Source organism: Acartia tonsa, chromosome 9 (assembly GCF_053477335.1).
Source record: "Acartia tonsa isolate MP-2025a chromosome 9, ASM5347733v1, whole genome shotgun sequence".
Classification (NCBI taxonomy): Eukaryota; Metazoa; Arthropoda; class Copepoda; order Calanoida; family Acartiidae; genus Acartia; species Acartia tonsa.
Window position 1 is genome coordinate 4,086,351 of NC_137268.1, and position 124,752 is coordinate 4,211,102.

General features: G+C 31.4%; 3 protein-coding genes across 5 annotated transcripts; all 3 read right to left on the reverse strand.

The window, feature by feature from the left end:
• Window positions 1-5,050: 5,050 nt before the first annotated feature.
• Window positions 5,051-25,521, reverse strand: LOC145328043 (1-phosphatidylinositol 4,5-bisphosphate phosphodiesterase epsilon-1-like). Of its 3 annotated transcripts, XM_080171594.1 has the most exons (31): window positions 25,394-25,521; window positions 24,782-24,888; window positions 22,102-22,206; window positions 21,757-21,867; window positions 21,333-21,417; window positions 21,137-21,196; window positions 21,050-21,080; window positions 19,758-19,832; window positions 19,295-19,379; window positions 19,025-19,098; window positions 18,567-18,689; window positions 18,152-18,205; window positions 17,510-17,620; window positions 17,164-17,217; window positions 16,668-16,740; window positions 15,796-15,864; window positions 15,054-15,194; window positions 14,448-14,557; window positions 13,918-14,007; window positions 13,042-13,138; window positions 12,500-12,595; window positions 11,826-11,924; window positions 11,195-11,284; window positions 10,564-10,689; window positions 10,219-10,299; window positions 9,471-9,581; window positions 8,782-8,870; window positions 8,007-8,092; window positions 7,377-7,512; window positions 6,956-7,021; window positions 5,051-5,566 (listed from the first exon to the last, which is right to left on the reverse strand). In XM_080171594.1, exons 1-31 carry the CDS (start codon window positions 25,506-25,508, stop codon window positions 5,455-5,457), a joined length of 2,862 nt encoding a protein of 953 aa, XP_080027720.1. In that variant the 5' UTR covers window positions 25,509-25,521; the 3' UTR covers window positions 5,051-5,454. The 3 variants fall into 3 exon arrangements, with proteins under 3 accessions (XP_080027720.1, XP_080027719.1, XP_080027721.1); XM_080171593.1 differs by lacking the exon at window positions 21,050-21,080 and having other exon boundaries at window positions 5,053-5,566; window positions 21,106-21,196; XM_080171595.1 differs by lacking the exon at window positions 21,050-21,080 and having other exon boundaries at window positions 5,057-5,566; window positions 15,054-15,182; window positions 21,106-21,196.
• Window positions 25,522-26,206: 685 nt separating this feature from the next.
• Window positions 26,207-49,487, reverse strand: LOC145328414 (uncharacterized). Its single transcript, XM_080172053.1, has 14 exons — window positions 49,431-49,487; window positions 46,162-46,202; window positions 45,527-45,605; window positions 44,522-44,562; window positions 43,534-43,604; window positions 37,954-38,059; window positions 37,287-37,330; window positions 36,484-36,577; window positions 31,900-31,974; window positions 28,323-28,378; window positions 28,053-28,101; window positions 27,562-27,637; window positions 26,881-26,975; window positions 26,207-26,354 (listed from the first exon to the last, which is right to left on the reverse strand). The coding sequence occupies exons 3-14, from the start codon at window positions 45,554-45,556 to the stop codon at window positions 26,207-26,209; spliced, it is 885 nt and encodes a 294-aa protein (XP_080028179.1). The 5' UTR covers window positions 45,557-45,605; window positions 46,162-46,202; window positions 49,431-49,487.
• Window positions 49,488-54,551: 5,064 nt separating this feature from the next.
• On the reverse strand, window positions 54,552-120,559 carry LOC145328429 (uncharacterized). Its single transcript, XM_080172120.1, has 14 exons — window positions 120,456-120,559; window positions 119,620-119,815; window positions 118,912-119,009; window positions 98,473-98,731; window positions 94,417-94,486; window positions 93,772-93,800; window positions 92,838-92,998; window positions 88,184-88,329; window positions 87,834-87,940; window positions 87,443-87,570; window positions 86,804-86,964; window positions 55,713-55,821; window positions 55,119-55,179; window positions 54,552-54,778 (listed from the first exon to the last, which is right to left on the reverse strand). Exons 2-14 carry the CDS (start codon window positions 119,768-119,770, stop codon window positions 54,552-54,554), a joined length of 1,707 nt encoding a protein of 568 aa, XP_080028246.1. The 5' UTR covers window positions 119,771-119,815; window positions 120,456-120,559.
• Window positions 120,560-124,752: the final 4,193 nt, after the last annotated feature.

Here is a 124,752-nt window from a genome sequence, read left to right on the forward strand (position 1 = left end):
GAACTTAAAGGATAAGACAATGGACAATAAATTGATGTACATACCCATTGATGATACACAAAATTCTCTCTTCTGTAGATTACAAGTAAAAGTTAAAACTTTTGAACATTTAACTTAATGAACCAACCAATTTAAAGCCCCCAAAGTTGTTTAGCCAACAAATAAGAAAACGTTATTAAACAACTTTTGGCACTAGTGAAATAAACAGCCTAATGTCCCCTCTCTCACTCAGTGCAATCCATTTGTTTATTTTATTGTTTAATTGATTTAGGAATTTTTAGAGACAAATATGATTTTCATACTCATTGTAGAAATAGGTGTCTGATATTTCTTTTTAAGATTCCCCTTCACCATGTTCATATACTATGAATATGTTGATTTGTGTGTCTGTTTGGCCAACAAAAAATAAATTAATCCTATGATTTTATTTTTCATTTAACTATCCGGGGACATCTGTCTATAAAACACTACTAATGATGTATATTATCTTATCATTTTTAAAACTCTAATAAAATGATACTCACAGCTGGCTAAAATAACGATACCCCTCATCCACCCCCTTTACCCCATCCCCTCCCCTCATACTTGATGAAAGAACTGACAAATATATAAGGTCCATATTAGGAAGATAAATTCTAATTGTCTATTGATTTTTTTCTTATTAGTAAAACTGTGCTTTAATTGATTTTTCAGTATGGCATCTAAACCGATTAATGTCCGCTGTATTAGAACCGGTTCTCCGCCATACAAAAAACATCATGTATAGTATGCTATGACAGACAATTTTCCACGAATAATAAGATAAAAATCATAAAATTAATACCGTTTTTGTTTTTCTTTTTCATATCTGCGGAAAATTGTCCATAATACGATGCGATAAATGGCTATTTCCATTCTAGTTCACATAATATCACGTGGAGCATTTTTAAAAGCATAGAATCACACCTCCCCCTTTTGCAATTATCATGCATAGACTAAAAAAGAATGGAGAAAGTGAGACAGGTGCTTTCTATTGACATTTAGCATAGAATAATATGCCACACACACAAGTGGGAGTTTGCTTTCTCGCCACATTTACACAACGTTTTCCAGCGAAGCTACTCAGCTACTTACGTATGTCGGTCTATATGTATGTCCAATGCTAGACTTTTGAATAATTTAAATTGCTGTTTATAGCAGTGAATAGATGTAACTTATATTTGTTATGGACTAACTTTCGCTTATATTAGAATGTATATACGTCCATTTTAAACATGTTGATTTTTTACTTTTTTAACAACAAATGTGTATGCGATCTAATTATCCGATTGTTCTGATTTTTGGTATACTAATTCATGGGACAACAAAGTACAATATTATAAGCAAAGCAACTCTATAATCAAGTACTAAAAATGTAAGTATGTCCATAAATATTATCCTGTATCAAGAAGTTTTTCAACAAATTTACTAACAATTTTGCTTTTACTCTTATTCATTTATATTCTGATTATTCAGTTCTGACACTATACAAGTGTTAATGTCCTTTTGTCCTTCCATTTCAGAGCTTCGCTTTTATGAATGTTGTCATACTTGTTTCTAATAGTTTTGTGCTAACTTACATGTTATTTATAAATTTCTACACACCTCCTCACTGTTATTGAACGTATAGTTCCTTGTTTTACCGGAGAAGAAAATAACATAATATTTTATAGAGTTGAGCACATGTGCATTCTGTAGATATTTACCCCAGACGACGCGAAACAGACGTAAATTTTTTTTTTTTTAAAGGGGAAGGTTTTCTATTAACATTTTTCTCAGATTAAAAGACAATTATGGTTACTACAAAAATATCTACCAATTTTATGTCTAATATATGCTATATTTCTATATAATGCTATAAATTTTCCTAGCCTAGCCTATGAGTTAGGGTTACCTTAGCCTTACACAGATATAAAGGAATATTTAAGACTTAAGAAACCCTTACTTCTAAGATCCAAGTAATATGTAAATATGTATTACTTGAGGTTTCGTGACTTTTTATGCTTAAGGTTTTTAATACTAATTAGTCGAAAATCTCCCCTGAATTAGTCTAAAATTATACAAAAATCAGTTTTTAATTGAACTGCATCTAAACAATCCGTCCTATATCTTTTTTTTTATATCGGGGATTGGGGGTGGGTGGGGTTGGTTTATAGAAAATTTCAACAAAGAGTTTATAAATGGGATGAGAGAAGACAATTGCTTAAAATTCCTCCGTCAATCTATTTTGGTCAGGGGTAGCTACTCTAACAATCAATTCTACAAAAAATCACGAAACTTTTGGAATTTAGATGGGGGTATATCTTGTTTGTTAATGTAACTGAAGAGGGGTGGGTAAGAAGGTAAGGAAAAGGGGAAGAGGGTTGTGGAAAAATTTTCCTTTATAATTATTGTCAGAATATCATTCCCTTTTCCCTGATTTTAGTGAGGACTACAGGACCAATTGACTTCTACAATTTTGGGGAAGCTTCAGATAGGTCACGTTATGGTTTCATACCTCAGAATAATTTCAGTGTTAGGGTGGGTTTTAGGCTATTTTCTGTCTTTCCACAATCCCTTCTGATATAGATACCCTAGATGCTATCGGACAGCCGCTAGGGATTTTGAAAATTCCCCCAAAAAATATTAAATATTTCAATGTCAACGTAATTAGTTAATTTGATAAATTTAGTTTGGTTAGTTGTTGGTTCTTTATAAACTTCTGTAGGGTCATCCACCATGGAAGTATATATGGCACTTCAAGGTAACTTTAGATTCTTAAAACAAAGAAAAAATGCATGGATAATCAAATATATATATTTCTAATGCCCATATAATTAATTACACAAAAAAATGTACAACAAAATATCTAATGAAAAGAACAATTTCAATTATTTTTTAAAAATATTTTATAAAGTTTTCCATGATTATTGGAATCTTTTATTTTTTACGTCTTTTTGTTGCATAAATCCTCTAAATTATCTTAAATATACATAAAGTTTGAATGCCAAACGGACATAGAAATTAAGGCACATAAACAAATAAATACATTAATTAATAAATATAATTACTTTTGCTGTTTAAAATATTTTTCTGCTAGGGCAAACAATATAATAGCCCTAAACTTTTTGACAACATTTTAAAATTAAATAAAAAAAAATAATATTTCGCTATTGTTTATTCAGTATGATTTCGAAACCGATTAATATCCGGTGGATAAGAACCAATTCTAAGCCATACAGAAAATCATTCATCACCACGTACCATAGACAATTTTCCATTAATAATAAAATAATCATCATAAACTATTTTGTTACTTTGTTTTGTTGGCCCCGAGGGGGGGGGGGGGTTATTTTTTTATTATCTGCGGAAAGCTGCCTATAGTAAAATGCAAAAATAACTATTATAGAATAAATTATATGACTGACAATATTTTTTTAATTACAAATAAACATGTAATACAGTTAGGGAGTTGAATCCATTTTTATAGAAGCAGAAATATAATCTATAATTATGGTTTGGACCCTCTAAACCTGTAATCTACCCTTCCACTTTCCCCTCTCTTGGTGAAGATATCTTCAACGCCGATACGATTTTTGAAATGTAAGATTCTACTTTCCCCTCTCTTGGTGAAGATATCTTCAACGCCTATACGATTATTGAAATGTAAGATTCCACTTTCCCCTCTCTTGGTGAAGATATCTTCAACGCCTATACGATTATTGAAATGTAAGATTCCACTTTCCCCTCTCTTGGGGAAGATATCTTCACCAAGAGAGGGGAAAGTGGAAGGGTAGATTACAGTTTTAGAGGGTCCAAACCATAATCATAGATTATATTTCTGCTTCTATAAAAATGGATTCAACTCCTTAACTGTAATAAATATTATTCCTCAAAAAATTTAAAACAAAGCTGAATGTATATATTATGTACACTTAACAATACTTTAACAAGGATGACAACATCCATAAGTAGCGAAGCACAAAATTTTGTGGATGGGACTGAAGGTCATTGTTGTTTTCTTCAAACGACGGGAAATTTAATTTTGATATCTTTAAATGAAAAAATTTTGAAAATCGATTAATAAACACCAAAGATATGGGGAAAAATGTAAAAAAATATAAAAATAGCCAAAAACCTGCAAAAAGGCAGTCTGACTGTCATTGTTGATTTCTTCAAATGAGCGGAAATTTAATTTTGATATCTTTAACTGAAAAAATTTTGAAAATTGGTCCATAAATACCAAAGATACGGGGGAAAATGTAAAAAAAATATAAAAATAGCCAAAAACCTGCAAAAAGGCAGTCTGACCGTCATTGTTGTTTTCTTCAAACGAAGGGAAATTTAATTTTGATATCTTTAACTGAAAAAAGTTTGAAAATCGGACCATAAATACCAAAGATATGGGGGAAAATGTAAAACATATAAAAATAGCCAAAAACCTGCAAAAAGGCAGTCTGACCGTCATTGTTGTTTTCTTCAAGCGACAGAAAATTTAATTTTGATATATCTAACTGAAAAAATTTTGAAAATCGGACCATAAACACCAAAGATATGAGGAAAAATGTGAAAAATAAAAAATAAAAAAATAGCCTAAAACCTGCTAAAAAGCCGTCCGACCGCCATTGATGTTTTATAGGTAATTGTGCTCCTTAATGATGGGAATGTTGTCAAAAAATTTCAGCTTTCTATCTTTTATAGGAGCTGAGTAAATCCCATTTCCCCCATAGCGTTACGGACTGACGGACTGACGGACTGACGGACTGACGGACGGACGGACGGACGGACAAAGTGAATTATAGAGTAGCTTCGCTACTAAAAAACGATAAAAACGAGTACATTCAGGTAATAAATTGTTTAATATACCCTAAAAATATTCAGTATATTTTATATTATTCAACAATGACTTAACAATCTTTAAATTTAATCAAGGACGTCCAAGCTTTTAATTCTAAAATTGGTAAAATGAGTGGTTGTAAAAATTTGAGAGGGGGTTAATTTGATGTATATTAAAAATTTTAAGGTAGGTAGGGGGGGGGGAGGGGGTATAATCAGGGGTTTAAAAGTTTGAGGGGATAAATGGATTAAGTGTTAGTTTTTGGAAGAAAGACAATCATAAACTTGACACCTAAACTTTTTCCCATTATGTCTTCGCAACCGGTTAATATCCACTTGATTAGAACCGATATTCAGCCATACTGAATAATCATGTATCGTATTGTATGACGGACAATTTTCCACAAAAAGAATGAAATAAAAATCATAAACCCAATACCAGTTTAGCTGGCCCGGGCCTTTGGTACCTCGATGCAAATTAAACTGAAATTAATCTTATGATTATTCATTTTACTTTCCGCGGAAAGCTGCCTATAATACGATGCGATAAATACCCTTTAAATAATATTTGTCTAAAAACATTTATTTATAAATCATGTCCACAAATAGTTCCCAAGGAAATCACCAGATTTTCAGTTTTCTAAGGTTGGCCATTGACGTTTTTCTTAGCCGCAAATTTTCCTCTTCGTCTGAAATATCTCCGTCACTGTGACACTCCTGTGGAACTGATTCCCTAGATAGATAGATATATTGTTTAAAATTTGATAGATTAGTTAAATTTATTTGTTCTATTATTGCAATAATTACTGCATACTTCCTACTTTTTAAGAAACTGCCATTTGGGAAGAAATTTTTTTTTTTAAATTAACCATATCAATAAAATTTGACTGTATATATATATATATATGTATATAATACTCATTTAATTAATTTATTATTGTTTTTTCTATGTATGTACACCAAAGAATAATAAATATAATCTAATATATTATCCCTAGATAAATACCTAGTATACCTAGATTTGAAGATATATTTATCCCTAGACAAAAATATATATTTATCCCTAGATAAAAAGATATATTTATTCCTAGATAAAAATATATATTTATTCCTAGATAAAAATAAATATTTATCCCTAGATAAACAAAATATTTTATTCCTAGATAAAAACATGTAAAATCTCTAGATAAAATATCCCTAGATTTGAAGATATATTTATCCCTAGATAAAAAAGATATCTTACACATTCATATATTTACCTCAGATTAAAGATATATTATCCCTAGATATATTTTATAGTAAAATAACTTTTTCACTTCAATTTTTTTAAAGTTTAACTTAAAATTTCATGCAATTTTCAGAAAGATTATATATCCCTAGATATATATATTTTACCTAGATAGATAGATTTATTATCCTAAATGGTCAATCAGTCTCAATTACCTATCCAACTTAAATTCAATTGTTATGAATTCAATCTTAAAACTGATAACACTTTTGTTGCATCAAAATATGTACATCGTATATTTTTGTTAGATTGTTCTATCACTGTGTAACTATTGGTCAAATCAAGGAATTCATCATCTCGACTTTCTATATTTCTTGTAAAATTATACATGGAACAAGATCAATCAACATAGAAGGAGGGAGAAAAATATCATTGTCTTGTTGAGTATTGCCTCCCCTTCAATATCTAGAGAGTGAATTAAAAAAAAGAATAATAGCATAAAAAAACTTGTTTACCCATATAGTAATGATTAAGTTATCTATAATACAAAGTTGAACAATGTCTGTCTGTCCGTCCGTCCCTTAAAATCTCGGTAACCATCGATTGGATTCTACTCTTCAGGGTATATACCTATTGGTCCTGTGGTGGTTTTAAGCTATTTTCTGGGGGGATGGGACACCCTCAACCCTCCCAAAAAATGAAAATTCCCTCCTCCCCCCCCCCAAAAAAAAAATAATTTTCTTGAGAACACATTAGACTATGAGCAGCACCAGTAGTACTTTATTTTTTTAAAATTATCTCTTGAGGCAAAGCCCCTAGAGGCTAGGGGCGAAGCCGCTAGTTTAAAATAATTCAAGAAAACATTAACATTTGCCAAATCCATAAATTCATTACCTAATAGGGCCAGGAGCTGTAAGTCTAAGATTATTAACTGCCAGAAAAGAACCAGATTGTCCATCACTATACAAATATTGCAATATTTTCATTTATATTCCAACAAGAAAAATATGTACCTAGCAACGGTTACATTGAAAAGAAAGGAAAAAGAGACAAAATCTGCGGGGACGTCTAAAAATGGGTTAAAGATTATCCTCCCCCCCCAGCCCTCCCTACCAAACAAATTTTTGAATGATTATAAAAATCTTTCTTGGTGTTCCGCGCCATTATTTAAAGCCATATAGTTTTACTTATAAGATAAACAATTTTACCCCCCAAAAATGAAATAATTGGATAAAAATAAACAGATTTATAATTGTTAAAAGGATCCTAGTATTATATTTTACCAAAAAAAAACCCGGAAAATATTGAACCATGCCTGTTATCTTCATTGCTGGCGTACAAACTTCTTGAGAACTTTCTAACTCTGCCGACAATATTATTTGGTCTCCGTAATCTTGGTGAGTTGGGTAGGGATCCTCGTCCTATTGGCTCTGACTGAGTTTCTCGTATACCTAGAATAATGGATATAGGATAAACAACAGATCTTTAGTTTAGATGTATATACAGACAACTACCTCACTTCATTTTTCAAAGACCTATTTCGTCTGCTTCTAAATTATTTTCTGCTACTTTGCTGTGTTAATATAAGCGACACCATTGGTTGATCTTCAATGACAAAATAGGAAGGTTGCACAAGACGGTTGCGATGGGGAGATCCAGTTATTTAACCCTTTCTCCCGCTATTGTTTTACTCTAATGGATAAACATGGATAAATGTTTCTCCCAGCTGGCTTTTATGAAATAACCCTTCACTCCCCTCCCCCCCCCCCCCCACTTTATCACTTTACAACGTCCTCTCCCCTGATTATGGAGGAACTTATTGACTAATATCTGAGGGACATATTGGCAACCTAAATTTAGGACAAAAATTCCCCTGTAACAATATCCACGTATTCTATAGTTGAATTGATTCTTAATTACAAGCAAAGCTACTCTACAATATTACCTTGATGAGGAACGTCTAGACCTCTGTGTAATCTAAGAAGATTCTTGTCTCGTTCTAGCAGGATAAATTTTCCTTTCTCAACCCATCTGTAAATTTATATTATTATTATCAAAATATATCATCTTTAAATTTAATTTTATCAATTTTGGGGATTTTAAGGGATAAAATAAAGGACATCCCAAATTATGATAAACAAAATACCACCAAGATGACAAACCCCAAACTGTCCCAGTTTTGAACAAGAAGATTCCTGTGACGTCATATAAAAAGGGAAGGGGAGAAGAAAATCTCTTCCCTTTTCTCCCATCTCTTTTGAAGACATTTTCTTCCCCCCTTCCCTTTTTCTTTCCCGAAACGTATATAACGTAACTGGAATCGTCTTGCTCAAAACTGGGACAGTTTTGGGTTTGTCACCAAGATTCAATCAGAGTACCAAAATCTTTAGGCCAGCGAATGAAAAATCGTGTTTTATAAAGTCCCATACCTCCCTGAAATTTACCCATTAATTGAAAATTTAGGGGCAAAAGAGATGGTGGGGTGGTTATATTTTAACCCCACACCCAATTTTGATTTTGATTTTAAATTGAAAAAGTATATCCCATCTCTAATTTTTATTTTTCAGGAGGGGATAATTTAAAAAAATGTTATAAACCTTCCCAGAACCTATGAAAAGGAGAACAATATTGGTTCAGCGGTTAGCGAGATCATGCGGTACACACACAGGGCTCTTGTTACTTTTATATAAAATTTTTGGAATATAAAGTTTTTTTAATACCTATTTTGAATCATATAAACATTTTCCTCATCTGCCAGTAATCTTTGCTGGAGCACTTTCTTGCCAACCTTCTTCTTTCCTCCCATTTCTCCTGGGAAGTTCCAATTCGTTTACTTTTTATAATAATAATAGCTAAAAGTGCCCTTCTGCAGAATTTATGTGAGGAGTAAGAGTTTTTCTTGGGGCCTAGGTGACTTATCCCCTCTTCGAATATCCTAAAACAATGGATGTATAATATACGTGGATATTATGACAGGAGAAAAATTGTCATCAATTTAGGTTGCAATTATCCCTCGCTTTTATTAGTCGGACCGTTAATCCAAAGGAGAGAAAGGAATGGGGTAAAGGAAAACTACTCTGGCCAGATACTTGATTTGTATTACTTTGACTAAAACAAAGCTTTTGATTTAATACATTAATTTTCTAAAATTTTAAATGAATTCAAGTCAATTATATTGTGTTTTATTTACTGGATTATATTCTTAATCATGCCAGTTTTTAACAAACATAGAAACTGTCCTTTCTTATATGAATTGGGGGTGGGGTTGAACTAAACTTAGTCAGGTTTGGTTAGGCAAGAAGAGAAAAAAAGTACCACCTAATTTACAAATAAAGGGGGGTAAGTTGTGCTCGCAAAGCACTTTGGGGTGAAGCCCCAGTTTGTTATTAAAAAAGTAAACTGCAAATATTCCTGTAGATTCAGTTTCCTCCATGAGAACAAAGGTTGCCGGATCCTCAACCCTGCGACACTTGATCAGGGCTGCCGTGATGATTTGTTGCGCTGTAGCTCTTTTAGAAACCTGGACATACAATTTTATTTCAGGCGCAGCTTTTCAACAATTAGGGTCAGCCTTTACACTTAGCTTTTAAAGAAGACGAAGAAAGTATCTCAGTGACGTCATAAGTATGAAGAATGAGGAGAGGAGAAGTGGAAAAAAACCTCTAAAAAAGAAATGGATAATCCTTCGTTTTTATGACGTAACATGCTGCTTTTTTTTGAGGGACTTTCTTCGACTTCCTCTTAAGCTAATTTAGGCATTTATCAATTGTCCTATCGATTTCTGCTTTCTGTAACAGTCAGGTAAAATTTAGAAAGTGTAGTTACTCTATAATCATTACCAAAAAGTGCGTATTTCTATTCTTAACATAGCAATTTGTTTGCCTCTTTTTTAAACCAAATAACTATGAACAATATGTCAATAAGATACAATTTTATAAGCAAAACAACAAAATTGGAAAAATCGTATTATTAGGCATTTTTCTATTCGCGAAAAACTGTCAACAGTGATACATATAATATACCTGTCTGTGTGTCTGCTTGTTTGTCTTTTCTGTTTATCTGTTTATCTATCTATCTATCTATCTATCTATCTATCTATCTATCTATCTATCTATCTATCTATCTATCTATCTATCTATCTATCTATCTTATCTAACCTGAAGTATCATATGACTCATGCCCGGACTAACATTGAAGATACAGACAAGAAAATTTTCATCCTCTTCTTCTGTTTCACACTGAGTTGCAAATGCAGATTAATGTCAATGAAATAAGTAAAAATTGGGGCTTTCCCACAAAGTACCCAGCTAAGCACTGATACCCCCCCCCCCTTTTATTTAAAATAAAATGAAAATAAGGGAAAGATGATAGATACTACTAGGTATCCCCTCAGGGTTAGACGCCTGCAGGGATAAGGCATAGAAAAATGGGGGTCATCAGTGCTCAACCGGCACTTTTTGTGAAATCTCAATCAATTATTTTATCAAAATTAATCTTTATTCCTGTTTCTCCATTCTATTAGCACCCTGTAGCAGCTGACTGCTGTTGGCAGCTCCGGATTCCAGATCAGCAGCGGTTAGACCACCTTGTAGGCCGCCAGAGGTTGGCATCATACTTAGTTTTCTATCCTGAAATAGTAATATATGGTTTAATGAGTAAGAAAGAATTAAATTCAAAGAAAACTAATAATTATAATAAAAAGAACATTATATAGATAGAGAGATAATTAAGCTCTTACAAGATAGATAAGAAAATAAATAGAAAAATAAGAATGATTGATATCAATAAATTAGCATTAGATAAAATTAAATAGATAGAAAAGTTGTTTAAAATCATGTTATGATAAGCTAGAATTTAATTAAAAATTTAATTATGTCAATGGAAATAGAACATTATTGGATAATATGAAAGGGGGAAAATTATCATTAGTTTAGGTTGCTAAAATAGACATCACTTATTGTTTAGTTCGTTCATTCAGTAGGAGGGGAGGGGATGAGGTAAACGTGGTGTATGGGAGGAGATTTTTATTTTAGCCAGCTTTAAGTTTCACTTTACTAGAGTACATGATATTCTGGTGTAAGATCCAAGTAATAATAAATCAATTGATTTAATAATAGGTGGAAATAATGGTACCTTAGTAATCATATTAGTTCCTAGTCTTGCACGCCAGCTAGGATCTTCACCTACTCGCTTCAGTACAAATTTGCTATCAATAGCACTCCACTAAAATACCATTTGTTATACAATAAACACCTTTTTTTTATTAATTTAAAATTACATATATCGACAACCACCAAAGTGTCTTAAAAATTAGTTATGTGACGTCATAAAAAAATGAGGGATTATCCATCTATTTTTGAGGATTTTTCTTTCCCACTTCTCCTCTTCCGCATTTTTATGGTAGGAAATTGGTTCGAATCTCGGCCAAACACAGCGTTGTAACTAAAAAGGTTAAAATCATTTCTACTTATGTAATTGTTAGAGTGTGAAGAATGCCTTGGCTAAACAAGCGCAACTCAAGCAAGAAGGACGTCTTATCAAAGAACACATGAGAATAAGATTATCATAAAACCATTCCAAATTTCAAAGACTTCAATTTTGAAGTAAAATAGCCAAAAAAAAACATCCCATATCCTATGTTAAGCTTCCCTAAAATATAACAAAATCAGTTCAGTTGTAACCGAGATATTTACGAACACACAAAATCAATTCTAAGATATTCATTTTCTTTAAAAGTGTGTATATTGTATAAATATTTATATTCCTGGCTCTTGACCATGAGAGGTATTTCCTCCATGCCCACAAGTCTCTGTTGATTGTTGATAGGGTTCACCACGGTGGGCTCGTCAATAGGAGCATTTTTCTAAATTAATTGATACATAAGTAAGGTTAGATAGAAAAAAAACATATGAATAAAGCGGGACAAAGTGTCTCAAGAATCAGACACGTGACGTCATGAAAATGAGGGAGATGAGAGGAGAAGTGGGAAAGAAAAGCCATGAAAAAGAGATGGATAATCCCCCCTTTTCATGACGTCACATGTCAAATTTTTGAGACACTTTGTCCCGCTACAGAATTACAAAGTAAGGAAGATATACAGCTATTAGTTATTACTTTTATTATAGAAGTTTTAAGACAAAAAAGGAATGATATATTTGGTATTTTGTCTATTTAAGTTTTGTTAAAATAAAACGTATTTAAATAGGGGATCTAAAGGGATAAGATAATGGCCCAATGATGATACACAAAATTACCCCTTGAGTTGATTACAAGTAGGGGTTGAATGTTTAGAAACTCAACTGAATGAACCAACCAATCAAAATTAAATAAAAGAGCTCCAGAGCAGCCAAAAATTGGAAAACTTTATTATAAAACTTTGGGGACTAATGTAATAAACTGCTTAATGTCCCCTCCCTGCCTGATATAAATACATCCTACCTCTTCTAACAAAACAAACTCATTTGCATAGTTGGACTTTCCAACTTTTTCCAAGGCCATTTTTATCACATCTTGCGCTGTTGATTCGTTGGTAACCTGAACATATATTATATAGGATAAGCGGTTATGCCCCTAGAGGCTGTCCTTCCTTCACTTTGAATTTTAGTCTTTGGTCATTTTTCTTGACAGTGTGGTGGTACCTTTCCCCATAGCAGCTATATACCTTACCTGGACTAATAAAAAGCTACATTGTGAGGGAGAACCTTATCGGTTCAGCGGTTAGAGAGAACCTTCGGTATAAACAAATAGACAGTCACAGATCCTGATACTTTTTTATAAGGATAACAATTAATATTGTGTTATATTTAATCATTATTCCAATTATCTAATGTTTTTTTTAGACAGGATAAGGGGAGGTTTTTCAAATTAATTAATTTGATCTAAACCTAGCCCTAATCCCCTACAGGACCAGTAGGTATTATCCCGGAGAAACACTTAGCGGTTACCGAGATCTTAAGCTTCAGACGGAGAGATAGACTTACCTTTACAATTGCATAAGGATCTTGCTCCCCAATGTTATGAATGAGAAGGAATGACATTCGTTTCTGCTGTAAAGATTCGGCAGACGGTATCTCATCCCTAGAAACAAATAGTTATTTATCGCATCGTATTATGGACAGCTTTCCGCAGAAATTAAAAAGCAAAATTATAAGATTGTAACCAGTTTTGTTATACCCATTACCCATGGGCCGAAGGTGATTTTAAGATTTTGATTTTAATTTTTGTGGAAAATCGTTTGTTATACGATGCAATACATGATTTTCATTATGGCGGGAAATCGTTTCTAAACCATCGCGCGGATTATATGGTTCCGAAGCCATACTGGAAAAAATATTACTTTATTTAGATATGAATAATACTTTTGATTTTAAAATTATGGAATATTTTTGATTTTTAATTTATTTTTCTTATTTTTCAATTAAAATTTAGATATCGATATGAACCACCTCTATTTTTAAAAAATTGTTTTTTTCTTTCCTGTGAAACTTATATCTTTGGTGTCTCAACTATGCGGGGCCAATATACCCAATATTTTCTAACCTAACCAAAACTAAACTGACCCCAAAAACTATTCCTATCCGTTGATTTTCAATTTATTCAAAAATAGGTTGTGGTTGTAGTTTCCCTTACTCGACTTAACACATTGCAGGGGGAAGTTGTCGACCTATTTATCCTTTTAATACTTTTCATTTGGGGATAAATAATGTTTAAGGAATTTTAAAGATATAAAGCAAATGTTGTAATCATCAGTAAATTATAATCCTTATATTCAATAATCCATACTCAATATTCAAAAAATTTTCAAACAGATTATGATAGAGGCAAATAAAAATAAAAAAATAAAAAAAAATACATACCTTGGCATTGAATCTTTATGGAAGACAGTAAAAATGAAAAGTGAAGATAAAGGAAGTTTTTTTCCCTTCATATCCATCAGAGGTACAGTTCTAAAACAAAAACATTTACCAATTAATTATCTTAAAACAAAGATGACAACATCCATAAAAGCGAAGCTATAGAATGAGAAGTTAGGGCAAACGAACATTAGCACTTGGTGAATTTAAAAAGCAGACTATTAGTTTATAAGTCTATATAAAATTGTATATAATTTGTTTTGGCAAAAAATTGCCTAATTACAGGATACTGTTCAATAACAAACTTAGATTTTTAAGACTTAATCATTAAATTATCATACTCTGTTTTGCCTTGTTTGAAAGTGATTTACTGACAGTAGAAAAGACAAACAAAGTAAATTATTGAGTATACTGGTAGGTAGAAAACTGCAAAAATAATTTCAGACAGACAAACATTAGAAAAAAACAACACTTTCTAAATGACCTTTGTCATACGTACAAACCGTTCTACGATGCTGTTCTACAAGCATTACCTATATCCTTGTCTCAACTGTTGGAGGGGTATGATTCTCTGAGCTGTGGCAACATTGGTTGTCAGATCTACAACTGTCAACCTCAATACTGCCAGTTCTGGTAACCTCACCTAAAATATTTCAGGTTATGTATATGCAAATTTATCCATCCCTCTATCTAATCAAATACTAGATGATACGCCCCTAGAGGTATCTAGAAGCACTTGATTAAGGGGGAAGTCAACTCTTCACTTGTTATTTTAGTTTTTTTTTTAAATTGAAATTTTTCTTCAGGAGGGTAATTTTTTTAAGGGTTAATTAAAATTTTTGAATACTCAAGATATCAAAATATATTCATTATATATAATCATATACTATTGAATACTAGATACGAAACTATGCTGTAAGTGTAGTAGGCATTTTATGAGAAAGGTGTTTTTTGAGATTGGCGTTTTCTGAGATGACCCTAATTACCTTGGAAGGCCTAAGGTACCCTCCCCCCAAAATAGTCATAAACCTTTAATGGAACTATCTCAGATTTTTAGTGGTTCATCCTTCACTACAAACACACAGTCAGACAACCATCCGGTTACTTTAAAATAAGGATCATTTAATAATCCTACAAACCTCAATTTCAAAGGTATCATCCCACATAGGGGACAAGGCATTACGAGGACTCATTTTTGTCTTGAACTTGCAGCAGTCCGCTGGTATGCCAATCACCTCCACCTCCACAACTGGGCTGGCTTGGTAATCCTTAAAATATTTCTTTTGGTGGATAATTTTAAAATCTGCATTTAAAGTAGTAATGTTTACAGATTTTGATCTTGATTTCAAGGAAGCTTCAAAGGATTAATATTTTAAATCTCATATTTTGTATTGGGATAGTTTTAGAGTATTTATTCATCACTTCCTCCGCCGTCCTTAAAAAATAGAGCATTCCTAGTATATTTTAAACTTTAATACAGTTTACAATTCACAGAACTACTGACAGATTGAACATACATACATTAATTTATGTGGAGTAGCTTTATTATTTCAAAATCATTATAAATAAACTGAAACTTTCAAGTATTTAAAAAATGCGAAACTAGAATTAACAAGCAACAAAAATATTAAAAATAAAATTTTAAACTGATAAAACTCTCATTCATTTTTTCAGTATGTTTGTTTCAAAAATCAAAGTAAAATATTTAACGGAGCATTTTGAGAATTTAAGTCACTAATAATCCTAGTTTGCCATCTCCTTTCATTAATTAAAACTAAAAGTCTTCCTTTATTAAAATTTTTTTTGGGCGTTCTCCTCTTAAAAATATTTTAAGAGGATATTACCAAATTTTTTAACTTTTGACTTTACTCGTTGTATTACCTGTTCACAGACATAGAGACCGCTCATGACAGTAATCTCAATTGTTGTCGAGTGTAAGCCGAAAATCTCCTATAATATAATTAGTGTTAGTTTGACATTAACAAAGTATGTGATATATATATTCTAAATAATTAGACATAATGGTTATGGAACTAAAGGGACAAGCAAATGGCAAATAAATTGATATAACAAATGATGATACACAAAATTACCCCTTCTCTAGCGTAAAATTAGTGGTTGAAACGTTTGAATACTCAACTTAATAAACCAACTAATCAAAATTCACTAAAGTCCCAAAAGTTATTAAGCCAGCGAATAAGAAAACGTTTTCATATAACTTTGGGTAAAAGTGTAATAAGAGCAAAATATTCCATGGGAAAATAGACCATTTCAAAAGGGAAACGAGAAGGAGGGGATATTGGACTGTATATTACATTGGTTACCAAAGTTGTTTTTCACAACAACAGATCTATAGTATAGATGTATATACAGACAACTATTTCCCTTCATTTTTCAAAGACCTCATTTGTCTGCCTTTAGATTATTTTCTGCTAATTGGCTGTGTTAATATAAGCCACACCCTTGGTTGATTTTCAATTACACAATAGCGAGGTTGCACATGCACAAGACGGTTGCGATGGGGAGATACAATCATTTAACCCTTTGTCCCTCTAGTGTTTTACTCTAATTTCACAACCTTTCATTCGTTGACATAAAAACTTTAGAAGTTTTTACAAACCATCAACATCCATTCTTTTAATTAAATATTCAGAAGGGGTAATTTTGTGTATCATATTTAGGGGTGTACAGAAATGTATACATTATCTATTGCATTAAGACCCATGAAACTGCAATAATAAAATTAAATATACCTTTGAGAATGGATTGAATCTGCTGAAAAGAATATGATCTTGGTCCCACATAACACGAGGTTTTAACACATAACTAAAAATAGCAAAAAAATATTTAAATGAGACAAAATAATAAAACAAAGGATTTCAACTATGGTAATTAAGGGGGATGAGAAAAATATGCGCGCCACTATACCAGAAAGAAGATGCTTCTTTGACTTTTTAGTATGTTGATTATTAAGGGGGATGAACACGTTAGGGGGGTTGTCCACACCCCTCTTGTTGGAAGCACCTTATAGTGTCTAATAAAAATTACTTCATAGTATATGTACAAATGACCAATGATAGTCCAGTATACATTGTCATTAAACAATGGTAAAATGGCCTATAATTGGTCATTTGTATTGTATGACATCATTTTTTATTAGGCACAAAGAGCTGCAGTAAGGGGAGGGGGTGTCAACATTTTCCTATAGAAAAAAAAATGTGCACGCCACTGTTAATTATTAAAACTCACCCACAGCCACCATTTTGAGAAAAGAAGGCAAGATTCATAAGTTGATGGAAATCACTAAAAATAATTTTATTTGAAGAATTCAAAAATATTTAACGGAATAAACAATACTTATTATCCACAAAAGGAAAGCGAAGTTTTTCGTGTTTTGGGTACAGGGTAGCACTGAAAGGTTAGGTATTTCTTATTCCGAATAAGGAGAAGGGGTTGCATGCTACCTAGGCACTTTGAAAAAAAGCACCTCTATTTATCTTTTTACTGTTTTGATACTTTTATCGTAAAATTGTTGATTTAGGTCTCCAACAGTAATTGCAGTAATAACAAATTATGTTTTAATCAAATAAAATTCCTAGTTTGATAGTTGAGGGCGACCATATGCATACCCACCGCCCACATTGTTATGGGATTAAAGTTGGATGAGTCTATCCGCATCCCCGCAGGGTAACAGCGCACCAGGTACCTAAATTAGCATTTTATAAAATCTAAAGTTTGATATTCTAAACCTTCAATTTTAAAAATAAATCTCAAGCAAAAGTTATTATAAAATAATTTGTATACAATATATTTTAAGTTATCAAGTAATATCTTATAAATATACTAGCGGCTTCGCCCCTAGCCTCTAGGGGCTTTGCCCCAAGGGGTGATAAAAAAATTAGGGCGAAATTCGTTAAAGGACCAATGAAATCTTAAGCAAAAAAAAAAAAAAAAAAAAAAAAAAATGGGGGGGGATTTTTTGTTTTTGGGGGGGTTGGGGGCGTCCCACCCCCAAGAAAATAGCTTAAAACCAGCACAGGACCAATAGGTATTTACCCTGAAGAGTAGAATCCGATCGGTTCAGTGGTTACCGAAATCTTAAGGGACAGACAGACAGACAGACAGACGGACAGACGGACAGACAGACATCGTTCTACTTTGTATTATAGATAAAATTGATTTTTCTACCAATAATTATTACACTTTACTTTTTTTATAGTTTTATTTTTAAAATTACCTTTCTGTGTAGTTTAAGAGTTTTAATGGAGTCTTTCTTGCCACTGATTTGGCTCTAAAGAAAAAATGAAATTTGAGATATATAGAATTTTAATTAATGAAGGCATATTACAATTTTAACAAAAATCATTTTTAGTTTTTTCTCACCCAATTGTATGTATGTTTGAGTGGAACGCTAATGTGAATATATATTATTGACAGGGGAAATTTTGTCCTCAATTTAACTTGCTAATAAGGAACTCATTTATTGATTAGTTCGTTCATCCAGTAAGAGGAGAAGGAAAAGGGTATAATTATTTTGGCCATCTACAAGTTTCGTTTCATTAGAGTACATGATAATCTGATGTAAGATCCAAGTAATAAGAAATTAAATTATATCTCTATCTATCTAACTACCTATCTAGCTATCTATGTACCTGTTTTCATGTATAGAAGAACAGCTGTATATTGCCTCCCTGTCAGCAGGAGATTGAGTCCCGGCATGGATGGGTGACCCGTCATTCATGCGCATGCGCTGACCAACATTAGGCGAATCAGATCTGGTAGGTTTTGTAGTTTCAGCTTTGTAGATTAATTTATGTCATTCTTCTTGAGAAAAAAAGCAAGTTATCTAATTCTTCTGTGCCAAACAACCTAATTTGGTTTATATCTAATTTTAAAACCATATAATGCTTACTACATTAGACTTATGTATATTACTTTAGATAACCTATCTAATATTTATCTATAACGATCTATCCAAGCGGGGCCCATGTAACCTTTACTGAACCTAACTTAAACCAAAATAAATACATGCCAATATTTTTTTTAATTTAAGGAAGACTGCAAAAAAATTTAAAAAAGATCAGTAAACATACAGATTTAACTACAATTCCTGTCGTTATCTTTAAAATCTTTGAACTTTCTTGACTGACAATAGACAACAAGGTCAGACAACTCTTCTGCTACCTAAAATAACTAATGATATTGAGGCATTGGCTGGATTAAATTATAGTTTAAGATAAGAAATCTTATCAAAAAGGAATATAAAGTCTTTTTTTGTTAATAAAGAATATCTTTACTTTTGTTAAACTGAAACTTTTTGTTCAACAACGCACCGTTTTCCTCACTCTAATTTCATTCCTAAAATAAAATAACTATATACCTGAATCTTTTTGCGCTTTTGCTTTGGCAACATTGCTTTTCTTCTGTAGGTGAGGGGGGAGTCCACTACACTTGTTCTACTACTCCTGAATATTTTATAATATGAAATTTATTAACACTTCTCTAACATTCCAGATCTACTAATTATTGCATTATTGAATCAGCGAATGAATAAGTAAACAAAAAAATAATTAATCAGCATATCAATAAGTAAACATAAAGATGAATTAAGATAAAAACATAAAATTAAAAAAAAATTAACTGTCAAATAATCTAGCAATTAATCTAAAAAGTTATCAATCTATCAATCATTTTTGCAATTAACTTATTATTAAATTTACTAACAAATCTATTAATTTTCTTTCATCTTTAATCAATTAATAAATATATAATAATCAATCAATAACTTAAAAAATATATCAACATATGATTGACTTTTCAATGTTAATTCTTAATCTGCTGACCTGTTTGATTTGGTCTGATTAGAATTCTGACTGTTGGAAGAATCTGATCTCAACTCTTCATTTAATATTCTTTGCCTAGATAAATATTTCATGAATTTAGGAAATAACTTTCCTCTAACATCGACTATTATGAACAATGAAACTCAAGAAGAATTCCTCTAACACCATCAACTATTATTACCTATGGATATTTAAAAACTCAAGGGGAAGACCTCTAACACCATCAACTAGTATTACCTATGAATATTTATAAACTCAAGAGGAAGACCTTTATCACCATCAACTATTATTACCTATGGATATTTATAAACTCAAGAGGAAGACCTCTAACACCATCAACTATTATTACCTATGGATATTTATAAACTCAAGAGGAAGTCCTCTAACACCATCAACTATTATTACCTATGGATATTTATAAACTCAAGAGGAAGACCTCTAACATTATCAACTATCATTACATATGGATATTTATAAACTCAAGAGGAATTCCTCTAACACCATCAACTATTATTACCTATGGATATTTATAAACTCAAGAGGAATTCCTCTAACACCATCAACTATCATTACATATGGATATTTATAAACTCAAGAGGAATTCCTCTAACAACATCAACTATTATTACCTATGGATATTTAAAAACTCAAGAGGAATTCCTCTAATCATCATTACCTATGGATATTTATAAACTCAAGAGGAATTCCTCTAACATTATCAACTATTATTACCTATGGATATTTATAAACTCAAGAGGAATTCCTCTAACATCATCAACTAGTATTACCTATGGATATTTATAAACTCAAGAGGAAGACCTCTAACAACATCAACTATTTTGACATTTGGATATTTATAAACTCAAGAGGAAGACCCCTAACACCATAAACTATTAATACCTATGGATATTTATAAACTCAAGAGGAAGACCCCTAACACCATAAACTATTAATACCTATGGATATTTATAAACTCAAGAGGAAGACCCCTAACACCATCAACTATTATTACCTATGGATATTTAAAAACTCAAGAGGAAGACCTCTAACACCATAAACTATTAATACCTATGGATATTTATAAACTCAAGAGGAATTCCTCTAACACCATCAACTTTTAATACCTATGAATATTTATAAACTCAAGAGGAATTCCTCTAACACCATCAACTATTATTACCTATGGATATTTATAAACTCAAGAGGAATTCATCTACAACCATAAACTATTAGTACCTATGGCTATTAATAAACTCAAGAGGAATTCCTCTAACACCATAAACTATTATTACCTATGGATATTTATAAACTCAAGGGGAAGACCTCTAACACTATCAACTATTATTACCTATGGATATTTATAAACTCAAGAGGAAGACCTCTAACACCATCAACTGCGTCAGCAGCATCCTCTGTTTCCTCTTCCTCACTACCAGATTCTAGAAAGATAAATAATTGGATAAATAAACTCAAGAAAAATTTATAAATGATGTTAGTACAATGACTGTAATGTTTATATGCATAGTGATAAGGTACATTAATAGGTAGTTAAAAATATTCATAAGAAATTGCTACCTATACCAATGAGCTCTTCATCAAAGTCACTGTCAAACTCCTCCTCTTGGTCAAATGATGATCTCACTTGTTCAACTTCAGAGTTCTAGATAGATAGAAATTGTAGATAGATAGATAATCCAAAGTACAATTAGATAGATAAATTGGTGCAAAAAGTTTATTTGGTTTTGAAATGTATAAAAGTATTAGAGACCTAAATATTATAATGAAAAGATGGAAGGGTAAAGGATTAAATAACTGTATCTTCTCTTACCGAGGACCCTGTACCGATTTTCTATTGGATCTTTAAATAGCAAGGAATATTAATACAGGCAAGTCGCTATAAAAGAGCATAAAGCTATTTGCTACAGACGAAAATGATCCCAACATTAGTAAAAAACATTAGTAAGGTTCTTTACCCATTATAAATAGTATAAATTCTCACCTTTAGTTTCTTGTTTTTAATGATAATTTTGTACTTCAAATTTTCAGGGCTTGGCAATACTGTTTCTTTTTCATCTATGGGGGAAGTTAGCAATTTGTCTTTTAATACATCCTAAAATGAAAAGATATTTTGTACCTTATTTGATATTTTAACTAGATTTGCAGACAGCTGCTATTTTTTATATTTTAGACAAAACCTCTACGAAACAAATCCTTGTTACTTTTATATGTTTGCTAAAATTTAAAGTAAAAACAAACAAAAGTTTTTGAAGTCACCATACTTTTTTGATTATCCAGTTACTGTACCTGTATATTTGCATAGGTACATTATTACTAAACAGCTTACCTTAAAAATAGCCGCCATTTTCTTTTGTTGTGAGATGGAGCAGTGATTCTCTATGGATAGGATCAGGGGGTAGGGAGAGGCAAGGAAGGCAGACTTCTCAATCACCTAGATAAATTGATAATAAAAAGATTGACATACAATCAATTGATAGATAGATATGATCAAGGGGTAGGGAGAGGTAAGGAAGGCAGACTTCTCAATCACCTAGATAGATAGATAGTAAATAGATGGACATGAAATCAACTAATAGATAGATAGGATCAGGGGGTAGGGAGAGGCAAGGAAGGCAGACTTCTCAATCACCTAGATAAATTGATAATAAATAGGTGGACATACAATCAATTAATAGATAGATAGGATCATGGGGTAGGGAGAGGCAAGGCGCAGACTTCTCAATCACCTAGATAGATAGATGGACATTAGACTGGCCCAAAAAACCATAAATTTTTAAATCTTTACCATATCAATTTGTGTATACCTTGAAGTTGTTACCGGCTCAAAAGTAGACCTTTTAGTGAAAACTAGACCTCTCTACAATGAAAATTGGTCTCGACATTTCAATCTTAAGCTTTATATCAAAAACTTCATATTTTCGTGAATTTAACAAGAAATAAGTAAAGAACTGCCAACCTAAAATAATGTAACAAGAGTTCAAATATGAAGCAATTATAAAAAGTAGGCAGAACCGCCATTCCTGCCGAATAATTCCGAAAAACGTCTAAAACATTGTTTTATTTAAACTGATAATTTGTGTAAGAAATTGAACTAAAACAGTAGCTATTAGTCTTATGAGAAGAGACATGATGAAAAACTCTAAAAATCTACATTTTAAAGACATAAAATAGGAAAAAGAGTTTTTAATAAATTTCATGTCTCAACAGACATTGTCACCAATAAAGAGACAATTTATTTAAATAAGAAATTAAATGAAGGTAAAAAAAATGTAAAACACTTATTCTCATATCTAACTTAAAAAAAAAAAGGATACTAATAAAAAAATTAATATTGCAAAAAATAATTTCATTGTTTAGTATTAAACCAGGAATAAAGAGTAAGGCATATCTTTAATTATTTTTCTTCAATGATTTTGCTGTATGAAATAGTTTTCCCAAATTATTGTAATTGTACATAAAACAAGGATGACAACATCCATAAGTAGCGAAGCACAAAAAATCGTCGATTGGAATACGTAGATTTAAAAGGTTTTTACTAAAATCAAGAATAGATTTATTGGATAAAATAAACATGAAACCTTGTTTTATTTTGCATGATGACGATGGTCAAAGTAAATTATATTAAAGATGCTCATAACAATGGGAAAAATTATTTTGATACAGATATCCCATAAAAGTTTGAAAATTGCATCAAAATATACAAAGATATGGGGAAATATGTAAAACATATAAAAATAGCCAAAAACCTGATAAAAGGCAGTCTGGCCGTCATGTTTTATTAAAAACGACAAAAAAATTAATTTTTAAATCCTTAACTTAAAAAATTTGGAAAATCGGACCATATACACTGAAGATATGAAAAAAAGTGTTAACTATATAAAAATAGCCTACAACCTGCTAAAAAGGCAGTCTGGCCGTCATGGTTATTTTGTTTAAAAGACGGGAAATTTAATTTTGATATATATAACTGAAAAATTTTGAAAATCGGACTATAAACACTGAAGATATGGAGAAAAATGTTAAATATATTAAAAAAAAACAGCCTAAAACCTGCTAAAAAGGCAGTCTGGCCGTCATGGTTGTTTTCTTTAAAAGACGGAAAATTTAATTTTGATATCTATAACTGAAAAAATTTTGAAAATCAGACCATAAACACTGAAGATATGGAGAAAAATGTGAAAAATATAAAAATAGCCTAAAACCTGCTAAAAATCGGTCCGAACGCCAATGATGTTCTATAGTCAATTGTGCTCCTTAATGATGGAAATGTTGTCAAAAAATTTCAGCATTCTATCTTTTATAGGAGCTGAGTAAATCCCATTTCCCCCATAGCGTTACGGACTGACGGACTGACGGACTGACTGACGGACTGACGGACTGACTGACGGACGGACAAAGTGAATTATAGAGTAGCTCTGCTACTAAAAATTTAATACTGTCTTTCTTCGTATGTTTATACCTGGTGATTTTAATATCTTATTTCAACATTTGTAAACAAACAGACAGAAAATTTGATGTTTTGCTTTATATCTGGTGTAAGGCTTTATTAATTGGGGAAGAAACAATGAAAGTAAAAATGCATTTGACGAGATAGCGATAGATTTTTAAAAAAAAATCTATCAAGGGCTAAAATCTTCCAACAATGCATAACCTATTTTTACTTAACGCACATTGAAAAGCGATTCAGACCTTCATTTGAGCCACACTAATGGACATACAATCAATTAATAGATAGATAGGATCAAGGGGTAGGGAGAGGCAAGGAAGGCAGACTTCTCAATCACCTAGATAGATAGATACGAAATAGATGGACATACAATCAATTGATGGATAGATAGATAGATTTCTCAATCACCTAGATAAATAGATAATTGAACGATAAATAGTCAATAAATATACATAGATACATTTATGTTGGAGCAAAAAGGCTGATTTATAAACAATTTATTTTTACTTTGTATGTTTGTGTCTCAGTTTAATGAATATTGGGCCTACAAATAATTTACCTTTACAACTTCTAGAAAAGAAATCTTGGTGGTGAGTGTATGTCCATGGAAGATTATTGGATAACCATCATCTCCGTCCCAACAGTCCAGCTCTACACATCTACATCCTAGGATTTTCATTAATTAGATTATCAAACAAATAAATGCTCTAGTATTCCTTTTCTATAAAATAAATTACTAACGTCTAAGCCCCTAGATACTTCTAGGCAGTTTTAGTATTAAAAATAAAAAAGAAATTTTTTTTCTTGGTTGATTTCTCTTTGAAGGTCGGTCTTCCCAGGACCTGTGAAAAGCTACAGTGTAAAGGAGAACTATATCAGTTCTTTTATAGATTGATTGACATCCTGTATGGATTAGGGTATTATTATCTGAAGCTCAAAAATTTCGGAAAAAAATAAACTGACGGAGTTTTTCTTATTATGGAAGCTTTTGATGGAAGGGTACCACCATCCTCCCAAGATAAATCACCCCTAGTTAAAAGTGGCCTTCCAAAAAAGTTCTAGATTTAATTTTTAAAACTATGGTTGAAAAATCTTCTAATGACTGTAGCCTAGGTTTATTAAATTTGTTTTATAGATATTAATATAAATAATTACAAAGATAGATAGCTACCTGTCAATAAGATCTGTCTATAAAGCTCCACCGATGACTGTCCCTTCAACTGATGCCCAGTCAGATATGTATTATGTGAAGATGCTATGTAGTAGTGGGATAAAGGGTGACTCATATCCTCATCTATGTTTCCTACAGAATTTTTGTTTTCAAGTGGATTATTCTTTTATCAGAGATCTTTAGGGATAAGACAATGGATAATAAATTGAGGGACATTTCAAATATAGCTATTATACAAAGTAGAACGATGTCTGTCTGTTTGTTTGTCTGTCTGTTTGTTTGTAGCGAAGGATCTCGCTAACCGCTGAACCGATCGGGTTCTCCTTTACAGGGTAGCTTCTCATAGGTCCCGGGAAGGTTTATAACTATTTTCTTGGGGGGGGGGGGGTGGGACAACCCTAACCCCCCCAAAAAAAATTTTAAATACCCCCCCTCAAAAAAAAAATTTAAAATACCCCCCCTCAAAAAAAAAATTTAAAATACCCCCCATCAAAAAAAAATTTTTTTTTTTTAATTTTCTTTAAAATCTAAAACACGAAAAATTAGTTTGATAAAACCTCTTGGGAAAAGCCCCTAGAGGCTAGAGGTGAAGCCACTAGTTTCAAATATAGTAGACGAATTGTCCCTTGTTTCGACTAAAATTATTGGTCATAATTTTTGGCCACTGATAGTTAATAAAAACAACCAATCAAAATTTGATTAGTGTACCAAAAGTATTTGAGACAACCCAAAAAACTGTGATTATAAAACTTTGGGTACTATTGTAATAAAAAATCCAATGTCCCTTCCCTCTCTACTAAATAATAGTCTAATCTAGGCAATTTTATTCTGAAATAAATCCACTTGATAAAATTTTCCTTTGTTAAATTGAACAGCATCATTTTCAGAGTCCATAAGATAGGAAGCAAAGCCTTCATAGCTCAAAACTTCTCTAGCTCGTAGTCGGGGGTCGGGCTCGAACCTAGAGATACATAAATATACATGAGTTTATTTCTTAAATAGTGTAATTGTTAGTATGTTTAGTAAGATCTCAATAACAAACTATATTAATTGGTTTAAAAGGGGGAGGTAGGCTGTGCTAAAATTCGTAAAGGTGTGATGTTTAAGGCTTAAAAACAGTAGTAGAAGGATAACATTTATGTTAACTTAAAAAATATATCTATAGTTCTTTACGATAAGGAATACACATATTCAGTAAATATTATCTTTCTACTACTGTTTTTAAGCCTTTAAACTCACACCTTTACGTAATTTTAGCACAACCTACCTCCCCTTTTATAAAAAAAAAGAGGTTGATATTAGTCTATGGAACTGAAGGGGTTTAATTTGGATTTGGACACTCTCCATATTTTAGATTACCGGATCCATAATTTTTCCCCTAATTTTAAGTAGCTTTGGATATATTAAATGTTTTCAATAATACAAGAACAAAGAAACTATATTTTTGTCTAGCGGAAATGTTAGAGGTAAAAATGAACAATTTTTACCTGGATAAAAGTTCTACAGCTTGTTCTAAAGAGACATTTTCTCCCTGATATTCTTTCAGAAAGGTCATGAATCCTTCAGCAGGCATCTCCAGGCCCTGTAAACATAAATAGTTAGATAGATAGTTAATTGTTTAGATAGATAGATAAATATGTATAGTTAGATAGATATAAATTTATCTAGAAAGATAAATTTGATTTCAATTTAAAGATAGTTAGATATATATAGTTAGTTAGACAGATAGTTATTTAGATAAATAGTTGGGTATAATTCCTTTCATGACAACGCTCCTTAAGGGGCTATTCTTCGTTTTTTTTCAGAGTAGCTTTTCTCCTCTTTCTAGCCCCTGCGGCCGGGGGGCTCTAAACCTGTGGGCAATCACTTAACCCAATATAACCTAAAATAGCCTATCAAAGCCATTTTACAAATATGACGAATCGCCTCTTAAAGGGCGTTGCCACGTAAGTTCTTTAATTAAGATAGATAGTTTGTTATACAAATTATATTTTTTTCTTCACAAGAAATAATCACGAAAGCTTATATGTTAATCACCAAACCTCTCAGAATGTTTCATAAAATGCAACAAAACAATGTACATATTTGGTGCCTTTAATTAATATAAATTCGAATTTTCTGCAATTGATTTATCACTGATATAGTATCTAAGTTGTTTACATATTTACCTTTGTAATTTTGCCGTCATAATGAATGATACTGCCTTTTGCCAAAGGACTCCAGTAAAACTCTCTTCTGTGACTTCTAAAAAATGTGTTGTGATTGATTTGGAAGATTTTTAAAGTTCTAATCGACGATTTTTTAATGAAAATATGAAAATCCTTATCGTACAATTACAGGATATTTGTCTGTCGGTCTGTTTGTACCGAAGGATCTCACTAACGGCTAAACTGATATGGTTCTACTTTACAGGGTACCTTCTCATAGGTCCTGGGAAGGTTTAAATCTATTTTGGAGGAGATTATCACAATCCTCCCCAAAAAAAATTACTAGCCCAAAAAATATTTTAAATGTATATTTGAAAGGCCGCTAGTACTTGAAGATAGTGTAACTAAAAATAATGTTCAATTTTATTAAACTATCTCTTTTCTAAAAATACCAATAAGTTAACTAACTTACAGTACAAAATTACACAAAGAAAAATATTAATTCTATATACCTCCAAGTAAATTCTTCATAATCAAGCTGTACTGGTTTGGTTAAGCTTTCTAAAATTATAACAAAAAATGATTTGGTTAGGTATGATTAGAAAAAGACAGATAGAGAGAGAGAGAGAGAGAGAGAGAGAGAGAGAGAGAGAGAGAGAGAGAGAGAGAGAGAGAGAGAGAGAGAGAGAGAGAGAGAGAGAGAGAGAGAGAGAGAGAGAGAGAGAGAGAGAGAGAGAGAGAGAGAGAGAGAGAGAGAGGGAGAGAGAATAGAATAAACTTACCTTCTCCTTCTGAACACTGTTCTGTCTCTAATGGATTTGATTCCGAACGACTAAATCTAAAAAAAATGTTTGCTGTTATTTACCAGAAATATGTTCTCCAAGTGTTAAAGTAAAAAAAATAGAAGGGGTAAAGGTTGACTAAATGTATGCCCACGAGGTGGGGACCGACTTTAACATAGCCAAGTCGCTACAGAATAGTAGAAAACTAGCAGACGAAAAAGGTCCCTAACACTGGAACCAGGGAATTTTTTGACGATAATATTATCGTCATATTATTCATTGTATCCGAAAATATAACAATAAATTAGTATCATTTTGATTATAATTTTCAATTCTTGGTTATTACAGTAGCCACCCAACCACTGCATGATAGACTCGAAATAAAGTATTACCAAACTTTACCAATAAACTGTAAACAAATATGATAAATATACAAGCAAAATAACAAGTTAATGTTGAGATTCAATTCCTTCTCGTTCCTTCTTAAGCATAAAATGAATTTGAAAATTTTTAACATAAACTTTAATATCCTTATCAGGATGTTGATTTTATATGTCGTCTTTATGACAGGTGAAGATGTTATGAATATATTTCTTAAATTATGTACATAAAAAAATATTGTACGGTAATATCAAATTAAATTAGAATTAATTTATTATTTTTTGTTTTTTTTGTACCAGAATCATCCCTGCAATGAAAGAAGAAAAAAATTTGTTTTGTTTTACATAGCAGACTAAATGTATTATGATAACATACAACGTCTCTTTGTGAGTTCATATTTATAATATTGATTTTTATAAATGAATTAATAAAAAAATTTTTGTTTGAAATTTGACTAAATGTCATATTGTATAATTTACTTAATTCTTAACAGTCGGGCCCCTTGCCGCATCTTTATCGGTCGGGGGTGAGGTGGTGGTGTTCGACGCCCCCTCCCCTATTATCTGAGCCACTATTAGAGCTAGAGGTCTTAAAATTTCTGTGTATGTCCCCTGTTTGATAATAAATTTCCGACTATAAGTGAGTCAAAGTAAATTTTCGCTTTCTTCATCCTTTTATTTAACAACCTTTGTTTTTAGGTCCTTTTTTACTTAAATATTACTAACGGCTGCCTTTATTTTATTTTTTATTAATATTTTATTTTCTAATGAGAGCTAAAATTGAATTTTCATCAGAGCATATTTAAATAAATTTGTATCTACAAATAACTTTCTTCTTTAATTATAGTTAAGTAGTTAAGTGCTGCTACTCTATAATTACAATCTTCTTTAAAAGGACTGTTAATGTTTATGATAATTCATATTAGATTTCAGCAATGTGAAGCTGCTTTGTTTAGGAGTGAGGGGGTGTTTGAGCTAATACTATTCAGAATCAAATCTTTAGTGGTGAAGCTACTCTATAATTCACTTTTTCTGTGTGTTAGTTAGTCCGTAACACTAAGGGGAAAATGTAATTTTCTTAGGTCTTATTGGAGACAGCTGAAATATTCAGTGAAGATTCTTTTGACATTTATTCTTTACAATGCCTTTTTGTCTGTCTGTTGGTCATGCTTCAAAAGACATATTACATATTCTCTCCTCTAATTTGTATTTGTTAAGAAAACTTAACATCTGCTCTCACTTTGTGCATTTGACCATTACAAGATTTTTTGTGCTTTGCTACTAATGGTTGTTGTCATAAATGTTTTATTTTGACAATGATCAAAGTATAACCCAATAAATTTTAGCATGTTAGTTTGTTTTGAAATTTTTGCAAGGGGGTACTTTCATGAATAAAAATATATCACAAATTCAGTTTGTCAAAAATATTAATAAGAAGAATGTTCATAAAAAATAATACTAAAATTTTTGTTCTGATCCCACAATATAAGTTTCAAGTTAGTGTGAAACTGCATTTTGATACTCCGTGCATCATTTTACCCACAAACCTGTCGCATAACTCTTTTTTTAATTTGAATCCCAAAAAAGCTTGGGTGTCTTTGATTTTTATCCTTATATAACAGTAACATGATGTCTATTTATCTATTTGTCTCAAAGGATCTCACTAACTGCTAGACAGATATGGTTTTTCTTTACATTAAAGCTTTTTATACATTTGTCCTGGCCATGTTTATAACTATTTTGGGAAAGGGTACCTCCACAATATAAAAATTGCTCCTAACAAAAAATAACCCTCTAAAATTTTTGAAAAACTATGATCTTAAGTGTAGTTGCGACTCTCCACCCCCCCCCCCCTCCCTCCCCTTCCTATCCCCAAGTGTCCCTAGAGGATTTAAGGGTACGTAGCCGCTAGTCCTTATATGGAAATAACGGGATGTATGTATATCTGTCTCTAGCAAAGGAACTCGTTATCCGCTGAACAGATGTGGTCCTTGTTTTTTTTTTGTAAAACTTAAATTAAAAAATAGAGGGGATTAAATTCTAGTGCCCATAATGATTGCTGGGGGCGTAGCGTTTTTAGCATGGCAAGCATCGTTTTAGAATTAAAAAGAAAATAAATGTTTCAGTTAATAACAACCCAACAAATAATGTCTATAGTAATTTGATCAGCTGATTGGTTTTAATACTAGATGTTTTTTTAAGTAGCGCAGCTACTCTAAATCTAGGAAATAAATCTAATTTTGCTTAGAATTTACTTTTAGGTGTTTTAAACGTTGTAAATTGAAGATTTTATTTTGATAATTAACATTTTACAACAATACCCTCTATAAACTGTGAGGAAGTTTGATAAAATTACGTTTATTTTGCAAGCTTTTTTGAAAATACTTCATTATTTTTATAATTCTGACAAAATAGAATTTCTGTTTAAGTAAATAACATGGCCACAAAAAGGTTTAAGCAGTTATTGAAATATTTTATTACCATTCTTGCTAATTAAATAGTCGTTAACTATGTTTAATTTGCATTTTTTTAAAAGACAAGAAAAATATTCTACTTAAATGCTACTTTTATGAAGTTATCTTAAACCTTTTCCAAAAGTTTGTTTTATAAAAATATTTTATTTTCCATTGATTTTATTGATTATATAGGTTAAAAATATCAAAAGTATTTTTTAAAGGCTATAGATTAATTTTGATTAATTCCGATTTTTATTTTTTTTAATTTTTTTCAAATCTGAAAGAATATGCCTGTCTTTTTAAAGAATAGATTATATAAAAAAACTAAATCAAACGTATTCAGGCTATCAAAAAGTTAAAAATATTTTTTTTTTACTATTAAATCGCTAATTTTTAAAATCATTAGATTTTAAGCTTATTTTGCATGGAAACACACTTTTTCAGTCATTTCTTCTCAACAATGGATCTTAAATGATTATTACTGAAAACTTTTATGAAAATGTTATTAACCAAAACTCCAAATAAAGGAAATAATTGCCGTTTGCGAAAATGTGTGCAAAAAGTTGCCAATATCTCGTTAGAAGGGACTTAATGGATTTTAATTTTTACTGCTTACGACTTAGTGGACTATAAACTATTAGAAAAGTATCACTTCAAGGTGGAATTTTAAGGGTCAACTTTTTTTCTTTTAAAATTCGCAGTGCAACCCCCCACACCCTCAACATACATTTTTAATTATACCTGGAAACTCTATAGAAGTTAGAGGCAACCGAATGTTGGCTGAATAATGTTTGTAGGTCTTTTCTTAGCTTGTATCTGAAATGATATATCCTTATAATAAAGTAACAGGATGTGTGTTTGTCTGTCTGTGTGCCTGTCTGTTTGTAACCGAAGGATCTCGCTAACCGCTGAACCGAGCGGATTCTCCTTAACAGGGTAGATTTTGATAGGTCCATTAAAGGTTTATAAGTTATAACTATTTTGAGGGAGGGTACCACCACCTTTCCAAGAGAAATAAAAAAAATCGAAAAAAATTAGATACTTGAGAGACTTGAACGAAACATAGAGGTATCGTAGAATTTGAAAGCAAAAAAAAAGAGGTATCGTAGAGACTTGAACAAAAAAAACATATAAAGTGCCACTAGCGGCCTCTAGGGGCGTAACCGCTAGTTTGTATATAAAGTAGTAAGGTTTTGTGTGTCGCTAATATCTAAAAATTAAAATTTTAGGGACCTTCTATCTACATAGGTCTTGATAAGGTTTGTGGCTAGTTCATTGTGTGTCTGTTTAAAAGGATCTTGATTACTGCTGAACTGATATGGTTATCCTTGACAATAAAGCTTATATCTATTCCCATTATTTAAAAAAAAGATGGTTACTCTATTTTCAAATTGTGTTTTCTTTTAAAAGATCTGTCAATAAGTAATGATTAATAGATAATTTGAATAGATTTTTTGAAATACCCATTTTATTTTTCTTTTAATTAGATTATCTATTCCTGTTATCTGGCAACTCCCCTGAGCCTCGAGTGGTATGAAAACAAACTTAGTAAATGATTATTGTCGTTAAAATGTTAAAAAGTGAACTAACCAAACTGGCCTAGTTTTTGGGCATCGGATAATGGCCCACAACGAAAATCTCCCAAATATTGCGATGGGCTTTTACTAATGATATTTTTAAAAGCAGAGCTTTTAATACAATTAAGGCCTGTTCGTACGTACGTTCAAATCGTAGCAACTCTATAATTGTTACCAAATATTCCCTAGGTTCAATTAAAACAAGATGATTTTTATCTTTTCTTGGAAAAAGCGAAGAATCAATCATTAAGTCCTAAAATATAAGTATGTTTTTAAAAGTGTGCCTCATTTTATCAATTTTGCAACTAATTCACATACAATTTTGCTTATAGTCATAAATTTATATTCTACTCATTAAGTTCTGACACTCTACAAGTATTTTACGATTCATTTTTATTCATTGAATACTGTTAATGAAAACTTCTTTCAAACTACTTTTCGATTTTTTCCCTTCTTTTGTATTTTTGTTCAGTTCACTTAACTGTTGAAATATGGATTTTTTTTGTGGCTGTTATCCATGATTTTTGAAGATTTATACCCCCCATTCTAAACTTTAAAAAATCCTTGTTGATAGACAAATAATTTCCTAAGAACTTAAAATGAACTTTTATGACAAATGGTTTTTCTTAATAAAAGACTATAAAAGTAATCATGAGTGGCGCCTTAATTATTCAAATATTTCTAGGAATACCCGCAGCTGCGCATCTAGCATCTAGGGGGGAAAACGGAAGGGGCTATCGTAATAAATACTACAGTAGCCCCCCCAAAACCAGCTGAATTTACGAAATATTTTCCCTGAATTTATTGTTGTCGGTTACAATCTATAGCTTTCCAAAAATGAAAAACTTAATTGGTTTTGAACTTACCGTGATCTTAACGAAAAAACTTTTAAAAAAACCTTACTACTTTGTACTAGCGGCTACGCCCCTAAAGGCCTCTAGTGGCACTTTGAATGTTTTTTTTTTATATAATACGGTACCTATCTATGTTGCTTTCAAGTCTTTACAATGCTTGCGTTTAACTCTCTTTAGGTAAAAAAAAAATATTTTTTTTTGTGATTTCTCATGGGAGGGTGGTGGTACCCTAACCCAAAATAGTTATAAACCTTCCCAGGACATATGAGAAGCTACCCTGTAAAGGAGAACCTGATCGGATCAGCGGTTAGCGAGATCTTTCGGTACAAACATACAAACACACAGACAGACAAACAGACATCCTGTAACTTTAGTATAGACTAGCGGCTACGCCCCTAGAGGCCTCTAGGGGCACTTGAGGAGGAGAGAGTCGAATTTATTAATTCAATTTCTTATTTTAGATTTTAAAAGAAAAAGTTAAAAAAATTTTACGTTTAACGTTTATTTTTCGTTGAACTCTCTTTCTAAAATTGGGAAATTTAAAAAAAAATTAATTTCTCTAGGGAGGGTGGTGGTACCCTCCCCCAAAATTGTTATAAACCTTCCCGGGACATATGAGAATCTACCCTGTTAAGGAGAACCCGATCGGTTCAGCGGTTAGCGAGATCCTTCGGTACAAACATACAAACACACAAACAAACATCCTGTTACTTTATTATAAGGATATTATGACTGAAATAAGGAGAAAAAAGACCTAGCCTACAAATTTAAATAGACATTTTTTAGATATTAATCCTAATCTAAAATATTTTTGTTTTTATTGTATAATAATAAATAAATTATCTAAAATTAATGCAATTTTTGATAGTTCTTTTAAGTTTTCATACCTATGAGAGGTATTTACACAGAGTTATTTTGTCCATCTAGGAAAATGACCCAAAATTTTTATCTACAAACATTAACCATTTTTGGGTAAAAGTGATAAAAATCGAGCCATATTTAACCTAAAGAAGATATCTATCTATCCATATTTAAACTCAAATTTGGGCCAAAATATGTCTAACATTAATTTTTAGTATGGAGCCCAGGAGAGAGAATAAAAATAGAAAAAATTTCAAACATTTTTAAAAATCATATTAGTCGGATTTCTAAAATGTTTAGTATTTTGTTATTTGGTTCGGTCATCCAATTGTCTGAATATAAAATATCGTTACAAAAAATGCTTACTTTTAATTTATTATGATAGTATTGAAAATAATATACTATTAATTCAAATGAGGGAGGGGTTTATTGTGCTGTTTATTACACTAGTCCCTAAAGTTTTATAATTACGTTTTGTTATTCGTTGACTCAAGAACTACGGGGACTTATACTTAATTTTAATTGGTAGGTTCATTAGATTGAGTGTCCAAATATTTCAACCACTAATTGTAATCTACAAAAAGTGTTATTTTTTTAATCATTATATCATTATTAGAGTTTTCTGAATGTATGAATTTCTTTAAAATTATTTGCTGAAAACTTCTTCCTGCTTTACAAAATTTGTGTTTTTATTGATTTAGATGACCATTGAATACCCATTTAAACAGGGCTGGGCAGAATCTCACCTTTTTACTCTTTACAAAGAAATATTTTAGATATAAATTGGAACTTTTAACACATTTTTTTAAAAATACTAGTCCTTATAATAAAGTAACAGGATGTCTGTTTGTGTGTACCAAAGGATCTCGCTAATCACTGAACCGATCGGGTTCATCGGTTAGCGACTTCAACGCAACATAAAGAGGTATTGTAGAGACTTGATCGCAAAATAGTTAGGTATCGTAGAGACTTGAACAAAAAAAATCACAGAAAGTGCCACTAGAGGCCTCTAGGGGCGTAGCCGCTTGTGTATATAGATAGGATGCTAACTTTTAGGTCATTCTTAACGTAAAACAGTAAAACATAAGCTCTAGGCAGATTTTTAAAATATCAAATTTATCGAAAGGACGAACCAAAAAGGCATAAAAAGACTAATAAATCCTCATGAATTTGTGGAGCTATTTACAGTTTACACGTTTTTAAACTTGTTCTAGAAGCTAATAGCTTATAGTTGTTAGCCAAAAATAAAATTATTTTTTTTTTATTAAACAGAAATTGATTAAGGAATTAACTATATTTTTTATAGTTAATTAAAAAAATGAAAGGAATAATAACTTTTCAAAATTAACAATGAAGAATATATCAGAGTTTAAACCTTCCCAGGACCTATATGAAGCTACACTATAAAGGAGAACCATATCAGTTTAGTGGTAAGCAAGATCCTTCGGTACATAAGAACAGAGATCCTGTAACTTGCTTATTGGAGAAAAGCATCGCTCTTATGGAAATTTTAATTCTTGTTTATCTAGAATTTGATATTATTTTGATAAAGTTGTATGAAAGTCTCTAAAAACAATAAAATCAAGTGTCAAATGACCAACACAAATAAATCAATAAATAACAGTTTATTGATATTTCATACCACCCGAAAATGAAAATTTATAATCAGAAAAAAACTGTTGTGTTTCTAACTTTTCCAAGAATAAAAAATTAAAATTTAATACAAAATTTCATGTTTGTTTATAACAATTTGATAGCATATATTGTACTCCACAAGAATCGATGTATTACTACTTGGATGTTGCATCAGATTTTCATGTACTATTCTGATTATCTGAAGTGATACTCCCAGCTGGCTAAGATAACGATACCCCACATCCACCCCCTACCCTCTAATTGATGAATAAACTGACCAATAAACGAGGTCTATGTTAGCAACCTAAATTGACGACATTTTCTCCTATCAATATTTGCCAGAGCAGTAAATATGTACCAACTAAGTAAAAATTTCAATGTAACAAAAATATATTTACCTAAATTCTTGAAAAAGTATCATGAAATCAATAAAGGTCATCTCTTTTCCATGGGTAACTGAGCGGTCAAGCGGACAGCCGGGCAGGAATGAACCTGCAGAGAAAAAGATAAGTAGAATTGTATTCAGAAAAACAAAAAATTCCTGTTAGAAATATGACAACTATAAGAATAAAAATTTCATAGAATAGATAGATAGACAATATGAATTTATCCTTAATGTTCTATGTAAAACAAGTTGCTTCGTCCCTAGCATCTCTAGGAGGGCAGAGAAGGTAAGAAAATAAACCAAAACCAACCCATGACATTTATAAAGCTTTGTTGAATAGTGCAACCTATTTGGACCTACAATTTTAGAGATCATAGGCTTCAGACAAAATCCTTGCTACTTTATATAATAACTAGCAGCTTCGCCCAAACAAAAAAAAGGACCCCGGATATCTCCTCCAAAAAAAAAATGGGTTTTTTGTTTTTGTTTTTTTTGGGGGGGGGTTAGGGGTGTCCCACCCCCCCAAGAAAATAGCCTAAAACCACCACAGGACCAGTAGGTATATTCCCTGAAGAGTAGAATCCGATTGGTTCAGTGGTTACCGAGATCTTAAGGGACAGACGGACGGACGGACAGATAGACAGACAGCCATCATTCTACTTTGTATTATAGATATAGTTATTCAATATTCTAAAATTAGGGAAACAAAAAAGGTAAATATCGTATCTTTACTAAAAAAAGGCGAAATCAATTGTATACAGTATATAGATAGACAGGCAAATATAAGGATATTTATTCATTTAGAAAGATTTATACCTGTAGGAGCAGCAGTTGGATCTTCTTGGATAACATCAACTCTACTAAACAAAAAGTAATTAAAATCTTCTTGTTTGAAAATTACCAAGTGGCAGGGTGTCTGTCTATCTTTCCGTTTAAATCACTTTAAATCATTGTATAAAAGTAACATGGTCTGTGTCTGTCTGTGTAAATTTCGGTCCCGAAGGATCTCTCTAACCGCTGAACCAATATAGTTCTCATTTACAGTGAAGCTTCGCATAAGTATTGGGATGTTTTATACTTATAGTGTTGGGGGGGTATTACCACCCTTCCAAAAAATCCCCCTAGAATAAAATGATCAACCCTAAAAAAAAATAATTTTTTTTTATATTTATGAAAACTAAAATCGAAAGAAGGGTGTCGATCTCCCCCCCCCCCCTGAGTCTAGAGGCCTCTAGGGGCTTATGTATGGGATGTGTTTCAAATATTTTTTAGCTAATCTAGAATCAATAAGTAGATCGTAACAGTTATAATTATAGTTCATTTTCATCATCGTTTGCTTGAAAACTAATTTAAATCTTTATTGATTAATGAAAACTCGCAGTATCCTAACCAAAAGAAAGGTAATTTTGTTTATTTTCAAAGAGGGAAGTACATCAATTTATCGGCCATTGTCCTATCCCTTGTCACTTATTTTATGTAATACCTGTTTAGTAAAGATCCTAGGCCGATATTGACCGGGCCAGCTATAGATTTTCTATGCAGCTGGGGAGAGCCGGCTGGGCTGGCGGTCTCGGTCAGCTCATGGATACCTAGATAAGATAGAGAGATAGAAAGATTTCTTGGCTGGTCGTTTCTTAATAGAGAATTATTTAACCCTTAACGGTCGGGGGGGGGGGGGCGTTGAACGCCCCCCCCCTCCGGTTTTTTCTATCTCATTTTCTGTGTGTGAAAGATAAAGAGCCCAAACTGCGTGACTTTTTAAGCATGGCTATGACACATAACTGAGAGTTGAAATTTTTGAATATCTCAATCCTGGCGGGCACAGGATGCCAGCAAACCTGGCAAGGTCATCCAAGTAAAGAGCAAAAATATTTTTTGACTAAAACAAAGCATTTTATCATACCAAAATACTAAAATATCCTCTAGTAGTACATCCTGATATAAAATACAGGTGTCCAAGTCACTTTCAGGTTCCAGGTATGATCCTGCAGGCCCTGATCCTCCAGGTCTCCAGAAATCTTTGAAAGGCTCCTGTGGCCGCAATTTTTGACTTAGAGACATCAAATTTTAAACTTAAGCTTTTCTTACAGGTCTACATAACGTATTAAAATTTCATAAAGATCCGCCGCCATTTTTCCGCCGACCGCGGCGGCTGGCAGCTGCCAACTACAGCTGCGGCCGCTGAAATTTATTTTTTATATTTCTAATGTAAAATTTATATAAAGAAAAACATTTTCTGGAAAAAAATTGTTCTTCTAGCTTCAAAAATAAGAAAATTACAGCCGTTTGAAATTTTTATGTAAAAAAAGACCTAAAAACAAAGGTTGTTAAAATAAAAGGGTGAAAGAAGTGAAAATTGACTTAGACTTATAAAAGGTCGGAAATTCATTATCAATTAGGGGACCAGCACAAAAAAATTTGCATTCTAGCTTCAATAGGAGCTGAGATAATAGGGGGGGGGGGGCGTTGAACGCCACCCCCCCCCCCCCCGACCGATAATGGTGCGGCAAGGGGCCCGACTGTAAAGGGTTAATATATAGAATTATAGATAATATAATGATAAATAGATACCTAGATAATAGATAGATAAATCATAGATTAAATAAATAGATTTACAATGTCGAATGATAGGTAGATAGACCAATAATAGTTATTTCTCGTATCGTATTATAAACGGCTTTCCGCGGATATAGAATGTACAATTATAAGATTAAAACTAGTTTTTTTAGCCCCGAGGTGCCGGAGGCACCGGCTAAAAAAACTGGTTTTAATCTTATGATTGTACATTTCTATATTCGTAGAAAACTGGATATAATACGATGCTAGACATAGTTTTTTCGTATGGATGAGAACCGGTTCCTATCCACCGGATTCGAATGAATACGAGAAATAGATTTACATATCAAATTAAAATATTAATGGATAGATTAATAGAAAAGAGATTTATTGATTGCTTGTTTTAAAGAATATATTGTTTTAAAGAAAATATTATTATATATCTGTCTGTTTGACTGTCCGTCCCTTAAGATCTCGGTAACCACTGAACCGATTGGATTCTACTCTTCAGGGAATATACCTACTGGTCCTGTAGTGGTGTTAGGATATTTTCTTTGGGGGTGGGACACCCACTTCCTCCACAAAAACCCAAAATCCCCCCCTCCCCATTTAAAAAAAATGTATTAGTGTTTGCATTGGTTGTATTTCCAATTTTTTTCAAATCAATTCTTGGGGCAAAGCCTCTTGAGTCTAGGGGCGAATCCGCTAGTAGATAGATAACGTAAATATGAATTTGGAATGAAAACAAAATTTGCATTTTCTAGCATTGGAAACTATGATTTGAATTCGGTTCGTCTTTCAAACCTGATTTCAACTTTTTTTCAAATTGTTACAAATTGAAGTATCGCGCTGAAACTGCATAAAAATATGTAAAAAATATTTTGTGGTGTTCTTGCATATTCGCAAAAATATTTTTATTATTTTATTGGAAAGTAATGCGCTTGTAATGAGCTCGAAAATTACAATTATCAATTTAAAGTAAACTTTAAAAAAATTGTTAAAGGATAAATTATGATTTATCAAAATAATGTAACAAAGATGTACTGAATGATATTGCTAACCGCTGAACCGATCGGGCTCTCCTTTACAGGGTAGCTTTATAACTATTTTGGGGGAGGATACCACCAACCTTGCAAAATAAGGAACCACTTTAAAAAAAATACCCCCCCCCCCTAAAAAAGAAATCATTTTTTCAAAACTAAAGTTACAAAACTTGGGGGGGGGGGGGGGGGGTGACCACCCGCCAAAAAAATAGGGAAAATACAGTATGATGGAGTTAATAATACATAAATTACAAAAGTAGCTGCGCTATTTAACCAGCAAATTTGGTAGAAATATAAAAACATCGTATATGTGCATAAATTTTAGATACACATAGACAAAGACAGACATACGGACAGACACGCACTTACAGACAAACAGACAGATGCACATACAAACACACAGACAGACAAAAGTAGGAAAGAAAGATTGCAATGTGAAATGGAAATAAAAATTTAGGAATGAGTAGCTTAAAGCAAAATTGTGCCAAGGGTGTTTATCATTCCGGATACTAATAAATTGGCTTAAAGGTCTTTCCGGATGAGGCTTATATATGTGGATGCTGATGTGGCTTTTTTCCAATAGAATAATGCATTTGGAGCGACGCCACTGGCCCTTATCGTATACTAAATAAAGCTTGGTCCTTTTAAATGTGTATAAAATAAGCATAGTGAAAATACATAATTTAAGAGTGGTTTCTTAAAATGAAGTAAAAATTACAGAAGATTAAATTAAATCAATTAATAGTTATTTCTCGCATCGTATTATAAACGGCTTTCCGCAGATATAGAATGTACAATTATAAGATTAAAACCAGTTTTTTTTAGCCCCAAGGTGTCGAAGGCACCGTCTAAAAAAACTGGTTTTAATCTTATGATTGTACATTTTTAATTCATAGAAAGCTGGATATAATTCGGTGCTAGACATAGTTTTTTCGTATGGATGAGAACCGGTCCCTATCCACCGGATTCGAATGAATACGAGAAATTAAATTAAATCAATAGACTTTAGGGTTTCATTATTAAGTTTTATTATTAAAAGTTAATTTTCAGTTAACATGCATGTGTTTGCAATGGCTTGAATAATCCGAAAATGGTCAAAAAAGCCCAAGCATACAGACGAAGCTGCACTAAAATATCAGGGAGTTAGACAATTGTTCTTAAAAGAAAATAGTACAATTTGATAAACAAAAATTAAATACAGGGGTATATATGACAACAAATCTATAGTATAGATGCATATACAGACAACTACCTTCCTTAATTTTTCAAAGACCTCTTTCATCTGCTTCTAAATTATTATCTTGTACTTGGCTGTGTTAATATAAGCGACACCATTGGTTGATTTTCAATGATCCAATAGAAAGGTTGCACAAGGCGGTTGCGATGGGAAGATACAGTCATTTAAACCTTTCTCCCTCTAATGTTTTACTCTAATTATATGACTGCAATTAAGGAAATATTTCGAGACATCTAAATCTAGAAGACATTTAGAAAATAACTCAACTCCAATTATATTACTGATTTGTGTCACAACTATTCTGTCTTTAATTTCTAATCGTTTCTTAATTTACAATAAAGGAGTAGGTAGGTTGTGCTAAAATTCCGTAAAGGTGAGAGTTTTAAGGCTTAAATACAGTAGTAGAACGATAAAATTTATGTTATTATTTTGTCTAAAATTCTTTTCAATAAGAAATACACATATTTGGTGAATATTATCGTTCTACTACTGTTTTTAAGCCTTAAAACTCGCACCTTTACGGAATTTTAGCGCAACCTACCTCCCCCTTTATACCACCCCAACCCCACACAACTTTTTTCTCCTTGATAGCCAATTTTTTTGAACAATCGTTTTTAGAATACATGTTTCTCTGCAGCTGTCCAGATGAAAATTGTTGGTTTTCCTTGAAATTTGTAAATTAGCCCCGAGGTATTAGGTTCTGGACCTCACACAAGTTTTAAACAACAAGAATAATATTCACTTTTGGAGCGGAGCCAAACAGCTGTAATAAAATGAGAAATACTAATTCTACATAACATTTTTGTCTCATAAACCAAAGGGATCAGACAATGGTCGTCAAATCGATGTACATCCCCAATAATGACACATAACCTTTCTGTAGATTACAATTAGTGACTGAAACGATATGACTTAATGAACCAACAAATAATAATTCAATAAAAGTTCCTTAAGTTGTTAAGGCAAAACGTTATAAAAAAAAGTTTGGCGACTGGTGTAATAAACAGTCCTAAGTCCCATAGCTTCTGCATAGACCTTCTAAATCAAAGAATTAATGCTAAATGAATGTTATTTATATTTTAACTTTCAAATGCCTCGACATTGCTGGAAGTAATTGCCCTTAAAGTTAAAGAAATACAACATTATATATAGAGCAGCTACGCTTATAACATACAAATACACAAAGTTAAAACACACACAAGCACATAAATATCACCTTTCATATCTCAGTTTTTATTACATTCCTTCTCTATAATAATTACAAATCTACTTTTTTAGGGCCTGTGGTCAATGATTAAAGGATTATAATCGTTATGTTATTACTTGGATGTTGCACAAGTTGTCCATGTGGATATTATGACAGGGGAAAAACTGTCGTCAATTTAGCTTGCTAAAATGAAACTCATTTATTGTCAGTTAGTTCATCCAGTAGGAGGGGAGTGGAAAGGGAGTCGTGATTTTAGCCCGCTCCATGTTTCAATTTATTAGAGAACATTAAACTCTTGTGTTAGATCATATATCCATCGGCGCAGCAATTATATTGTACATATAATTAAAATAATCTAAAAAGTTATAAAAAAAGCGTAGACGATAGCTTGATACATAAGTAAAACTGTGCGAGGGCGATTAATGATAAAGTCATAATGTGCTTGGACGTGGAGCTTGAGCTGGCCCTTGTGGACTATACAAAGATGTCTTAACCTACCCCATGACGTGACGATTTCAAAACACAAGAAACTATGGCTAATAAATTAGATTTAATAATACTTAATTAATTAATTTACTCATGAATAGATTAATTGATAAATATATAGGTATACATACAGATAATTGGATGAAATATATATGGACAGATAAATAATAAATTACATGTGGATGAAAAGATAGATAAATAGATGAAAGAAAGGATAGATAGATTGTTGATACTTGTATAACTTTAATTGATTCATCAAATAACTATTAAATAGATAGAAACACCAAATATATAAAGACAAATATAGTATTGAATAGATAAAAAGCAGTCCTCTGCAGCTACGAGTCAGCCGCGACTAAGCCTCAAATTTAACCCGTTTGGATGCTTTTCCAATTGTTTTAAAGAGAGGAATTGCCATATTCGTTAGACTTCCAGCTGATTAAAAAAATTATAATAGGTCGATCTGATTAAGGCTTACAGGAGGCTGACGCGCAGCTGTCGAGCTCCGATAGAAAGTAATAGATTTACAATTACCTCTGTCTTTAATAGAATGAATATTTCCATAAGATTTCTTTTTCACGTGTGAGATTCGCCTTATCTTACTCTCCTACAGTTTTAAAAAAATCATTTTCAACATTTTTATTAGAACTTAGATTGAGAAATAAAATAAACAAAGATGACAACATTCATAAAAGCGAAGCACTGAAATGGAAGAAAAAACGAATATTAACACTAGTAGAGTGTCAGAACTAAATATTGATAGATAAGCTTATATATACAAAATTGTAAGTAAATTTGTTGCAAAACTGATTAAATACATGATACTGTTTACGGACATTCTGACGTTTTTAGGACTTTATAATATAGATGCTTTGCTATCCACATTGTACCTTGTTGTAATAGGAATCAGTATTGAAAGAATCAAATGAATAGGATAATTTTAACATACAAAAATTTGTTATCAAAAAAGTAAAAAATCAGCTTGGTTTAAAATAACATGCGGACTTTCTGGTAGCAATTATAGAGTTGCTTCGCTTTCTAAGTCGTACCTAATTGTTATAGGAATCAGCATAAAAAGTTTGAATTTGATAGGACAATTCAAACCTGTTTAAATTAACAAAAAGGCTAACTGTAACGGACGGACGGACCTACCCTAATTATAGGAAAACTTATTAATATTCTTTATAAAAAATAACTATGATAGCATTTTATACATGGATATCTAATATTATTACTGGGTATTTTTAATATAAATAAAATAGAGAAAATTTATATTAGATTTGTTTTATGTTAATAAATTAATTTTGAAATATTTGAATTTTTGTTTTCCTTAAATTGTAATATTAAAATACTTAAAATTAAAACAAGTACCTATACAAAATATACTCTGTAAATTTTAAAACTGAAGTGGTTTTATTTAATTTTGCTTTAAATAGACTTTCCATGAAAATAATGTGTATGCAAAATTGACTTCAAAATAATATCATGGAAAAAAGTTGTTTAAAAATGATCAAAATGTTTTTCCTTGTCTTTTAGAATGCTCCAATTTCTTCCGCCGAAAACCTAGACAAAAAATACATGAAAATACTACTTTTAATTAGTTTTCTCGTATTCATTCGAATCCGGTGGATAGGAACCGGTTCTCATCCATACGAAAAAACTATGTCTAGCATCGTATTATATCCAGTTTTCTACGAATATAGAAATGTACAATCATAAGATTAAAACCAGTTTTTTTAGCCGGTGCCTCCGGCACCTCGGGGCTAAAAAAACTAGTTTTAATCTTATAATTGTACATTCTATATCCGCGGAAAGCCGTTTATAATACGATACGAGAAATAACTATTCTCGTATTCATTCGAATCCGGTGGATAGAAACCAGTTCTCATCCATACGAAAAAAACTATGTCTAGCATCGTATTATATCTAGCTTTCTACGAATATAAAAATGTACAATCATAAGATTAAAACCAGTTTTTTAGCCCGCGCCTTCGGCACCTCGGGGCTAAAAAAAACTGGTTTTAATCTTATAATTGTACATTCTATATCCGCAGAAAGCTGTTTATAATACGATGCGAGAAATAAATATTATTGTTTTATCCTTATCTAAAACTAACATGATGTTTGTCTGTGTATATTAAAGGATCATGCTAACCGATAGGGTTCTCTTTAACAATCAAGCTTTTTATAGGTCCAGGAAAGGTTTTTACCTATTATAGCTAAGAGTACAACCAACATCCCAATAGAAATATTAACTAGAAAGCAATGAACACCCCCAAAAATAACTTTTAGGTTACACTTTCCAGGAAAGTTGTAGCTGGACAAAGTGTCTCAAAAATCAGTCGTGTGACGTCTTAAACATGAGGGAGATGAGAGGCGAAGTAGAAAAGAAAAACCCTAAAAAAGAAATGGATAATTCCGTATTTTTATGACGTCACAAGGCTGTTTTTGAAACACTTTGTCCAACTACATTGTCCACAAAATAAAAATCGCCAAAAAATACATAAAATAAATGACAAATAAATACCTTTATAGCGTCAACTCCTAAGGGTCCCATACATAGTTCGTCTTGGTAGTATAGATACAGAAATTGCTCTTTTAACCATCTACAATAACATAATATAAACATTAAATAATGCATTAGTAAGGATAACAACATCCATAAGTAGTGAGAATCAAAAAAATCATAGAAGGACAAACGTACACATAAAAGATGTTCAGTTGGCCTAAAGAAGAAAAAGAATATATGCTGTAATTCCTTAAAATCACAAAACCTTAAACAAAACTATGTCTTTCAAAGCATTACCAACAAACCGACGGACCAGGTACTTATATACTTTAGATGTTCATATGGATAGGGAATATTTAACAAAAAATTCAGCTGTCTACCTTATGTAACAACCGAGAAATAAATATTGCTCATAGCATTACGGAATGATTGACTGACGGAATTATTCAGTAAATAATATTGTAGCTTGACTATTAACAAGGGTAATTATGTAAAGTGTTTGTAAATCTAAAATTTTAGAGTTTTAGAATTTTGGGAAAAATTTCATATTCTTTTTCAGTTTAAGAGTCTAATGTGCAAAGAAAAACATAAAAAAGGAATTTACAATTTTCTCAAGTATCAATAATTAAAATACAAAAAAAAAAAATAATTACCTTAATTTTAAGCAGCCTCGTTCTAACTCTTTAATCAACTCCTAAAATTAAAATTATGGTTAAAGTTTAGAAGAGTAAAAAAATCATAAAATTACTGCAATTGAAAAATGAATTTAATCAAAGTTTAATTTGCCATAAAAGAGTATTTACTTACATTTTTTTATTATCCCCCTTCAAATTTAGTAATGTTTTTCATGTTAAACATATTAAGTTCATTCAATCTTTAAAGATAAGGGGTAGTGGACTATTTAATATACTGGCCCCTAAAGTTATAAACACGTTATCTTATTTGTTGGTTTTAAAACTTTGGACTATTGTTGAATCTTGACTGTTTTATAAACTAGCAGTGTCCAAACTTTGACAAAAATAATTTTGATGTACTGAAGGGGTATTATTGTCCATTATAATTGGGGTTGTATATCAATGCATCGTCCATTGTCTTATCCCTTAAGATATTTAATCCCATTAGACGTCTTTCTGAAACACAACTAACAAAATCTTGTTTAAATTTTTATTCAAAACCGAATTGCAGTTTTATCAAAGAATCGCCATAGGTTAAACTAGTGCATTTAATAATGACATTTTGTATGTAATTTGAATAATAATTTCTATCCATTTCATTATCTATTTATTCTATCTTTCTATCTGTTATCCTTCTATCTCTTTATTAATCTATGTTTTTAGCAATTTAAAGATTTATTAAGTTTAGACTTTATACAATCAATACAGTTTAGAATCTACTCTACAGTATCTACACAGTCTAGGAACAGTATATGTACAATACAGTTCTAATAAACTATACAGTATCTACACAATCTATCTACAGTATCTACATAGTCTATACTATACAGTATCTACACAGTCTAGACTCTACAGTATATACAAAGTCTATACTGTAAGTATCTACACAGTCTAGACTCTCTACAGTATCTACACAGTGTAGACTCTACAGTATCTACACAGTCTACACTCTTCAGTATCTACACAGTCCAGTCACTAGAGTATCTACACAGTCTTGACTCTACAGTATCTACACAGTCTAGACTCTACAGTATATTCACAGTGTAGACTCTACAGTATCTACACAGATTAAATAATTGGAAGCGTGTTATTGCCGTACTACTTATCAAATTAACTGTTTAAGTTGCTCTAAAATTTTTGAAATATGTTGCTTGATTATAATTAGCTAAGATATATTGCTTTTGAAATCCCAATTTCTTTCCCATTACTCCAAGCCTCATATTGAAGTGTTTATAAAATGATTCAAATTTTCATAAATCTTTTTTGAAATTTTTTCAAAATTACTTTTTGGTGATAACAGTTTAAGTATTGTGGGTTATAAAACTTTTTGCCAAAAATAAATGATCTTAATATAAACATACACTAATCATATGACAATTTTCCGTCGACAAAATTGCTATAAATTATAGTTTAATTGTTTAAACACTGCGATGCTAATGCATCAAATTTTCTAATTGATGAAAATCTTGAAAAAAAATGTTTCATGACATATTGCATCAAGATTAGACCACAGATTGACCACTTGGAGAGACGGTAAAAGAAAGAAAAAGAAAGATAGTGGGGGAGAGAAAGAAAGAAATATTGCAGAGAAAATAATAAAAGAACGACCAAAATGGGGGGAAGGGGAAGAGGAAGTGGATAAAATTAACAAGGACGACAATATCCACCAGTTAAAAGTTGAAAAAGTAAAACCTGTTCACAATCTACGAGGTGGGAGAAACATTGGACTGGAAAATATACTGAGTTTTATGAAGATGTTCACTCATTGTTTTCAAAGAAAAATGCGTTTATCAATTTATCATCAATTGACTTATCCCTTAAAATCTCTTATAATTAAACTTAAACTTTAAAAAAAAATTACACTGCCAAAATGCCTTTGATTGCACGACTTTTTGTGCCATTAAGCAGCCTCATAGAGCCTAATTTTATGTGGACGTCCAAGCTTTTTTTTTATTTTGAGTGGGGTAATCTAATGTAATTTTTTTAGATTTTGTAGTGGGTAAAATGGGGAGTTTTAAAGGGTTTTAAACACACCTTTACACTCACCCTTCGACTTCTATGCTTTTTTACTTTTTTATTTAAAGAGTTGCTACGCTCTTTCTAATGATTATTAGCATAATTAGTTATCAAACCCTATGCCAAAATCAATAGTATATGTGCATTTCATAAATCTGCACATATACCATAGAAATGGATATAAATTCTAGAAAAATTAAGATGAAAATTAATTAGGATCTTGCAATAGTCACTACTAAAATTAATGTATATATGGATATAAATTCTTGTTCTAATATTTCAGGGTAGCTTTATACTGGTCTTATTTCCAACTTTTTTAGAGGGGTAATTGTAAACTTTTTGAGTTTTAAAAGAAAATGTCTTATTCAGTAATTTACGTACAATGTCTGTAAAAAAAAATAAATCTTAAATATTGCTGCGCTACCCATTAATATCTTTCTTCCTTTTCATATGCACATGGAGACATGATTAAAGTTCTCATATGCACTTATTTGCATTGAGAACTAGAGGGTCAGTGTTATTTATTCACAAGCAACATGCGGTGGTTGGTTAGACAGTAATTCATGCACTGATATACTGATTATTTTTATTAATAAGAGAAGAAAATATACCAATCTTATTACTGTCTATCAATCTATATATTAATTTTATTGGTCTTATCTATCTATCTACTAATCTTATCTATCTATCAATCAATCTATCAATCTATCAATCTATCAATCTATCAATCTATCAATCTATCAAATTATCAATCTATCAATCTATCAATCTATCAATCTATCAATCTATCAATCTATCAATCTATCAATCTATCAATCTATCAATCTATCAATCTATCAATCTATCAATCTATCAATCTATCAACATATTAATCTATCAATCTATCAATCTATCAATCTATCAATCTATCAATCTATCAATCTATCAATCTATCAATCTATCAATCTATCAATCTATCAATCTATCAATCTATCAATCTATCAATCTATCAATCTATCAATATATCAATCTATCAATCTATCAATCTATCAATCTATTAATCGATCAATCTATCAATTTATCAATCTATCAATCTGTCAATCTATCAATCTACCAATCTATCAATCTATCAATCTATCAATCTATCAATCTATCAATCTATCAATCTATTAATCAATCAATCAATCTGTCAATCAATCTATCAATCTTCCATATATCCATATATCTATCAATCTATCTATCTATCTATCTACCTGAAGTAAAGATACCCAGATGGCACCAACACGCGTAGGACACAGAAATGTTAAACATCTATTTCAGAAAAGTTTTATCATTAAATGGATAGCCCTTGCCTTTGGCACATCGGGGGTAAAAAAGCTGGTTTTAATCTTATTTACATTTATATCCGCGGAAAGCGGTTTATAATACGATGAAAGAAATAACTATTCTCTTTCTCTCTTTTTCAATCTTTTTATTACAATATGTATTATATTTTTCTCTCTCTTTTTTTATCTATCTCTTTTTTTTTCTATATCATCTGTCTTTATGTCTGTTTTGTCTACCTCTCTGTACATTATATATATACTTGCGGCTTCGCTCCTAGCCTCTAGGGGCTTTGTCCCAAGAGGTAATTTAAAAAATAAAATTAAGTATTTCTGGTGCGGCCATTTTATGTGAAGTAGTTTCCCCAGAAAACATTTTTTTGTGGGGGGGGGGGGGGGATTTTCATTTTTGGGGGGGTTGGAGGTGTCCCATCCCCCAAGAAAATAGTTTAAAACAACCACAGGACCAGTAGGTATATATCCTGAAGAGTAGAATTCGATCGGTTCAGTGGTTACCGAGATCTTAAGGAACAGACGGACAGACAGACATCATTCTACTTTGTATTATAGATAAACATAATGATATAACTTTCCTATTATTTGAAATAGTAGTTCCATACACAATATTGATACCAACACAGTCTTTGTCAAAACAAGCAACTATGCTTTCCCTGCAGCCATTTTAGAAATAATTTCAATCATATTGGCCATTATCAATAGCTAAAAATTCAATACACATTCTTATATGCTTTTTAGAATATACGTGGATATATTTACAGCGAAAATTTATCGTCAATTTAGGTTGCTAAAATGGACCTCATTTATTGGTCATAAATATAGAATAAACCTGAATAAATTGTCAGGGAAAATTTGTTGTCAATTTAGGTTGCTAACATGGACCTCATTTATGAGTTAGTTCGTCAGGGTAAGGGATGAGGTAAATGGGATAGCGGAGGAATGTTTTAGCCAGCTGTGAGTAACACTTTATTAGAGTACAATTATATCGTCGGATCTTATTTATTGGTCAGTAGGTGGGAGGGGATGAGGTAAGGAGGGTAGATGGGGGTATTGTTTTTTTAGCCAGCTGCGAGTAACACTTTACTAGAGTAAATGATAATCTGGTGTAAGATCCAAGTAATAATAAATCCATTTATAAAAGATAAAATGTTTTAGATAAAAAAATCAGTATAAGGACTTTATATTGAAATTTATTGCATAAAAAATAAAGAAATACGACTCTTGTTAAATTTTACTTTTCCTATTAAATTTTAAACTTTATTTTATTAATTTTTTTCTCAATTATTTTATGCACTTTTTTGTAGTTTGCGCTATATTTCTATAATTCGTTGATCTTTCTTATTTTATCAAAATTAGGCTTCAGAAGATAAATATTTTGTTTGAAATAAAAAGATATTGGTTATAGTCGTTTTGGTGGTTTCTTCGTATTTTTATAGTAGCTTTTTTCCTATTTTTAGCCACTGCGGGGGGCTCTAATCCTGCGGGGCCAATTGCCTAACCTTTGGGGCAATCACATAACCCAATATAACCTAACCTAACCTAAAAGCCATTTTGAAAATACGACGAATCGCACCTTAAGGGGCGTTGCCACGAGAGGAACTATACCCAAAATATTAAGTCAGAGAGAATGAAACTGTAAAATTTATATATAAAAAACATTCTGCCATTGGCAAGCTTAGTTTTCTTAGGGGTAAAATTGGATGTGGATTTGACACGTAACTTTCTAAAACTTTTCCCTGTATCTCTGCTTAAAGTAATAAGAAGTACATTTATTAGTATAAGTATTACTTTTATATCCGCTGTAATATATTAGTAACCTTAATTATGTTTGTAAAATGTAACATAAAAACTTGAACGAGAATTTGACAAAATAAATGACACCAGTAATTCTGTTACAAATTTGCTTTATATGCTAATAAATGGTCACTAATTAGTAATTACATATTAAAAGTAATACAAAAATAAATAAACATCCCATTGATTGTATGATATTTATATTAAACGCCCAATAGTACCATTTAATAAATTACAATCTTATCTTACTTTTGATTTTATTTGCATGAAACAGGAAACATTATATTTTACAATATTTTTGACACATGTAAAAATATTTTTTTTCTTCAGATTTGTATTAACACTTATTAAGATATATAAATATGTAGGTTGATACTTTAATTCCAATTTATTTGGTGTGCACTCTGAAGTTGGGTTCTTAAAAACAAGAACAAAGATTAGTACTAAAATCTTTTGTTCAGTTCACTCTTTAAATTCAAATAATGTTCTAAAATTTAGTGAGACATTTTACAAATTTAGAAGATTTTTAACACAAAATTGTGATAACTCTCAAAAGCTATGGAATCATAGGGGAAGATCTAATATAAACTATGATTTTGATTTATGTTTAATACTGTTTTACGACACACAAAATCTTGTAAATATGCAAAAAAAAAACAATTGTTTAAAATAATGTGCAAAATAAGCCATTGGCATAGTAATATAGTAAGTTTTCCTAAAGAAGAATCTTACTCAATTTTAGATTTAAAAAAAACTTTAGTTGAATTGTAAAAATGTGAGCTTAATCGATATATTATGACTTGGATGTTGCACCAGATTTGCATGTACTGTCTGTAATAAAGTGATACTAGCAGCTGGCTAAACTAACGATACCCCAAATCCCCTCCCCTCCTACTGGATGAACCATCTAACCAATAAATGAGGAAAATATTAGCAAGCTAAATTGACGAAAACTTTTCCCCTATCAATTAATCCACGTATAACTTATATCCAGTGTCAGCTTATATCTCTTTATTACTCCTTCTAGTCATTTCACAGATCAAAAGTAAAGTAGAATGACTTTAAATTTTATTCATTTTTCATTATGGCAAATTACAAAAAAAAACATCTCTATGTTCAAGTTTTAAGATGAAGTAAGCAGTGGCGTGCAGAGGGTTTTAAAATCTCCTTGAACCAAAATGATGGGTTGTGATCTGTAGCTGGTGTTTTACAGACTACAAGAAGAGTATCGAGGGGCCTAGCTTTTATTCTAGCTTATGAATCAATTTTTGACTGAAGCTATAACCCCTTTATCCGTATAAAGATTTACAGATAAAATAGAAGAGATAAAGATTTCTTAAAAATGCATTTCATGTGGGCGAGATGTAAAATAAGTTATATTTCTAAGATCTAACTTTATGTCTATCTTTTTTTTAATGGTATTAATTTTTTTTGTACTCTAATAAAGTGATTATTCCAGCTGGCTAATATAACGATTCCACCATTGTCCTCCTTTAACCCATTACCTACCCTACCACGAACTGGCAAATAAATAAGGTCTATAATATCAACCTAAATTGTCCACTGTCAAAACATTCAAGTAATCATATATCGATTGTATGAAGTTTCCTGTAACAATTAGATTTATTCATAGTCAATAGGGCTAAACAATTTCATATCAATAAAAAGATTGGATCTACTGCAGTTCACGGTTAAATGAATTTTATAGCTGCCAAACGGCTGAACGTACAGATCATGCCCGCATACTGTTTTAAGCGGCATAAGAAGGCCTACAAAAAATCTGGAATAGCCATAAATCAATAATGCATAATTATTTCGCAGTGCAGAGAAATGCACGAAAAAGACCTATTTTACGCGTTTTTCTTCAGTGAAGCTTTCCCTGTGCATAAGTGGATCTTGGCTATTCCAGATTATTTGTAGGCCTTCTTATGCCGCTTAAAATGGTGTGCGGGTATGATCTGTACGTTCAGCCGTTTGGCAGCTAGAGCAGCCTTTAAAATTCATAGATTTTTGGAAATATTGCTTACCAGCAATATTTCACCGTGAACTGCAGTAGATTTAAAAGATTTATTTAATATTGAAAAATATTGAAATTATTTGTTTCCTAGTGTTATCAGTATAGGTATTGAAATCAATGTTGACTGTCTCTACCAGTCGTATTGTGCTCAAATCCAAGAAACCTAAAAACAGAACAATAATTTACAACAAAGCTCTGAATCTGATTAGTTTCCATTGGATAAAAACCGGTTATGAATACTGAATATAGTGCTAAAAATATAAATCATAAAATCTTAGTCAATGGCCCCGAATCTTTGCCTCAATGTCAATAAAAGATTTTACATTGACAAGTTTAATAAAAAAGAAAAAAAACTGAATCTGCTTTATAATTTAGAAATAATTACAAACCAATACTTTCATAGATTTATTTTCTAAATGTTCGTAAGCCCTAAATTGTTACTTAATGTAACATAAAACTTAAAAAGCATTAAAATTGTATCATATAGGTTTTTTTCTTAATTAAATTGGGATGGGAAAATTTTATTGTGCCATCGTCACATCCCTTCATTTCCCATGCACATTTGTAAATGTTTTACCTTCATCCAAGTAAGTAATATTTTGTCCAGTTTGAGAAGTATACTTCATTTTCAACCCAGGTGACATTACCTCTCTGTTTTAGAAAAAAAATAATAATTAACTTAAATTTGAATTGTCCTTTATCACTCTCCTTCAATTTATATGTTTTTATTAATTGCCTCTCAAAAAATGCTCACACTGTTTTTATTACCCGTTTTTTTGAGTTATTGTTTTTTTCTTTTTCTAGCAGATATGCCCATAGAGGCCTCTTGTGTCACTTTAGGTAAAGGGGAAGGTTATGTAAAATTTTTGAATCTAGTGATAGTGTCTAACTTTTTATCTTTGTGACGTAACAGAAATCGAGGGATGAGAGGGGAGGTGTGAAAGGAAACCTCTAATAAAGAGATGCTTTTTTGTTACGTCACAAAGATAAAAAGTTAGACACTATTACTAGGTTCAAAATTTTTATTTATTGTATAAATTTCAAAGAAAAAAACATATAGATTCAGCAGTTAGAGAAGAAATTTTGGTACAGACAGACACATAGACATCCTGTTACTTTTATATGTCCTAATATTTCATTCTCTTTCCAACTTTAATCTTTTTTTATCCTTTTTTCCTTTCAATTTAGTCACGAACGTGCGGAAGGGTTAAGTCAACATCTACTTAAAAATTGAAATAGGTAATGAATGTCTGCTCCTTTATTACCCCTTCCTCCCTCCATGAAAAAATCACTGTGCACACCACTGATTTAGTTTTCTCTATATTAATCAAGTAATCATATTTTTTCCTAGTTGGATTATTTGGTCTGGTTGGTTGTGCCATGCTTGATAAGCTTGATGTTAAAGGGCTCCATGTTAACACTCCATTACATTGCTCCAACTTCATGGTAACTAAATAAATTAATAAAATAGTGTCTTTTAAAGCATGACCGACAGACTGACGAACCTTTTAATACTCATACTGGTTGCTCTTTTGTAAGGGGTATCTTTACCAAAAAAATTGGCAGTCTAACTAAAACAGCAGCAGAGAAAATCATATTTTTACAAATAGCATCACGTTCTCATGGTCAGATGGACTGACGGACACGACAGACAAAGTATAGTATAGGTTATCTTCGCTATTAAAAAAAAATATAGATATTAGTCACTAAAAAGATTAATTAATACAAATCATAAATAGAAAAATTAGTATACATATATTTAAACAAGTTTACAAAAAGTAGATGAATACCTAAATTAGTTTGATGAGTAGCTTGGTCCAAATTGATCACAGCAGTACCGGCATGGCAAACCTATAATATATTCTTATAAAAATAACGATGTAGTTTGTCTGTCTGTTTTTACCATAAGTTATCCAAAAACCAATAGGCTTTCCTCAATGAAAAGGCCTTTAAAAGGTATAAGGAAGGTTTTAGGTTATGGAGGGGAGAGCACTACTCCCACAAGATATATAGACCTAAAACAAAGTTATCAACCCCCAAAGATTATTTATATTTAATTTGCCTTTTAAAATGATAAACTACGAATTCATCACTTCAAAGGATACTCTATGAAATTCTAAAATAATTCTAAAAAATGCAATCTCAATGATCAAGGCTCACTAAATAGGATCATGAAAAGAAAATGAAGGAGCGGGTTTAGCCGTATTTTCACAGTAGATTTTAATAGGTTATTTTAAATTAGGTTAGATAAATGTTAATGATTGCCCCTTCAGGATTAGTTACCTCCACAGGTGCTAAATAGGAGAAAAGCCCGTCGTATTTTTTCGCCATGATCAGAGTATTATTTATTTAAAAAACATTCGAATTTAAATTTTGTTGCTAACCTGAAGGCCACTATGTAAGGGGGAAGAAGGTGGGAGAGTGACAAGCTTGACATTGTGAACATTCTTCTTATGCTTCTCCTTACCCATTCCTGGCTTCCATCCATCTAGCCTTAATAGATAGATAGGTTGATAGATTGATATATGAATAGATAGATATGATTTACAAAAAGATTCTTCTTATGCTTCTCCTTACTCATTCCTGGCTTCCATCCATCTAGCCTGAATATACATAGATAGATAAATAGATTTATAGATAAATAGATTGATAGATAGATTAATAAATTCTTCTTATGTTCTCCTTACCCATTCCTGGCTTCCATCCATCTAGCCTGAACATACATAGATAGATAAATAGATTAATAGATAAATAGATTGTTAGATAGATTAATAAATTCTTCTTATGTTCTCCTTACCCATTCCTGGCTTCAATCCATCTAGCCTGAACATAAATAAATAGATGAATAGATATATAGATAGATTAATAGATTCTTCTTATGTTCTACATACCCATTCCTGGCTTCAATCCATCTAGCCTTAATATAAATAGATAGATTAATAGATTCTTATTTTGCTCCTTCTTACCCATTCCTAGCTTCCACACATATAGCCAGAAAATAAATAGATAGATTAATAGATTCTTATTTTGCTTCTTCTTACCCATTCCTGGCTTCCATACATATAGCCAGATTATTAATAGATAGGTAAGTAGGTTGATAGATAGATAGATTAATAGATGAATAGATATATAGATAGATTAATAGATTCTTCTTGTGTTTTTCTTAACCCATTCCTGGCTTCCATCCATCTAGCCCCTGAATATAAATAGATAGATGAATAGATAGATAGATGAATAGATAAATAGATTAATAGATAAATACATTGATAGATGAAGAACAAAGGGCATATAAAGTACAATGAGTATTAGAGAGATAATGATAAATTTATGATTATTTTTTATGGATTTGATTATTAAATCAATGGGATAACAGTTTGATTATTACAAATATAAATTTCAATTTGTAAGTTACATGAAGCTAAACTTATTTTTGGCAACTATATTTAATGATACTCAGAATTGTAAATAGGTAGTCTATTTATTTAACCTAATTTTATCTCAATTTAATGTTAATCTATGCTGCTATATATCTCCCTAATTAAATTAAGATTCAGTAAAGCATAAAAGACGTATTTATTGCATAGTTTCTATAGGTTTATACAATACAGACAATATTGTAAATTAGCAAAAAATTGCGCCCATAAAGGCCTCCAGGGACCTGCGAGATGGATGATCAATTGTAGTTTTTACCCTCCCTAAAATAGTTATAAACCTTCCCAGATCCTGTTATTCTTATACCTTAAGAATATAAATTTATCATTTCAAATCCCAAAATTTAGGTTGCTACCAAGGACATCACTTATTGGTCTGTTCGTTCATCCAGTAGAAGGGGAAATGATTGGGAAAAGGGGGTGGACGAGATCGTTATTTTGGCCAGCTACAATTTTCACTTTATTAGAGTACATGATATAATGTAAGATCTAAGTAGATAAAAATCTATGCTGTTATTTTACTAATTTTATCTGTTTTATAAAACAATCTACAGATTCTTAACTTGACAATGTATTGCATAAAAATACAAAATCATTAGATTTATTTGCTGGGGTTTTAAATTAGGTTCCAGATATTTTTATTTACTATGCATATGTTAAAATACGATGGGTCTTAGGTATAATATTTGCAGGAGATAGAAGAACTCCTCACAATACTTTTTAACGCGCAAGTCGTGTTCAATAGTATAAGGCTTTCTTTCCCAAACTCTGTATTTATGTATGTAACACATTGTATGTTGTAAATATCTTTGTATTATTTATACAATATTAGGATTTTCAGAGTATTTAAGTGAGCTAAAAATTAATTTATCACAAAAATGTTGGGGAGAAGTCCCTTTCGTGGATCCCTGTCCCCTGCTGATTATAGCAACTGCACAATGCTAAACTAAACGTATCCTATCATCAAGTCTAATGCACAATTAATGATTTACTTAAATTAGAGCAATTTTTTTTTCTCACTTTAAAATCAAAATTAAAGAGTTTAAACATTAGACAGGTTGGATTGGGGTGAAGGTACCCAAAGTTTTCGCATTTGTCGGTCCCTTATCCAAAACATATTTCATGTTCGATAAAAGAAAATAAAGCTCCTTGTATCATGAGACCTTAAGTGACAAAAGCTCGTCTTTTCTTCTCTTTTTATTAACTAACAAGACCTCAATTAATAAATTAACAGTACAATTTATGTGTATTCTCAGCATATAGCCTACTGTTGTATTTAAGGTAATGTGAGTCTCTAGGAATGAGAAGGCTTGTTAAAGCTTGATTTATTCCAGATCAGTTAAAATTTTGCATGTGAGTGTATGTAATACATATGTGTGTGTGTATGTGTGTTAATAAATGAATAAGTATAGATGTATAATCTAGATGACTGTCTGGACCAATTTGTGGAGACCCTTTTCGTCTGCTAGCAAATTATTTTTGTCCTTTATTAGACTTTGCCTTGTCGTTTTTGGCTTATATTCAAAGATCCAATTGAGAGGCAACACAGGGTCCCCATCTCCTTGGGTAGATGTACATTTAGCGCATGCCCACTCTATTATTTTATTTTAATTGTGGGAGTGTGTGTGTGTGTGTTTTATACGCATTTTGAGATATAAAGTTACTGAAATACTTTTTACCTTAGAGGATATATTTTTTTGGAAAACTATTTTTGGTAAAAAAAATTTTTCTGTATTAAAGTGTTTTTATGATCCCTATGATATCTCGTAAAAAATTACTTCTTAAGCCTTTTATCTATTTTCTACTATGCAAAAAAAGTCCATCTATTCTAATTAGTATTAATCCTGATTTATTAGCGTGGACATGAAAAGATAGATAGATAGATTGATATACATATGAATAGAGAAAGGAAAATTACATGGAAATTTAACTAGTTACAATAGGCAAAATGAATGACAACATCCATAGAAGCGAAGCTCTGAAACGGTAGGACAAAAGGGCATTAACACTTATATAGTGTCAGAACTGAATAACCAAAATATAGATGTGTAAGGGTCGAAGCAAAATTGTAAGCAAATTTGTTAAAAATTCGCTTGATGCAGTATAATGTTTAAGGACATACTTATATTTTTAAGACCTGATTGTAGAGTTGCTTCGCTTATAATATTGTACTTTGTTGTCCCAGGAATCAGTATATCAAAAATCAGATCAATCGGATAATTCGATCATATAAAAATTTGTTGTTAAAAAAGTGAAAAAATCAACATGTTGAAAATTGACGTACGGACATTCTGGTAACGATTATAGAGTTGCTACGCTTTCTAAATTGTACCTAACTACCAGTATTAATTGTAGGATTATTATTTCATTATTCGTAAAAATTTTGTCTACATTACGGTATACGATACGTGAGTATTCAGTATGGCCTAAATCGGTTCTAATACAGCAGATATTTATTTATTTCTTTCAAACCATATACTGCAAAGATAGATACATTATAGTTTTATTGAGGTAACATTACTGAATATGAAGCTTTGTATTAGTTTTCTTGAATGAAAAAAGAAATACAAACAATTCTATAGCGATAGACAGATAGATTTATTTTAATTAGTACAAGTCCTAATTTATTAGGTGTATACATAAAGAAGATAATGCAAAAATAAAATACAGATTCTTAGACAGCTGTAAACAGCTGTAAACAGATCTAAATAAAAAAAATGTCCATGTGACATGTAGCTGTTATCATTTGCGCAGCTACGAAGATGAAGAAAGTCCCTAAAAAATCATCATGTTACATCATAAAAACGAGGGGATTATTCATTTCTTTAGGGGTTTTCTTTCCCACTCCTCCTCTCCTCATCCCTCATTTTTATGTCATTGCAGATTGAGGGACTTTCTTCGTCTTCCGCAGCTACGAGCTAGGTGAAACCGCAGCCAAAAGCAACACCCAGTCGTCCCCAGCCTGATTGAGCTTAAGCCACCCTCAGCCTAAGTCATAATTAGTCCATGCAACCAGCAGGCACAGAAGAAGTGCGGATGCCGAGCCCAGTTTAAAACCTTTCTAGTTAATTATACAGGAATGTTTATCCCCTTGATTAATTTGCAATTAAATTCAGTATAAAGATTATGAAAAAAAAATCAAAAGAAAGAATGACCCAAAAAAAAGCAGCTAGGTAAACTAAGAAAGATTTTAACAAAAATTCAATTCATTTTTTAGAAAACTTATATCTGACCTCTTACTAAAACCTTTGGCATTGTTACTACTGTTTTATCAAAGTCATTTAAATCAAATTATGACAATCAATTAGGAAATTGCTTTTATAACCAATTCCATATTTTCTTTGTCATCTTTCTGTTAGAATATCTATTATTTTTATTTTATTTCAATACTTTTATTGAATTTTGATTGGTTGGTCTAAACTTTTCAACCAATAATATTAATTAACAAAACTGGTAATTTTGTTTCTCGTATTCATTTGAATCCGGTGGATAGGAACTGGTTCTCATCCAAACGAAAAAACTATGTCTAGCATCGTATTATATCCAGCTTTCAACGAATATAAAAATGTACAATCATAAGATTAAAACCAGTTTTTTTAGCCGTTGCCTTCGGCACCTCGGGGCTAAAAAAAACTAGTTTTAATCTTATAATTGTACATTCTATATCCGCGGAAAGCCGTTTATAATACGATGCGAGAAATAACTATTCTTTACTCTCATCTATCCATTTTAAAGTAGTTGACCCCACTATTTTAATTTTAGTTTTAAAAAAAATTTTTTTTTTGGGGGGGGGTTTAAGAAAATAGTTATAAACCTTCCCGGGACCTATGAGAAGCTACTCTTTAAAGGAGAACCCGATCGGTTCAGCGGTTAGCGAGATCCTTCGCTACAAACAGACAGACAAACAAACAAACAGACAGACAAACAAACAGACATCAATCTACTTTGTATTATAGATATCTTTCTTTAACTATCTATCTATGTATTGACCATGTATGTTTTGCTGTCCTAATTATAGCTGGCACAAATACCCCAATAAAAACATCCAAACGTACAGTGATATATAAATATTCAGATAAAAACAGTTTCAAATTCATGAAGGCTACTCTTAAATTCACTTCAATGCGTTGGTTGTTTTTTTCCATATTAGCGGCTGCGCCCCCTAGAAGCCTCTAGGGGCACTTAAGGAAGGAGGGGGAAAAGTCGACCACATCCCATTTTAAATTTGAGTTTCAAAAGAGTAAAAAAGTTTTTTTTGAGGGGGAGGGGGGTGAAGACACATTCCCCAAAAATAGTTTTAAACCTTCCCAGGACCTATAGGAAGCTTCACTGTAAAGGAGAACAATATCGGTTCAGCGGTTAGCGAGATCCTTTGGGACAGACAAAAAACGCTTACTACTTTACATAATAGGATATATCCTTATATAAAAGTAACAGGATGTCTATGAGTGTGTCCGTCTTTCTGTTTGTACCAAGGGATCTTGCTAACCGATATGGTTCTCCTTTACAATGAAGCTTCTATTTCAATCACCTTTCCAAGAGAAATCGCCCACAGAAAAAAATCAATCCAGTCTCAAAAAAAAAATTATTTTTTTTGAAAGTGGGGTGGGTCGACTCTCTCCCTCTCAAGTGCCACTAGAGGCCGCTAGTCCAAAATACAGTAAATAAAGCTTGGTATAGGGCTAGAAAAAAAACCAGAATTCTAGACCTATTTCTTATGGATTTTCTTATTCTTGATGATATAAATATTGGGATAAAAACAGTTTACTAATGAACCAAAAGAGTTTGTTAGAGAGGAGTTTTCAAGAATAATTTTAAAAGGTTATGAAATAAAAATTGCACAGCGTTATAATTTTGATGATAAAATTGTTTAAATGGGTGCAAAACCAAAAGTTACATCGGCGCAAAACTGTTACCAAACTTTTTTATCTGGACCTACTTGCAAAGGTCGTGTAGGGTTATTTATTTTTATAAAGCAATTTTTTCGAAGGCTACAAATTTCTAACCAGTATGTATATTTATCTTAGAGATTAACAAAAAACAATGTACAATTAGACGGGACATTTCCCCTCTAGTAATCTTGAGGAGGGGATTTAATGGGATAAAAAGCAAAAGTGTCTTTGCTAATTATATAGGTTTTTGCTATGTTCCAACGTTTCAACCAAATTATTTGAAATCATTCAATGAAGTAAAAAGGAACATACCAAAGGATTAATTTCAAAGCTGATTTTTGGTAGACTTGTTTCTACTTTAAGGCCAAATATTAATAAAACTTTTCAATTGGCGATTGGTCGGTTTGTAGAGCAGCTGTGCTAATTAGAATATTATTTATTGCGATATCAAATAAACACTTTGAAATCAATTATAATATATGTTACATGTTGTGGTTTTTAACAAAAACAAAACTGTAAGATTTATATTTCTTAAAGTTGCAAATTTTTATTTTGATCGGTAGACAATACCTATTTTTGGGCAAATCGTTTTAAGCTTGTGGCTATGCATAAAGAGGCCCATAGGGGCACTTTAGTGAAAGGGGGGTGCGGAAACAACCCTAAACTTTTAATTTTTGTTTATAAATTAAAAAGTGAGAGAGATTGAGGGGATATCTTTTTGAAGGTTGGAACCCAACCTCAAAATAACTATAAAAACCTTTCTTGGACCTATAAAAAGCTTCATTGTAAGGGAGAACCATAACGGTTCAGCGGTTTGCGAGGTCAAAAGCTATTCTAACACATCCTCTTAATCTTATTCAAGGATATGTCTGTATTTCAATAGAGTAAATAAAATAAAAATGAATCCCCATTTTTTCTAACTTTAAGAATGTTATCTTTGTATCAAGTTACTCATTAGCAGAATATTAGAAAAAGAATGTAATGTCAATAATTACGGATTTGTACAGGGAAATGTAATCTGAAGACGTTGGAAGTCGGACCATTAGAATATCTGCGATACTTTAAAAGTAGAAGTTTAATGTTTTTGCAAAAAAAACAAGCAAAATGTAGTTTTAATGGTTTTAAGTTGCATGCTATAAAAAGACACTTTAAGTGCCTTTTTAAACATATCTTTCCTTTTCTTGTGCTATTTTTAAAATCAGGAATTAAGGGGAAGGCAAATTAAATTTTGAAATGAAAATCTTTCTATGTAATTAGGGAAAGTACGTCTGAACAAAAGTTATAATCCTTATACTAAAGTAACAGGATGTTTGTCTGTTTGTGTATCTGTGTGTCTGTACCGAAGGATCTCGCAAACCGCTGAACCGATCGGGTTCTCCTTAACAGGGTAGCTTCTCATAGGTTCCAGGAAGATTTATAACTATTTTCTTGGGGGATGGGACACCCCCAACCCCCCCCCCCAAAAAAAAAAAAAAAAAAATTTAAAATAACCCCCCCCCCCCTCCAAAAAAATTTAATTTTTTAAACTAAAATTATAAATGATGGGGGGGGGGCCCAACAAAAAAAAATTTAACTTTTTCTTTTAAAGTCTAAAATAAGTAATTTGGTTATCAAATTCGACTCCCCCCTTCTCAAGTGCCCCTAGAGGCCTCTAGGGGGCGTAGCCGCCAGTGTTTATATAGAGTAGTTACACTATATAAATTAATAATAAATTTCAGTATGTCAAAGCAGACATTGAATTTTTTTATAAATGTTTTCACCCTTGTTACTTTACTTATGACTAAACCCCTGTAAAACAAATGTACTAATTCTATTTCTCGTATTCATTCGAATCCGGTGGATAGGAACCGGTTCTCATCCATACGAAAAAACTATGTCTAGCATCCTCTTATATCCAGCTTTCTACGAATATAAAAATTTACAATCATAAGATTAAAACCAGTGCCTTCGGCACCTCGGGGCTAAAAAAAACTGGTTTTAATCTTATAATTGTATATTCTATATCCGCGGAAAGCCGTTTATAATACGGTGCGAGAAATAACTAGTACATATCTTTACATAAAACCAAAAAAAAATAACTGGAACACCATTTTTCCCCCTAAACCTTTTTGGGTTTTACTACACACTGTTTAATGCATGGAAAAAGACAGATATTCAACTTTGAATATTTTAGTACCATTTTGAGTTATGAGAAAAAGATTAAGAAAATTTTTTTTATAATATTTATCCATATAACAGGCCTACCAAATCTTAACTTTATTAAGTCTTATTAAGTCAAATGTGGCATTAGAAAAGCTAAAAAAAAGAAAAAAAGTATAAACTTAAATAGCAACACAATACTTAAACTCTATTTAATGGGATTTAAATAGCTTAAAACCTGTCCTTTTTCCTTGATACATGCATGTAATTGTAACATGTTGCATTGTAACCAAATATTCAATGTAATGTTAGGAAAAGTTTGCCTTGATGAAAAATACCAAATCTATATCATTATTTCAATTGATATACATATATTTACTTGGATATTTTGACAGGAGAAAATTAGTCGTCCAATAAGATTGCCAATATGGAAATCATTTATTGGTCATTCGTCTAGTAGGAGATAAGGGGATGGGGTAAAGGGGGTTGATGGAGGAGTATCAATTTATCAGAGTACATGCCAATCTGGTGCAACATCCAAGTAATTATATATCGATTATAATTTCACTGAAAACCAAAGATCCCTTATTAGCTGAATGCAAATTAGACGACTATTAATCCTACATGTTGCTGAATGCTTAATATTGCCTGTATATTCTACATCCATTATCTCAAGTAAATTCCTATTTTTTTTTTTGAAAAGTACAGAAAGCAATAATCAGTCCCTTTACTTACTAAAATTGAAAATTGTCTGCTTCAAATTCCATTTTAGAAGCGCAGCGATAATGCAATAAATTACCCAAAGTTTTTAAACTAAGTTTTACTATTCATTGTATAATAAACTTTGGGTACTTTTATCTAATTGTTTTGGTTACTAAGTATTGCTGTCAAAGTTTTCATTTAAAACCTTGCTTTCCAGAATAGTTTATTTATCCCATCGTCTTATAGACAACTTTCCGCGGAAAAACCAATCAAAACTAAATGAAATTGGCCAAATTATGAAATTTAGGATGCTATTTGCAAAAGAAAATAACAAATTTTAAAGAAACACAGTGAACAATATATTTATCATCAATCAAGACTAAGAATCACCATACCTTAAAATCAAATAATTTTACATAAGCAATGAACATTAAATAGTTTTTTGATCAATGAACATGTATACATTTAATATTAATGGTTTTATAATTTTTGGTGCTAATACTAATGGATAAATTATTTAGAAAACTCTCATCAGAGATAGAAATGCTGAACAAATTAGCTCTCATTATTTTCATGGCAAACACTATCCTATTTTGACATAAGCAAATCAAGCTTGATCGTTCAGGTAGAGAGCAAACATTACAACAGGTGTTTCTGTCCACTATTTTAGGGGGGGGGGGGGGTACGAGGTTATCTGCTTTATTTGTTTGAGAGGTAAAATATATAACCCATAGATTTTTTTCAATTTTATCAATAAAAATCAAACTGTTTATCCATAACATTAATATATATCCACTATGAGTTGTAATGATTTCAGCATGAATGGTAAGTTTTGATTTGGCTCTATTTATCAAATAATTGTATCAGACAATACAGCAATTTTTTTGGAATATCATGTTGGTTAAAATTATAATAATTTTGAGAAGAATATTTTTGCTAAGACCAAAGATACATGGCTTGGACAATTAACGATAACTTTCTAATAAAAGCTTGAAAATAAATCTAATAATTTTTGCCATCAATGACAAAACAAGTTAATAAAGTTTAAGTTTAAATAGTTATTCATTATAAACAGCTTTCCGCGGATATAAAAATGTACAATTATAGTATAGCCCCGAGATGCTGGGCACGGGCTAAAAAAGTGGTTTTAATCTTATGATTGTAAATTTTTATATTAGTAGAAAACTGGATATGATACGATGAAAACATATTTTTTCAGTATGGCTGAGAACCGGTTCTATTCCACCGGATATTAATCGATTTCGAAGCGATACTTATTTTCTATAAGTAAAGAAAATAAGTTGTTTTATATGACCATACTTAATCAAAGGAAAGATGGATTAAATGATAGTGTTTTAGGCTAATTTTTTTCTATTATCTACCTATGTATAGAGGTATATATTTATCTTACTGAAGATAGATTAAATAACACAGATTTGGACGATTTTTGTTATACATATTAAATTGCGATATTAAAATGATTTGAAGACGTTTTTGTTATCTTTTTCCTCTTGGATCATTTTCTGCATGTAGAGGTCTTAATTTATTCTAGAGATTAATACAAAGCTTTCCTAAAAATTATAAACCATTTGGTAAACTGTTTTTGAGAGCTTATTATTTACTTTGTTATTCAAGTGGCTGTGCCTTTAGCATCTAGGAGCTCTGTACTAGAAGGGGCAAGGAAAGAACATAACTATAACCTAAAACCATCCCAAAACTAAACTTTTCAGTAAAATAGCCTAAAACTATCACGGGACCTATACTTCTTTAATTAGGATAAGATGATATATAAGAAGGAATAAGTATATCAAAATGATTATATGTATATTAGTGTGGCCCAAATGAAGGTCTAAATCGCTTTTCAATGTGCGGAATGTAAAAATAGGTTATGTATTGTTTGTAGATTTTAGCCCTATAATTGATTTTAAGAAAAAATCTATCGCTATCTCGTCAAATGCATATTTATTTTCACCTTTACTTCCCCAAATTAAGAATGCCTTACACCAGATATAAAGCAAAACATCAAATTTTGTGTCTGTTTGTTTACAAACATTGAAATAAAATATTAAAATCACCAGGAATAAACATATGCAGAAAGAAAGTATAAAAATTTATTTATGTACAATTACAATAATTTGGGAAAGCTAATTCATACTGCAAAATCATTGAAGAAAAATAATTAAAGATAAGCCTTACTCTTTATTCCTGGTTCAATAAAAAACAATCAAATTAATTTTTGCAATATTAATTTTTTTATTAGTATGCTTTTTTTAAAGTTGAATATGAGAATAAGTATATTACATATTCTTTTACCTTCATTTAATTTTTTATTTTAGTAAATTGTCTCTTTATTGGCGACAATGTCTGTTGCGCCATGAAATTTATTAAGAACACTTTTTCCTATTTTATGTCTTTAAAATGTGTATTTTTTAGAGTTTTTCATCATTTCTCTTCTCATAAGACTAATAGCTACTGTTTTAGTTCAATTTCTTACACAAATTATCAATTTAAATAAAACAATGTTTTTAGACGTTTTTTCGGAATTATTCGGCAGGAATTGCGGTTCTGCCTACTTTTTATAATTGCTTCATATTTGAACTCTTGTTACATTATTTTAGGTTGGCAGTTCTTTTTATTTCTTGTTAAAATCATGAAAATATGAAGTTTTTGATAAAAAGCTTAAGATTGAAATTTCGAGATCAATTTTCATTGTAGAGAGGTCTAGTTTTCACTAAAAGGTCTACATTTGAGCCGGTAACAACTTCAAGGTAACCGCAAATTGATATGGTAAAGATTTAAAAATTCATGTTTTTTTGGGCCAGTCTAATGTATATGTATATTACAAATTAAAAACTGTAATTAGTATCAAAATTATATTAATTTATACAAGATAAACAAATTAAAAAGGATATTTAGCCAAGCCCAAGAATGCAAAACTAAACAAATCTTATTAAAAAAACATAACCTTAAAGGTTAAGTAACAAATCGTTTATCAGTGGTAAAGATATTTTGGGCCAATCTAACAAATAACTAAAAAAACTTGACCAGCATTGACGGTCTGTTAATTAAAGTGAACAAATATTGAGTCAACCTAATCAAAAAAAAAATAAAAAACTGGGCCAGTCTAAACCTAACATGATCCATAAGAAAGGTTATGACATCAATATTGTGCAATTATTGAAATCTTTTCCGGGTTCTTTAAGCTTGAAAAAAAATTTAAAAAATATATTAAAAATATGTCTGTATGTCACTCCATGCAAATTTACCAAATTTTCTCGTATTCATTCGAAACCGTTTCTAATCCAGTGGATTTGAACCGGTTCTCAACCATACGAAAAACTATGTCTAGCATCGTATTATATCCAGTTTTCTACGAATATAAAAATGTACGATCATAAGATTAAAACCAGTTTTTATTAGCCGGTTCCTTCGGGTTAAAAAAACTGGTTTTAATCTTATAAGTGTACATTTTTACATCCGCGGAAGACCATTTATAATACGATGCGAGAAATAACTATTAGCAAATTTAACAAATTTACCAAAAACATTTTTTCTACGTGGCAAGCTTTTTAGAGCCTGTTATTTATATATACTACCTGGATATAATAATCCTTGTATTTTTTTTAGAATAAAGAACTAGCCATTCCATTAAAACTATGCCGACTCTTTAAATTATCTTGAAGGGTCAATTGTCTATCCATCCATCTTTCTATCCATCTATCTCACTGTTATGTATATAGATAGATAGACTGATATTTTTGTGGCTTATAGTAAAAATGCTTCTGTTTTAAAAGTTAAAAGGTTCGAGTCTCGACTTTAACAATCTTATAACTATACAAATAATTTCTACTGCTGCTGAGTCAGGCACTTTAGAGATGAAATCTATAAAAGGATGTATAAATGTAAGATATTAGATCATTTTTGATGTTACATTACAAGATTTTTTGCAAAAAAAATAATTTTGATAGAGCTATTCTAAAATTATAATTTCTTAAGTACGGTTTAGATAGATAGATAGATTTGAGAACCTAATAAAAGTGGCTGACTCAGATTATGACGTCAAAAAAATTAACCAATGAGAGATCACTATAAATTTTACCATTGGTCAATTACAGTGTATACTAGCTTCTCATTGATTAATTTTTTTACGTCATAATCTGAGTCAGCCAATTTTACTAGACCTTCTAATTTAGGGGTGTGGGTTAGTTTTTCGTGTGTTAGAGTTTTGCTTTAGGTCAGATTATGATACGTTAGGTAAAAAAGTGCCCTTGTTCATGTTAAGAACCCCCCCCCCCTTCCTTTTAGTTTTATTTAGAGGGAAGAGAGTTGTGCTCGCTTGGCACTTTGAGTGAAAACACCCTGTAAACTACATAGATCCTATTATATAAAGTAGTAAGCTTTTTTTTTTTTTGTCTGTCCCGAAGAATCTCGCTAACCGCTGAACCGATATTGTTCTCCATTACAGTGAAGCTTCTTATAGGCCCTGGGAAATTTTTAAACTATTTTTCGAGAGGGTGTCTTCACCCCCTCCCCCCAAAAAAACTTAACTCTTTTGAAAATCAAATTTAAAATGGGATGAGGTCGACTTTTCCCTCCTCCTACCAGTGCCCCTAGAGGCTTCTAGGGGCGTAGCCGCTGGTATATTTAATACTAAATAGATATACAGATGGATAAAGATAGAAAGATTAAACTATGACACATATGAAGATATCTTATTAAATCAATTTAGTTAGGCTTGGGTAAACACATATAATTGGAAGGAATCTTGGATGTGCTGAATTTTAATTCCCAATGTGTACGCAGTTTCCGCGATGTTTCCTCATCCTATCTCAATATTTACTACTAGCTAAAAAAGCTTCATACTTTCAAAATTTTGAACGTATAAACGAGTTATACATTTAAAATTCAAAATTTTGATTTTTTTCTGGAAGTTTGAAGCTTTTTTAGCTAGTAGTAAATATAGAGATAGGATGAGGAAACACCACGGAAACTGCGTACACATTTGGAGATTAAAATTCAGCACATCGAATCTTGTCCCTATCAGGGATATCAAGGGATCAATAATGGATAATAAATTAATTATCTATAATACAAAGTAGAATTATGTCTGTCTATCCGTCCGTCCGTCTGTCTGTCTGACTGTCTGTCCGTCCCTTAATATCTCGGTAACCACTGAACCGATTGGATTCTACTCTTCAGGGAATATACCTGCTGGTCCTGTGGTGTTTTTAGGCTATTTTCTTGAGGGGTTAGACACCCACAACCCCCCAAAAATAAAAAATCCCCCCCCATTTTTGTTAAATTATATGAAACTAGAACAATTCTAACATGCCTAAGTTAACTAAAAAGCTAACGTTACGGACGCAGGGACGTACGGACGGGACGTTGCCGTTCCTGCAACTGGCAGAAATACAGTGGATGTATTTTTGTCAATATTGTTTGTATGGATGTAAATTCGACAGTAATTTGCCATATATCGTAGGTACCCTGACAAATATACATCTAACACAGGCATTTAAACATCCAAAATTGTCAATTATACATCTATTTCTTGCCAATTTCACATCTAAATTTTTTTATATGTCATAAATACATCTTGTACATTTTTATCAATAATAAACAATAGTAAACTGTATAGTAGATATTTATACTACAAGAATATACATAATTATTATATTAGATTATGGTTAAATGTTTAAAATCTTTATTCTATAACTTATTCCTTTTTCCCTGTTTACCCATTTCATAACCTAAATCATTACCACATAACAACGACAATTTGTACAATATTTTACTCAAATATTAAACTCTATTGGCGGTGAAATTGTATATGTATTTTTACAAAGAATTACGTGCCTAATATCAAATTTTTATTTCATAAATGGAATAGTCTATACTTGAGTAAATTATGGTATCAATTCTAGTTTGGGCACGTTATTCTAACTAGTTCTATAACTGATTAATCTGTTATGAAAATCTAGCTTCCTTTCTTTGAACTTCTTTGTACTTGTTTTTCTTTTCCACTATCGACCTCCAGGTAAAAATGAGTTGTGAAGAGCTGTACTCCTAGACATTAACCCTTACAGATCGGGCCCTTAATTTCCACCTTATCAGATCGGCTCCTGTTAGAGATAAAGACGTAACATTTTTTTCTGGTGGTTCATGTGTATTTTTAGAGAAAATTACTTTTTCTAGTCATAGCTGTAAAGCGGCCAATTTTGCAGCTAGTATGACCAAATTTTAGGACGAACTTTTATTTTTCATAACAAAAAAATTACTTTTTCTGATCATCGCTGAAAAACGGCAAATAACGAAAACCGCCAATTAATATTTTTATCTGTTTATTGTTGCTCAAGGATTTACCAAAAAAATGTATAGGCCTCTAGCTGTAATAGAAGCCTTTGATGCGTGATTTTTCTGTATTAACAAGTATTTGGCTCTCATGTATGCATGTTCTTGTATTTATAATAAATGTCTACTATACAGTTCACTATTGTTTATAATTAGTTAAAATGTATAGGATGTATTTATGACATATAAAAAAGTTTAGATGTAAAATTGGCAAGAAATAGATGTAAAATTGACAATTTTGGATGTATAAATGCCTGTGTTAGATGTATTTATGGCGGTTACTTTAAGTATGACTGTATTTTTGGCAGAGGTTTTTACATTTTGACAAAAAAACATCCAGATGTATTTCTGCCAGCTGCAGGAACGCCATGTACCCGTACGGACTGACCATAATTATAGAAAAGCTTTGCTGTAATTTTAGATAGACAGCTTTTTTTGGGGAGGGGGGAGGGGGGTAAAGATTTACCTCATTGATGGTAATCTACGCTATATAAAACTAACGTCTGCGCCCCTAGCATCTAGGGTATTTGAAGGGATATAGAAGGGCAGAAAAATAGCTTAAAACAATACCCAGGCTTATTTATAAAAATGAAATAGCCTAAAACCATCCTATAAGAAGCCTCCCTCTAAAGAAGAACCATATCGGTTCAGTGGTGAGTTCAGTGAGATCCTTCGCTACACACAAAAAAGCTTAGTACTTTATATTATAGGATTAGTGGTGGCAGCTCCAGTAGTACTTATTTTTTTTAAATTACCACTGCACTGGGACAATGCATCTAGAGGCTAGGGGCGAAGCCGCTAATGATAAACAAAGTGCCAGATATGTAGAATAAAATTATTGGTGCAAAGGTTTGAATATTTTTACTTTATGCAACTCAATCAAGAATAAATTTTACCCAAAAAGCTTAACCCTTACAGATCGGGGGGGGGGGGCTCCAAGAGCCCCCCCCCCTCTAGTTTTTTCAATCTCATTTTTTTTGTAGGTAAGATGGAGAGCTGTAACTTCATGACTTTTTAAGTTTAGTAATTATACGTCGGCCAAAGTTGATTTTATTAGGATATCTGGTCTGTGTCGGTCGTGGTGTCCGGTCAAAGTCGGTTGGGTAGCAAATTAAATTAGAAAAAATTCTAAATAAATCTTAATTTCTATATTATGACTTTTGTGTATAAGGTAGAAACCTAAATTTTTTTTGGTGAATACTTATATATGAATGACCTTCTGAGAAAAGTGGTGTTATGACCGTTTGACCGCTCCCTGACCGACTTTATGACCGATTTTTGTCCGGCTTTTACTACAGACATATATCATGAATATCGTGGCTTCTATTACAGCTAGAGACCTATAATTTTTTTTGGTAAATCCTTGAGCAATAATAAACAGATAATACTATTAATTGCGCCGCCAGCCGCCGTTTTACCGCCGTAACCGCCGAAAATGGCGGTTTCCGTTATTTGCCGTTTTTCGGCGATGATCAGAAAAAGGAATTTTTTTGTTATGAAAAATAAAAGTTCGTCCTAAAATTTGGTCATCCTAGCTGCAAAATTGGCTGCTCTACAGCTGTTTAAAAATTTAGCGGCTGGCCGCTAAAAAGCGGCTAAGGAGCGGTCTGACCGCTATGATTAAAAAAAGTAATTTTCTCTAAAAATACACATGAACCACCAGAAAAAATTTTACGTCTTTATCTGTACTTGGAGCCCCCCCCCCCCCCTGATCTATTAAGGTGGGAATTGGGGCCCGATCTGTAAGGGTTAAGAGCCGCAGCCAAAAAATAAAACTAACTACAATGAAAAGAATATCAAACTGTAATACAGCAATTATGCAAATGACTTGAAGTCTTTAAAAGCAAATTTTGGTGTATCCAAATTAGAGATAAGACGCTGAATGAAAATTTACCTACACATCAAATTATGGAAAACATAATAAACCTTTTTCAGATGAAAATTAAGGTTGAAAAGTTTTAATACCGCTAGTTTGTACCAACCAATCAAAGTTAGCTGAAAAAAAGTGACGTCATAAAAATCATCTCTTTTTTGGGGTTTCCTTTTCCCATTTCTCCTCTCATCCTTTCTTATTAGACGTACTTTTATGATGTCACATGTGACATTTTAGGCTTTCTTAAATCCATCGTATAAGAGAACGTGCTTATAAAACTTAGAGAACCATATAATTTATAGTTTAAGATCTTTTCAAGAGACATCAGAAAATTTAGTTTGATCACTAATTATTTTTTGTTTGAATCTTTGTCTGAACTGTTCTACTTTTATATTTATTCCTTTATTTGATATGCTCTCGTTAATAAAACACATGTAATGCTAAACAGTTTTTACAATATAGATAATTTTACATATATATTAGAAAATTATATTTTGAATTTATATATTTTTTTGTTATTTATATAAGACTTGAATGAACAAGAATGCAAAATATAAGTTTATAAGTCTTAACTAAATTGTATATAAATTTGTTAATGCTTCGTTCAAAAAATTGTACCTTATCGTTATATGAAATTTTTATACAAAAATCAGATGAGTAGAATAATTATAACATACAAAAATATTTGTGAAAAAACTTGAAAATCAGCATGTTATGATTGGAAGTACGGACTTTCTTGTTATGTTACGGTTATAGAGTTGCTACGCTTTCTTAATTGTGCCTAATTGTTAAAGGAATCTTTATGCAAAATTTGAAATTAATAGGACAATTCTAACATGACTAAGATAAAGAAAAGCTTTGTTGTTAACAAATTTATAGTTAATTTTAAATTGTTTAACCTTGCGAATTATAGCTAAATCTTGTTTTAATTAAAATTGTATATATGGTAGTAAAGTATGGATACTATGTAAAACAAATGAAATATACTTGGAATGATTTAGCCAATTAAAAATGCCAGATAGCCCACCCAACCTTCTCCCCTTGTAAAAAGCTTACAAAGTTTCGTAATTTTTGTTATTTTTATTTACAGCTTGTTTAAATGTGCTGTATTTTCCTAATTTTATCAATTTTTTTATCAACAGTTTATTAACTTTTTAAATGCATTGTTAACATATACTGCTATGCTACTTATCGACATAATTAATTGCTCTTGTTTTAAGATGCCAAGCATTTCTATAATAACTCTCAAACTAACCTACTAAATATAATTTTTATAATGGTTAGATGACATTTATTTTTTATTTATTTATTCCCCAGATTTTTGTAAAATTTTATTCCCTCATTTTCTAAATTTCTTAAATCATTATTTTATTAATTGAATCTATGCATCCCATCTCTGAACATAACATTTCTTGTTTCTCTCCCAATTATCAATTCAACTTAGGAGGTCAAATCTTAGCATTATGATTCACAAATAAAGGGAAAGATATTTGTAATTATAATGGTTAACAACATAATATAGTTAAGTTGTGTGTATGTTGAATAAGATCTCGTAAATGGGAGGTCTTATTGCTTGAGTAACGTGCACATCGATATCCTAGGGAATGGTGGGTGGGGGGGGGGGGGGAGTGTAAAAAAGTAAGTTCTGGCCAGTATATTTTTAAAATTGAAGTTAACACCCCTAACACTCTCCGAATACTACTAATTCAACAAGGATGACAATATCCAAAAGTAGCGAAGCTCAAAAATTATGAATGGACATCGGGAATAAATTTACTATAGAGCTGTGTCATCCATTATATTTGATGAAATAGGGAAATGACGAAAACTTCAAAATCACGCAACCATTAAATCACAAAAAAATAAAAATCTAGGAATCGATCTAGCACTGCAAATCTTAATAAAACTTGATGGAAATATGTAGAATAAAAGCTATTCAATCCCTGATGATTTTAGTCGTCAATCCTGAATAGGAATAGAGAAAACCACGAAAACTTAAAAATCTAGGAATCGATTTAGCAGCCCAATTAATGTACAAATCTTAATAAAATTTACTGAAAATATGTAGAATGTAAAATTGATTAATCCCTGACAATTTCAGCCCTCTACCTTAAAAAGGTATTGAGAAAATCACGAAAACTTGAAAACCCAAACAACAGACAGATAGACAAAACAATGTATAGATTAGATGGGCATATGACATAGGAATCTACACTAAAAATATCAGCTATCTATCTTGTATAGGAGCCGAGAAAATCACGTTTCTCCCAAACTAAGACAGACGGACATTTCAAATTATAGAGTAGCTTCGCTACTAAAAATTTACTAGCGGATACACCAATAGCATCTAGGGGCTCTGTAATCAAATGGGTAAGAAGGGGGCATAAAACCATACCAAGGCTTTAATCTAAAAATAAAACCGTCTAAAACCATCCCGGTACTTATGTTAAGCTTCCCTTAAACGGAGAACTTACTCGTTTCAGTAGTTTATGAAACCTTAAGCTTCATTTTTAGTTTTAGTTAAAAAAATAAAAAAAAATTTGGTGGGTGGGGTATTTTTTATTTTTTTGGGAGGGTTTGGGGTGTCCCACCCCCCAAGAAAATAGTTATAAACCTTCCCGGGACCTATGAGAAAATACCCTGTTAAGGAGAACCCGATCGGATAGGATACTTTTAAAAACTATACGTGTATCTTTATTTGTGAAGAATTATGAATGAATAAAAGCATAAATAATTAGTTCGGACAATTTTAAGCACATTTATGTATTTTAAACATGATAATTAAATCATAAAAATCATCAATTTTTGAATTATTGTTTCTATAGTTAGATTTTTAGAGTTTAGGTAGTTGAAATTGAAATGAAATAAATCTAAAAGTATATGTTTAGGAATTTAGTGTTTTTATGTGTTTCTTGGAATTTCAGAAGCTAATTTTATAAAGTTTATTAATACTTTGATGTTGCTCCAGATTGTCATGTTCTCTAAGAAAGTCAAACTTGCAGCGGGCTAAAAAAAACTATTCCCTCCTTGAAACCCCTTTACTTTACACCATCCCCTTTTTTGGCTGAAGGAACTGACCAATAAATGAGGTCGATATTAGTAAGTTTAAACGACCCCTTCTGTATACTATAGTAAGTGGTTGTAACGTTTGGACACTCAAATTAATGGAAGTTGTTGGGCCAACGAATAAGAAAACGTTATTGTAAAACTTTGGGGACTAGTTTTATGAACAGAACCAATGACCCCTTCCTCCCTGCATGAAGATACTGGTAGGTCGACGGTACATGTGTGTAATATTTACATTTGAATAATCATCTTTTAAAAAGGGTCACTCATTTGATAAAATTTGTAAAATAGAATGTCTGTTTTCAGAGTGGCTTCGAAAAAAATAAAATAAAAGTCATAAAATTTATACCAGTTTTGTTTGCCCGGGCCTTTGGCGAACAAACTTGTTTTAATCTTAATTTTTTATCTAAATATCCGCTTGTGATAAATAACTATTTTGCATCTTGAAAAATGTATACGTTTTCCTTTTGTAGGACCAGAATAAGCTACTTGTTGTCTAAGTGTTTTCAGGTTCGAGTCTGGACCACGCCTAGGCCATACTCCATACTAGAGACAATAAAATGGAACCTACAGCTACCATGTCAGGCACGGGATATGAAGTGTAATGGGCATAATAATTTTATTTCTTTGGTGTAAAAAAAATTTGTTTAGCCGGGCCATGGAAGATTTTAGAGGTCCATATTATTAGGACAGCTGGCATTGCACTGCTGTAAAATCTGTTAAAAATCCATGTTTTATTGGCAGCACTGGTAGTGGCGACGACTACGGTTACAGCTATGACTACGGCAGCGGCAACGGCTACACATTTAAAGATCCAGCTCTGAAGACTATGATTTTAAAATCCTTGTTTAAAGTACTAAATATACTACAACAGTGTCCTTTTGATTATTTAAATAATGAGTAAGAATTATGACTCTGCACAAATTAATATTAATTTATCATTCGTAATTAGATTTTGAAAAAGAGAAATCTAGTTATTTGACTTTCTGTCTTTCTGTTTATCTATCTATCTATCTATTTGTCTTTTTTGGTATCTTTCTATCTAGATGAATCAAATAATATTTTACCATGAAGAATTTAACTAAATTAAGTCAAGTGTTACAGGCGATCGCTTTCAACATTTTTCTGGCAAATATAAAAAAAAACTTATTTTGTATTAACAATAAAATTTTACTTTTTAAAAATAAAATGTGTAATAATTTGTAATTTTTTACTCCCACACCCTTTGGACGTGATGTATTTGTCTTTTGTATTATGACTAAAAACGTTACAAACGGACAAACATACAGACAGACGTACATTAGGAATACTGGAATAGCTTTGCTACCAAAAAGTTAAAGCGAATAGCGCTATGTTAAATAGAATATGCAGGGAGGGAGGGTAAATTAGGTTGTTTATTACAGTAGTCCCCAAAGTTTACTTATTACATTTTCTTTTTTGTTTGCTGAACAACTTTGGGGACTTTTATTGAATTTTGTTCAATTGATTCAGTTAAGTGCCCAAACATTTCAACAATTAATGGTAATTTACAGAAGGGTTAATTTTGAGAATCATCGTTAGGGTTGTACATCAATTATTCGGCCATTGTCTTATCCCTTTAGAACCCTGAGAATATGGGTGGTGGAAAGGTTTAATTAAATTTAGTTTTAATTATGCTTAACATTATGCTTTAACAGGATAACATACTGGACTATAATGTAACTAGCGGTAGGCCTTTGCATCGGGGACAGGGATGTGTTACATGAAGAAAACATGCTTACCTTCTGGCAGTTGAAAATTACCATAAATGGAACAAAATATGTTGTTTTATGGTAGAATATAGTATGATGATAATAAAGATTGCAAATGAAACTACTTTTTAAAAAAATGTTAGAATTGTTCTAACGATTTCAAACTTTGCATGATGACTCCTATAACAGCTAGGTATGATTTAGCAAGCGTAGCTACTCTATAATCGTAACCAGAAAGTCTGTAGGTCCATTAAAAACATGCTGATTTTAAAATTTTCAACAACAAAATTTTGTATGATATAATTATCCTATTTATCTGATTTTTTTGAATATTGAATCCTTGAACAACAAAATACAATATCAAAAGCGAGGGTTCTCTGTAATCAAATCATTAAAATGAAAATATGTCCTTATACTTCATCCTGTATGTATGACATTTTGCAACAAATTTATGTACAATTTGTTTATTTCGACTTTATTTAAATCAACGAAAAAAACTCTTAAATAATATATTTTGGCGATGGATGTATTGCTTGATCTATAAGTAATAGATCTAATATATCCATGTTTAAGAGTAAATACCAAAGAATTAAAAGTGGCCTCCTCCCTAATATTATAACAAGCACGAAAATATGCATAAAAATAGAGAATTTTAATTGAATAAAGAAGAAAATTAAGTCAAGATATTTACATAAATAAAGGAAATAAATTTATTCATTTGTAGGTAAGAGATACATAGAATATGATAACTTGAATACATACAAACAAAAAAGTAGAGTAAAATATTAAAAAACAAAGAATAGTTGAGATTTCGAGTAAGAAAATTATTTCTTAGGCAAAGCAAAGACTTAGAAAGCCCTACCTTTCATACCTACAGTTTCCAAATAAAAATTTTTGGAACCCGGTATTAGTGACGGACTGATTATGACGTAACAAAAAAAATTAGCCAATAAGAGGCCACTATGAATTTTACCATTGGTCAATAATGTCCTCTCATTGGCTAATTTTTTTTTGTTACGTCATAATCAGTCCGACACTAATACCGGGTTCAATTTTTGAAGTAAAATAAAAATATAAAAAATAAATATTAAAAAAATTTAAGAGGTGCATCGCATCTAAAAGAGAGAGAGAGAGAGAGAGAGAAGGCTCTTGTTCCTATTAATAGGTTTTTGACCAATTTCTGGATAAGCTTTCCATAAAATAACCATTTTTATATGAAATTTTATTTTCAAATTTTAAACAACAAACACACAATAACCTCAGTGGGTATATTGGATCTTAAACCAGTTTTTATTTTCATCAAAAAAGGAAAACTCGTAGCTGGCTACAGTAAGGATGTCCTCCTTTCATTCCCTTTACCCCATCCCCTTCCCTCCTACTAAATGACCCAACTGACCAATAAATGATGTCCATTTTAACAATCTAAATTGACGACAATGTTTCCCTTGTCACAATATCCATGTATATTCTATATCCATTATCCTTATATTAAAGTAACAGGATGTCTGTCTGTGTTTTTGTGTGTTTGTGTGTTTGTTTGTACCGAAGGATCTCGCTAACCGCTGAACCGATCGGGTTCTCATTAACAGGGTAGCTTCTCATAGATCCCGGGAAGGTTTATAACTATTTTCTTGGGGGGTGGGACACTCTTAACCCCCACCAAAAAAATAAAAATACCCCCCCCCCTCAAATTTTTCTTTTTCTTTTTAAAACTAAAATTAAAATAGTGGGATCGACTACCCCCCCCCCCAAAAAAAAAAAAAAACAATTTCTCCCCTAGATGCTAGGGGCACAGCCGCTAGTCCTTATATTAAAGTAACAGGATGTCTGTCTGTGTTTTTGTGTGTTTGTTTGTACCGAAGGATCTCGCTAACCGCTGAACCGATCGGGTTCTCATTAACAGGGTAGCTTATCATAGATCCCGGGAAGGTTTATAACTATTTTGGGGGAGGGTACCACCACCCTCCCAAGAGAAATAATAATAAATTTAAAGTTTTATTTTAAGTCTAGAGACTCCTCCGTAACATTGCGAGGTATCGTTAAAGGGACTCTTACGCAACATTTCGTAGAAACTTGAACGCAACAAAAAACCAAACATTTAAAGTGCCACTAGAGGCTTCTAGGGGGCGTAGCCGCTAGTAGTCTATAAACTAGCGCAGCAACAAATTTAAACAAACTTCAAACTAGTAATTCAATATTCAGTAAATGTAATGTTTAAACGACAATAAGTCAATTTTAGTCAATGCTTTTAGAACTAATAATTTTTAACAAAACTAACTCTCTTTTTTATAGAGCAACTCTTAATTTCAAATTTTAGCTTCTTTATGATTTTTTATAATTTGCAATGTATGAACATATATTTTTTAACCAAATTAGTCCGTGGCAGCATAGAAAATTGGTAAATATAGGCATTTTTAAAACACATTTTAAACACTTTTTTCCCCTAACTTCAGAAATTCTTTAAATTGTCTATTAAAAAAGTTAAACTAATGTTTGAAGGTGTTTGTCTGTCTGTACTGAAGAATCTCGGTAGCCGCTGAACCGATATGATTCTCCTTCATAATTTAGCCTTTCATAGGTCCTATGCATGTTTATAACTATTTTGGTAGAGGGTACCATCACCCTTCCAGGAGAAATCTTCCCTAACAAAAAATGACCCTTAATGATAATTTTTTATACTTATTATATTTAAACTAAAATTAATAATTAAGTGCCCCTAGAGGCCTAGCCGCTCGTAGTAGGTTTCATGATCGTATTCTAGGAGTATTAACTAATTAGGACTTATAACGGAATCTTTTAATAAACAAGGACGAACTCATTTTTTGCAGCTTTTAATGAATACCATCTAGCAATAAATGACACCCTAAAGTCCTAAGTCTATCAATATGTTAGTTTTTTTTCTGACCAGTAGATAGTAAAATCAATATACAGATAAACAATACATTTAAACTTCAATAAAACAAGAACTTTTTGATGCATCGTAGCTCTAATGCATCGATTTTCTAAACTTGAATTAAGTAGAAAAATAATATATTTTTCTCCTATTTTATTTGAAACCGATTAATATCCGGTGGATTAGAACCGGTTCTCATCCACACGAAAAAAACTCTGTCTAGCATCGTATCATATCAATCTTTCTACGAATATAAAAATTTACAATCATAAAATTAAAACCATTTTTTAGCCCGTGCCTTCGACATCTTGGGGCTAAAAAAAACTAGTTATAATCTTATAATTGTACACTCTATATCCGCGGAAAGCTGTTTAGAATACGATGAGAGAAATAACTATTCTCAAACAGAATCTCCTCCCTCCTTTTATCTACAGCATGACCCTTAAAAAAGTATTTTTAAGCATCTGCAGCCCTTATTTCTCAATGAATTATAAAAAAATGCTTATGTCCTTGTTCTCCATAGTATTCCACATAAGTAGATATAAAAATATTTTTTTTACCTCCATTAACACCGTAGATTTTTAGAGCTAAAGTTTTGAAAAAGTGACTGAGAAAAAGAATTTTTTTTTGTTTCTCTTATTTTTTGGATGGTTATATTATGTTTTTCTGGCAACTGAATAATGATACACAAAGAAAAACAAGTTAACTAATTATTTCTTTTTTATTCCACCAAAAAATATAAATTTTTAATGGCAAAAAATACTACTGAATGAATTGATTATTTGCAAATTTTAGATTATTTATTAACCCTTATTTGAGAAAAGGATTAATTATGACAGTTGCTCCGCCCCCTTTTTTGACATCTCAATTACTTAATAGGGGGTTAATTAAGCTTTTTAGACTAAAATATCATTATGTTTTAATTTTATTTTCTTTATAACTTTTTTGTTATTAAAGTTAGGATTGTGAAACAAAAACAATTTTCCTGCTATATTCATAAAGATTTATTTGGTTTTTTAATCTTAAACAATTTTGCCTAATAAGTAAGTTTTTCAAAATATCATTAAACTAAAAAGGCTCAAAAAATATGTGTAAAAAATGCTTTTTACTCAAAAACTAAATTTTTTATTTCATTTTTGTATAAAGTTTCTGCTAGTAACAAAAATAAAAGGATTTCTACCTTAATTTTGCTAAAAAAGTCGTTTTATGTTAAAAGTTACTTTTTCCTCAGTCACTTTTTCAAAACTTTAGCTCTAAAAATCTCCGGTGTTAATGGAGGTAAAAAAAATATTTTTATATCTACTTATGTGGAATACTATGGAGAACAAGGACATATGCATTTTTTTATAATTCATTGAGAAATAAGGGCTGCAGATGCTTAAAAATACTTTTTTGAGGGTCATGCTGTAAAAATGAAGGCATTAACAAATAGTACTATCTCCCTTTAATTTCAATTAATTTAAAAAGTACTGGAGAGGGTGTTCTGTGATCGCTTTAATGGAAACTACAAAAAATGTATATTAGATTTTTACAATCTAAATTTTTTTCTTGAAAAATCCACGATACATATTAAAGAAAAAAAATCCATGGTTATTATTTTTTAAAAATCTATGCAGCAATTTGGCAGTAAATATTTTGGCTATAATGTTTGCGTTGGTGGAACCAGAATCATTTTATTGGTGTTTATGTATTTTTTTTGTTTTTTTTCGATTTGCAATAATATATTTAAATTATTCAAAATATTTAATTAGACTATAAACCCATATAGAGTAAAAGTTAAAGAAAATCCATTTAGAAAATAACACTTTAATAAAGATCCTTTGTTTACATGACTTAAAACACGGTCAATTTTGGAACCTAGACTGCGAGAATGTATGCTTGTGATGCAAATTTAAAGAAAAAAGTTGCTAAAATAATTGTTTCATTATAATGTACGACAACTTCTGATTGATTTTTATCGTCAGTCAATAAAGATTTTAAAGACCTAAGCCAATCTTTAACCAAAATGAGTGACTTAAAGACTGGCGGCTTTAAACAGTCTTTAATTACAAGATAAGCTGCTTTAAGCAGCCCTTAACCACTACGTCTAGAAATAATAAAACAACTAATAAAGTTATTGAACAATTAGTTGTTGAAAGAAAAAGATAAATATTCAAGTACATTTTTTTAGCCAGGAAGGTAGTGGACACTTGAACTGCTAAGTTTTATAACTACGTTATTCTATTCGTTGGCTTAAAATCTTTTGGCAGTTTCATTGAATTTTGATTGGTTAGTTCAAAACTACAAGTGGTCAAACCTTTCACCAATAAGTTTAATCTACAGAAGGGGTAATTTTGTTTATCATTATTTATTATCACAATTGTATGTAATATATGAGTCTACGCTCACCGCGGCGTGATATATTCAATTAAATTTAAATTTGTGCTCCCCCTGTGATTGTGTAATATGTAAAATAAAAAGACTGTCCACTGGTGGTTTCCCACAAAGTGCCTTTTGAGCACAGAACTCAAACAACCCCCTCCCCTTATTTTTTTAATTCAAAAAAGGGTAATTCTTTTAATTTTTTTTCCTGCGCGGGTTCCTAACCATGCAAAGACTATTCCTGCGATGAACAAAACCTGCGGGTATACCTTGCACCCAATATAACCTTACCCAAAAATTTGTGGGAAAGTAAGTTTATTCTGAAGATAACGATCTTAGAAAATAATCAGAATTGTTTGTGATTTTCAGGAAGGTTTTATACGTTTTCTTATGATGGTTTTAAGCTTTTTGCCTGGCCTACCCTGCCCTTCCTCAGAGGATTGGTGCGACGCAACTAGTATTATCATACAATATCATGATACAATAAATCAATTAGCCTCTCACTAACTTAGATTCTAGTTACTCAAATATTTGTATAGGTATATTTTTTACAAAATTGGCCCATACAGTCCTATTTTTAATTTGCATCTATTTAATGCGTTACTTATCTTTTCAATGAAATAAATTAGTCTTTTTAGGGTCTCATAAAACCGCAAAAAGTGGTTCAAAAGGTGAAGGCAAAGGGGTGCTTACTTAATTTAAAATCTCTCAATAACCACCCTCAACTTTTAAAAAAAATACGATAGATTACCCCCTGAGACCTTTGAATATCCTCATTTTTACCCACTTAAAAATAAAAAAAGCTTGGACGTCCCTGGGAAGAGGCTATAAGAAGAAATAATACTAATTAAGCAAATATGATCTTATTAACCTATTAAATTTGACTAAAGCAATATCACATGGCAGCAGAAAAATAGCAAACAGATGTAAACAGTTTTGCTATAAAAATATTTTGCTTGTATTGTAAAAACATACAATATCTAAAGTAATGTCTTTTTTTGTGTTCCTACTGCTAACAAAATTTACATTGTACGTCAAGCATTAGCGTTTAGTAAAATTGTGAATAACGTAATAAAGTGATTCTTATGTAGATAAATATAATGAACTTTTAAATTGATTTACTTTTTAATCCTTCTATTATATAAAAAAAAACTGATTGAGTTCTCTTTATAGGGAAGCTTTACATAATTACGGGATTGTTTTAGCCTATACATTTTAGATTTGATCATTGGCATGGTTTTAGGCTATTTTTCTGCCCCTTATCTACCCATTTTAAATACAGAGTGTTCTATTTCAAAATTAAATTTACTTAAAAATATATCAAAATTTACTTTGGAATCAATTATTTTTTTAGCTACACTTCTTCTGGATGTATTAATTCTTGTTTTAATAGCCCTATACTGTGAATTATTATATTTTTAACAATAGCAATGAGCTTTTTATGTTTCAATATACCTTTGTTAAAGTGGTCAAAAATGCTCATAAAATGTTTTACTATAATACAATAATGTTCTTTAGATTACTGTTATGTATATTTTATTTTTAAGTATCTTAATTTTAATCTTAATTGTTAACTGCTGAATGCAGCTGCTAATAAGCCGCCAAACAGCTGACATGCATTTTATGGCAGCTAAAAATACTTTGTTTTAAAATGTTTAAACAGTTTTTTTTAAACCAAGGATAAAAAACATCCATAAGAAGCAAAGCTTAAAAAATCATAGAAGGAAATACGGTCAAATTGATTGAAAGAACAGATGTTCAGTAGTCATAACCATAAATAAATTCACTCAAAAATCACGAAACCTTTTACTTGTGTTTATTATATTTCGTAACATATCTGACAGACCGGCGGACCAAATAAACTATGTACATATATACTCATTAGTGTAAGGGATCTTTATTAAAAAAAATCAGCCGTCTATCTTGAAAATCACATTTTACCCATAGCATTACAGTCTGACGGACGGACGGACAGTCAAAGTAAAAGTAAATAGAAAAATTGTTTAACTAACCTTTACAACAATTTATTATTTTAGCACGTTACTGGAAGTGTTTAACTTTTTCAATCATTTTTTCTACATTAAGTAACTTTTGCTTTTCACAACTAAACACACACTTCAATATTTCACAATATTATATCCTATAAAATTAAAATTAAACTGGAACACTTTTTCGATAAAAATTAGTTGATAAGAAAAAGTGTAAGTGTAGTATATTGTATGCTAATTTAATAATATTTTTGAACAGTATGTCAAAATATCTAATGTTTAGTGTATGTTAATTGGGCTAAAGTACAGCTAAAAAAAATATTTTGTATAAACCAATCTTCTGACGGAAGTAAATCAAGCAATTTGAGCTTGGTCAGTTTAGACAATTTATTCAAACAACTTTATGATTTATTTATACATTTTTTATTCTATGAGCAATACACATCTTGTGGTTTTGTAAAAATTAAATAGACAGACTACGTCATTTGTAAGATTAGAATTATACATATGTACACATATAAAATCATATTTTTTGATGGCTTTATCAATTTTTATAATCTGATTTAATAAAAAAAATTCTATCAATTACAAGGATGGCAACATCCACAAAGAGAACCTAATAAATTCTGCCAGGCAAACATTAATAATTGAAGACTTTATGGATAGATAATTAAATGATTAAACAATGAATTCTTATTAATAAATGTTTTAAAATTCAAAATTAACTATTATAGAGTTTATAAGAGTTTTCCAGATTATATCTAATTGTTAAGATATCCTCATCCAAAATCAAATTATTCTAGTTTGCGTAAAGAAGGATGGACGGACATTAAATGTAGAAAAACTTTGCTTTGTAAAATAAAACAACCTACCTACTTTTTATCTATTAAATCAACTTAATCACCAACTTTAATAATATTTTTACATTTATAAAATAATGTGAATGTTATATTTTTGTGTAAAGCAGAACATAACTAAAAAATTGTTATTAACAATCAAATATAATTTATCTACACAACAAGGACAATTTTGTACATAATTAACACTGCTATAAAAGCGAAATTTTGCATCAAATTTATGTACATTTTTGTTTAGACTAATAGATTTAAATTCTGCATATTAAGTTTTGACATTAGACAAATGATAATGTTCGTTAGTCTTTATTTTAGAGCTTCATTTTAATGGATGTTGTCATCCTTGTTTATAAGGGAAGTTAACTTAGGAAGGTATTAATCATGATATTTTTGTAATACAATGCTTTACATATTTAATAATTGGTTTCGTTAATTTTTCTATTTCGTAGTTAAAGAGCAGCTTTTTAATTAATTAGTAGATAAGGGACGTATTTATAATAAAGATATGAATCAAAATATTATTTATATGACCTTTTTCACTTGTTACATTTTTTTTTGCAATAACACAAATAAGGAAGCTTGTAAAAGTGGCGGCACAGATTATGCCGTCAAAAAAATTAACCAATGAAAAAACCACTATAAATTTTACCATTTGTCAATTACAGTGTATACTGGCCTCTCATTAGTTAATTTTTTTGACGTCATAATCTGTGCCGCCACTTTTACTAGCTTCCAAGTGTGATTAATTTTATAGAAATACTGGTCCTGAAAATGTTTTAAAGCCATTTCAAGGACAATCATTTACAAAACAAGACTGTCTATAATCAAAAAAAAATTAGGGGTTAGGTAACTTATAAATAGTAGTATAACTAAATAGATAATAGATCATAAATGTAGATAATTATGAAAGTAGATAGGTAGGATAGCAAGATAGATAGTTACAATTAAAGATTGATATATATCTAATAGATGGATAAATAGATATAAAGATAAAGAGTAGCTTATAATTTTTAAAACATATGTTCACAAGCTAATTTAACACATTTTTAATGCATTATTTAATGTAATGAAATAATAGTTTACTATTTTTTATGACTCATATTTTATGTACGTTGCCATGTGTAACTTTTATGTAAGTATTAATATGTATTTAGCAAAGAATAATGATTTATAAAACAAATTTAGATGAACTAACCTTAGGTCAATTCTTTTGAGCACGCCAAGAACTGGTTTCATGCTTTTTAACTTTTTGGCGCCAAAATCTGTTGAGTCAGCTGATTCACATCTGATGACGTCACAGAATGGTTCCCGGAGCTTGTAGTCCAGAGCGCCACGACCAGTGAACACTATCAAGCTCTGAAATTCAAACGAAATTATAAGTCATGAAATATACAGGGTGGCCCGAAAAAAATTGTTTTCCGATTTTGGGAAACAACAATTTTTGCAGAGAATATGGACAGATAACTTTTTCATATTCCTTGGTTGTTTCTTTATACCGGAAAACGCAGTTAATTTGTGGCCACCGTGTACATTATTTTATATCTAGCTAATTTTATCAATCCTTATACTAAAGTAACAAAATGTCTGTTTGTCTGTGTGTTTGTGTGTCTGTGTGTTCGTGTGTCTGTGTATTTGTACCGAAGGATCTCGCTAACCGCTGAACCGATCGGGTTCTCCTTAACAGGTTAGCTACTCATAGGTCCCAGGAAGGTTTATAACTAATTTAGGGGAGGGTACCACCACCCCTTCCAAGAGGCCTCTAGGGGCGTAACCGCTAGTACATTTATATAGCAATTCGACTATTAGGTCTAGAAATACGTTTAGTAATAATTACCTTGTATTTCAAATCATCCGAGGTGATGAGAACAAAAGGATTTGACTCAAAAATGGCGCCTAATTGATGGAGCATGGGCAAGATGGCCGCCAACACAGGAAAACCCTTTGCAGACGATTCATTATGAACTAAATAATCAAAAAGTTTTTCTAAAGTTAGGGTCGGTCAGACTGTCCGTCTAACTGTTAGCTCTATAGCTCATTAATTTGGACATGTTAAAATCCTCCTGTAGATTTCAAACTTTGCCCGGTGATTCCTGTAAAAGTGGGATACCACTCTTTAACAGTATGAACGTCGATTCTCTTTTTAGAGCTTGGATTTTATGGATTTTGTTATCCTTGTTTGTATAGGTTTTACGTTATTTTATAACTATAATGAATATTTTCCTTGCGCTTAAGCCGCATGAACAGCTGTTGAGTGTAGTTCTTCCTTATATCCCTCCGCAGTTGATGATACCGCACTGTGTGACTTTCTCGTAGATTTTGTAACAATGGAGACCTATTAGAAAGAATATAAATTAATATTCTTGTTAATCAAGTTTTTATTAAAAATGCAGTAAAGATGCATACAAGTAAAACCCAACCTTTTAAACGCAGCATATGCCTTTCAATAATAGCAAACTTATATGGAAATTTACTCTACTAATGAGATCAAAAGCATTTTAGATTTGTGTTAACATGGATTTCTAACTTAAACTTAACAAAACAGGAGCAGTTAATCATTTAACTATATCAAACTTACCCAAGAGCCTGAATGATGTTATAAGCAGTGTTGAAGTTGTTGTACTTGATGCTGGTGTGGGCAATGTTGAGCATGTGGATAAATGCCTGACTCTTCTCGGAGTAACAGGTCTTGCTGGCTATACAGGTGTAAGCCCAATCCTCAACCTAAAATTTATAATTTATTTTTTTAATCTAGGAATGATTCTTGATAAATCTATCTTAGTAGCAAAGCTACCTTATTACTAATTTTGTCTGTCTGTATGTCAGTTCTTCTATATTGCTATAGCAGAAATTGTATTTGGTTGGCAGCTAATTATCATAGAATTTAAATAAAAGATTCCCTTCTCATATCTGCATCCAGTATAAAGCTTACTTAGTCCGTTAGTAAGTCGATTGCTCAAGGAGACATGAAACCTTATTTAATTGGCTGTTATCAAAGAGAGAATAAATAACTTTGAATCAAAAATGTTTCTTACATACTATTTACAACGATTTGTTACATTATTTCTTTACTAGCGGCTACGCCCCTAAAGGCCTCTCAATAAGACTAAACAAGACACTAAATAACAACGATGGCAACATCCATAAAAGTGAAGCTCTGAAATGAAAGGACAACGAACATTAACACTTGTAGATTGTCAGAACTGAATTAGCAGAATATAAATGCATTAGTACAAACAATATTGTAAGTAAATTTGCTGCAAAACTGCATAAATATATGATACTGTTTAAGGACATACTTACATTTTTGGGGATTGTTTATAAAGATGTTTCGATTAAAACATTGTACCTTGTGGTAATAGGAATCAGTTTTCAAAAAATTTGAAGAATCGGATAATTTTAACATACAAAAATTAGTTGTAAAAAAGTTAAAAATCGACATGGACATTTTGATATTGATTATAGAGTTGCTACGCTTTCTAGATTGCACCTAACTACTACAGGAATCAGCATGCAAAGTTTGGAATCGATAGGACAATTCTAACCTATTTAAATTAACGAAAAGAGCTAACTGTGACGTACGTACGGACGGACCGACCCTTATTATAGAAAAGCTTCGCTTTTAATGAAAAAGCAATTACATAAAAATTACAATCTGAATTACTCCAGAGTATGAACTGTAGTATGCAATGTTTCTTGCTTAGGAAGGGTCAAAGATCTACAAAAATCACATTGTATTCAGTTATGCCAAAAATTTGGGTAATTTGGGACGTGCATTGCAATTTGAAAATTATGTTTTGATAAATATCATAATCTTTTTAAATCTAAACATTTTTCTGTAAAATAAATTGTTTAACTATTCTGGGTTAAAGTTGAATTTTTGCTTTACTAACATTTTCAGAGCAATGCTTTTTTCATAATTTTTAGGATAATGATTCTCATGACGAACTAGGTACAACATTATAGGAGAAGCATCTCTATATTCAAGTCCTAAAATTGAAAGTATGACCTTAAGAAGTATCCTATATTAATGCAATTTAGGTAAACTCAAAAATCAATATTCTGTTTATTAAATTCTAACACTCTACAAGTGTTAATGTTCGTTTGTCTAACTGTCTAATTTTAGAGCTTTGCTTTTATGGATATGTTAAACTAAAATGCAATGCATTGTCCTAAATCCTAAAGAATAAGCCCTGGGAAAATAAAACAATTCTTATTAACCTATTCTTGCAATGGATATTATGATAGGGGAAACATTGTTGTAAATTTTGGTTGATTATTGGTCAGTTCCTTCATCCAGTTGGAGTGGAAGGGATAGGGTAAATGCCAAAATGGGTGCATGGAGGAATCGTTATTTTAGTCAGCTACAAGTTTCACTTTATTAGAGTACATGATAATCTGGTGTTAGATCCATGTAATAATAAACCCATTATTCTTGCATAGCTATTACTTACTTGCTCTCAATAAAGGGTGTTTCCTTAAAATGGATTTGAACAAGGATGGAACATTCCGAAAAAGTTGAGTTAATCAGAGAGAAAGACAAATGAACAAAATCACGCTTTTGATATACAAAAATTAAACATTTAGAAGTATGAGGAAAAGTTTATTGTAAGCAAAAATTGCTTCACATGCATGATGCCATTTCCATGAATGTGCTTACATTTAAATTCAAAACTTGATTGTACATTTATATGTTTCATATATTATATTGAGCCTAATTGTTCAAGGTATCCCCATTTCTAAAATTAAGTTAAATAGCTTATTTTATCATAAAAAAATATTTAAGGAAAAAAATAGAACACAGTAATAGTGTCTGACTGATTATGACGTAACAAAAAAATTAGCCAATGAGAGGCCACTATAAATTTTACCATTGGTCAATAACGGCCTCTCATTGGCTATTTTTTTTGTTACGTCATAATCAGTCAGACACTATAACTGTGTTCAAAAAAATAAGAATTGCCTTTTATATAGTGTTGCCAACGCTTACAAGATCATACCTGCCGTTACCAGGAATCGTCTTTCTAGTTTTATAATGGAAAAGACGATTAAATTCTCTAGTTAACACTCAGAGCTATCCGTTACGAACATACGGACAGAACAACAAACTTGTAAACACACTTTGCATTAAAAAAACTATATACATTTCTGACAGAAATAAAATATAAATTTTTGCTATTTAAGTGAGGTCTAAAAAGTACGTAAAATGGCCTACTTTAAAATTCATGAAGGTGTAATAATTGTTAAACACAAAAAGTGTCCTTCTGATGCTGTATCTATCTATAAGGTCTATATTCCATCATGTATTTAAAGGGATAAGACAATGGCTGATAAAATGATGTAAATCCCCAATGATCATTAACAAAATACCACTAGCTTCTGTAAATTAAAACTAGGGGTTAAAACGTGTGGACACTCCACTTAATGAACCAACCAATCAATATAAGTCCCCAAGTTGTTTGGGCCAACGAATAAGAAAACGTTGTTATACAACTTTGGGGACTGGTGTAATAAACAGCTCCAAGTACTCTGATGGTTCTTGATACATCATGAAGGCATAATAATTGTTGTGTGCGCAAAAAAGTGCCCCAAATGAAAAAGTTAGGAAAATTAGCATATTTTTTAGAGCCCCCCTTGAGCATTATTCTACAGTTAAAGTCATACATGGGTTCTGGTGACACAAAAAATACTTTATAAGGAGCTGTAGTCGGTAAAAAATGTATTTAATATAAAAAGAGTAGACGCTTAAATGATTTTAAATCGAGTTCATGAAAAATTTTGATGACATTTTAAGAAGAGACCTATAAAGTCTGAATGAAGTAGCTAAACTAAATAATGTGGATTTATTTAATATTAAAAGTTCAAAATTAACCATCTTACTGTTTAATTTTTTATGACAAAGCCCAAATTGTGTCAAAATGCGCCAAAAATCATCCATGTGACGTCATAAAAATGTGGGATTATCCATCTCTTTTTTTAGAGGTTTTCTTTCCCTTTTCTCTTCTCATCTTCCTCATTTTTATTACGTCAGTTGGATCATTTTTGACACAATTTTGGCTTTGTCATAAAAAATGTGAACAGTAAGATAGTTAATTTTAAACTTTTACCATTAAATAAATTTACAATATTTAGTGTAGCTACTCTATACAGAGTTTTTTAGGACTGTCCCTATAATGTAATCAAAATGTTTCATGAACTCGATTTTTCAAATTATTTACAAGATGCTGCGCCACTACGCGTCTATGCTAATTTTCCTAACTTTTTCATTTGGGGCTTTGTCATTTTTTATTGGTCGATTTTTGAGTCACCTTCCCCCCCCCCCCCCCCCCCTACTACTTTGTCAGACTTAAGGACAGGAAAACCAAGAAAATTGAAAGGTGGCTCATTTTGGTTTACCAGCCTCATAAAATATTATTGCTTTATCATTTCAAGGTTGGAAATACAGGTTTAGTTTTTTTATATAAAAAATTTAGTTTAGTCATGTTAGATTTTGTAAGGATTTTTTTTCTTTTTTTAAATTGTGATTTCTTTCAGTTTTTTCTTCAATTTAAAGGGGAAAATAAAAGTTAAGCTCCTCTAAAAATCAACTTTTCTGTATATTAGAGAATAGTTATTTGTTGCATCGTACTATAGACAGTTTCCGCGGATATTGAAATGGAATATTATAGGATTAAAACCAGTTTTGCAAGCCCCGAGGGGCCTAGGATCCGGGATAACAAAACTTTAATTTTCGTGGAAAACTGTCTTTAATAATATGCTTTATATCAATTTTTCAGTATGGCTAAGAACCGGTTCTGATCCAACGGATATTAATTGGTTTTGAAGCCATACATGAAAAGAGATAAAAAAAATTTTTGCGTCAATTTGGAAAAATTATATTCAAACTCAGTTTTGTTTCTAATTTATTTATCTTATTTTCCGGAGTAAAAATAAAGTTTTCATTTAAAATTGTAATTTAGTATATTTTTTCTTGATTTTAAGCATATTCAACAATCGGTTGATGACATTTCTGGTGGTGTACAAAATAGGGCAATTATGAAATATGCAAAACACTAATCAGATCTAAAATCATCATTTATTACAGCATGGTTCCGAATCCGATAAATATCTACTGTATTAAAACAGCTTCTGAGTCATACTAAAAAATCATTTAATAAAGAATTTTAGAATTTTTACTATTTATTTTACTATCCGCAGAAAACTGCGATGTGATAAGTAACTATTTTGATTACCTGATTAGCATAAACCTCAGCTCTAGACACCTCACACACATCTGCTGCCTTAGAATCATCTGCACATGTATTAATTCCATTGTCAATAGTAGCATCACAGTTGTGTAGTCTGTCTTCTGGCAGACATGTTAGTTCTATTGTAAATTCTGACATTAAGGCATCTAAAATATGAATTAGTCAATAGTTGGATAGACAGATGATTAAATATCCTTATACTAAAGTAACAGGATGTCTGTGTTTGGATGTTTGTACCGAAGGATCTCGCTAATCGCTTAACCGATCGGGTTCTCCTTAACAGGGTAGCTTCTCATAGGTCCCGGGAAGGTTTATAACTATTTTGGGGGAGGGTACCACCACTCTCCCAAGAGAAATGATAATAAATCGAAATTTTTATTTTAAGTATAGAAACTCCTACGTAACATTGCGAGTTATCGTATAAAGAGACTCTTTACGCAACTTATCGTAGAAATTTAAACGCAACAAAAAACCAAACATTTAAAGTGCCACTAGAGGCTTCTAGGGGCGTAGCTGGTAGTTTAGGTATAAAGTATAGAAACATAGCTGATAGAAAAAAATTAAGTGCTCTCCCACTAATTCCCTGTCGAGCACTTAACCTTCCCCTAGTTTAGAAAATATAGGTAAAGTTGCATTTCCTTAAAATAAAGTTACACAATCTGTGTGTGTGTGTCTGTTTGTACCGAAAGATCTCGCTACCCGATGAACCCATTTTTTTCTCTTTTACAAAGTAGCTTCTCATAGGTCTTAGGAAGGTTTACAACTATTCTGTACTTACTTTCTACAAGTGTGACAAAAATTTTTATTTAAAAAAACATTAAAGTAGGGGGGATGACTTCCCCCTTCATCCCCCCCCCTCCACTTCTGGGGTCTTTGTTGATATGTAGACATATCAGATGATATAAAAAAAAGACTTTACCTAAACTTGGATAGTTTTCTCGTTCTCTCTCCTATACGAATAAAATAATCAACATACATACAACTATATATAATCTTTTAGTTGAACACGAATACGCCAATGAAAAGTACATTATTATGCCCTTTTTGTTGGACTTATAGGGCTTTGATTCTTAGATCAAAAAAAACAATTTTATATTGTTTATCAAAATTAGGAAGGAAAAAGTAAGTCATAGAGTAGATGCTTTTTAACTAGGGGGAATTATCTTAAAAATTATAAAAGTCAATTTCCCACAACAGACCTGTAAACCATATTTTTATTTTTGCATAGATGGCAGACATTTGTAATTACCATAAAAAAAACTAATTAAAATAAGAGCAAGAGCAAAAATGGGATATAGTCCCTTTCGTGACATCGCACCTTATTGGGCGATTTTTCGTATTTTTCACAGCAGGTTTTCTCCTATTTCTTGCCCCTGCGGGGGGGGGGGGCTCTAACCCTGAGGGGCCAATTACCTAACCCTGTGGGGCAATCACCTAACCCAATATAACCTAACCTAACCTAAAATAACCTATAAAAAGCCTCTTTAAAAATACGACAAATCGCCCCTTAAGGTGCGATGTCACGAAAGGGACTATTCCCCAAAAATGTTGTCGATTGTTTTGTTCCTGTAAAACTAAGGCAACTTCTTCAGCTAGATGAATTTTTCCAGCCAATTCTGACAATAACTTCACATCTAAATTATAAAAAAACATTAATTTTGATTAGAACACAAAAAAGCATAGGTAATATATTTCAAGGGTTATTTTCTAAAAATCAAATCTTTTGTATACCTATTCACCATTAGACATTTAATACAAAGTCATACTAAAGATATTAAAATGATAGGTTCGAAACACCCCGTCATGACTAATGACGTTAAAAATAGTTCCAACTGCTATTATGTCAGGAACGCGACATTAATAGTTAAAGTAGGGGGAATGCCTTGGCCCAAAACAGGCGAAACTCAAAGGGTTTGTTGTCTGATGGGTGTTACTTAACCTAATACCTCGGGTGTTTGGACAGAAAAGGAGACATTTGGCTCTCCTTGGTTATCCTAGGTTGTTGGACCATGGCGTTTCATGTCATGGACAGCATCTCCGTCCATATGAGGTAATTGACGGGGTAAAAAAGGACATTAAAAATTTACCTATTGCGGCTATGTATGACACGTGAAACTAATAGTTAGAGTAGGGGAAAGCCTTGGCTCATAAATAGGCGCAACTTATTACTATGCACAGTTAGAACAAAGGTCATGTAATCAAAGGGTCAGTTGTAGCTTCGATGTTACTTGACCGAATATCCCATAATAGTAGTTAGAGTATCGCATCTCATTACAAGAAGAAATCGAAAGAGAATACCAAAATAATAATTTAACTAATAATTTAACTAATAAGTATCGGGAGAAGATTAATTATCTAATATCTTTCATTGAAAATCACTAGATCTATATGTAACATTTGAGATTTGAAGGTTTTAGATCAATTTAAACACACTGATATTTAATTTTAAAATACTAGCTTATAAAAAACATATTGTACCAAAATATGTAGTTAAATGTAGCATAATACTATCTTCTATACTTTATAATTTATATCTAAAGTGGCCAGTAACCATTCAAAACGGCAGAATAAATTTATTATCCTATTATATAAAGTAGTAAGCTTTTTTTGTCTGTAGCGAAGAATCTCGCCATCTGCTGAACCGATGTGATTCTCCTTTAGAGTAATGATTCGTAAAGATGGTTTTAGGCTATTTTATTTAAGTATATTTGAAGTCTGGGTATGGTTTTAGACTAAAATATCACAACGTCTAGAACACTGGTCTAGTCCAAAGCTGAAATATTTCACCTATGTTTTCAATTTTGAAAATAAATACATGCGGCGAATGCAATAATGATTATTTATAAAAAACTAGCTTGCATAAGAACCTTTTTTGAAATGGGAAATAATTATGACTGTTATAAACTACATGGAATAGAAAAACTTTTTAGAAACCAATGTTTGGGGGGGAAAAGCTAAGATTTTATTGATTTTTTTGGTGTTTTGTATTCCAACTAAAGTAGGTTGTTCCAAATATGTCCAAAATGTCAGATTTAAGGGTGCTTCAAAAATTACTAAAAAAGCTCAAAAATTTTAGATAAAAAACTAGCTTGATTTGCTTGTTTAAATCACTTAGAAATTCGATTATTAATGAAGATTTGTTCTACATATTAATATATAAATATACTAGCGGCTACACCCTCTAGAAGCCTCTAGGGGCACTTAAGGTAGAAGGGGGAAAAGTCGACCTCCTCCCATTTTAAATTTGAATTTCAAAAGAGTAAAAAACTATTTTTTTTAGAGGGAGGGGGTAAAGACACCCTCCCCAGAAATAGTTTAAAACCTTCCCAGGACCTATAAGAAGCTTCACTGTAAAGAAGAACAATATCGGTTCAGCGGTTAGAGAGATCCTTCGGGACAGACAAAAAACGCTTACTACTTTATATAATAGGATTTCGTTATGAAGCAGCAGTAGTTACTAATTTAAATGTTAGAGTTGAGATAGATTTAGAACTGTTAAAAGTGTTAGACAATATTTCATTTAAAAATCTTTAATGTTCATAGTAGCACCTTTACTTTTTTCTATTTACCACGACAGAATCCGTATTTTTACATGGGTAAAAAGATACATAAATTATATAGAATCATAAAATAGATAATTAAAGTAAAAGTATAGAGGGGTGCATTAGTTATATGTAACTTTGCCCACTGGGTGGGGACCCTGTCCCAATTTTTCATTAGTTCTTTAAATGAGCTTATAGCGTCGGAAATATAAACACAGCCAAGTCCCAACAAAAGAGCAGAAAACCATTTGCTAGCAGACTAAAATGGTCGCCACCAATTGGGTCAGTTAGTTGTCTGGATTATACATCTATACCTATACATTTATTTGCAGATATATTTATAAACATTTTATTAATTCTAATTAAATGTTAAATAACTTAACAACTCTTAATGAAGTAGGCCCGTCAGTCTGTCTTGTTTAATTATTCTTTTTCTCGTATTCATTCGAATCCGGTGGATAGGAACCGGTTCTTATCCATACGAAAAAACTATGTCTAGCATCGTATTATATCCAGTTTTCTACGAATATAGAAATGTACAATCATAAGATTAAAACCAGTTTTTTTTAGCCCGTGCCTTCGGCATCTCGGGGCTTAAAAAAACTGGTTTTAATCTTATAATTGTACATTCTATATCCGCGGAAAGCCGTTTATAATACGATGAAAGAAATAACTATTATTTAATTATCATTTGATCCCGGATTTCTTATACTTATAATGCACTGTGGTCTTAAAGTGGACAAAACCTTTCTAAAATATTTATTTTATTGTGTGACCGATAGACCGATGGACTTATTGAAGATCTTTTTAGTAGTAGCCAAGAAAGTCACAATTCTACCATAGGAATACAGCCAATTGGATGAACAGACATACACTTATTATATAATTATAGAGTAGCTTTGCTACGAATAAATAACAGTTGTAGGGTTCAACAGTTAAAAAGCCGCAGATAAGCAAATTCATGAGATTTTATTAATTTTTGTAGTTTTTTTTTATACGATTTTTTACAAAAATAATTTTGGATATCTGTCTACCATTTTTACTAATATTTTTATGAATCAGTTTGAGTGTTAAATAAATTTTATATAAGCCCAAAGTGAATTATTAAAAGTGAGATTTTTTCCCTAAATGTCAGGATTATAATAGGGCATTATATGCATCTAGGAGGGGTTTCTATATAGAATAGATAATAGAAAAAAAGATAGATAGACAGATATAGATAGAAATAAACATAAAGGAAAATAGATTATTTTATTTATCTTATGATTTCGATTGAACTATTGAACCAATTGATTTCTCCTTGTCAAGAAAGCTTCTAGGTCAATGGATAGTTTTAGGCTGTTCTACTTTTTAAAATTTTAGTCTTAGGATGTCTTTAGGCCATTTTTCTAAACCCCTATCCATCGAATATATAGAAACTACATGCAAGGGAAGCATCCGCTAGTTTTTATAGTTTAATCGAAATTTCATATGTCAAACATCAGATAACAAATAGAACATAGAAAAAATACATACATTTGTTAATTTTATGATGAAAAAATTTGCAATATATGAAATATTTTATAAAAAAAAATTGCTCTGAGTTTTTATTTTGTTCACTTTGCTTTTAATTTTAATCAACTAATCATTGATAAAATATCAATCTAAAATTTAAATTTTGATTTGAAATTAGGTTGTTACCTATATACACATGGTTTCCTAAAACAACTTTTTGAAATTGCAAACCAAATTAATAAAATAATTTAGATTTTTTTTTTCATTTTATGCCTTTTAATTCAATGTAATATTAATATTCAATTTTCCGTGTATAATGTAACAGATTTAAGATTTAATATTTAGGCAATCTGGTAGTTAATCAAAGTTTACAGTATATAATTTCTATTGTAATAATAATTGCTATTTTATTGATAAACAGATTGATACTGCAACCATTTTGGAAAGACTATAACTTAGAACCATCCTAAATTATACATAAATCTTCCCTGAAAAGTCTTTCCGATATCATTAAAAGTTATCCATTAAAATATCTGTCTATCATTTTATATTCTAATAAACATGTAAAATAATTCTAAAATTACCTCTATCTCTTGGTGAGGGAGCAACCCGTTGTTTATCCTTCATCCCCACGCCGGCCACAAAATACGTGGAATTAGACCGGATTTTGCGCTCCGGGCCCCCGACAAATCGTGTGGCGAAGTAGCGCACTTTGCCACCCGCATTCAACAGCCCATTTGTTGATGCTGTTGAGTGGTTGTGATGGGCTGTTGTTGGTCGGAGAGTGGAGCGCGGTTGACGAATGTTGACGGCGCACAGCTCGGGCAAAAGTCCGCGTAGAACCTGGAATAAATGAGTTTTTTTTTGAGTTAATTGATCATATTTAGGGGTTTGACAGATGCTTTAAAATAGATAGATAGATAGATGGTTTATTTACTAAGTATATTTGCGATAACTTTTATTTAATGAAATCTTCCAATTTTTAACATGTACAAAACGGCCTGCTTAATTGCTTCAAGATCCATGTCAGATCTATATAGGAAATAAATGTCTATAAACGAGCTCAAGTTTTCCAAGGAATATTTGTTTAAAACTCATAGTGCTCCAATAATCCATAATAAACTCTCATTGCCCTGAACGATAAGACCCATTATTTTACTTTATTAAAAATAAATTCCTTTTTTTAATTTCATGTTGCTATTTACCTTATATCAATGTATTTAATTTCTAATCATAAAAAAAGAAAATTTAAATTTATAAAATAATAAATGTAAGAAAACTCTGTTTTAAAAGAATTCGATTGTGGCGACATTTTGTGTGTTCAAATATTAAACTAAAATTGTAATCATCATCATTAACCCTTTGGTGATGTTAATGTAAAGAAAAATTATAATTTAAAAAATCTTTTTAAAATCATTTAGATTATTAAATATTTACTTTCTTTTAGATAGTAATGCCGGGTGAGGAAAATAGATTTATTGAGAAATAGATATGCATGTAGAAAACTAGCCAATAGGGAGATAATTATATCGAGCCAACTCTAGTCCTTTTATATGAAGAAGTAAGTTTCTTTTTGTCTTCAGCTTATTATTTTGAAAAATATTATACCAATTTAGTTATCTATTTTAGGGAATCTTTTGATAGGTTCTGAGGTGGTTTTAAGCCAATGAATTTTTAGATTTAAGACTGAGGATGGCTTTAAGCTATTTTTCTGTCCCTATTTGCAAGGGGCGTATCCGCTATAGTGTTCAGATAAAGAATTATACAAATACACATATGATAAGTTGGAATCTAAAGGAATTAATTAATGTAAACTCCCTATCATGATAAACAAAACTATACCTTCTGTAGATTAGAAATTCCAGTGTAAAATTTTAAGAAGTTTTAGTTTGTAAGACCCAATCAAGTTTTAAGCAAACAAATGAAAGAACTTTTTAAAAGCGAAGCATTTCTATAATTAGGGTCGGTCCATCCGTCCGTAACGGATAGCTTTATTCGCTTATTTAGGCATGTTAGAATTGTCCTATTGATTTCAAACTTTGCATGGTGATTCCTGTAGTAGTTAGGTACGATTTAGAAAGCGTAGCAACTCTATAATCATTACCAGAATGTCCGTACGTCCATTTTAAACATGTTGATTTTTTTTACTTTTTTAACAACAAATTTTCATGTGATCTAATAATCCGATAAACTTATTTTTGGTATACTGATTCCTGGGACAACAAAGTACAATATTATAAGCGAAGCAACTCTATAATCAAGTCCTAAAAATGTAAGTATGTCCATAAACATTATTCTGTATCAAGCAGTTTTACAACAATTTTATTTACAATTTTGCTTCGACATTTATACATTTATATTCTGATTATTTAGTTCTGACACTAAACAAGTGTTAGTGTCCGTTTGTCCTACCGTTTCAGTGCTTCGCTTTTATGGATGTTGTCATCCTTGTTTTTATAAAACTTTGTTGTTTATAAACATATTTAAATATTTAAGCTTTTTTTAATTGATTTTGATCGTAATGTCAACTTAAATATAATGTCATCTATTTGACATTAAGAGTTATAATAATTACGTATCGCATCGTATAATAGCCAGCTTTCCGCGGATATTAAAATGAAAAATAAAAAGATCTAAACTAGTTTCTGTTGGCTTCGAGGATCCGAAGGCCCATTTTAACAAAACTAGTATTGATTTTATGATTTATTTTATTTTATTAATCGTAGAAAATTTAATGTTTTACTACGGCTGCTATGGTTTCGAAGCCATACTGGGCATACTATTCATATTGAATAAGTGTTCTATTATTTAATTGTAGAGTAGTTTTGCTTATTGGAATACATATTTTGCTCTATAGGAAGCTTGTTTGATAGACATTTGTTAAATGTCTAAAATATACACATTTTTACAAGAACAATAATGTTCAATATAAGCGCAGCAATAATATTTAATTAATTTGTATGTATCCTATTATAAAAAGTAGTAGGCCTTTTTTGTCTGTAGCGAAGGACCTCGGTAACTGATATGGTTCTCCTTTACATTGAATCTTCTTATAAGTCCAGGGAAAGTTTTTAACTATTTTGGGGAAGGGTATTTCCACTCTCCTAATATATAAATATATATAAACAAGGATGACAACATCCATAAAAGCGAAGCACTGAAACGGTAGGACAAACGGACATTAACACTTGTATAGTGTCTGAACTGAATAATCAGAATATTAAAGTATAAGAGTCGAAGCAAAATTGTAAGTAAATTTGTCGAAAAACTGCTTAATATAGGATAATGTTTATGGACATACTTACATTTTTAGGACTGGATTTTATAAATGCTTCGCTTATAATATTATTATTTGTTGTCCCAGGAATCAATATACCAAAAATCAGATCAAACGGATAATTAGATCACATAAAAATTTGTTGTTAAAAAAGTAGAAAAATCAATATGTTTAAAATGGACGTACGGACATTCTAGTAATTATTATAGAGTTGCTAGTTACGCTTACTAAATCGTACCCAACTACTACAGGAATAATCATGCAAAGTTTGAAATCGATAGGACAATTCTAACATGCCTAAATTAACGAATAAAAGCTATCTATCTCGGACGGACGTGCGGACGGACGGACAGACGAACGGACCGACCCTAATTATAGAAAAGCTTCGCTTTTAAAAATACTTTTATTTTTAAAACTCAAATTGAAAAGAGACTTTAACACCTCCCACCTTAAGTGATGTTTGTATTTTTCAAATTTATTAGGCATCATCTACTAACAAGATATTTTGGGAAAATTACTTTGTCACAACAGACGTTCGGACAAACCCTACTATTAAGTAGCTGCGCTCCCAATGAAAAATAGACATATTGGTAGCTATAGATAGATAGATAGAAAGTACATTTGTAAAGTGTCTAAAATCTGAAACATGGAAAATCTTTAAAGATCTTTGGAAAAGATCTTTTTTAGACATGATAGCATTGGGTTTTTTTTATTCAATAAACAATTAAAGATAGCTTTCTTTGATTAATTTTATTTAATTTTTAAAGATATTAGATTGATTCCAAAGTGGTTTAGCTTCTGTGCGAATGTATAGCCGTTACCTAGATCTTAAGTATGTAATATACATTCAACTGTTTCAGTATATCCTTATATAAAAGTAATGAGATGTGTGACTGTCTCTCTGTGTGTTTTAACCGATATTGCTTTAGTTTACTGACGGGTCTTAAAAGTTAAAAAGTTTTTTTTTATATTTATTACTAGCAGCAGCTACGCCTCTAGAGGCATATAGGGGCCCTTGGGTTGGTGGGGGGGGGGGGGGGGAGTCGAACCCCCCTTACATTTACACTTTTTTAAAGAAAAGGTTAAAAACATTTATTTTGGAGAGTGATTTCTCTTGGGATGGTGGTGGTACCCTTTCCCCAAAATAGTTATAAACCTTACCAGGACCTATGAGAAGCTACCATGTAAAGGAGAACCATATCGGTTCAGTGGTTAGTGAGATCCCTTGGTGCACAAAGACGCACATAGAACCTGTTACTTTATTATAAAGATATTAAGGTGGTTGTTGGAGCTCTTGCCTCCTCTGCACGTTAGGGGCGAAGCAACTGCTGTACTAAAAGCTATCTTTTGCCAGCGAAACTAATTTTGTATGATTAGAAAAACTGTAGTCGCCAGCTCTCTTCTGACCGTGATTTAATCATCACGCAATCAGCAGGGGATTTGTCAGGGACGCAGGGACAGGTCTTGTAATACATTTATGTAGTATTTTTTTAACCATTGCATTGTATTGAGTTAAAAATGTACTATTCTATTATCTGACTGTACTATTTAAAACTAGCGAGGGTGGAGGAACTGACTCCCCAAAACCTTCCTTGGACCTAAAAGAAGCTTCACTGTAAAGGAGAATAAGGTACAGCGGTGACTTTTGTATACTCGTACAAAAGATTAAAATTGAGCTATCAATCGATATATAATTATAATTACTTGGATTTTGCACCAGATTTTCATGTATTCTAATAAAGTGAAACTCGCAGCTGGCTAAAATAACGATACCCAAGTTATTTCTTCCACTTTCCTCTACTTGATGATAGAAATGACCAATAAATGAGGTTCTTATGTGCAACCTAAATTGATGACACACACATTCTATATCTATTTTTACTATATATTTATACAACAGCACAAAAGCTTAAACGGTGGTGTACCCTATCCCTGGCTAACTAAAATAGATAGATAAATGGATTTGTAGAATAAATTTTGTTGAATAGTATTACAATTTACTATTGTATTCAAAATCAAAAATTCTTCTGGAAATGAAATCATTTGATTTCAATCAAAGTCTTAAAAGATACACATAACATTTCTACTCAAATTTATTAGTGGCATCAAGGGGCACTTGTTTTAGGGGGGGGGGGGGAGAGAAGTAAACCCTCCACCTATAATCATAGCTTAGATAGAAAAAGAAAATATTTTTTTTCAGGGGACTTTTTTGTGTTTTTCGATTTTTATGTACAACCATATTGCCAAAAAAATCTAAATTGATGGTGTTTATGTCCATTATGATCTGTAAAACGACACATAAACTATAATTATTGTTCAGAAAACTATTTACTGATCATAATTAGTTAAGTTAAAATTATGGAAGTTTTATTAAGTCATATTTATTTTTTGAATGTGAAAAATACATAGAACACATTTGTCCTTGTTAGACTCTAACACAAATATATTCTACTCAAATTTATTGATTTAAATCTAAAACTATCTATTCCCATACCAATCAATATATTATTACTTGGATTTTGCACCAGATTTTCATGTACTCAGATACCCCTTTAACCTATCTCCTCCATTACAACCGGAAGAACGAATTGACCATTAAATGAGGTCCATATTAGCAACCTAAATTGACGAAAAATTTTATATTTATTCCCACACAAGAGGCGTACTCCAACAAGATTTGCCATTAATTAATAGCGAAGCTACTCTGCAAATAAAAATGTATGCTTGTTCGTTCGTCCGTCCAAAAACAATCGAATTTTGTGTATATATTAAAGTCTTGTGATGTTTTGGTTTTTTTACCCATTATATATACCACTTTAAATAGAAAACCGCTACGTGCCAGGGGCGCAGCAAATAATTGAATATTAAATTGTAAATAAGTAATAAATCTAACTTCATAATTGTTACATTAGCTTATCAATGACATTTTTTTTGTCATAATCGTATTACAAAAATGTCTTTTCTGAAATCCAATTTATAAGCTAGGAATTAGACATAAACTTCCCAATATAATCAAAATTCAAATAATTTTAGCAGCGCAGCTACTCTAGAATTAGAAATGTTTGTCAGTCCGTCTGTATAACATTGCTATAAAATACCTTTTTATAATTGTTATCAGAGATACATTTCTGAAGTTTTGTTTTGAGTTTTGATAAATAAGCACCATAGCTTTTGTACCCTACTTCATGTCATCTGCTTTACTTTTCTTTATATTCATAATAACAAGGATGGCAACATCCATAAAAGCGAAACACTGAAACGGTAGGACAAACGGACATTAACACTTGTATAGTGTCAGAACTGATTAATCATAATATAAATGTATTAGAGTCAAAGCAAAATTGTAAGTAAATTTGTTGAAAAACTGCTTGATTCAGGATAATATTTATGGACATACTTACATTTTTAGGACTTGATTATAGAGTTGCTTCGCTGATTACATTATACTTTGTTGTCCCAGGAATCAATATACCAAAAATTAGATCAATCGGATGATTAGATCACATAAAAATTTGTTGTTAAAAAAAGTAAAAAAAATCAACATATTTAAAATGGACGTACGGACATTTGGGTGATGATTATAAAGTTGCTACGCTTTCTAAATCGTACCTAACTATTAAAGGAATCACCATGCAAAATTTGAAATCGATAGGACAATTTTAACATGCCTAAATTAACGAAAAAAGCTATCCGTTACGGACGTACGTACGGACCGACCCTAATTATAGAAAAGCTTCGCTTTTAAAAAGGACGTGCACCAACTATTCTATTCCCCAACAAGGATCAACACATCAGGTACCGAATATTTTCGTTTATTGGCATAAACATCATCAGGGTATGGTTATTTATATACATTTACTTTTCTTTATTTCATTTTAGAGCTTTGCTTCTCATTGATTTTATCATTCTTGATTATTGATGTATCATTTATATTTAGATAGTTTATCCAATTACATGTTTTATTTTTGAACAGTATAAGCAATTTTAGTCAACATATGATTGACAAATTATTTACAAATGTCATGTACTTCCTTTTTTGAAAGCAAAGCTTTTCTTTGTAAGTGTGTCTGTCCTGTCTGTAACTAAACTTTTAAATGATGGAAAAAACATTTTCCAGTATTGCTTCGAAACCGGTTCTCATCCTTACTGAAAAATCATGTATAGAATCGAATTGCAGACTATTTTACACGAATATCATAATAAAGATCATGAAATCAATACCAGTTTTGTTAACCCTGATAGCATTTTATTATCCGCGGAAAACTCTAAATCTGTTAAAAGAATGCGATAAATAACTATTAACTCCAATTGTAAATGTTGACTTAAAGTGAATATGCAAACTTTTCTACATAAAGGGTGTTAAAAAAAACAATCACTCACAATTTGAACCTTCTTAAGTACTTCAAATGTTAAAGATTGACCTTATAAAGTTTAAAATTTTTGATGTGGCATGTAAAAACCCCTCTATAGACACCTTAAACAGATTTCTAACTCAATCCTTGTCTATAGCAATAAAAAAGACAGACCCATCCAACATTGAGACATGACGGCTATTTCTAGTTCTCTATGTTTACCAGGTCTTTCTTTTTGATGCCAAATTAACTGAGATTGTGTTGTAAACCTGGTTAAGGTGTCTATAGAAAGGTCTTTACATGCCTCATAAAAAAGTCCAAATATTATGGGATCTATCTACAAGATTTCAAGTAATTAAGATGGTTTGTTCTTTTTTTGAGAAAGAAAAATTTGTCTTAATTTGGGATTTAGATTACTGGATCAAAAATAATATGCATATAGTTAGAAAGATAGCAAGTAAGATAGATAGCAAGGGTATTCAGGTCAGAAGCTATGAAAAGATGCTTGTATAAAAAATAATAGATATATAGTCAGAAAGATAGCAAGAAAGATAGATAGATAGATAGCAAGGGTATTTAGGTCAGAAGCTATGAAAAGATGGTTGTATCAAAAAATAACTGCAAATTCAGAAGAAAATTGATGTAAACCTCTTGTTATACAATGTTGCCAACTCAAAATAAATTCTCCCATTTTTCTAAAGTTACCATGCAAGTAAAATATTTACTTAAATGAACCCTAATCTTAAGCAATATGAATCATTTTTAAAATAAATAAATTAGGTTTCGATTTCTATTTAAAAGATTTATAAAATCATCTAAAGGTAAGTTTTTGCAAAATTTCCACAAATATAATAAGGTAGGATGTATGTCTATTAGCTCGAAACTTAATTAAGTAATTTGTATTTTACACGTAATCTACATTTAGGCCCAGAAAAATCTTCATTGTGGTGTCTCAAAAAATCTAGAATCTATGTGAAGATTTACTTAATTGGATAACTCAATTGGTTCATTATATAAAATAGCAAGATTATTTTTGTCTGTAGCGAAGGATCACGCTAACCGCTGAACCGATATAGTCATCCTTTACAGTAAAGCTTCTCATAAGTCTCAGGATGGTTTAGGGCCATTTTTCTGCCATTCCATATCCCTTCGAATACAGAGTCCCTGGATGCTAGGGGCGTAACCGCTATTAAAAATATAAAGCTTTTAACAAAACATACTAACTATGATATTAAAACTACTAGTGGCTGTACCCTAGCAAGGGTATGGAAACCAGAAATATAGCCTAAAACCATCAAGAAACTAAAAAAGAGTTCACAATAGGGTCAGTAGTTATTACAATTTTAAGCGTCAAACAAACAAAAACTATAAAATTATACTATATAATATTATTAAAATTATGGTATAAAACAAATTTAGGTTGGAAACTGTAATACTTTTTTTTTCTAAAAATCCGCAAACCAAGACATGTATAGTTGTATAGAATAATAGGGTAATATATGTTTTTACAATACAATATATTTAAAGCATCGTATTATAGACATATTTTCGCGGATATTAAAATGATAAATTAAATGCTTTTTGTTAGCCTCGAAGGTTCAAGGGCCTAGACTAAAAAGCTGGTAGGTATTATTTTTATGATTTTTAATTTAATATTCATGGAAAATTGTTTGTAATATGATACCACACACGATTTTTCAGTATGGCCGAAAACAAATCATAATCGCGGATATTAATCGGTTTTGATGTCATACTGGAAAATAATTTAAGAAAGCTAAATGTTGGTTTTACGTTAGAATATGAAAAATACAATTTTCCCAAGTTGCAAATAAACAATACAGTTAATTATTAAAATTGTTTAAGAAAGAAAAAACGTAATTTAATAAATCGTTATTTTTTTTGGTTGTTTTAAAAGAAATATCTGTCTTTTTTGGTGTGTGTGTGTGTGTGTGTGTGTGTGTGTGTGTGTGTGTGTGTGTGTGTGTGTGTGTGCATGTTTCGCGCTTGACATGAAGTCTTATGATTATAGGCCTTAGATGCCGACACTTCTACAGATAGATAGATAGATGGAAAGATAAATAGAAAGATAGAAAGAAAGATAGATAGAAAGATAGATATAAAGATAGATATAAAGATAGATTGAAAGATATATAGAAAGATGGATAGAAAGATATATATATATATATATATAGATAGATAGATAGATAGATAGATAGATAGATATATAGATAGATAGACAGAAAGATGGATAGAAAGATAGAAAGATAGATATATATATATAGATAGACAGATAGATAGAAATGTAGAAAGATAGATAGAAGGGTAGATAGAAAGATAGATAGATAGATAGATAGATAGATAGAAAGATAGATATAAAGATGGATAGAAAGATAGATAGAAAGATGGATAGAAAGATAGATATAAAGATAGATAGATACATAGATAGAAAGATGGGCAGAAAGATAGATAAATAGATAGATAGAAAGATGGACAGAGAGATAGATAGATAGATAGATAGACAGAAAGATAGAAAGATGGACAGAAAGATAGATAAATAGATAGATAGAAAGATGGACAGAAATATAGAAAGATGGACAGAGAGATAGATAGATAGATAGATAGATAGATAGAAATATAGATAGAAAGATATATAGAAGGATAGATGGAAAAATAGATAGCAAGATAGATAGAAAGATAGATAGATAGATATATAGATAGATAGATAGATAGATGGATAGATAGATAGATAAATAGATAGATAGATAGATAGATAGATAGATAGATAGATAGATAGATAGATAGATAGATAGATAGATAGATAGATAGATAGATAGATAGATAGATAGATAGATAGATAGATAGATAGATAGATAGATAGATAGATAGATAGATAGATAGATAGATAGATAGATAGATAGATAGATAGATAGATAGATAGATAGATAGATAGATAGATAGATAGATAGATAGATAGATAGATAGATAGATGGATAGATAGATAGATAGATAGATAGATAGATAGATAGATAGATAGATAGATAGATAGATAGATAGATAAATAGATAGATAGATAGAAAGATATATATAAAGATAGACAGAGAGATAGACAGAGAGATAGACAGATAGATAGATAGATAGATATATGGATAGATAGATATATCAAAATATAAGTACATTCACAAAGATTTATGTAAAATCTGAGTTGCATTTTAAAATTTTAATTTTAATTTCTAATTCTGCAGTTAATGCAAAACCAAAATGTTGATTTAGCATTTCAATTTTGAATAGTAAGCAATTTAGTAAAATCAATAATAATTTATTTAATCTTCGTTTCTCATTTTTGCTCTTTATTTATTTTTCGGTGTCTTTATTAATGGCTCTAATAATTATCTAAAAATATGTCTATTTATTTTTATTCATCTTTTTCGCCTTGTTCTATAGTTTACTTTGTCTTTCTTTACTCCTCTCTCTCTCTTCTCTCTCTCTCTCTCTCTCTCTCTCTCTCTCTCTCTCTCTCTCTCTCTCTCTCTCTCTCTCTCTCTCTCTCTCGGTGGTTATTAAAATCTTTAGCTTCAGACAAAAAAAACCTTACACCTTATATAATAGGATTTAAATACTTTTATATATCTATTTCAGATTGCCATGATAACACTAAAAATTCTATTTTAAAGTACAAAAGATTTTGCTAAATTTTTGTTAAATTTGTGTTGAAAAGAATTATTATGTTTAAATACGGAACGATATCTCAAATGTCAAATATTTTAAGATTTTTTTTATTAAATGATGTCTATTTTAAAACCTACAAACATGTAGACTTATTAATTAAACTTGCTTAACTATAAAACATTTTTAAAAATTAACATAAATTAAAATTAGAATAACCTGATTTTAAATATAAATATTTTGAGCCCTAATATATATCAATATCGTTTTATCTTTTTTTAAAATCTACAGATTAAGAAGATAGATAGATAGATATATGGAAAGATATTAGAAAAATATAGAGAATTAGGGCTATAAATTCCTTTTTTGTTTCATTATATTGATACCACAAGATAAAATCTTTTTTTTATCCCAAATTTTGGATGCGCTGTGTCTCTACAAGAACCAGTGCTACGTATTTTCTCCCCCTTTTTTACATCCTTCTCTATATCTATGTTAGAAATGTTAGAATTGTTCTATCAATTTCAAATCTAAAATGGATAATCAATACTCAGTGGCGTGCACAGCAATACATCGAAGGGTTGTGAAACCATTAGGGGGTGAAACATGGAGAAGGCATGTCTTACCAATTTAAAATTTAAAGGTGGGGGAGGGGGGTGGCGGAGCTACTCTATAAATAACTTTGTCTGTCCGGCCATCAGTCTATCAGTCCATTCGAACCACTATTTGGGGATATTGGACGCTTTATGTGCGTCGCTTATTAAGGATGTTGTCATCCTTGTTTTATTAAATCCGCCCTTCTCATATTTCATCGGATTAATTTATTTGAAAAATAAAAGTTTTAGGTTAAATAAATCTATATGAAGGTAATTTAGGTTTTAACAGTTGCTTATTCATAGCTAGTAAACATTTGATCATAAGCGAGGCCATTCTACAATAAAAGAATGTATGTACGTCCATCTGCAATGGGTAGCTCTCATCGTTAATTTTGGCTTTCAATTTCAAAAGTTTCATGCTGATTCCTGTGACAAAAAGGTACATTTTAGATAGCTTAAAATCTCTTTAATCAATACCGGAAAGTATTTTTTAGATATTATGAGTTTTGTAAGAGAAGCATCTCTATAAATAAGAATTAAAATGTAAGTATGTCCATATGAAGCTTCCTGTATTTAAATAATTTTAGGATAGATTTACGCGGATTTTTTGCTCAAACTTTTAAATAATCTTGAATATTAATTGCATTGTTACTCTATACTTCTTAATGCTCGTTTGTCTTACTGTTTGAAAACTTAAGCTTCGCTTCTATGGATGTTGTCATCTTTGTTTTAGCTAACATGTGTGTTTTTCCTTTCTTTCTTTATCATGTCCAAATGATATTTTACCAGAAAAACTAGATTTGATATTTTATTCAAACTTGATAGTTTTTCAAAAGATTATGAACAAAAACTATTTTTTTAGATAATTTAAATAAGTAGTGGGGAGTGATCTAGTTCCACTTTTCGTTTATTGGAACTTTACTATTTAATCCAGGGAGGGAGGGGACATTGGGCTGTTAATTATACTAGTCCCCAAAGTTTTATAATAATGTTTTCTTATTCGTTGGCTTAACAACTTTTGGGGACTTTGATTAAACATTGATTAGTTGGTTCATTAAGTTGATGTCCAAACGTTTCAACTACTTATTGTAATCTTCAGAAGGGGTAATTACTAATTATGTGTATCATTATTGGAGACCTTCATCAATTTATCAGCCATTGTCTTATCACTTTAGATCCCTGCATTTAACCGGAGGCAAAGTTATGAGAATCCGTTTCTATAATTGAAACCCTTTAAAGTCTACTTATGGATAAAAAGATGAAAAAATATTCTTAAAATCTTTTAAAATATTATTTTTAGTTTACGTAAAATGGATCAAATAAGATAAAAATAAAACATAATTATAATCAGTGATTAGTAATAAATAAGCAGCTAACAACATTCTTTATAAAAAAGTCAACCGCAAATAAAGGGAGGAGTAGGTTGCGCTAAAAATCCGTAAAGGTTGTGAGTTTTAAGTTAAAAGCAGTATTAGAATGATAAAAATTAAAAAAAAATGTCTATAGTTCTTTTAAATAAGAAATACACATATTTAGTGAATATTATCGTTCTACTACTATTTTTAAGCCTTAAAACTCACACTTTTACGGATTTTTAGCGCAACCTACCCTTTACAAATAAAATTTTGAATTTTAAAAAACTTAAATTGCAGTTTATTTTAGGCAATCCACTTTTTAGCATTTTTAAAAACTGTCAATAACAAAAGAAGTCAACAGTCAGACGAACAGACATATCCTATTTTATAATAATTTATAATTTTTGAACTAAAACCTATTCCTATTACACATGAGCTTCAAATACCATAGTTAAAATTTAGGCCTAAAGTAAAGGTTTGAGTTTTTTTTTAAAGCGTTAGATACAATTTAAAAGGCGTAGACACTCTATAATTGTTACTAATAAAAACATTTTTACTTTTTTTGCAACAATTTTTTGCATATCATTATCATCCTATTGATCTATTTTTGGAACAAATTGCATATTTATTTGTCCTACAGTCTTATTTTAGAGCTTTGCTTTTATTAATCTTATCATCCTTGTTGAAATAAAAATACACTTTGGAATAAAGGTTTGTTTAATTTCAAAATAAAAACAAGGATTATTTTATTCAATAGAATAACAGTTAAATAATAATAAAGAAAAGACGTCTGGACAGAGAAAGTTATAACTGTGCTTGGCAATGAGAAAAACAATATTTTGGCCTGAGCAATCCTCCAACTATAGCTTGTCATCTATCATAGCTTCAAGAAGAGCCATTTTTAACGTCTTTAGTTTTAAAACGGTGTTAGGTCGAGATTCGAACCCATGGCCAACTATGCAACGAGCAAATTTAATTTTTTTTCAGGGATCTAAATGGATAAGACAATGATGACATCCCCAAATTACGATACACAAAATTACCCCTTCTGTATATTGCAATAAGTGGTTGAAACGTTTGAACACTCATTTTATTGAACAAACCAATGAAAATTTAATAAAAGTCCCCCAAGTTGTTAATCTAACGAATAAGAAAACGTTATCAAAAAACTTTGGGGACTAGTGTAATACACAGTCCAATGTCCCCTCCCTCCCTGTCTTGTTCGAACATTTTTTGTTTGTTTTCATTGTCCCTATCTCTGTATCTGTGGTCAGGAACTCAGTGAAAGGGATAATTTTTGTCTGGTTCTTTTTTTTTTCAGTTTTCATCATGGATTTAGGGATATGTAAATATCAAACAAATTCATACCGCTAAATGATAAATTTTGCATTTTTGTAGATTAAAATTTTACTTAATATTTTCTCTTTAATGTAAAACAGTTAACATTTGTGCTAAAAATAATAGTTTTTGTTTAAGCATTGATAATAAATTTAGACTGCATTGGCATATTCCTAATACCCTGCTTTTGTTAGACTAAATATATGCATACAATACCTACTCAAAATAAAATTTAAAAATATGGTTTTATTAGCCTACAAGTTTTCTACATATAGTGGTTATTATTTATACATTTAAACAAGGATAAAAGCGAAGCACTGAAACGGTAGGACAAACGGACAGTATAGTGTCAGAACTGAATAATTAGAATATAAATGTATAAGGATCGAAGCAAAATTGTAAGTAAATTTGTTTGAAAAACTGCTTGATACAGGATAATGTTTATGGACATACTTACATTTTTAATACTTGATTATAAAGTTGCTTCGCTTATAACATTATACTTTGTTGTCCCAGGAATCAATATACCAAAAGTCAGATCAATCGGATGATTAGATCACATAAAAAATTGTTGATAAAAAAGTAAAAAAAAATGTTTAAAATGGACGTACGGACATTCTGGTAATGATTATAGAGTTGCTACGCTTTCTAAAGCGTACCTAACTACTAAAGAAATCACCATGAAATCGATAGGACAATTCTAACATGCCTAAATCAACGAAAAAAGCTATCCGTAACGGACGTATGGACAGACGGACAGACAGATAATAATTATAGAAAAGCTTTACTTTTAACAACCCTTTCTTTTATTTTAAATGAAGCTTACTACTAGTATTTCATATGAGTTTCCCCAAAGTTCAATATAGTACAGAAATATGTTAAAATCATTTCTCGTATTCATTCGAATCCGGTGGATAGGAACCGGTTCTCATCCATACGAAAAAACTATGTCTAGCATCGTATTATATCCAGTTTTCTACGAATATAGAAATGTACAATCATAAGATTAAAACTAGTTTTTTTAACCCCGTGTTGCCGAATCCGGTAGATAGGAACCGGTTCTCATCCATACGAAAAAACTATGTCTAGCATCGTATTATATCCAGTTTTCTACGAATATAGAAATGTACAATCATAAGATTAAAACCAGTTTTTTAGCCGGTGCCTTCGGCACCACGGGGCTAAAAAAAAACTAGTTTTAATCTTATAATTGTACATTCTATTTCCGCGGAAAGCCGTTTATAATACGATACGAGAAATAACTATTAACAACTATTAGTACAAGTAAAACCTTGAATCATTATTCATGTCGCTTATATGAAAATTAGAATGAAATCCTTATTTAAAGTATTTTCGTCTACAATAAGACTACCATTTAGCAAGACTTTGATAAACCTATCATTATGGCCGGTCTTACATGTACGTTAAGCTTTATATGAAAATAATACGATGTCTATCTGTCTGTATTTACCAAAGAGTTGCAGAAATGATATTGTTCTTTTTTACAGTGAAGCTTACCATAAGCATAACTGTGCATAATAATTTTTGAGTGGGGTACCTTGAACCTGCCAATAGAAATAACCAATAGAAAATATTTCTCTTACTGTTTCTTTATAAATTACTAGTGGCTTCGCCCCTAGCCTCTAGGGGCTTTGCCCCAGGGGTATAATTACATCTTCTATTACTTACCCAGCAGAACGGATCACAAAATTTCGCACCTACCCAGCAGGAAAACATTTTGCGACTAAATTCGCAAAATTCTTAAATTCTTAAATTTTTAAAATTCGTAAATTTCGTAAAATTCGTAAAATTCATAAAATTTGTAAAAAAAAAAAAAAAAAAATGGGGGGGGGATTTTTTTGTTTTTTGGGGGGTTGGGGGTGTCCCACCCCCCAATAAAATAGCTTAAAACCACCGCAGGACCAATAGGTATATACCCTGAAGAGTAGAATCCGATCGGTTCAGTGGTTACTGAGATCTTAAGCTTCAGACGGACAGACAGATAGACAGACAGACATCGTTCTACTTTGTATTATAGATAAGTGAAGGGTTGAACCACTTCCTTCTTTTATGTGCCGGCCCCCTAAAGGCCTTTAGGGGCGTAACCCCTATTTGTGAATATAATAACTCTTTACAAATAAATTATACATGAATTTAAACAATAAATTGTACTTACCGGCCCTTGAAACACAAAAAAACGTTTTTCTGCCTTCTTGCAAAAGTTTCAAGAATCATTTAAGTCTTTTTCTACATTTTGGGTGGAAAAAATGGCAAATTATACCCCACCCTCCCTATTCATAGTAAGTTGGTAAGTAGTCTTGTAACTTAGACTTTTTTTTCAGGGTAATTTTAGATATACTCAAACATTTTAAGGCCCAAGTGTTTCTTTAAAACTGTCAAAATCTTAAATCTTAAAATTTGTAGTTTTAATATCAAGATAGGGACAGTGATATACGAAAAATAATTTGCTTTCAGCTTTAATTCCCCCAAAATAGTTTTAAACCTTCCGGGACCTATAAGAAGCAACCCAGTTTAGGAGAACCCGATTGCTAGTTCATTCGTTACAAACAAATAAACAAACAAACAAACAAACAGATATACAGCAGACATCGTCCTACTTTGTATTATAGATAACAGAAAAAAAATATTTTAAAAAAATGTTTTTTTTTTCTTAAAAAAGTAGTTTGTGGTCTAGATACAAAAATAAATTTGCTAAAAAAAACTACAATTTTGCTATAGGCTAAAATCAGCTGTTTTATAAAAATGTCTGAAAGCTGTAAGCCTAAACTTTTTTCTTGTAATTGAAATGTTTAAAGCATAAACTCATATACATGTATAAGATATACATATGGACCAGTTCGGAGGTTGACACATTTGTTCTGTCCTTTTATATTATACAATAGTTGCTGACACATTTCTTCCAGTGAAAAAAGACCCTTTTGATTATTATATAAAACATTGTAATTAACGTATTAGTTATTGTTTTTTACTTTTAACTGACAAAACATTTTATTATCATTTCTAGAAAGATAAGCCAATAGAAACCTATTTCTAGAATAAGTGGATATTAAGACAAGGGACAGGTTGCTATTTCCCATGTCATTTAATGGTCAGTTTGTCCAACCAGTCGTAGGAAGGGATACGGTATAGAGAGGGGGAGGGGACTTTTCATTTCAGCCCGCTACAAGTTTACTTTATTAAAGAACATGAAATTCTGGTTAAACCCTTTACAGTCGGGCCCCTTGCCGCACCTTAATCGGTCGAGGGGGGGGGGCGCTTACGCCCCCCCTTATTATCTCAGTTCCTATTAGAGCTAGAGGGCTAAATTTTTTTGTGCAAGTCCCCTTTATGATACTGAATTTCCGACCTTTTATAAGTCTAAGTCAATTTTCGCTTCCTTCACCCTTTTATTTAACAACCTTTGTTTTTAGGTCTTTTTTTACTTAAAAATTTCAAACGGCTGTAATTTTCTTATTTTTGAAGCTAGAAGAACAATTTTTTCCCAGAAAATGTTTATCTTTATGTGAATTTTATATTAGAAATATCAAAATATAAATTTCAGCGGCCGCAGCTGTACTTGGCAGCTGCCAGCCGCCGCAGTCGGCGGTCGGCGGGAAAACGGCGGCGGCTCTTCATAAAATTTTAATACGTTATGTAGACATGTGAGAAAAGCTTAAGTTTAAATTTGAAGTCTCTAAGTCAAAAATTGCGGCCACCGGAGCCTTTTAAAGATTTCTGGAGACCTGGAGGATCAGGACCTGCAGGATTATACCTGGAACCTGAAAGTGACTTGAACACTGTATTTTATGTAAGGATGTACTACTAGAGGATATTTTAGTAATTTGGTATGATAAAATGCTTTGTTTTAGTCAAAAAAATATTTTTGCTCTTTACCTGGATGACCCTGCCAGGTTTGCTGGCATCCTGTGCCCGCCAGGATGGAGATATTTAAACAATTCCAACTCTCAGTTGTGTGTCATACCCATACTTAAAAAGTCACGCTCTTTATCTTTCACACACAGAAAATGAGATAGAAAAAACCGGATGGGGGGGCGTTCAACGCCCCCCCGCCCCCCCCCCCCCGACCGTTAAGGGTTAAGATCCAAGTAATAATGAATTCATTATTCTAGATAATCTTTCAAGAGGGGAGAAATATTGTCAGCCACCCAGCTTTACATAAGCATACTAACTCACTCACGCCTGCAAATTATACAGAGGCAAGTGCATCAGCTGATTTCTGTAAAAATCTAAAAATATGCGGTTGATAAATATACGCGACTGTAATGGAAAATATATTTCGATAAATCCATATATAATTACTTGGATGTTGCATCAGATTTTTTATATACTCTAATAAATGCCCCTTATCCACCTGCTTTACCACATTCTCTATCGTCCTACTGGATGAGCAAACTGGTCAATAAGTAAGGTCCATATTAGCAAGTTAAATTGACGCAAATTTTTCCCTATATCCACATATTTCCTACATCCATTATTCATTATTATAGAATATTAAAATATTAAGTGTTATACCTGACAGAAAAGTTAATTTACAGAACATAAATGAATATAAAATATACATAGATATTATGACAGGGGAAAAATGGTTGATCTAGGTTGCTTACTTAGACACACTTTTGGACAGTTCGTTCGTCCAGTAGGAAGAGAGTAAATAGTGGATTTTTATTTTAGCCAGCTACAATTTTCACTTTCTTATAGTACATGGTAATCTAGTGAAAGATCCAAGTAATAATAAATCCATTTGAACATGAAATCTATAGTCTTCTACACTTGATTTTGTTGGCTACTGGCAAAAGTGCAAAAATAGTGTCTAATTATGCAAAAGGTAAAGCGGCCCCGTCACTAAAAAGGTCTTTGTTTCTGGGGACTTTGTAGGACAAAATGCCCTTTTTGGCAAACGTTTTTTACAGTAAATAATTATGTATAAAATGTAGATATAAATGTTGATATGTAATAAAAAGTAGTTTTATAAAATCAAAAACAATTCTATAAGTATCGTTTTTTCGATAATTACTGAACTTAATGAGTTCTTCCCTTTAGGAAAGCTACATATAGGTTTCATGACAGTTTTATGCTATTTTTTTCCCTAGATTTATGTCTAATAGGGTATTTTCTTATTATTATGGTTTTAGGCTATTTTTCTTCCCTTCACTATTAATTTGAATACATAAATAATGTTATGAAAAGAAGAATATTTAATGTAATAAAATTCAAACTGTTTTACTTTTTGTTACTTCGTGTGCAATACTTTGAAGTATATTTCCAAATGGGCTATTTGTCCAACAAGTTAGCTCTAGTTATTACTCATTACTCCTCATTACAAGGGGCCTGCCTTTTAACAGCCCCAAGAAAACTTTAAGCCTCTACTTATATGCTACAGGGAGGAGGGGAACATATGAATGTTTATAACACTAGTCCCCAAAGTTCTATAAATTTTTTTTTATATTTGTTGGCTTTGAGGACTTTTATTGAATTTTGCATGGTTTATTCTTTAGCTGTCTAAACGTTTAACTGCAAATTGTAATCTACAGAAGGGATATTTTGTTTATAATCATTGGATATGTGCACAAATTTATAGGTCATTGTCTGATACCTTTATATCCCTGTATATGCTGACATTATGGCAAATCTTAAGAAATGGGAAACAAGTTTTTAAATTCGTTTTAGAGCAGTTTCTTGACAAAGACCAAATTGTGTCAAAATCATCTATGTGACGTCATACAAATGAGGGAATATCCATCTTTTTTTTAGGGTTTTTCTTTCCCACTTCTCTTCTCATCTCCCTCATTTTTATGACGTCACAGGAATCAAAAGTGGTGCAGATTGGGCTTCGTCCAAATTCTTTATTTATATGTTAAGGTTTCCTACAAATGGACAAGGATGACATGTGAAGTGAAGCATAACAAATTTATAGAAGGACAAACAGAATTATATGGAAGATGTTCAGTTCATAAATATGCAATAAACCACAGGAATCACGTAACCACCATAAGACAATTATTTTTATATATTTTTATGTCATTTGAAGCAAAACCGACAGAAAAAAAGCTAAGTAAATAGAATGTTAAATGCATGATATATGGAATATTCGCCAAACATTTCAAGTTTTGTTGCCTTTTTTCTAATTTTAGATCCAAGTTTTGGAATAGTTATATGTATGTGTTCGATTCCCCCTCAAATGAAGAGCTCCTAGATGCAAGGAGCACAGCGCTAGTAAGATTGGAAAAGAAAGCTATTTATAGTGCCTATAAAAAAAAACGTCATAATGGCCTATCATTAGTCAGTTAAGATATATAATGACCTGTCATTAGTAAATTAGTCTGTGTATTGGCCTATCATTGGTCATTTGTATTGTATGACTATATTTTTTTATAGGCACAATAAAGAGCTTCTTGAGAAAGTAATTAATAAGATTGCCTACCTTGTCTGGATGTATAGTGACTGCACAGGATTTATCCGCCAACCATACAGCCAGCAAGCTGGCCTGTCCAGATTCTACATACATCATCAATATCTCACCTAGGAAAAGATTATTTTTCATCATGGATGTAAGCCTGTTTGTCTGTCTAATTGTCAGTCTGTTTGTCTGTCTATTTGTCTATCTGTTTGTCTGTCTGTTTGTCTGTCTGTTTGTCTGTCTGTTTGTCTGTCTGTTTGTCTGTCTGTTTGTCTATCTGTTTGTCTGTCTGTTTGTCTGTCTGTTTGTCTGTCTGTTTGTCTGTCTGTTTGTCTGTCTGTTTGTCTGTCTGTCTGTTTGTCTGTCTGTTTGTCTGTCTGTTTGTCTGTATGTTTGTCTGTATGTTTGTCTGTTTGTTTGTCTGTCTGTTTGTCTATCTGTTTGTCTGCCTGTCTGTCTGTCTGTCTGTCTGTCTGTATGCCTGCCTGTCTGTGTGTATGTCTGTTGTCTGTCTGTTTGTCTGTCTATTTGTCTGTCTATTTGTTTGTCTGTTTGTCTGTCTATTTGTTTGTCTATCCGTCTGTTTTTTTGTCTGTCTGTTTATCTGTATACCTTTTTCTTGTCACTTTATGTCACTGTCTGTTTATTGATTGGTTGTTTTTTTTTGCTTTTTGCATATCAAGTCATTTTTCTGTTTCTTAAGATCACTATACAACAACTTTAAAACCTTACCAGGACCAAGAGCTGGTTCTTCTTTTTCAATCTCACTCTTTCCCGCCCAAACCGATGAATAATCACGTGACTCCAGTCTAATAATCAGCTGATCATCAGCTGGCGAAAATGCGTCTGGATTGTCGTCTTCCTGTTGGTCTGATGACGTCATGTTTAGGTTGATTTGTGGTTCACTTGCCTGCTTACGCAATAGCTTCTAAAGTTTTAGTTTTGCTTAGTAAAATAGATTGCATGTTAGATGGACAGATAGATGATAGATTGATATGAGTATAGATGAATAGATAGATAGATGGATGGATACATAGATGGACACAATGATGGATAAATAGATTAATACATGGATTGGATATGGATGGGTGGGTTAATAGAAAATAGATGAATGAATAAATGGATAGATAGATATCTATAATACAAAGTAGAACGATGTCTGTCTGTCCGTCTGTCCGTCTGACCGTCTGTCCGTCCGTCTGTCTGTCTGTCCCTTAAGATCTCGGTAACCACTGAACCGATCGGATTCTACTCTTCAGGGTATCTACCTATTGGTCCTGTGGTGGTTTTAAGCTATTTTCTCGGGGGGTGGGACACCCCCAACCCCCCCAAAAACCAAAAAATCCCCCTCCATTTTTTTTTTTTTTTTTTTTTTTTTTTTTTTGAAGGAGTTTCCATGGTCCTTTATGGTCTCTCGCAATAATTTTTTTTTATCACCTCTTGGGCAAAGCCCCTAGAGGCTAGGGGCGAAGCCGCTAGTAATATAGATAGTAGACAGTAAAATTTTAAAGGATAATTATAAAGTCTTTAAAAAAGGAAAAAATTAGAGTGTTGGAAATATATTTTACCTTTAAGCTGAATATTTTGGATAAATTGATGCTTGGTAAACTTTTAAAGTTTTTAAGTCTCAAAAACAGCGATGATCTTCGTCGGCGACTGGTTTTTCTGCATGATTATTTTGTCAGTCATGTTATTTGATAGGAAACTTGTAAGATAATCTTAATTTGGTTAAGTTTAACTACTAACCAGGGGATATGATTCAGCCAATTAATTCAACTTAAAATTAAATATTTTGTTGGCGTAGAGTTGTCGTAAATATATTTATTTCCATTTTAAAGGGAAGTGGGTAAAAGGGGATGAATTATGGGATTCACTTAAAATTGTCTGTCAGGTTAGCATTCCCTAGTCCCTGCTACTTACCTTTGCAGGAGGGGAAGGATTACCAAAAATTTAACTTTTTACAGGAAAAATAAGATTTGGTAGAGATTTATGATTTAAGGTACTTTAATAGTGGATATATTGCACTGGCCAATGAGCTTTTACTTCTTAAACTATTTGGTCCGTCGGTCGATTTGTAATGCTTTGGAGATAATGAAACCTCTGAAGTATTGACCAATAGACATCTACTTATGTATAACTCACTGTATATGTCCACCTGTCTGTTTTTTTTTATAATTTATCAACATTTAAAAAGATTAAAACTGCATTAGACTGATGAGGGTGCCATGTTCACCGGCAAAACTATGTATATTTCAAAATAAATCTAGGAATAAAAGAATAATGTTATACTCTAGTGAATTAATCAACTGTTTCATGATTACAAGCTTTGCTACTTATGGATCTTGTCAACCTTGTTAAAAATTATGTCAAATTATGTATATTAGTCTCTGTCTACCTTGTTCTTAACGTTTTTTTTAGAAAACATGTCCTTGTGTTTTAGGGCAATAAAAATGCTCAAATTACAATAGTTTACAATATGGGCAAGTTAGATCGGTTTTAAATACCCCACAATTCAATGCTTAAATAACAAGGACAATTATATTCATTGTAGCACAAAGCAAAACTTTAAAATATTATGTAGAATGTAGAATAAATTGCTTTAAAATACCTAAGACTTGGTTTTCATACCAATAACAAATATAATTATATTTGTGTTTTAGTAGCATAAATGGATATATTTATTATTACTTGGATCTTACACAAGAATTTCATGTTCTCTAATAAAGTGAAATTTATATCGGGCTAACATAACAATTACCTCTCTTCCAACCCATTTTACTCCATACCCTCCCCTCCTACTGAATGAACGATCTGGCCAATCAGTTCGATGTTAGCAAGGTAAATTTTTCCTGTCATAAAATTCTAAATTTATTGTAGCCTATCCTTTCTTCGTTTTCTGTCCTTCGGTCAAATATTAATACCGCTTTCTCTATCATTTCAAACAGCTACAATTGGACGAAAACAACCTTATTTTATCTAAAAACTTAAGACAGTATATGTAAATAAGGGATCTAAAGGGATACCACAATGGCCAATAAATTGACGTACATCCCTAATGGTGATAAACAAAATTATCCATTCTGTAGATTACTTTTAGTGGTTTGTACGTTTCGACATTCAACATAATGAAATAAATAATCAATATCCATTAAAGTCCCCAAAGTTGTTAAACCAACGATTGAGAAAATCATGAAATCATTACACTTTGGGGACTAGTGTAATAAACAGGCCATTATCTCCTCTCTCTGTGTATGCAAGAAGTTAAAATTATTAAAAATAGCATTTCTGCAAATGAATAATGGACAGACAAAAAAATAATAGAGTAGTTGTGCTTCCAATAAAAAATGTACATGACTGATTTCCTTTCAGATTTTTCATGGTCTGGAGCATTCTTGTCCACCTCAATCAGATCATTGGAACCACCTTCACCATCTGCCAGACAGATAATATCATCAACTAATACATTTATTAACCTAGATGAACAATCAGACAATCAGAGCTAAACCATAAAAAAAACACCCGATGCATCTAGTGAGCCGATTTTGAAAGCGGCTCACCTAATAGCAATCTTTAAATCAAAATAGCAATGGTGAGCCGGGAAACACTTTGGAAACACCCACCGGCTCACCGGCATCGCAAAATGACTGCCAGTGAGCCTGTGGTGGGTGTTCCAAAAGTGTTTCCCGGAACACCACTGCCATTTTGATTTAAGGATCCATGTTTTATTGCCAGCACTGGCAGAGGCAGTAAGCAACTCTAAATGATTTAAAGATCCAAATTCAATTTATGTTTATACTTAGTTAACTTTTGAAGTAAAAGCTCTAACCTAAAAAATTTAATGTTGATTAAAATCAAATCTTTTATATTCCCTTTCATAACAAAATGTGTAAAACTTAAAACCAATTAATAATGTGATCAAATTTTACAATGTGTTCCTAGTGGGCCAAAAATTCGAATTTAGTCACTTTTTGACCCAGTGTGCATTAACTAATAAAGGATTTACTATTTAGATGCAAAGGTTTAAATTACAACAAGTTTATTTACTATCTATATATATATCAACAGTTTGGCAGATAATAATATTTTTTCTTTGCTTTTACAGTTAGGGAGTTGAATCCATTTTTATAGAAGCAGAAATATAATCTATGATTATGGTTTCGACCCTCTAAAACTGTAATCTACCCTTCCACTTTCCCCTCTCTTGGTGAAGATATCTTCAACGCCGATACGATTTTTGAAATATAAGATTCCACTTTTGTCTCTCTTGTTGAAGATATCTTCACCAAGAGAGGCAAAAGTGGAATCTTAAATTTCAAAAATCGTATAGGCGTTGAAGATATCTTTACCAAGAGAGGGGAAAGTGGAATCTTACATTTCAAAAATCGTATCGGCGTTGAAGATATCTTCACCAAGAGAAGGGAAAGTAGAATCTTACATTTCAAAAATCGTATCGGCGTTGAAGATATCTTCACCAAGAGAGGGGAAAGTGGAAAGGTAGATTACAGTTTTAGAGGGTCCAAACCATAATCATAGATTATATTTCTGCTTCTATAAAAATGGATTCAACTCCCTAACTGTTTTAGATTCAGATTACAATTAATTTTAAAATAAAAAGTAGTAAGATTTTTTTTGTCTGAAGCTAAAGATCTGCCAAAACTTTATTTATGTCTTGGGGTGGATTTGGGCTATTTATCAAGTTCTACCCCGCCCTCCACTAGTTTCTAGGGGCGCAGTTGCTAGTGTAATAACAAAATATAGATTAATTGATAATTGAACCCTTTGAGATTACTTTTAATTACTTTTCATCAATTGTTAATTGATAAGACAATTGACGAAAAACCCAATTAATAAATTCTATTAAAGAAAATAACCCAAAATTTTGAGCTAACGAATGAAAGAACGTGATTATTTGGTATCTAAATTGAAGTGCCTAAATACATTCAACTGCCCGACTATCAATAATCACATCAGGATTAATCTTAAATTAGGAAAGGGTCTGATATTCAAAAATACTTAACATCAACTATTTTATACATCAGAATGTGTCTTCAGAAATTTTACCCCAAAACAGTCGAACTTAATGCTGTATAAACAAGGATGACAACATCCATAAAAGCGAAGCTCTTAAACGGTAGGACAAGCGGACATGTAAAAGAGTCAAAGCAAAATTGTAAGTAAATTTGTTGAAAAACTGCTTGATACAGGATAATGTTAATGGACATACTTACATTTTTAGGACTTAATTATAGAGTTGCTTCGCTTTGTTGTCCCAGGAATCAGTATACCAAAAATCAGACCAATCGGATAATTAGGTCACATACAAATTTGTTGTTAAAAATGTAAATGGACGTACGGACATTCTGGTAATGATTATAGAGTTGCTACGCTTTCTAACTCGTACCTAATTTCTACAGAAATCACCATGCAAAGTTTGAAATCGATAGCACAATTCTAACATGCCTAAAACGAAAAAAGCTATCTGTCTCAGACGGACGGACGGACCGACCCTAATTATAGAAAAGCTTCGCTTTTAAAAAATAGAGAGGTATCAATGATTATTTACCGGTCTATAGTGGTGTGTGTGTGCGTTGTTTTTTTCCCGCAATGATAGACTGGACAAGACATGGGACTGGTAATTATACTGCTTCACAAACACGTTCGAAGATGATAAAAGTCCCTTCACAGATTTTGACGTCATACGATAAAATAGCTAAGGATAGGCCATCATAAATTTTACCATTGTGGTCAATTACTGTGTATACTGGCCTCTCATTGGCTTTTCTATCGTATGACGTCATAATCTGTGGAGGGACTTTAATCATTTTCACACGTTCTCTTTTTCGTTAAAAATGTGTATTTTTCTAA

Excerpts from the sequence above, each read along its gene's own strand:
- LOC145328043 (XM_080171594.1), bottom strand. The coding sequence starts at position 25,508 with ATGAGTCACCCTTTATCCCACTACTACATAGCATCTTCACATAATACA. Across the intron at positions 21,868-22,101 it reads AAATGGCGGCTATTTTTAAG|GATGTATTAAAAGACAAATT; the intron begins GTAAGCTGTTTA and ends TTTTCATTTTAG. Across the intron at positions 8,093-8,781 it reads GTTTATATGATTCAAAATAG|ATGGGTTGAGAAAGGAAAAT; the intron begins GTATTAAAAAAA and ends ATAAATTTACAG.
- LOC145328414 (XM_080172053.1), bottom strand. The coding sequence starts at position 45,556 with ATGGGACCCTTAGGAGTTGACGCTATAAAG. Across the intron at positions 37,331-37,953 it reads CTAGGATCTTTACTAAACAG|TAGAGTTGATGTTATCCAAG; the intron begins GTATTACATAAA and ends CTTTTTGTTTAG. Across the intron at positions 28,102-28,322 it reads ACAGTGTTCAGAAGGAGAAG|AAAGCTTAACCAAACCAGTA; the intron begins GTAAGTTTATTC and ends TTATAATTTTAG.
- LOC145328429 (XM_080172120.1), bottom strand. The coding sequence starts at position 119,770 with ATGACGTCATCAGACCAACAGGAAGACGACAATCCAGACGCATTTTCG. Across the intron at positions 92,999-93,771 it reads AGAAAACTATCCAAGTTTAG|ATGCCTTAATGTCAGAATTT; the intron begins GTAAAGTCTTTT and ends TTCATATTTTAG. Across the intron at positions 55,822-86,803 it reads CTCAAAAGAATTGACCTAAG|GCTAGATGGATGGAAGCCAG; the intron begins GTTAGTTCATCT and ends CTATCTATTAAG.